The 144,179-nt window shown below is 36.6% G+C and overlaps 1 long non-coding RNA gene across 1 annotated transcript; it reads left to right on the plus strand.

Moving 5' to 3' along the window:
* The first annotated feature begins 24,778 nt into the window (after positions 1-24,778).
* LOC311618857 lies at positions 24,779-85,864 on the plus strand. The gene is made up of 3 exons (XR_014794387.1): positions 24,779-24,876; positions 60,410-60,460; positions 85,458-85,864. It is a non-coding gene; the product is annotated as an uncharacterized lncRNA (long non-coding RNA).
* The last annotated feature ends 58,315 nt before the right edge of the window (positions 85,865-144,179 follow it).

A 144,179-nucleotide genomic window follows, 5' to 3' on the forward strand; every position in this document is an offset into this window, starting at 1 on the left:
TGTGACTAGAAAAATGGAAGTCATTCCTTAGATTTGAAAATAAGGTGTATACAATAAATGAGAAAATAAGTTTTGCACATTTTCCAATTGCTTATTAGACACAGAGCTAATACTCTCACTATATGTGGCATTTCCAGATGGCAAGTACATCAGTGGGAGATTGGGAAAACGTGTAGAATCAATTACAATTGCAGGTAAAATTAAGCTTGGAAGCAGAATCATTAATATGTTGAATATGTATCTGGTTACACTTCTTTGAACCATTTAAGAACATTTCTATCCTATTCTAACTCATGAGCCTTTTACATGTTGTAATTGCTAAGCCTCCTCTGTCTGAATTAAGAGCATATGTGAAGTTTAGGCTTATCCCCAAGGAGTCCATCTGGAGCAAATGATGTCTAAACCATTGTTAAATCTTGATGTTCAATGAGCCTCAGGGAGATAGGTAGCTAAAGGAGTTTATTATACAGACACTTCTGGGTATTTTTTTGTTTTGTTTTGTTTGTTTGTATATCATTTTTTTAATGTATGTGCTTGTGAAATTTAATATTTAAGAACTTTTGAGATTCAAGATACTTTTATTTGAAATAAAATTTACAGTTATTTATATTAAAGCATCAAATTTAAAATGCCTTTTAAAACTTTTATTGGAAATAAATTAATTTTTTCATCTTATTTTTTTCTTTTTAGAGTAACAGAATATAAAATGCAGTAAATTAAAACCAAGAAACAAGTTGTATACTAATGAAACAATTCTTAATAAATTATATATAGTGCATATTTATTTTCTAAGTGTACATATTACAAAAGTATTTCCCCTTGAATATACTCTCTAATAGGGTTTTGTGAAACAATGTTATTTCATGAACTGATCGACCCTTTGAGCATCAAAACAGTAGCTATGGCATGCACTGACCACTGGGGGTAGACTCTCAATGAAGGAGCTGAAACCACAGGCATGGAAACAAGGAACAGAATCTCAGAGAGAAGGTAGGAGGGGGAGGGCGTGAAGAGATTAACAAAAGGTGTTATATGCATAATAGAGGCCCTGTCCCTCAGTCTGGCCTGTCCCTCTCGCCTGTGTGCTGAGGGATGGATGAAGATAGTGGTAAGCGGTAGCAGGGGAAGGGCTCTCAGACATACCCTTCTGTGTAACCCCTTGGGGATGTCAGACAATCCAGGACCCCTTGGGGATGTCAGAGAGCCAGTTTTGGCCCAATCCCTGCAGGCCAGACTGAGGGACCCCACCAGTGCATGAATCCATGCACTGGGCCTCTACTATATATCTATTTTTGTTTTAGTTATTGTTGAAGTCTTAAGAGATTAATATTTAAAATATATACTAGTATATACATATGTTACATACAAACACCAACTACTTGGTCATGTCAGCCTTCATATTTATATATACTATCACACCTGAAAACTTTATAAATTCTGCAACTTTTTTATTAATTGAAAGGCAACTATTATAGAATCCTAAATTATGGAAACAAAAGTAGATATGAAAATACAGGTAACTTTTATTTTGTAAGAAATTTTGAAAAATTGCAAAAATGTAATCAATGTCACTCTTCTTACAACATGCTTTTTTTGTTTTGCATTATATAGTTATTTCACAAAAAGTATGCAATTCATATTAAATTGTAATTAATTTATAAGTGATATATTAAAATAAATTTCTAAATCGATTTTAATTTCTTAGTATTTACTATAAATATGGTAAGCATTTAGGGCCATCATGACCAGACAGACTACTGAACACCTGGGTCCTGGCTGTCGCAGTGGCAGCGGCGAAAGTCAGGCCTGGGTCCATCATCAGAAGGCATCTCAGGGTGAGGACCATCACCTTAGCCAGAACTCAAGATGGTCACCTGGCCTAGTCTGGCCCCTTCTTCAGAGGCAGCCCCTTTCCTCCACGTACCCTGAGGAGGACAGACAGGGATGCCTAAGTGGTTGGTGCCATGGTGCTCCATCCCTACCCTGCTCCCCTGACCTCCTTCACCTGTGGCCCCCACAGAAGGGTATGTCTGAGAGCCCTTCCCCTGCTACCGCTTACCACTATCTTCATCCATCCCTCAGCACACAGGCATATCAGCTTTCAAACTTGTCCTACTCACTTCCTCTCACCCCCTTCCATGGCCTCTGCTCTGGATGGGGCCTTTGGAATTCAGGGCTCTGTGGTTTTACAACAGAGCTGGGTGGGAAAGGGTAAACAGCACCATATAAGGCAGATATGGCCACCCATCTCTGCCTCAGCTTGACCAATTAGTTCAACCTCAGAACATGGCACTCAGAGAGGCTCCCTTCTTCCCTAGCAATGGCTCTAGGGCTTCGGCCCCAGTGCCAACCGCCTCTCCCCTGGCCCTCCCCACAGCTGGTGCTTGCTGCAGCTCCATGTGCCTTATTAACCACCCCTTCCTTCCATGTTCCTACAAAGTAGGTTGCATCTTTGTGTGTTATATTCATATAAACTTTGTAATGTTTTGGGATAAAATTATGACTAAGAGAATGCTACAGTCAATGTCAGGAGTCTCCGGAGAAGGGAGAATTCCATAAGTTGGCCGATACCAAAATATTTCTGAGTGACTGCTTGGCGTGTCACAGTTGTGTGACCCCAGAGGAAGGAGTCCAAGTTTCTCAGCAGAACGCCAAGGTCTTCTTCTGTGTTCTGAACCTTTGCTTTGGTTTTCAGAATTCCCTGCTCCCCATCTGAGGGGCATTGTCATTGTCACATGGGTGCAACTGGAATATTGTATCTCGACAGGATTGTCCCAATGTACCTATCCTTTTATCCGACAATGAAAAAAATCCCAAAGAACAAGAATGGAGACAGACTACTGTCCTTTAGGCTTGAAAAACCCCAGAAGTGTCCTGAGAAGAGCTGAGACTTGGTTCCTTCCATGCACCTCAGAGAGATTGGATGAGGAAATGGCCCTGTTTGGCCCTAACTGTGCTCACTTATGTTACTCTTGAAGGTGTCTTTGCCACAATGTGAATAAACTGCCACCTTTTGGAATAGGGGCTCATACATAAGTCTGCATTCCCAACTTTTCTTGAAACGGATCTATGTTCTGCAGCTGTGGCCACCGTCCTGAGACCAGGTCCTGTCGCTGGGCATCGGGGGGCACTGGAGTGGAGCCCCCTCCCCGCCATTCCCTTTTACATTCAGGGATTGAGCTGAACTCACTTGGGGGAGGCCTGGCAAGGATGGAAGGATGGAGAATGGAGTAGCAGACACCCTGCTCAGTCCCTCCCTGGGTGGGGTCAGGCAGATGGAGGCTGGCCAGCCCGCCCCACAACTGGGTGAGATAGCGTCCTCTGTGTCTACCTCTCTCCCTGTGGGCCCGGTCACTCCCCTCAGCTCTGGGCAGCCCTCTATGTTCCACAACAGCATGCTCTGCCCTCACATGCTGATCACCCTAAGTGAGAAGGAAGAGAGCAGTTGGCCCTTAGACAACTATACAGAAAGATAGGGCTCATGCTGGCGAGTGCAGTGGTGGTGGTGGGAGTCACTCCTGCCTCTGTGGCAGCTCTAAGGAGCAGCAAGCCTAGTGGTAAGGAGCAGTGAGCAGGCGGGCTATAAGGAGCAAGGGGTCCCAGACTGTGAGAGGGATTTCCAACTGTTGGCTTTGGCCCGTTCCCCTAAGCTGGCAGGTGGACATCCCCTGAAGGGCCCCGGACTGTGAGCGGGTGCAGGCTGGGCTGAGGGACACTCCAGCCCATGCATGAATTTCATGCATAGCATCTCTATTAGAGTAATAATTACATATGGTGCCAGGTGCTCACTGGAAATATCAGTGTGATCACTATGTAAAACATGATTATCTAACCACTATGTTGTACATATGAAACTAATGCAAAAAATATTTTATGTAAATGGCAATTGAAAAATAAAATTTAAATTAAAAAATAAAAAGATATTGTGCTCAATTTGATTATAAGTAGAAGCCTTATCCTTATACTTCAGCATAAACAGATTGATATGCTCATGAACATATGGGCTCATAAATCTGAGAAAAAAATTCTAATGTAATTGTTATACATTTTTGGAAGGTGTACATTGAGATTATAAATTGAGAAAATTTAGTATAATGATTTATTTAACAGGGTTATTTTGTTAATTTTTTCCCCCTAGTTTTCTTTTTCTTTTTCCCATTGAATTTATTCTGGTGACACTGATTAACAAACAGTAAAATCTTACTTTCACTCTAACAGTTTATCTACCAAGAATTATTCATGATGTGATGTACTATTGTGATGGTCCTTTGAAACTGTCAGACCATTTACTTTTCTCTGCAGTTTTACATTTACTAATATTACTAGATTCTTTTATATGAATTTATATTCTTATGTTTTCTACTTTAAAACACATCTAGTGATATTGTACAGTTTTATTAAATTGTGTAGATGAATTCCTTCATTTAGAATTTAGAATTTCTTACAAAAATGGAATCTCTTCAGTACACATAGCTTTTTTCCATCTGTGATAATTAATCCTTTTCAGTCTTTTTCAAAAAAGTTACTGAAAACATATTTTTGTCGTTATTACTGCAATTAAAAATAATGCCTATTAAATTCAGGCTAGAGAAAGATTAATTATTTTAAATTATTTTAATGTATTAATGTTGAATTATATACCAACAGTCTGTTACTCTATAAAAATATATTCAAATCCTATATAATAAAGCTCTAATATGCAAATTGATTGAATAGCAGAACAACCAGTCACTATGATGTGCACTGACCACCAGGGGGCAGACGCTCAATGCAAGAGTTTCCCCCTGGTGGTCAGTGCACTCACACAGGGGGAGCTCCTCTCAGCCAGAAACCAGGCTCAAGGCTGGCGAGTGCAATGATGGTGGCGGGAGCTCTCCCGCTTCAGCTGCAGCACTAAAGAGCAGCAAGCCAAGAAGGAAGAAGCAGCAAACAGTCAAGCAGTAAGGAGGGAGGGGTCCCAGTCTGCAACAAGGCACAGGCTGGACTGAGGGATGTCCCCTCCAGTGCATGAGTTTTGTGCACTGGGCCTCTAGTTATTTTAATAAAAGGACTTTGTTCCAACTACTAGGTTCTTAAAAAGAAACAATATTTTAAAGTGCAACTGTTGTTAGTAAAAGTTTTATAAAAGTTAGTAAATATAATGTCATTTTAAAAGTAATATGAGAAACAAACTGTGAGACAAGCAAATTATAAGATAGGTAATTTAATCTTCTAATTCATTTATTTTTCATTTTCAATGTATCTATTATGGAAGACAATTGTAGAAATAAAATGTGCATGGGTCAATGAATTTATAACTAAGTTTTGATTACCAGATACTAAGAAGTTAGGGTTGAAATATAGGGAATGAGCAAGTTATTCATCCCTTTTTAAAGTATTTACTATAACAAAGAGTACAGAAGTTTTTCTAAGTTAGAAATTAGGCAATGTCAGTAGAAAGTCACTCTTTAATTTTGAAAATAACAACATTTAGTACATAAGGTGTGGTGCTGGCAGTATACAGAAAACCACTTTAAGAAATGGCTTGTATATGTTTTCCCGAGTCTTTTGAAAACCCTAAATTCAATTAGGGCTACCTGATTTTATCAACTGCAGTGTAACTAAAGAAAGTGTTTACCTAATCAATTTTGTTGTAACCTTGCTTTCTGAAGCAATGCTGGATTAATAGAAGGATGGAAGCTGCAAAAGAGAGGATCTTAAAGAACTTGGATTTGTATCTCCAGCACTTCTGAGAAACAGCATACTCTGATTGTAGGATTCCATTTCTTTTGGAGAAAAAAATAAATAATTATAGCTTTAGGTGATTAATTATCCTGTATGATCTGTTACTTGCTAACCAAACATATTACTGACTTCCAATATGTTCTTTATACAAAATGATATATAGTAACAAAAAAAAAAAACCACATTATTTTCCCATATGCCTACTGAAATTTTTTATTTTCCTTCTTTATTTTCTGTCATTTTCTTTTCTTCCTTCCTTTGATTATTTCCTCTTCCTACCTTTCTTCTTTTCACACTTTTTTTTCTTTTTCTTCTTGCCTCCTTCCCTTTTCCTTCTCTCTATCCCTCCCTTCCTTCCGTTACTTCCTTTCCATCCTTTTTATTTTTGCTTCCTTCCCACACTTTCTTCCTTCTTTCATTTTCATGAACTAACTCCAAGACATTTCCATTGTGATAGATCATTCTCAGATCCTATTATTAATTGGTAGATTTAGATTGTTTAGTTATTTTAAATTAATAGGCATGAAATGAAATAAAATGAAAACTGAAAACCAAGAATAGCTTGATATGAATGTGAAAGCATCTTTAAAAATTTGTTTCTCTGATCTCTTACTATATTTACAGACATTGTACAGTTTACTGATATTTTATCTAATGGTTACAAGGATGTCTGATTGTTTTACATTCTTTTTTTATTATTATTGATTTTTTACAGAGAGGAAGGGAGAGAGATATTTAGAAATATCAATCAGCTGCCTCCTGAACACCCCCACAGGGGATGTGCCCAGAACCAAGATACATGCCCTTGACCAGAATTGAACCTAGGACCTTTCAGTCCACAGACAGACACTCTATCCATTGAACCAAACCGGTTTCAGCAGATTGTTTTACATTCTTAAATGCTGAACACCTCTTGGATTTTGGCATTTTTATGAGATAAGTTATTTGTGTCCCCTATTCAAAACCAGAATTATGTTATTTTGATAACTTTCTTTTCTCATAGTAACACCATGTTTAGGCATCTTGTGATTTTCAAATCCCAGATTTCTACAAAATTAAACTTTTAAAAAATGTTACAACCAATTTGTTGTTGAAAATTCTCTCTAACATTGTAATAATGATTGGAAAGCACACTATTATATACCAGTTTTATATTTTATATGCATCCACACACATATACAACATTTGTATTTTCAAAATAAATTTTACTTCTTAAAATATAAATATTATTAAAAATAAACTTACAAAAATAAGTAAAAAGGTTAATAAACTCCTTATTTTGTCACTATTTTTACTCTCTAAGATAGCCAATCTATATTTCAAGCATGCATCTCACAATCCTTCCTCTTTTTTTAATAGTCATATAAAATGTATCAACATATATAGTTTGCTTTTTGTATTTGTTTTTACATCAGGGTAGAGGATCATACTATACTTCCTGAAATAACATTCAGAATTGTAATTCTTAGCATTCAATATGACTCATCAACATGTTTGTCAAAAATAAAATTCCTTTGTGTGTTATTACAGTTTTATTTATCAAAACTATACCAAGTTGAGAGAAACTTTATCCTAGACATATTCTATACAGATGTCTTTTGTTGTTGTTGTTTTAACATTTCTTAGATTAGATTTTTATCCCCAAACATATACAATCCCAGTCAAGGCTTTAGAATTTTGCATTCTATAGACACACCAGGTCTCATGTAGAGGGCTTATTAAAAACAAGTCAAAAACCAAAAACAAATGAAAAACATCAATATAACAATACAAGCACACAAAAATACATGTTAAAGGGGCCTCCTGCTCTTAACACAAAGAGGTACCTCTGTGAAGTCACTGTTAATATTGCATTGCTTTGTACTGAGTAGTATTTCAGAGAAGTGTTCAGTAATTAAGTAATTAAGCAGAGACGTTGTTTTAGAGAAGTCTTATTTAATGACAGACATGCAAATACCCTTATAATTTGGGCATTATTTTATGTTAAATATACTACCAACACCTGAAGCTGAGAAATAGGATTTGTTCAGGTCCCTTGTGATCTTAGGTCTGCCTTTTCCAGACACTTAGGCAATGGTAGACTTGGAGCTCTGCACACTCCTAGAGAGGGTTATATAAGTGTCCATAATTTTCAAAAGCTTAGGGCAATATTTTACCAACTTGGACCATAATATATTACTGATAATCTATACATATAAAGAGGTAATATGCTAATTTGTCCATTATGACCAGTCCATGGGCTGGGATGGGGCGGGGACTTCCACTCCCAGTGCTAACTTCATGCTGCCTATGTGCATCCTGCCCAGCGCTGAGGTGAAGCTGCCGCCTGCATCCTCATTGACACTGTGCATGTGCATCTCACTCAGTGATTTCATGAGGTTGAGGCGGGGACTGGGCTTGATGGGAGGGGAACCTCAGGCTGTGCCCCATACTCCATGGGGTTTGATGGGAACCTCATGCCATCCCCCCCTCCCCCCCAGCACTGGGCCAGGGTACCTCAGGCCACACCCCCATCCCAGGAGACCTCAGGCTACAGGTGACCTCAGGCCATGCCCCCCAACTGGTGCTGGTCCAGGGGACCTGAGGCTGTGCCCCCCACCCAGGGCTGGGCTGGGGACCTGAGGCTGCTCCCTCTTCCCAAAGGGGCTTGACAGGGGTGGGGTTAGCTGGGTCTGGTTCTCACCCAATGGAGGTGGAGCTGGCCGGGTCTGGGTCTCCTGCATTTTTGAAGTTCTTGCAGGTGGTGGGCAGGGACTTGACTCTAGGACCTGTGGCTTGCCCCAGACTCTAACAGGAGGGAGATTTTCATATGCAGTTTACTAATTTTCTTTCATCTCTGACACTTCTTTTTAGAGAAAGGGTAAATAGCAATATTAAAATATTTCTTCTAATTCATTCCATTTTAATATGCACAAATTTCATGCACCAGGTCACTAGTTAAAATATATTTATTAAGACATTACAGACTTAAAATGTTTAAACAGAACCACAGGATAAAAGTTCAGAGTGTATGTATATAGTAAGAATAGTTATTGTATCAAAGTTATTCCAATGTTCTGTGTGTGTGTGTGTGTATATATATATACACACACACAGAATTAAGTAAATGTAAATGTAAATAATTCTGTTAATAAGTGCATCATAGATCCAAATTAAGTAAATGTGTATATATATATATATATATATATATATATATATATATATTTACATTAACATTTACTTAATTTGGATCTATGATGCACTTATTAACAGAAGATACAATTACAAATAGTTATCAAGCCCTAACTGGTTTGGCTCAGTGGATAGAGTGTTGGCCTGCAGACTAAGGGGTCCCGGGTTCATTTCTGGCCAAGGGCACATGCCCCGATTGAGGGCTCTATCCCCAGTTGGTGGCGTGCAGGAGGCAGCCTACTAGTGATTCTCTCTTATCATTGATGTTTCAAATATATCTCTCTCCCTTCCTCTTCCTCTCTGAAATCAATAAAAATATATTTAAAAAGTAGTTATCAAACTGGATAAAGGGATGAAGCTAAGAAAGTCTGATGGACTGAAAAGATCTGATAAAACATATAACCATTTGTTACATAGTATTTATATTTCCAAATCCACTAATTATTCCAACTCAGCATCCAGTCACACAGCAAACTATAGTATCCAGGAAAAAAAGAAAATAGTAATCAATTTAGTTTTAAATTCTTTATTTCATTATATTTTATGAAATCTTTTTCTTGTAAAAGCAACTACATTTCTAGATTTATGTTTAACTCTTAGGTTATCATATAGGTTGCTGAAATTTATTAATTTATTTTCAGAAAAGCATTTATAAGCATGTATAGAATGTCTTCGCTTTGAAACTGTGGTTCAGTTGACCTAAAGCTTAGAAAACAAACATATCTACATAAATTATTATATTTTATTTAAATGTGTGGATGTATTTAAATCTAAATATTAAATTAATTTGGAAAATAATGATTCCATATTTTAAATGACTAATTATTGCCCAGCTGGTATGGCTTAGTGGTTGAGCATCAAACTATGAACCAGGAGGCCATGGTTAGATTCCTGGTCAGGGCATATGCCCAGGGTTATGGGCTTGATTCCCCGTGTGGGGCCTGGAGGAGGCAGCCGATCGATAATTCTCTCTCATCATTTGTGTTTCTATCTCTCTCTCCCTTTCCCTTTCTCTCTGAAATATATATATATGAAATAAAATTGACTAATTATTATTTTCATATAATGAAAAGCATGCCATATTTTCTAACTTGGAGAATTTCATAGTTTTCCAAAGTTAACATTTGCATTGTAAATATTCTAGATCATAAGGATATAGATGTTTTGAAAGACTTCTTTCAGTAATTCTTTGGTTTGAAAATTAAACTCATTCAAAAACCTGTTTATTCTGCAGGATACAAAAGGCAAAAGACATTTTAAAAACATTGCCAAATAAACACAGAAGAAAAACAAAATAAGAAAGCATAGTGGACAGGTTAGACATTTCTGCATTGCTTTACTATGTTTTCTTGGCATTTACTCTGTTGACATTAAAACATACAAACATATAGAGAATGTTATGAGTTTATTTGAGCCAGACATACCCAGAAGCAAGATTTCAATGGACTGAGAAAATGCTCTGGAGAATGGCACTTTTACATTACTTTTTTATGTATTTGGAATCAAAGGAGGTAGCATAAATAAGATTATGCCATTGGTGATTTAAGGGAAATACCTGTGATTGAAAAAAACAAGTAATGTTAACATTGTGTGTGTGTGTGTGTGTGTGTGTGTGTGTGTGTGTGTGTGTTTGCATGTTGATCCTCACTCAGGATATTTTTTCCATTGATTTTTAGAGAAAGTGAAAGAAAGGAGGAGATACAAAGAGAGAGAGAGAGACAGCAATGTGAGAGAGACAACTCCCACCTGCACCCCAATGGGGTCAAAGATGGAGCCTGCAACCGAGGTACATTTCCTTGACCAGAATCAAACCTGTGACCCTTCAATACATTGTCCAATGATCTATCCATTGGGCCAAACCAGGTGGGTCGATATTTAACATTTACAGTAAAAAGGTAGGGATAGCATATAGGCAAGAAGACCATGTACTCTCTTGAGGATGATTATATCTCTTGAGAGATCTGAAAAAGGATTTTCTGACAACCTAGATGCATAAGAACACACACAATGGACAGTGCTTGCTTCTGCAAAGATAAAACTATTTTTTATATATATTATTTATTTATTTTTTTTACAGAGAGGAAGGGAGTGGGATAGAGAGCCAGAAATATCGATGAGAGAGAATCATCGATCAGCTGCCTCCTGCACACCCCCCACTGGGGTTGTGCCCGCAACCAAGGTACATGCCCTTGACTGGAATCGAACCCGGGACTTTTCAGTCCGCAGGCCGATGCTGTATCCACTGAGCCAAACCGGTTTCGGCAGATAAAACTATTTTACTAAGGAAGTCATAGTGCTGAGTGACTACCCACATAACCCACCCAGTTAAGAATTTATAATCTGATCACCCTTTTTGGTCACTGGGGTTTTCAGATTTACTACATAACCCCCTTTTTAAATTCACAGCCCTATTAGAATTAAGAAAGCAAGTGGGTTTCTATTTTTATTTTTTAAAAAATATATTTTATTGATTTTTCATAGAGAGGAAGAGAGAGGGATAGAGAGTTAGAAACATCAATGAGAGAGAATCATCGATCCGCTGCCTCCTACACACCCCCCACTGGGGATGTGCCCGCAACCAAGGTACATGCCCTTGCCCTGAATCGAACCCGGGACCTTTCAGTCCGCAGACCGACGCTCTATCCACTGAGCCAAACAGGTCCCGGCTCGGCGGTTTCTATTTTTATACTGATCAATTATATTCTCACTTTCTCCCATATATAGGAAATAGTTATTTATTTAACTAATATTCCAAAATAACTATAAAGCTTGTTTACTGTACTTACATCTATGCTTTCTTTTGATAACTAAAGCACCACTCAAAAATACTAGGCCCTTGGAGTGGGTAAAAAGAGTCTTGATATCAAGATTTTCTTTTTGTTCAATACCTCCACTCCACTTCCCAGACTTTCTCCAAGAGCTGCCATACTGCTCTCTATCTATAAATCTACTTATATGTTGCTTATTTGTTCATTTTGTGAATTAGATTCCATGTGTGAGAAAAATCATATGGTACTTATCTTTCTCTGACTGACTTAAAATAATTAGCATGATTTATCCAAAGAAACACTAATTGGAAAGAGTATGCACACCCCTGTGTTCATTGAAATATTATTTATAATAGCCAAGATTTGAAAGCAGCCCAAGTGCCCATCAATAGATGAGTGAATAAAAAAGCTGTGGTATGCACTCATCTACCGATGGGCACTTGGGCTGTGTTCAGATCTCAGCTTTTGTAAATAATATTGCTATGAAAATAGGGGTGCATCTATTTTCTCTGATTCATATTTTGGGATTCTTAGGATATATATCCAGAAGTGGGATCACTGGGTCAAATGGAAGTTCAATTTTTAACATTTTGAGGAAACTCTGTACTGTGTTCCGCAGTGGCTGCACCAGTCTGCATTCCCACCAGCAGTATACTAGCGTTCCCTCCTATATGGCTCTAAAAAAGATCTCTTACCCTTTGCAACAGCATAATGGACCAGGAGATTATCATGCTAAGTAAAATAAGCCAGTCAGAGAAAGACAAATGTCACATGATCTGACATATATGTAAATTCTAATGAACAAAATAAAGTGACGAACTAAATAGCTCCAGAGGCCTGGATGCATGGAACAGACTGACATATATCAGGAAGATGGGGCTGGGGGGATAGAAAGAGACTAACCAAAGAACTATATGCATATATGCATAGCCCATGGACACAGACAATAGAGTGGTGAAGGCCTGGAATGGGGGAGGGGCTGGGTGGAGACAGATACTAGTAAAGGTGAGGGAGGAAATGATGGATACCTGTAATACTGTCAATTTTTTTTTTTTAAATGTGGTACATTTATACAATTCAAAGACCATCTTGACAGCTCCTTGCAGGCGAGGTGTTTTATGATGGGGAAGGGGAAGATAGAACAAAGAAGACTAGAGGGGTTGTGGGTTGGTCGTTGAGGCTGCTACTTATGAGTCAGAAGAGTCTGCTCCCATAACCATCTCAGAACAGGTCAAGCCATGGTCTGATTTGAGTCATCCTGGTTTTATGGTTGAAGGTAGGCAAATCTCCTAGAGCTGGGAAGTCTGAAGTTGGGGTCTGCATCTTTTAAAGTTAGTTCCTAGAATTCATAAGCAAACCTGCTGCTTATCTATAGACATGTATTAGTTAATAGGTCATCATTTACCGAAGCAATGTTAGGAGAACAGTGGGGTGCATTACAAGTCCATCTAAGTCAGGGGTGGGGGACGTTCAGCCCTCAGGTGGTATAAAGCCCACAAAATCATTTGGTCTGACCCTGCCACGGCAACCATAGGTAAGACTTGAAATTCAATAAATCTAGGAGCTTTTTTCATAGCAACATAAATTTATATTAAGTGAATCATAATAATTAAGTGTTTTGTTTTGTTTTTGTCATCTAAAGTTTTAGATGTTTCTCCTTTTTCCCCAATTGACACCTACTCCCCAAGTCAATCCCACCCTGGGCAAGTCCCTACCACCCCAGTGTCTGTGTCCATTGGTTATGCTAATATGCATGCTTAAAAGTCCTTCTGTTGCTCTCTAACCCTCTCTCCCTGCCATTTGTCTCTGGATCTATTTTTGTTCATCAAATTATGTTGATCATTATATCCCACATGAGAGAGATATAGTGATATTTATCTTTCTCTGACTGGTCTATTTCACTTAGCTTAATGCTCTCCAGTTGCATCCATTCTGTTGCAAATGGTAAAAGTTCCTTCTTTTTTATAGTGGCATATTATACCATTGTGTATCAGGGGTCCTCAAACTTTTTAAAGTGGGGGCCAGATCACGGTCCCTCAGAGAGCTGGAGGGCCGGACTATATGAACTACTAATTCCTACTGTAACACCTCGGCTGCGCTCACTGCCCAAAAAACTGGTGGGCAGGATCAGACTCCTCTGCGGGCCGCATGTGGCCCGTGGGCCGTAGTTTGAAGACCCCTGGCTGTAGATGATCACATTTTTTAATCCACTCATCTGCTGATGAGCTCTTAAGTTGTTCCCAAATCTTAGCTATTGTAAATGGTGCTGCTATGAACATAGGGGTGTATATATTCTTTCTGATCGGTATTTCTGTTTTCTTGATATAGTCTTAGAAGTGGGATTACTAGGTCAAATGGGAGTTCCATTTTTAATTTTTTGAGGAAACTCCATACTGTTCTCCACAGTGGCTGCACCAGTCTGCATTCCACCAGCAGTGCACAAGGGTTCCTTTTTCTCCACATCCTCGCCAGCACTTGTCATTTGTTGAATTGTTGATAATAGCCATTCTGACTGGTGTGAGATGGTATCTCATTGTTTTAATTTGCATTTCTCGGATATCCCTCGGCCTTCTGTATGTCCTGTTTTGAAAAGTGTCTACTCTGTTTCCCTGAAAATAAGACAGTGTCTTATATTAATTTTTGCTCCCAAAGATGCGCTAGGTCTTATTTTCAGGGGATGTGTTATTTTTCCATGAAGAAGAATATGGTACACATTTATTATTAAATGAAAATAAAGGAAATTTATTACCTGTATACAGTAATAAATTTCTATGGTATAGGGGTGTCGAACTCAATCAGAGAAGGGGCCAAAATCTAAAATCCAGCCTAAATCGCGGGCCGAATGGTTTACTGAACAGTCATAAACTGACAATGTCATAAACTGACAGCGGAGTGCAGTGATGACAGTGCGGTGCGGGCCACATTGCAAGGCCTGGCGGGCTGGATTTGGCCCGCGGGCCTTGTGTTTGACACATGTGGTATACAGGTAATAAATAATATTAATAAGGTAATAAATTACTATGGTAGTACAGTAGTTGTCAACACAAACCAGACAAACTGTGAATCCTACAGTATCAAGAATTTAGTCATTTATTCAATGACAATCATTTCATCATCTTCTGGAACATCATCATAACAATCTAATTCCTGAATTTCCTGGAGAATTTCTTGTGACTCCATTTCTTTCAGAATCAGTAGACCAAATCTCTCATGTTTAGCAATAGTGACCAGTTTATGGTAAATTAATTCTCATTCTGAGACAGAGCCTAGGGGGGCCTTATTTTCAGGGGGATGTTTTATATTTCACCCAGAAGGAAACCTGTAAGTAGGTCTTATTTTCAGAGGATGTTTTATTTTTGGGGAAACACGGTATTTAGGTCTTTTGTCTATTTTTTTATTGAATCGATTATCTTCCTTTTGTTAAGTTGTATGAGTCCTCTGTAAATGTTGGAGAGTAAACCCTTGTCAGAAATATAATGGTAAATATATTCTCCCATGCTGTTTTGTTGATGGTTTATTTTGCTGTGCAAAAGTTTTTTATTTTGATGTAGTTCCATTTGTTTATTTTCTCCTTAATCTCCATTGCCCTAGGAGCTGGGTCAGTAAAGACACTGCTATGACATATGTCTGCTAGTTTTCTGCCTATGGAGTCTTGTGGGACTTTTATGGTTTCCCATCTTACATTCAAGTCCTTTAACCATTTTGAGTTTGTTTTTGTGTGTGGTGAAAGTTGATGATTTCGTTTCACTAATAACATAAATTTTGAAGGGCAAGCAAAGAATAGACTCATATGTGTCCTCTCTGTATGAGTACATGATGGGACAGACAGATATGCTTCTCAGCTGCCCGCAGCCACCTGCCTGTTATGCGCTGACTCAGAGCACAGTCGGTGCCAGGCAGGCAGGGAGCACACAGGTTTCCAAAGTGTTGACATACAGCAGTGATCCCTGGTGCTGAGACAAGATGTGACTTTGGTGACCTTGTCTCCAATGATTGACTACAATGTTGTTGACTTCTTTCTTTTTTGTTGTTGGTGTCACTTTTAAAAAATATATAGTGACTTCTTTCTTGACATAGATGATAACTCCAGTCCAAACCTTATCCACACATCTGTGACCAACACTCCTCAAAAAAAATGAATCTCAGAGGAAGATTAAGGAAATTACTGTACACAGAAAAAGCTGATGATATGAACATTGGCTATTCTCCAAACCAAAGCTTCAGGATTAAAACAGCAATGAAAACAAAAGAATTGTGTTGTGGGTGACACACACACAAAACCGATAGTTATTAAAACTTAAGTGGTGTGACATCCTTCAAATGGCAACTACACCGAAAAGAAAAGTTGATGCAGAGTGTAGATCTTTCCAGGAAAAATGTACAAATGATTATTTTTTTTTGTTGACGTCAAAGGCAAACCTGTGTGCCTCCTTTGTGGTGATGCATTTGCAGTCATGAAAACAGCCAATCTGGAGCATCATCACAGCTCAAAACATGCTAATCTCAGTGAGCTTGGAGGACAGATGCATTTGGATAAAACCAGTGCTCTTCAGCGGGGATGGAATCACAACAAGCGCTTTCACTAGGCCTCATTGTGACAGAGACGGCCTTATTCATACTAGTACCGTGGTCGGCAAACTGCGGCTCGTGAGCCATACGCGGTTCTTGGCCCCTTGAGTGTGGCTCTTCCACAAAATACCATGGCCTGGGTGAGTCTATTTTGAAGAATTGGCATTATAAGAAGTTTAAGTTTAAAAAATTTTGGCTCTCAAAAGAAATTTCAATCCTTGTACTGTTGATAATTGGCTCTGTTGACTAATGAGTTTGCCAACCACTGTAATAGTACATGCTATATAGTGAGCGATCTCCTCACAAGGAAGCTGAGGCCACAGGTAGAGGGAGAGTTTGTGGAAGAAGAGTGCATGGTGGCTGCTGCACAACTGTCAGCGCCAGACAAAGGAAATTTGTGCAGAGTGTTAGTTTTTCTCAGAGAACCATCTCAGATCAGATTACTGAGTTAGCACAAGACATTGCAAAAACACTGAAGGATTCTGCAGATTTCCAATTTTTCTCTCTGGCTTGTGATGAAACAATGAACATAACGAAGACTGCCCACCTGGCTGTTTTAACATGAACAATGTTATAACTGCAGAGCTTATCACGGAAGACGAACCGATGTCACTGGAGTGAAGCATGGTGCCACAACAGATGAGGACCTATTGGAGAGACTTGTTTTAACAATGAAAACATTTGAGTTAAGATTTGAAAAGTTAAGTGGCCTTACTACAGAGAGAGCTCCAGCCATGGTTGGCTTGCAAGAAGGGTTAATTGCATTTGTCAAGAAAGAACTGAATCCTCTCAGTCTTCATCCAAGTGATGTAACTACGTACCCAGGAAGTCTCTGGGCACAGTGGCTGTGGTTCAACAATGTTTTGCCAACAGCAGTGTCATGCAGAAGCTTTGAACAATTTAAGGAGTTACAGAATGATCTTGACTCGGAGTACATTGATCTTATTCATCACGGTGACGTGCGGTGGAAACATGCTGATAAGTTTTATGACCTATTGGATGAAGTCGAGCATTTCCTGGAGATGAGAGGAAACCTGACAGGGAGCTCAGTGATAGCAAGTGGCTGTGTGATCTAGTGTTCATGGTGAACCTTACCCACAGAGCTGAACGTCAAGCTGCAGGGCCCTAACCAGCTTCTCAGCTCCCTGCTTTCAAAAGTGAAGTCATTTGAAGCTAAATTAAGGTTGTGGGAAGTGCAATTTGAAAGGAATATCATGGTGCATTTCCCCACTTGGGAAAGACAAAAGCCTTCTACCACACTTGAATGTGCTGGTGAGTGTCGGAAACTAATTGAGGCATTTAATGAAAGATTCAAGGATGTGAATTGAACATCTTTGCCACAGTGTTCAATTGTGAAACCAGCAACACCAAATCATTTAGCTGCAAAGCGATGATGAGTTGCAAGCTAAGTACAACAACCTCCCATTGCTTGAGTTCTACAAACATTACTAAGCAGTGATGAATTTCCCACATTGAGGAGATATGCATTGAAATATGCATCTGTGTTTGGAACAACTTACTGTTGTGAGCAGTTTTCAAAACTTACCATCACAAAGAATTGTGCTGAAACTGCCAACACAAACCCGGAAAAGCAATTGCAAGCAGCAATATCTCAAATACCAGCTAACACCACATGCTTCACCAAAGAGAAGCAGTTCCAGCCATCCAACCATCACATTAGGGATGAGTTAGTTAAATATTGGACCAAATATAGCAGGCTAATTATTTTTAATATATTTTCATTGATTTCAAAGAGGAAGGGAGAGGGAGAGAGAGATAGAAACATCAATGATGAGAGAGAATCATTAATTGGCCGCCTTCTGCATCCCCCCTTCTGGGAATGGAGCCCATAACCCAGTCATGTGCCCTGACCAGGAGTCAAACCATGACCTCCTGGTTCATAGGTTAATGTTTAACCATTGAGCCACTCCAGCCAGGCTCCCAGGCTCATTTTTAAGTTGATAATTTTGGCCCTCCAATGATGTTATATTCAAATGGCCCTTAGTAGAAAAAAGGTTCCCCAACCCTGATATAGATGCTGATTTTGACACTTAAAACATTTAAAAATGTGTCATGGGCATTTGTTCTGGCACTATATTTTCTTTATTTTGAATTTCCTCATCGTGACATTTTATGTATGTTTTGGTAACACTTTTAATAGATATAATGGAATATGTTTTAAGGTATTTGTTGGTTTGAAAAGAGAATGTTTAACATCCTCTAAAACTTAATTTATCATTATTAAAAGAGTAATTTGATTTCTTCTTATTGTATACTAGAGGCCTGATGCATGAAATCTGTGCAAGAGTAGGCCTTCCTTTCCCTGGCTGCTGGCACCCACTTCCTTCTGGCACCGGGGACCCAGGCTTCCCTCCCAGCCCTGGTTTTGTATGGAAGGTCATCTAGAAGAACATCCAGCCAAATTAGCATATTATGCTTTTATTATTACAGATTGAAAGCTTTTATGTTATTGAGTTTTCTTTATCTTATAAAACACATTCAAGTGTTCTAAAAAAAATAGTTCTCTATATTAATTCCTCTACACATATTTTACTAATGCATTCATTTACTTTTCTTTCTTATTTATATTGATTATGAACATATAATTTTTATATGTTTATAATGAGTATTGCTGACTTCCAATAGGCTAAAAGTTATTTTAGTAATAAAAAATGAATAATATATTCTTGAGCTATTTTGTTCTATTTAAAAGAAAGTGATCATATTTTACTGCTCTTGTGTTTACCTTGCTAAATTTATAAATGGTTTTGTTCTTAAAAAGCTGCCAGGCAAAACTATTTTTGTGTTGTTTTTCTAATTCTGTTTTGTTCCTGTTAATTGAGTTGATGTTCTTCTATCTTCACCATTCTTTTTTATATTAATTGAAATATCACACCAAATAATTACCTTCTAATCTTTATATTAGTTGAAATATCACACCAAATAATTACCTTCTACTTTTCAAGTAAAATTATCACATTCATTAGAATAATCTTTATTTTTAAAGTTTAAAACCTCACACACTTTCTCAAATCCTTCCTTTGTATGATATTTCTAAAACAGAGTTCATAGAAGTTTTCTTCTTTCCTATGATGCTTTTTACCAGATATCAGTGGTCTATCACCTCAGTCATTTTTCAATAATGTAATGGAATCATGTTTCATTAATTTTTCAAATAATCAAACCTGGTTACTACATTAGAGTAATTACTGGGGGTAAGGGAGGACTTTGTTGTGAGTCTGGTGAAGGGTTGTAGGGCACTAGAGTATGTAACATTTCTAGAAAATTAGAAATGGATCCTATTAACAGTGTTAAAGTTCCCTCACATCATCTACCTTAGCTTAATATGTGTCCATCATGCAGAGATCTGTTTTATGCAGATCATAGTAGACATGGATCAGATAATATTTATTGAACACTAACTCAACTAGCAAGTCTATCTTATAATGTGTTTAAGAGTCCTTAAAAAACCATTTTCAATATTGTGAAAATTTGAGCAAGTTGAAACACCAGTGGTATATAAATTACAATAGAAAATGTAGACAGACAGAAAAAAGCCCCCAAACAGAAAATTGAGGAGTTTAAAATATTTTAAAGATAGCAAATTATGAGCAAAAAAATGGAAAGAATTATAGACTAATAGGAAAAATAAAAGAATGATAGAAATCAAAGAGAAATATTTTAAGAAAAAAATCAATAACATAAAACTTCACAGAAGGAAACATTAAGTACAATTTGAAAATCACTCAATTTCAATATCAAAAGGTGGAATTTGAGGGAAAAACGCAGTACATAAAGAGGAAGAAAAACTCCAATATGATGCTAGCCAGATCGGTGAGCCAAGGGCTTTTTCCCAGGGTCCTGTCTCCCAATGCTGATGAATGAGCTCCACAGACCAGAAAATTTAAGCAAAAATATGAAAAATTTGTTATAAGCAGATTCAGACTCCCCCATGGGGACGGGGGGCCAAGGCTGCCCACTGAAGCCTTCTGGTCCAGGGGTATGCATTTGCCACAGGCCTGCTCTGTCTTTACCTGTGTCCTCACCTGATTGGTTCTTGCCCGGCAACAGACCTGAACGTTCCGTTTCTATGTTCTTTTTCTGTCACTGTGCAGAACTTTCTCTGTTTATATGTGTTGTACATCTTGTTGCTATAGGCCTTCCCTGTTTCCTATGCCTCCTGCTTTGAGTCCAGAAACATTTTACTATTTCTGCTTGGTTGTTCCTCTGGTTAGGCTGCTCAAACTGCCAGGTCTGCCCCTGCCTACGCTCCACCTGCCTTTGTTTCCCCTGGACCCCTGCCCTGTCTGCCTATATTTCAAGTTAACCCTCTCAATGACAAGTGATGAATGTACAGTTAAGTAGCAAAACTAGTGAGGAAAAGTGTTGTCTTTAAAAGATAGGATGATAAGGGTAACAGAGAGAGAGGTGTACATTTTAAGTATGACATAGTGAGGAAGATGAATATTATTCTCTCTCAATATACACTGAGTGGCCAGATTATTATGATCTCTGAACATATAATAATCTGGCCACTCAGTGTGTGTATATATATATATATATATATATATATATATATATATATATATATATATATATATATATTAGAGGCCTGGTGCGTGAATTTGTGCATGGGTGGGGTCCGGCCAGGCTGGCCAGGGGGAGGGAAGATGGGTGGTTGGCCGGCCTGCCTTCTGGTCAAACTTCTGGCTGCAGGTACAATTTGCATATTAGCCTTTTATTATATATGTTATACACTGAGTAGCCAGATCATTAGGCATTCAGAGATCATAATAATCTGGCCACTCAGTGTACATGCATATTATATATCATTATACATATAGAAAATATGTATCTACATATATTCACATTTACCATATGAATTCTCATATATATACACATATATGTATATATAATATGTGTATACGTACACAGACACATATATGTACATATATATGGAAAGAGATGGAGAGACGGAGGGAGAGAGGGAATTAAATTTATTATTAACAAAGTCCAGAAATAACTTTTTAAAAGAAATTTAAAGAGAATTTATTGAGGTAATGATTTGCAAACCAGAAATGTAGCCCTGGCTATGAATGAACCCAGAATACTTTCCAAAATGAAGGCGATAGGGCAAGGAGCTATTGATCAAAGAAAATGGTTGCTAGGGGAAACAAGACCACAAACATATATAATTTATTTTCTGATTGGTGGGGGCAACTGGACTTTCAAAGGTTGGCTGAATCTGTGATCAAGCAAGCGGGTTGTGAGCGAGAACAATGGGTAATATATGATTAAGCATTAATCAATCCCAGTTTCTGCTCAGGCCTGTTGAATAAAAGGGCTTTCTTTGATCACACAATCATAGTACAAGAAGTATTATTTAATAACGATGCAAGGAGTACAATTTATCAAACAGTACAATCAGCACAGGGGCTGCTGGCTCTGCAGGCATGTCTGATCTGCAAGCAGCTTCAGAGCTCAAACTGTACAAATCCAACATTGGGCCACAAATTATGAAATTAAAGGTCCTATAAGCCGGCATCATCTTCCCCACTGCCTTACACTGAATGTATACACCTCTGTATTACTCTTTGTTTTTACTTTTATCATCCCATCTTCTAAAATAAAAACAACATATGTTAGAAGATATACATAACCACATATTTGTAGTAAAAGTCAATCTTCCATATGTTTATGGGCTATGCAGCAGATGGCATGGAAAGATCTAAAAACACATGCATGTGAGGGGAGAACTGTGGTAGTTACTGCCAGAAGAAAAATAAATACAAAAATATATATTTTACAGTATATTTGAAGAAGAAACCACGAACAATAAAGAGAAGTATACTGTAATGGGGGTATTTTGATCTTCATAATAAGTAGAAGATGAGATCATTTTCTGAAATGGTAACCTAAGAGTTGGATTGCTAGATACAACAACAAATATACAGAACCTACAGATATATTAAAGTTTATATGAATGACAAATACATATAGCTTTTAGTAAAAGGATACCTGTGCAATATATGGGAGGTGCTTATATAAAAAGAAAAGTTGTTTGTTGTGAAAATCCTTTATTTTACCTGGAAACCTCAGGAAATTCCTTTTTGAAAAGGTAGCAACTGTTTGGAATTACTTCTCTGATAAGAAAAAATTAAGTTAACTTGATTTGAATAAAGTAATTGATGAAATCCTAGGACAAGCACTAAGAATGAATTAGCAGGACTTTTTTGTTTTCTTTTTTTTTTAATTTACCTTTTTCTTTATTGATTAGGTATTACAATTATTAATTATGGTGAATTGCGCTGCTTTGAACAGAGGGCTGCATATATCAAATGGGAATTCCATTTTTAGTTTCTTGAGGAAACTCCATACTATTCTCTACAGTGGCTGCACCATCTGCATTCCCACCAGCAGTGCACAAGGGTTCCTTTTTCTCCACATCCTCGCCAGCACTTGTCATTTGTTGATTTGTAGATGATAGCCATTCTGGCAGGTGTGAGATGGTACTGCATTGTCATTTTGATTTGCATCTCTCAGATGATTAGTGACTTTGAGCATCAAATCGACCCAAATCACTATGCTCAATTAATATTTGACAAAGGAGAAAAGAACATACAACAGAATCAAGACAGTCTCTTCAACAAATGGTGTTAGGAAAATTGGACAGATACATGCAAAAAAAGTTAAACTAAACCACCAATTTACACCATACACAAAAATAAACTCAAAATGGATAAAGGACTTAAATGTAAGACAGGAAACCATAAAAACATTAGAGGAATCCATGGGGAGCAGAATCTCAGACATTTGCTGAAGCAATATATTCATGGATACAGCTCCTAGGGCAATGGAAACTAAGGAGAAAATAAACAAATGGGACTACATTAAAATAAAATAAAATAAAATAAAATAAAATAAAATAAAATAAAATAAAATAAAATAAAATAAAATAAATAAAAAAAACTTCTTCACAGCAAAAGAAATCATCAACAAAACAACAAGAAAGCCCACTGCATGGGAGAACATATTTGCCAATGTTATCTTCGATAAGGGTTTGATATCCAACATTTACAGGGAACTCATACAACTTAACTGAAGGAAGATAGACAACCGAATCAAAAAATGGGCATGGACCTAAATAGGTACTATTCAAAAGAGGACAGAAGGAAGGCCAAGAGACATATGTGTTTGTTTTTAATGCAGTCCATCATTGCAAGGTTACCTTTACCTTTGATATTTAAGAGTTTTAAAAAGTAGAAGAGAAAATTGATTCCTAATTTTATATCTAATTTGAAATTGATTGAGTATAACAATTATTAAAATGATGGGATAGTAAGTTTAATCAATGAATAGGTTATGCAAGTTATTTTGAGTATAGATTAGTTAGGGAGAATGTTTAGAAAAGAGATAATGGATAGAAAAATAGTGATCACATTAAAGAATAAAATAATGATAAAAATAAGGGAGCAGCAGAAGAATGAATGAAAAAGGGCTGTATTAGAGATTGGGGTACCTTCTCAAATCAAAAGCAGTTGAGTAGTTACAATGTGTCGAAGGTTGCTCTTAGGCTTCCTTCCAACTGCCTGTTCACTTTTATCAAATAATAATAGAGGTCTGTGTAAAGAGAAATCAGGGACTTGAATAATTTTTATTGAAAATGGAAATCCTTCATGAAATGTTGAAGTGTCTCTTAGAAATTTATAAATGATAAGAAATGGTGTAAATTTCAAGAGAGGACAGATTGTTGAGTAGGGTGTTATAAAAGGGGTGAGAATGTAGCACTTGAGAATGAGAAAATGCCCTGTTTTGGGCTTACTAATACCAGAAAACTGCAGATGGAGCAAGAAATTGAGAATTCAAGCAAAGTAAGTATTTTACTTTCGCTGAACGAGTACAGTTCGCTTAAATAAAAAATTGAGAACACGGTGAGGACCAAAAATAAAGGGGGGGGGGCAGCATTCTGTGGAAAGTAATCTCACAGGGTGATTCTGATTATAAGTTCCTAACTGGGAAGGTCATGGTGGGTTGTCACGCCTCAGGCATATCGCATTTTAGTAAAAAGGTTTATCTTTGCTAAAGATACATTGTTTTTGTGCATCTAGGTTAACAGGCCTTTGAAATGCCTCTTTTCAGATTCCCTGCTTCTAAACTGGAACCTCCCTCAAGAGAGCAAGTTAGCATAACTATCCTGTAATCCAATCTTGCCTTCCTTGTGCTCTCCCTCTTTCTGTGATCTTCCTTATGGTTCCTCCTTAATTTCAAATGCATACAAGAAACTGCAAAATCGTTATCCTCTGGAGCATTTGAGATCTTGCTCCCCAGCTTATGTCATCAATTTGGCTCAAATACACTTTTATACAAATTCTCTGCAGGTTAAGATTTTTTTTTTTATGTCAACAACAGAGACATTTCTAGATGATTAATGCATAGCTTATCAAAGAATGAGCTAGGGACAATATTGCTATATAAGGCAAAAATAAGTAAAAGGCAAGCATTAGGGTTTTATTGCTGAGAACATTTCCCACAGTCGTGACTGTGAATAATGGGAAAAATAGTAGAAGTTAATCCACAAGCACAGGGATTTGTTACTTCAAACATGGAGAAAGAGATTATGGATAAAACTTTTCAACCTGTAACAGTAAGTCAGTAATAATTCTTTTGTTGTTTTGTGTTTTGCTATGCTTTATCTTTCAGAAATTGCCTGTGTAGTTGGAAGGTGTCTGACACTGATTAAAAATTAATTAACTATGGATCTTCTTAAATGACCATCTGAACCTTGAAGAAAAATTGAATTGATTGAAGCAGTATTTGAGAAATCTGTTTCAGAAATAACTGACAAAACAAATAAAAGTGAAATGCTGCCTTCCCAGGAGCATATGTAAACATTATCAATGGGTTTTAATGGATTTCAAGGTTAACGCAAATCACTAGTGTGATATGGTTGCTAAAAACACTAATGTAAATAAAATATCATTGATAGAAAGAAAATAGCCAGGAAGATTGTGTGCACTAGTATATTTTATGTACAAACACTTGATTTGAAATATTTTCAACTCTAAGTGCAACATTTGTACAGGGTTACTTCATAAATGAAAGTCAAGTGGTGAAGATAATGTTGTCATATGAAGAATTTTTTAAAGAATTATGCATTAGTTTAGAAAAACAAGGTTCTGAGGAAAGGCATTTATTTTCAATAATTTTCCAACATGGCATGTCAGGTCTTTGATCCTCTAAAAAATGATGGCAATTTTAACATTATACATTGTACTCAATGTAATAAATTATTTTAAGTAGGAGTTATAGTCCTTAAAAATTAGGATGAATATGAAGTGCAATAAATGGGGGGAGGGAGGGGTTTCAGAGTACTATGAATATAGTCATATTTTAAAGAGGCAATGAAGAAATACCATAAAGCATCCTTTAAGTGATTTTGTCTTTGACATTTCCATGTCTCCATAGAAGTTAATTGTATTTCTGCTTAGTTTAACACTCATGTTAATATGCTATCAAAATAAACCGTGGTTCCTCTGAATATAAAAGTGAAAGTTTAAAATAAATCCATAAGTAATATACTAAAAACTGCCATATTAGCAACCTGAAACTCAGTAAAAGGAAAATATTATACTAAATAACATTTTGAATATGATATTACATATTGTCCTTTTCCATGTTTTTTTTTTTTTAAGTAGACAATTAGTATCCATGTAACTGGTCCAGGTTTCAAAAATACTGTAAAGCACAAGATAGTAAAATATTCTGAAACTTAACAAAAACTATAAACTGTACTAATATGTATATATTGAAAATGACTAATTTATGTTGTCATATTTTCATATAAGTATGTATCAACTAATGCAGTACTGAAAGAAGATATGTTAACTTTTCAGAGATCTGTGCTAACCTTGAATGTTAGATTAGCTACTTACTTAAAGTATGGATTTGCTCCTTCTAAAATTTCTAAGTTTAAGCAAACAAGTTATCCATTTTCCCCAAGTCTCAGCTATTATTTTTTAAATAATATATATTTTATTGTTCTGTTATGGATATTGAATAATGTAATCCTTATTAAATAATTCATATTAAATATTATCATTGTGGTTGCTACTTTAAGATGTTAAAAACTCCCATATTCAAAAATTTGAAATTCATGAGGATCATTGGCTTAATTGCCAAGTTTACTTCATACTATAAAACTTCTGTTTTTAAATAATTGATTTGAAACAGAATTGACATATTTTTATTTTTCAATACAAATTTTCAAATTCAGTATTTCTTAGGTCTAGCTCACTTCTAACATTTCTAAAATATAATTGAAATAGTATATATAAATTTTATAAATATATAGTAATTAGCAAACTCCAAAAACTTAGTACTAATGTTTACAATTGTATACATTTGTTAATTCTCACAAAGATACATACTTTGATATAGAATTATGGCCTAAACTGTTGATTAATGACCAATTTAATTTAGTTTGGGCAAAACTGAGATATATGTATTATACTCATTTCATAATTCTTGAAAATGTTTTTCTCAAGTGTGAACTCAACTAAACAGTCCTTGACTTCACTAGTTAAGTTATTTTCAAGGTAATTTAAAATATAAATATAGTATAAGAGTTTACTACATTAATAAATTTATGTTTTTCTGAAATCTGTCCATCTTTTGTGTAAAACAACAGCCAAAACCAAACTTTAAATATTGTAGTAAAATAAATAAATAAATAAATAAATAAATAAATAAGTTTTAATCTCAAGCTGGGTATAGAAGGACTGTAACTAAAGATAACAAAGGCCATGACAAACTCACAGCTCACATCATACTCAACAATAAATAGCTAAAAGCTTTTTCTCTAAGATCAGGAACAAGAAAATAATGACCTATCTTGCCATTATTATACAACATAGTAGTCGAAGTTCTTGTCAAAGAGACAAGGAAAGACTAAAAGGAATCTAAATTAGAAAGAAAGAAGTGAAATTGCCTCTGTTTGGGGATGACATAATATTAAATATAGAAACCCTAAAGATTCCACCAAAAGTTAGAGTTAGAAATAATTAGCACATTCAGTATAGATGCAGGAACAAAATCAATATAGAAAAATTTGCTACATTTCTAAATACTAGTGAAAGGAGTTTTTAGGGTAAACTAGGTAGGTTTAGAGGTTTAGGAAATTTTAGGAATTAAGTGGTCCATGGGAAAAGCACTAGGCTACAGAGCTGGGAGCTGCAGAAGGTACACACTTACAGAATAAAGGGAAGGAATCCACTGGTTCAGAGGGGAAGAGGAAGGCCAAAGGGAATGGGAAAACAATAAGGGAGAAGTAGAGGGGAACTGCACCTGAGGTTTGAGCTCTGAAGCTGCTATAGTGACCAATCTGAGGGGATATCAAGACAGAAAAAAAAACTGTAGCTTTTAAACAGAAAAAAGGGACTTAGGGGGTCTCTCTCCCCCTCCCCACACAGGAGTCTGTGCTTCTTTCTCAGAAAATATCCATCTTTTCCTATATCACCTTCTGTCCGTGGCTTCCTTCTTTGACTTCACCTGGACAAGGACCTGGGAATCATCCTGCCCAGAAGAACACCACATGTTAGAATCCAATTTTTGCATTTCACTAGCAGCTATCAGAAAGAGAAATTATAAAACAATTCCATTTTAAGAACACTGGAAATAAAAATAAATCAGGAATACATTTAACCTAGGAGGTTCAAAGTCCGTACACTGAAAACTACCAAACTTTGTTAAAATAAATTGAAGAAGTCACAAATAAATGAAAGGGTATTCTGTGCTTATGGACTGGGAAAATTATTATCATTAAAATGTTATCTACAGATCCATTGCAATCCCTATCAAAATGTCAATATCACATTTTGCAAAACTGGAACAAACCTAGAACTCATATGGAAGTGCAAAAGACACCAAATAGCCAAAGCAATCTTAAAAAGAACAAAGCTGGAGGAATCACATTTTCTGATTTCAAACTATATTACAAACTTATAATAATCAAAACAGTATGGCAGTGATATAAAAACAGACACATAAATCAATGGAACAGAACCTGTAGCTTAGAAATAAACCCATGCATATATATGGTCAAGTAATATATGACGAAAGAGCCAAGAATGAGCAATGGGGAAAGTATGATCTATTCAAAAAATGGTGCTGGGAAAACTGGTCAGCCACATGCAAAAAAAACTAAACTGGATCACAAAAGTCAATTCAAAGTGGGTTAAAGAATTGAATAAGACATGGAACTATAAAATTTCTGGAAGAAATTATTGAGGCAAGGTCTTTGAACATTGTCTTGGTATTTATTTTTTGGATTTGAAACCAAAAGCAAAAATAAATAGTGGTACTACATCAGACTAAAAAGGTTCTGCACAGCAAAGAAAACATCCAACTAGCATGGCTCAGTGGTTGAATATCTACCCATGCACCAAGAGCTCGCTGGTTTGACTTCTGGTCAGGCAGCGCACATGCCCAGATTTGGGCTTGATCTCCAGAGGGGAGTGTGCAGGAGGCAGCTGATGGGTCATCACTGATGTTTCCATCTTTCACTCCTGTCTTTCTTCCTCTCTCTAAAAATCAATTTAAAAAATATTTTGAAAAATCTGTTTATTTCAGAACTTTTTGATGTCTTTAGCTTTTATTTAGCTATTTTCCATATATAACACATATTATAAACTATACATTCTTTACAAGTTTAAAGAAATGGAAATCACCTGTATATTCACTAGATGTTTGACAGTGGGCTATATTTTTATATACATACTAGATGTCCAGTGAATGAAATTTGTGCATGGGGTGAGGGGGATTGTCTCTCAACCTAGCCTGTACCCTCGTCAACCTGGGATCCCTTCAGGAATGCTGGCTCTCAACTGCTCACCTGCCTGCCTTCCTGATTGCCCCTAACCACTTCTTTCTGCCAGCCTGATCACCCCCAACTACTCTCTTGCCAGCCTGTTTGATACCTAATTGCTCCCATGCCAGCCTGTTCGCCCCTAACTGCCATCCCCAGCAGGACTCCCCCCTCCCCACAACTACTCTCCCCTGCAGGCTTGGGTCCTCCACAACTGCCCTTTTCTGCATGCCAGATTGCCACTCACTTCCCTCTTCTGCTTGCCTGGTCACCCCTAACTGCCCTCCACTGCAGGCTTGATCATCCTCTCCCTTGCAGACCTGGTCTTCCAAACTGCCCTCCCCTGCTGGCCATCTTGTGGTGGCCATCTTGTGTCCACATGGGGGCAGGATCTTTGACCACATAGCAGTAGCCATCCTGTGAGTTGGAGTGACAGTCAATTTGTATATTGCTCTTTTATTAGATAGGATAGAGGACTGATGCATGGATGGGGGCCAGTTGGTTTGCCTTGAAGGGTTTCCCAGAGCAGGGTGAAAGTTCCATTGGGGCATGGATCATCTGGGTGAGGAGCCTATGGTAGTTTGCAGGCTGGCCACACCCCCTGGGGATCCAAGCAGAGGACCTGGTATCTGGGATTCATTTATCTTCTACAATTGAAACTTAGTAGCTTGGAGCGGAGCCAAGCCTCCTGCTTGCTCCATGGCTGCAGCCATTTTTGTTGGGGTTTATTTATCTTCTATAATTTAAACTTATAACCTTGAGTGGAGGCCTGGGCCTGCCAGGGTGTGTGGAAGGCCTGGCTTCCTCCATCGCCAGGGGCAACCCAAGCATCCTGCTCTCTCCAGCTCAGTGGCTGCCACCATTTTTGTTGGGATTTATTTATCTTCTATAATTGAAACTTTGTAGCTTTTATATGGAGGCCTGGACTTGCCAGGGTGTGCAGAAAGCTTGGCTTCCTCCATTGCCTGGGAAACCCAAGACTCCTACTGGCTCTGTGGATGCAGCCATCTTGGTTATGGTTAATTTGCATACTCATTCATAATTGGCTGCTGGGCATGGCTGAGTGATGGTTAATTTGCATATTATTCATTTTTATAAATAAAATGTAATATTTTATTTATTTTATGGTATTCACAGTAGAGACAAATGTCAAAAATATTTATTTTTATCACTGATCGACTTACATATACCAAAGTTAAATTAAGGCACCTTTTTTTTTTTTTTTAATAATCCTATTTAAAAGTGTGATAGTAGCTGATTGAAAGAGGAATCAAATACATGACTTCATTCAAAGAGGGATTTGTCACTTCAGTAAGGTAAAAAGTATCAGAGATTTTTCTATACAATCATGACCCTTTCATATTACCTTTTAATTTGCTTTCACTGTATATATTTGCACTGATAATCAGAATAGTAAAATATACTAGTTAAAAAGTCAGAATTGCAGTACTCTTTTATTCTGTAAATATTCAGAAAATTAGTTCCAACTCTATTGTTATCTTCATCTCATCATCCTAATTGAGAGATTATATAGTTCTATCTACATAGTGCTTATTCATGGGAGGTCCAGATAATTTAAATTTTCTAAAAATCTTTAAAAATGGCAAAATACTATAACACAGCATTTCAAAGAGAATCATTTTGTTTTTATTTTGCTGAGAGACATTGATAGAGAAAGAGAGTCAGATTAAGAAAGGCTAAATGGGTGGGGGAGAATCATGTATTACTTACATAAGACAAGTTTATTCAAACATCTCAGTGACTTATTTGATCTTAAAAGAAATTATAAAGAATCTTGTATTATTTGATATATTAACTAGTTGGTAACATCCTATCAACATTCTCCAAAGCATCCCCTCCATGAAAGCTTAAAGATTTATGTCTAAATCCAACATGTGTCTGAAGAACAAGATTTTAAACACCAATTTTATATTATGAAAAATCTCATTTTCCTGCAGAATCATACATCATCTTAAATTCTATGAATATATTTTTAAATGATATCTTTTCTCTATTTTAAGATTTACAAGAAACACAAGGATAATGACTTTCAGCATTTTTTTTTTATATATTTTAGGTGCTTCATTATTTTCTGAAAATTTTATCTGACATTGTCATTCTTTATATTTGCATATTTGTTTAATATTTTACATAATTTTTAAGCACAGGGAGAAATAATTTTAACTAAGTGAAACTAGCATTTTAAAGAATTTATTAGGTTGTCAGCACAGTGATAAGATTTTTAATATACTATTTGACTTAAGTATTATACATATTCTATAAGAAAAGCATAAATACATTTTGCAGGTCAAATAATTCATAAAATGTTTGATATCTTGCCGAAGGACACAAACTAATTGAAAATTGAATTTTCCTTTCTCCTGTGTCTATGTATCTATATTTTACTAATTTCCCAAACTTAATTAAGATTATGTATCAAAACCTTGACATATAAACTGTAATAACCTGCTTCCATTTAAAGTTGTCTTCCTCCATTTTCACTACATATTTCACTGTATATATCATTTATATGCTCAGTGCTATTGGACTTGAAATCAATTCTAAACTTGAGAAGAAGATATATGTGAAGGCTTCTTAAACTTAAACTCACTATCTTATGCTATTGCTACTTATGCTTGCTTTCTTTCTTTCTTTCTTTCTTTCTTTCTTTCTTTCTTTCTTTCTTTCTTTCTTTCTTGATACAACAATATATTATTCACCACCCAATTCAAGTAGCCATCCCTCACTATTTATTCCCCCTATTCCTTTCTTCCAAAGAAACCCCAGCTTCTTCGAGGAATAGGATAAAGTTATCTCTCTGACTTGGATCTTTCTATGTATTTCTTTCATTACTTTAGTTGAGTTCCTTGAACATGAACTCTTTATTAACTGTTTTTAATATTTAACTTTCTCTTCATCTGATTAATAATCTATATTTTCTTCATTTGGTATAAATTATTTAGATATGAGGTCTATCGCTTTGCTATACTATTCCTCCCATTATTACTATTATCAAGCAAAATTCTTATTAATATCTAGATTTCTTCTGTGATTAATCAACTTTTCTTCTACTATCTTCTCACATTTAACATGAAGATGCAATGAAGTCTTCAGGTTTTTATGATAATACTAGTGGACCAGTGTACAAAATTCATTCACGGAGGGGAGGGATGTCCCTTAGCCCATCCTGTACCCTCTTCAATCTTGGACCTCTTTGGGGATGTCCAACTGTCCGTTTAGGCCCAATCCTTGAGGGACTGCTGGTTCCTAACTGCTTGTTGGCCTGCCTTCCTAACTGCCCCTAACTGCTTCTGCCTGCCAGCATGATAGTGCCCTAACCACTCCCCTGCCTGCCTGATCACCCCCAACTGCCGTCCCCTACCAGCCTGGTCACCCCCAATTGCACTCCCCTGCCAGCCTGATCACTCCTAAGTGCTCTCCCTTTTGACCTGGTTATCCCTAACTGCCCTCCCCTGCAGGCCTGCTCTCCCATAATTGCTCTCCCCTGATGCCCTATTGTGGTGACGTTGCACAAAGACACCTAGACTTTTATTATGTAGGATAGAATATTTTTAAATAATATTTATACTATATCTTTGATGTTATTATTATGTAACTTTAGTATGTGTATAGGTAAGTCAGAAAATTAATATTTTATATATCTGTATACTTTTTCAAGTCAGCGAAATTAAATAATTCTTTCCTGTGTTAATATATTAAAAATGAATCTTTTATTCTTCTGAAATTTTAATATTCACCAAATTATTTCAGCATGCTTTTGTAATTCAATGTGGATACATTGATAAAATGAATATCTGAGATTGTGATGTCAAACCCAGGGGTGACACAGAAAAGACACTTTTTAAGAAGTTGTGATTTAATTAAATTTTCATTCAGTACAATACTTACGATAACATGTTTATTGCTCATTCCATGTCCTGCTGTGCAATGAGACACCAGAGACAGTAAATATGGAATTAAATGCCAATAGGTTGTTGCAGCTTTGTAAACACATAAAACGCAAAATGGCATAAAAACTCTTGAGTCCTGCTGATTCCTAATTGTCGTCAGTGGCATGCTTTATTCTACGTGCTCTAAAGTAGCAGGTATTACATTAAACCCTAAATACCTTGTACCGAAGAGACACTATTCTTTTAAATTCTTAAATTCTTAACTGATTTTTAACATAGATAATAAAATTTATACTCAATAATTACTTTCAAGTACCAAATTTTAATAGAAAGCCTTTTATATGGATTGGAAATGGTAGAAAACAAATGCACTAGCAAATCATTATCACTTACTGAAAGCAATTCAATTTTTATTAGCAATCATTTAAAAAATATATCAAGTTTCTTTATTTCTATAAATCATAATTTTCTTACTTTTACTTTATTTAACCTCATCATTAGTCAGGAAAAATAAAAGCAAACAAACAAACAAACAACAAAAAACACCCCTCAATATTTATTTGTGACATAAAGTCAAATATAAACTCTGGTACTTGTAAGACTGTTTTTATTTTTTCCTGTTAACTGCAAAAATCCTTGGGGTTAATGATAATTTGGTTCTTATGGCGAATAATCAATGGTAACATACCAGAGAAAATATATTATATTTAATCTGAATTAGACAAAGTAAATCTTATCAAGATACCATATTTCAAAATCCATTACTTTATAGGAATTCTTGAACTTTTATCCATGAACCTACCAACAGTTTTTAATACTTCAAGTTTGCCCTGGTCCTATCAGTTTTCCCTGGTATGAAGTCTGTCTTCTCTCCTCACTTCACAGCAGAATGTTGCCCTCTACATACCTAAAGGCACTGGGTGTTCTACTTCACAAGCTCTCAAAAACCCCTGTTGCATGTAGACAGCTGACTATACACTTAGGCATCTGTGGTAAAAGGAGAGGCAGCCTGACAGAGTGGATAGTACATGGTCATTTTAAGATTATTTCATTCTGAATGTAATTTGGCTCCTCAATATAGAGTTTTGTTTTCAACAGTTGTATTGAGATATAATTCACACTTTACAATCCATTCATTTAAAATGTACAATTCAACATTTTTTAATCCACTCACAGAGTTGTGCAACTTTAACAACAATCAGTTCTAGAACATCTTCCTTATCTCCCATAAGCCCCACCTCACACTACCTCTAGCCACAGGCAACTACACATCAACTTTTGTGTACAGTTTGATTTGGAGGAAGTCATTTTAGTGTCATGAAGTTAAAAATTGAATAAAGATTTTTAATTGTTTTATGTCTCTTTTCTCTCATATATTATCCTCATTTAAAAATAACCTATAATTGTGTCATTACATCATTTGTGATATGAATTGTGTCTCAGTAAAATGACAATTAGCCCAGCTTCCTGTAATAGAGTGCAAATGGGTGAAAGGTGGCTGTTGATTCAACAGTGGCAGGCTAATTCAACCCTTGAGTAACTTTACTTTTTTAGCAATAGGAAATTGAATTTAATAATTGTCTTTGCTTTCTCTCAATTCCATGGACATGGAATTACAAGAGCGATCTTACCTAGATGTCAAATTTAAACTTGAACAGTTTTGTTTGTTTTTACTTTCAGACTCTTGTTCTGTGCCTTTGACCATTTCTTCTCTTTTAATTTAATGTGTAGAAAGACATTATGGTAAACCTGTTCATTTTAGTTGGGTGGATTACACATGTCTATCAAATTCATAAAGATTTGTTACAATGTTTTAAACAATTTTTATTTATAATTTTTTATCTTCTGCTAATGATGCCTTCTTGAAGTTATCATGTAATATTGATACTGCTTCCCTGAGGATAAAGAAGGACTTGATTTGATTAACTCTGGAAATTCCAAGTTCAGTGGACTCTCAAGTAATCTATATTGCTGGACATGAGCAGTGAACATAATCCTTATTAAAGGTATCTTCCCTTCCTTTTTGTTTGCAAACTGGTTAGTGCTAGCATGAACCCATCTTTCTGCAGAACAATTTTTTTTTTAAATTGCCAATAAACTACAATAAATGACAATAGTCTGAGTTTTCCTGGAATTTTTCTTGGTGCTACATCTTCAGAGACTCTCATTCATTCAACAGTTGCCAGCTTTACAGTCTGAAATATGTGTCTTTATTGCCTGCTTTCCAATCACCATAATAAGGCAATGAAATACTCTTAAAAAATTCTGCCAGTTGTAGTACTTCAAAATCTATGCACTGTGGGGGGTGTAAGAGGGGTGTGGGGAGGAGAGGGTCCTTCAGCCCAATCTGTACCCTCTCCAAACTGGCAGTCAGCATCCCTTGAGGGGTCCCGGGTTGGAGAAGGTGCAGGCCTGGCTAAGGGACCCTGACCCCCGTGCACGAATTTCATGCACCAGGCTTCTAATCTATATAATAAAAGCCTAAGTGACCGTTATGGCAGAACAACCAGAACGACTGGTCACTATGATGTGCACTGACCACCAATGGGCAGAGCTCAATGCAAGAGCTGTCCCCTGGTGGTCAGTGTGCTCCCACAGGGGGTGCACCACTCAACCAGAAGCCGGCTCACAGCTGGGGAGTGCAGCTGCCACAGTTGGAGGCTCTCCCAACTCTGCAGCAGCACTATCAAGTGGCGGCAGAAGGCTCAGAGGGCCAAGATAAGTGTGAGTGGTGCGATGCCAGGCCACCTGCTGCTTGGCTTACTGCTACATCCTCAGGAGATCTTCGTCTGCTGGTTTAGGCAGTCGGACATCCCCCAAGGGGTCCCGGACTGCAAGAGGGGTGTCCAACTGTCAGCTTAGGCCCAATCCCGGTGCCATTCTCTGTAGAAGGCAGTCAGTCTGAACAACTCAGCGACTCAGGGAAGCACAGGGAGCTCAGAGGGAACCCGCCTCCACATTTCACTCACCTACTCAATGGTGTTTGCAGGACAGACCATAGTGGCCCAGCCCTTGTACATGCAATAGCTGCTGAAGCTCAAGCAGCAGGCCATGCAGCAGCAGAAGGCCAGCCAGCCACAAGCCAGCAGCCAGACATCCCCTGAGGTGTCCTGGACTGCTAGAGGCCACAGACCCAGCTGAGGGACCTCCCCCCCCCACTGCCTCCCAAGCACACAAATTTCATGCACCGGACCTCTAGTATTATATATAAATTGTAGCCTGCAATTTATTAGTCACAGCTTATTTATTAAAGTACTGTGAATGTATTTAACTCCTAAAATACTCTATTCAGTTTTGTCCTTTTCCTAATGCTTTTGTAACATTTAAGTGGCATGTGTAAGAAGTCAATATAGGAAAGGAGGACTTCATCAAGTGCACTTTATCACAGAGAAAATCACACTCATTTCTTCAAGTGTATAGCAGAGGAATGAAACCAAATTCCTTTTTTGCCTTGAAGGAGTAATAGTGTGATCTATAAAAACAAGTACAAGCACACTTATAAAGACAGGTTCAAGTAGTATTTCCCCAGTCAGTTCATTTACTTCAGCAAGACTATAAGTATCACCGTTTTCTCACTATACTTTAAGATGAATTATGTACAAGTACTACACTAGGTTTGTAGGAACTTTGTCATCTTCTGAGAAAAAGGACAGCTTAGTGTAATAACTTGAAATTTTAATTCTGCTACTGTTATTTCTTTACTATTTCCCACTTGATCCACTCTAAAAAACATAGCTTGAAAGCAGAAGTTTCTCAAATTTACAGTAAATGATTTCTCTAGCCCTTCAAATGTAAAATATTTTTTGAAAGGAGAATAACAAATATAAACTTTAACAAGTTTGGATTTTTATCCAGGAACAAAAATTTTAAATATTTACAGTCAATATAAAATAGGTACCAAATGAGTTAACATAGTGAGTGTTAATTGGAATTCATAGACGTTCTCATAGAAAACCTAGGCCTAGCTAAGTGGATATAGTACAGTTTTTATGTATTTTAACATCCTTCTGGAGCCATTGACTAATAACATAGTGGGAAGATAGATTTCACTGAATGACATGAAATAGCCAAAGTGGAAGGAAGAGTGTGGATGCAAGGCAGAAAACAATGAATAGACCACCTTGTGAGAGAAATTGCCTTTTAAACTTCATCTGTTCAATCAGTAGTGATTTGCATTTAGTGCCATACACAGAAATGTGAGATAAAGCATGGTGTGGGAGGATGTAGGTTGTAGTCAGACTTTTTTATTAGTTTTTTTAATCCTCACCTGGGGATACAGTCTTATTTAATTTTTGAGAGAGCAGAAGGGAGAGAGAGAAACATGGATAGGTTGCCTCTGTCTGTGCCCAGGGGAATGGAACCTACAACCTTCTGATGGATGGGATGATGCTGCAACCAAATAAGCTTCCTGGCCAAGTGACTGTAGTCTGAATTGAGAGGGCTCTTCATAATTAGCTGAAGTTTCCATTCTCTGCTAAATCGTGTGCTATAATCAGCAGGGAATCTTAGAAGTTGGTGAGCAGAAGTGATGTGGTGACAGGCAGCAGGCATTATAATGCAGTCCGAATGGATGATAAAGCTTTAAAAGATAGGACATTTAATGAAGGTATTTGGAGATAGATTGCCTATGTATCTAAAATAGAAATGTAACAGAAGAAAAGAAAAAAATGATTTGTTAAATAAATTAAATAGGTAGAATAACAGCTATTGCCAATTTTCAATACATGGATATCCATCCAATTGTATGGATAAGAGGCAAAGGACAACTTTAGTGACCAAAATTGGGAACCTCAGTCAGATTCCAAGAATAAATCCTTTTTTTTTAACCTTATTTCTTGGGGAAAATTACCTAATAGATATCTTAAATAAAAAATTGTATTTTTATTGACCTAATACATATCTTAAATAATGACCTAATACATACCTTAAATAATATAATAGCAATATTTCTTGACAGAATTCCTCTGAGATAAAATATTTAAAGTATTAAGAAAGTTCATGAGTTATGGTAATCACTTAAAAGTATCAGTAATTATGATTGGTAACATTACCTCTAACTTTATGACAATAATATAAAATGTACTCATCACATCATATTAATCTTTAGGATGTGAATTGATCCTCTTTCCTTCTTGTATTTCATTTTCCTTTATCCAAATCTGTTTCACTTCCCCATGTTGCATTTGTACAATTATAACCTAGTGACTTTTCTGTTGATCTTGAAATGTAAGCCTGAGGTTATCTTTACACAAATATTTTAAAAACTGCTTGTAAAAACACACAAATTGTGCATGCTCAGCTTAAGTTTTATACTGGCAAATTATGTGTAAAAAGGACAGAAAATGAATAAGAAATCAATATAAAAGTCACTTTTAGTACAGACTTCTTATAAAACACATATAAATAAATCGTTATATGTTTTCCTATTTCATTCAAATAAGTAACATTAAATGATCAAGAAAGACTGTTGCTGAAATACTATATGAAATATAGCAAAACTCATCACAGTTGTATTTCAGGGTATCAGTAGGGGACATGTTAGCTTTCTTTTTCAGGAGACATGGTATTCCTCAAAGCTACTTTTCTGTGGTTCTCCTAACTGCAGTGTGGACCCAGGTCCCCATAGTGCACTGTACTTCTAGATTTCGACAAGTAGAGTGAGTCACTTCTATGGCATCAGCTTCATTAGACTTATCAGGAGTAGCAGCAATTTGTTTTTCTTTTTAAAATGCAAATCCATTGGCCTTCATTCAGACTTAAGTTAGTCTGCACAATTGGCTCAGAGTAATACTAAAAAGAAGGTAAGAAGAAAAACAATGTTTCATGGAAAATGATTAGGGATTAAGGATATTACAAACTGAAGACTCCGAACACTTTACCTTCCATAGATAGAGCAAAAACAAATGATACTTATGTGTTTAAGGGGAAGAAAACCACTTTCTTTTTGAAAGGATTATTTATTATAGTTGCACTATTCCTGTGATGTATTAAATCCTTGACTATTGTTATAGAAAATCAATTGGATTCAATCTGAGAATGTTGTGTTATATGCATGCAAACCTAACAGTTGCATGAATCAGTATTTTTTTGGAGAAAAACGTCAACCTCAAACAAAATAAAATTAATTTGTTTACTTTCCTAAGCCAGATGTGATTGTTACTTTATTTTTTTTCTTTTAGCAGGGATCACAGTACAATTTAAATTTGAACTGCCCAATAAAGTTGAGCATTGGAAAATACCACTTTTTAAAAATATGATTAGAAAACATGTCTTAAAATCATTTGCATACTTTTAATAAATCAAGAATAGTGTAGGACATTTCTTTTAATTTCTAGGGAAATATCATATTTTTAAAGAGAAAAATCAAGTATTTAATGAAGGCATTTATAAACATATTTGTTAATATACAAGTAAAAAATTAATTTTGAGACTCTCATTCATCATTATAGTAAAAAACATCAGATTGAATTAAATATTTTTTAGTGCCCAAACGGAATTTATAAATCCAAATGAAACTTCAATCATTACTTTTTCTTTGAAGTTTTATATATGTGGATACTTAAAAGTGCTAGTGAATTATTACTGGCCATTACATATTTAGTTTAACCCAAGCTTTATGACTTGGAGATCCTTCCTTGATTACAGCCAAGCTCCTCAACCTATGGTCCAAATATTAACTCTCTTAAGATAACCAGGGAGATTTTATATAGATATATATATATATATATATATATATATAGGTAGATAGATAGATATAGATAGATATAGATATATCTATCTATCTATATCTATCTATCTATCTATTATTGAATATTCTGTTAATTTATACTATATCTATCTATCTATATATATATAGATAGATATAGATATAGATATAGATATAGATATAGATATAGATATAGATATAGATATAAGAGAAAAAGAGATATAGAAATATCAATAATGAGAGAATCATTGATCACTGCTTCCTGCATGCCCCACACCAGGGATCTAGCCTGCAATCTAGGTATGTGCCTTTGATCAGAATCAGACCATGACCTCCTGGTTCACAGGCCAATGCTCAATCACTGAGCTATGCTGGCTAGACAAGATATTTTACTTTGTAATATTTGTAATGCAAAACTATATGCCTACCTCAAATCTAAAATAGATTTTTTGAATATGCAGTACAAATATATGAGTTGCTAACAAAATTCTAAGGTTTTCATGTTTAATGAAGATGGAGAACCATGATTCTCTGTATTGACATGCACTGCTCTCCTTGTTTCTTCCTCATCTCTCTTCACCTTACCCATGTGTCAAAGTAAAATCAAGTGTCTAGTAAGCTCAAATAATGGTCTCTGACAATCTCAGGGAACTGTGAGTGTTCTTTTTCTGCAATTTTTGTCTATATGTTCTATATTACCTTAAATAAGTTATACTAACTTGAAGGACTGTTTCATAGTAGGTTTATAATGAACATTTTTAAGCATACAAGTGGATAAATTTTGTCACTTGTATACACTCATCACAATCAAAATACTAGTGATGATATATACATCACATCCAAATTTTATCCTTGAATCACTTTGTATCCTTCCTTCCTCCTTCCTCTTCCAAAACCAGGCAGTCAAAAATCTTTTACTTAATCAGTGGAGTCAACTGAACTGTAATTTTTCTTGTATTTTTAACTTTTGTCCCTAATTTTCCATATTCATCTTTACTGCTTCAAGTATAAATTAACAGAATATTCAATAAGAAAAACTAATGTTTCATTTTGTTTTTTATATCCTCAGAGCCTTTAATTGTGCCTAACACATTATCCTATCTAATAAAAGAGTGATATGCAAATTAACCATCACTCTGCGACACCCACAAGCCATGCCCACCAGCCACATCCACCAGCCAATCAGGGGAAATATGCAAATAAACATAACCAAGATGGCTGTGGCCACAGAAAGCAGGAGGGAAGCTTGGGTTTCCCAGGTAATGGAGGAAGTCAAGCTTTCCACCTGCCTTTCCTGGACTAGGCCTCCATTCAATGCTATAAAGTTTCAGTTATAGAAGGTAAACAAATCCAAACAGAAATGGCAGCAGCCACGGAGCAAGCAAAAGGCTTGGCTCTGTTCCAGGCTACAAAATTTCAATTATAGAAGACAAATATATCCCAGATACCAGGGTCTCCACATGGGTCACCAGGAGGTATGACTAACCTGCAAACCACCACCGGCCTTTGCCCAGGCCACCCCACACCCCAAGGGAACCCCCAGCCTGATCCGGGACACCCTTCAGGGCAAGCCAACTGGCCCCAACCCATGCACCAGGCGTCTATCCTATCTAATAAAAGAGTAATATGCAGACTGACCATCACTCCAACACACAAGATGGCTGCTGCCATATGGTCAAGGATCCTGCCCCCATGTGGACACAAGATGGCCAGAAAGGGAGGGCAGTTGGGAGGGACCAGACCTGCAAGGGAGGGAAATTGTGGGCAATCAGGCCAGCAGGGGAGAGGAGATGAGAAGAACCAGGCCTGCAAGGGAGGGAAGTTGGGGGCAATCAAGCCTGCAGGGGAGGGAAGTTAGGGGTGACCAGGTTGGCAGAAGAGGGAAGTTGGGGGTGACCAATTCCTGTAGGGAATTGCAGTTGGGCAGGACCCAGGCCTGCAGGGGAGAGCAATTTGGGGGACAAGGCCTCCAGGGGAGGGCAGTTAGGAGTGGGTCAGGCCTGCAGGGGAGGGCAGTTAGGGGCAAACAGGCTGGCAGGGAAGTAGTTAGGCATCAATCAGGCTGGCAGTGGAGTTGTTAGGGGGTGATCAGGCTGGAAGGCAGAAGCAGTTAGGGGCAATCAAGAAGGCAGGTAGGAGAGTAGTTGGAAGCCAGCAGTTCTGGGCTGTGAGAGGGATGTCCCAGATTGGAGAGGGTACAGGCTGGGCTGAGGGACCCATAGCCCCGTGCACAAATTTCATGCACTGGGCCTCTAGTGTTCTCAATAATTTTCAGAGAAACAAAGAATCAGCTAGTTAGTTAGGAAAATGCAATTTACTAGGAAATAGTTCAAAGACTTATACTTACCTAAGAACATAAATTATAGATATCTGATTAGTGCTAATCAACAGTAAAAAGAAGACAATGACTGGTCAGTAACTGTTATGATTATCTAAATATATAAAAGACTAATATACAAAGTGTGCCCTCGGGAGTTCGATTAGGAGACTGTGAGTTCAATAGCTCACTATGATGTTCTCTGACCACTAGGGGGTGACGTGGAATATGGTGGGCAACCAGCGGCAGAGTGCTGAGGGAGCAAAGGAAGGAGGAGGTGGGGAAGCGGGGATGTGCAGGGAACTGTGTGGTGGTGGCATGCAGGCAGGTAGGTGGTGAGGGAAGGAGGAGGCAGGGAGGTAGAAAGGCAGGGAATTTGATCACTGGCCAGGCCTAAGTACCTTACCTGTGCACGAATTTTGCGCACTGGGCTTCTAGTAAATAATAAATAAGTAATTTTAATTCATATTGCTAAGCATTATAATGAGAATAATGAAACATTATGGTTTATAAAAAAAGAAACAGAAATCTGAACTTAGATCAAGTTTTGAGATATTTAATTTGCATAAGGTCATTGAAATTATCTGCTCAAATATTTTTCTAAGGCATTTGCCCTCCTCGAATTTTATTGAAAAAATGCCTAGTAAATAAAAATAATTACATTTTTGAAATAAGTAACTTGAGATTTAAACTAAACAAACGTTAATTATCAACATCCTCTCATACATTTTATTGTAAATATGGAAGTATTACATTACTGATAATTGACTAATTAACAAATTAACAATCAAATAAAAGTTAATGCAGTTTCAATGTATTCATTTAATTAACTTCCATGAAATGATATCTTGGCCAAATATCACTCAAAGCTCCATGGCACTCTCTAATTTCATGAATAAAAATTGGCAAGAAAACAAACAAAAGAACACATAAAAAGATAGTTATACCACCCCTCCACACATTTTTTAAATTATAATAATAGAGGTATTATGTTTTGGAGAATATTGACTAATTGACAATTAAAATATAATGTAAGCCCTGTTATTTAAAATTAATTTTTACTTTTCAAGAAAATGTTCTTTATATACACTTCTAAAATAAACTGATAAGCTACAGTCATGTTACATGAAACCATAAAGTTAAAACATAACCTCCTAAACTAATATAAAATAGTGTTGAATAAAAAAAAATTAAAAAAAAAATTAGCAGAGGGAAAAGAAAAAGTAGTTTCTCCCCCAACCTCATATGATTTAGGAAAAAGAAGGATAAACCTGAAGTTAATCCCCTCACTATCACTCCTCATTCCCAACAGAAAAGGTACAACACATTTGAAAAATGGCTTCTATATTTTTCCCTGAGTAGTTTATTTTTTTCTAAAATGTTCTCCAAAAGTGCATGAAAAAAGGCAGCAAAACAAATTGAGATTTTTTTAAAAATAGTTGAGTTTCTTTTCCTGATAATTTCTGACAGAAGCATTATAAAACAGATAAATTTATATCATATAGATTAAGTAGTGACACATTATAATATGTCATATTAGTTTTCATTAGTTTGTTATATTTTCTTTAAATACTAGATGAATATTGTAATTCACACTATAATTCTCTCTGGTAATAATAGCACTTATCAATGTAAAGTTAAATTTAGAAATCTTAGGGAAATATTTTATTTTAAGCAATTCAAAAATGTTTATTTAATATTTAAAAAATAAAATAAAAATGAAAAAAATGACGGGTCAGTGAAGGAGTTCAAACTGTGGGTTAAAATGTCCCATGTCCTATTTAAACAATTAATAACTTATTTGCTTTAACATTCAATTGTTTAATAAATCTTTAAATAGTATTGTAATTTAAATTTCATCAAAAATAATGAAATACTTAAGAACAAATTTAATTGAGAAGGTGAAATAACTGGACACTGAAACTGTAAGACTTGAGAGGGGAAAAAAAACCAACACATACATTCTTATGTTTATTAGAAAATTTTTATTTTGTTTAGCCTAAAATACAATTTATAATTATTAAATAAAACACAATACTGTAAAATTGTTATTTTAATTGCACTGTGCCCTTCAATTAATATGGTGAGGGTTAATTTCTACAACTTCTGAGATAAAAGGCCTCCATTCAAATCTGAGCCTTTCAATTTTTGGATGTGTGGCCCTGTGCAAGTTCCTTAGCCATCTCTGTGCTTTGTCATCATCTGTAAATTGTTAAAGAAATAGTACTTTTCTCAAGGTTGTTGAGAGTATTAAAATACATGAATATATAAAGTTATCCTATTAAAATAAAATGGAAATAATCATGCTTAGTACTTTTAAACCTTAATACTAAAAACCCTTTTGCACAAAGTCAAAAAGGTGGCTATAACTAGTATTTAATTTAAGTTTATCTAAATTATCTAATTCAGTAAAAATTGGAATGAATTAATATCAGAAAATTTTGGAACCATTAGGTATAAACTTGCTGTTATATTTATATTATGTATCTTAAGGTAAAAAACAAACAAACAAACAAAAAACACACAAGCAGATAATGGAGAAAGTTTTGTTTTTAATGAACAGATATATCTTCTGAATTTACATTCTCAAATACCGTGTAATTATTTTCTGTTTAGATGCATATTCTACGTTTATTAATAAAATTTCTAGAAACATTGCAGTGAATATTATTTGATTGAAACTCAAACTTTTGCTCAAATCATTTACTATGGTTATCATTAATTATTACTATTTAAGTGTTTGCCAAATGTTCACAGTTTTTCTAAGAGCTTTACATATGCTATCTGATTAAATCAACAGACACGAAAGGTGGATATTATCTCTCTCTTGAGATAAAAAAACAGAGATTCAAAATTGTATGAGTAGCTGAGACAGGTTTGGAGCCAGGGCTCTCTGAATTCATTACTGTCTTCAGGTGTATACACTGGACTTTCAATGAAGGGGCAAAGAAGGATGCAGTATGCATTTTGTCATTAGGTATTCGTTTGATGCACTATTCCTGATGGGTCATTTTTCAATTTTATGTGAAAATATACTTTGAATAGATATGTTCAAATAGTAGATACATATTAGCATGTGGGAAAATTGTACCATATGTATTACTTTTCTCCTTTTATAAAATCAGAGATTATGTGTCAAATGTTAAAAATATTTAGCTCTATGAGGAAAGTTAAAACATTATATTTTGCTTTCTTTTTTTTCTGGTTTTCAAGAAATTGAAGGTAGAACTATTTTTCTTTTCTCCATAACTTAGTCTTCTATATTTTATTGTAATATATGAATAATTAAATATAGACATAGAGCTAGATGCTTCAGCAAAATAGCTTCAAGGACAGTGAGTGGTATTAATAGTAAATTTGTGAAAATCCAAAAACAAAAGAGAGAAACACTTCCATTTCCACTGATGTCCAGTTCTAAAAGCCCAAAATGCATTTTAGATAAGCTCAACATTATGTCAAGTAAGGAAGAAATATTTACAGACTTGGTAGACATTTAACCTATCGATGAATTCTCCACACCTCTTTTATATTACAGAATAAAATCCAGATAGAACAGTTATTGAATACATTAAATAATTAATTTTAAATTAGTGATTATGTTAGTATAATCTAAACTAAAGAAATGTACACTTTAGTGGTTCAAACCAGAAAGTAGTTCATTCTATACTAAAAAGCCTAACAAAAATGAATGTGCTGATATGTTTTTTTACTTTCATTTTTTATTTTTTATTTTTTATTTTTTTATTTTTTTTTTCTCAGTGCAAAGCAGAACACCTGTGAATCCCCTCGGAAGCAAGGTCAAGAACAAAATGTGCAAAGATCATTTTTTTTCCTTTAGGCATATCAAAATGCAATTTTTACCTTTTTAATGTCTGAGAATGTCATGAATCCTAGGAAACTGCCTGCAAAGCAAGAGAGCACCAATCACTAGCTTCTGTGCCTACCAGCCACAGGTGCTCAACAGGCCTGCCGTTTCATGTGGCATAAAGGTTAATATGGAATCCTTAGGTAAAATTTGAAAATGTTCTTGATCTTTAAAAGCCATGGGGAAACTAATAAAGTTTCAGCATGAACCTTTGGCTTAGCTCAACTGAATGATAAGTGGACTGATAGTTGAAATGTCTGATGACTACAAACTAATGAACATATCATACACAATGGTGCCTCGCATAACGAACGCCTCGCACAGCAAACTTTGGACAGGTTTTTCGTGAAACCATCGGCCAAAAAGCAGAAAATGGATGAAGATGTGCAAGATTCGGTAGACTCTACTTAGTCTGTCTTAAAATTAAAAAAATGTGTGTTTTTTTTTAAAAAAATTATGTTTTTAGATGTATATAAATAAAAATATGTCATCTTAGCATATTTTTTTTTATGTCATCTTAGCATATTTTATGCTACAGAACGAATTATTTTTTTTAACATGTATTGTTATGGGAAAACGATTTTCACATAACGAACTTTTCGCATAACAAGCTTGCTCCTGGAACGAATTAAGTTCGTTGTGTGAGGCACCACTGCATATGATATTGTGGGAAAATATTTGTGACAGGTAGCAACTTTAAAATATAATTTTTAAAGAACATTCATATACTTTCATCTCTGCTCTCTTCCCCCCCCCCTCTCAATGTTTTATTTTAGTAAATCTGTCAAAATATCAAACAAATCATCATAGTCTTGAGGACATATGAACATGTACATTTCCAGCCATTTATTAAGGGTGAAATTAGAAACATTTAATATTTTATAATTGTAATTATAATGTAAGTAATTATTTTGTTTGAGTTTATATGTTTTGCTGTATGTAAAGGAAATAGATAGAAATAAAAAGCACAATCACCAAAGCATAATAAATTAAATGACCTTTTCCACCATAACTCTTTAGGTTTTATGTTTGAGTTGATACATCTCTTTTTAATAAATATGATGAATAATAGTGATTATGCCATTTATATAGATGATTAAAACATAATATTTAATCATTTAATAATCCTTTTAATTCTTCTCATACAAGCAAGTAGACTGTGGCACTTGATTTTTCTAGTGCCACTCATTAAACTGTACACTGACTAAAAATTTGAGTGGTGTCTTGGTTTTTATTTCTTTTGTATAATTCTTTTCTAAAATATGATTGACAATAATTTTATTCTGGGATTTTTATATAATGTTTAAATGTATATTAATTCAGAAATTAAATATGTTTAAAATTTTGCATAATGCCCAATCAAACATAATGGCAAAATAAATATCTAACAAAATTGAAGACTAGTAGTTTTCAAAGTTTTGAGGTGGCTCCCAACTTTTGGTTCCACATGTAGGGACTTGAAAGTCACCACTCATCCTAACACCAAGTGAAAAGCTAAACAGACTGGAAAATCAATAACTATTTTTGGAGTGGTAAGAAGAATATGGGCAAAGGGCAAAACACTTCCCCCAAGAAGTGAGAGACAAATAGACAAAAGCAGGGAGTTGTGTCTCAACAGAGCAGAAACTCACAAGCAGAAACCATGCAGTAACCAGCAGCAGAGCAGGGAAACCTGACTGTAACTGATGAATTGTTCAGGCTCAGTGGGTACAAGTGTGTCAGTTAGAAACTCCAGAGGGACACAGTCATAAGAGACCCCAACACTTGTGGCTTTATCTCCAGAATCTCAAACAGAACTGGAGAAAAATCTCCATATGTTTCCAGCTGGGGACAAGGAAAGGGAACCATTTTGAAAAACCCAAGAGCACTTTGTTTTCTTGAAAAGACTTGCCCTCAAAAAAAAAAAAAAAAAAAATTAGCTAACTAGAGCCTAACCTATTGGTCTTTATCAGAGACTAACTAATGTGGGAGAAGGAACATTTCCAACTCCAGTCAGCTGAAGTCTTCCACAGGAGAGAAGATTAATACCCAATTTAAGGCTAATCTAGCTATCCTGTTTCATCTAAATGGGGAGAGGAAAACTGAGAAACACATAAAGTTCGCAGTCCAAAGGAATGTATTCACTAATGACTGAGACCTAAACATGATTATGGAATGCTTCCACTACCCCTATAGCTCATGACCACATCACTAAAACCTTATTCCCAGTGCTTCCTTTGACCCAATAAGCAGGTTCAGCTCTCAAGGAAAATTACAAGGTATACTTAAAGTAAAAAACAAATAAATAAATAAATAATAATAATAATAACAACAACAACAACAATTTAAAGGTAGGTAGCAAGCCTCAGAACCAGACATGTCAGGGGTGTTGAAATGATCAGACTGGGAATTTAAAATATATCTGATTAATATGCTAAGATCCATAATAGGTAAAGTAGACAACATGCAAGAACAGATGGGTAATATAAGCAGAAAGATGAAAATCCTAAAAAATATTTTAAAAAAAAGAATGCTGTATATCAAAAACACAAAAATTAAGAATGCCTTTGATTTTCTCATTAATAAACAAACATGGCTGATGAAAAAATATTCAGTGAGTTAGATGATATCTTAATAAAAAGTGCAAATAAAATAAAAACTAAAAAGCAAAGAGAACAAAGATTGTTAGCTCTTGACTTTTCCTCCTTCACAGACTCACTAAATATTCAGATACACAAAGATCAAATTCCTTTAAGAAGAAACCAGAAACTAGTAGAGTGACTCCTACACATGAGGCAACTGAAAGAATTACCATATCAAAATGGTTACTGACATATAAGTACCATAAACAACACTTTAAGCACAACTCCTTTTTACCCTCCTCCAACTCCTAGCTTCTCTTTGAGAAGTGAAGGTATGGGGCACACACCCAGCACCCCAACATTAATGGCCACCATCTGAGGGACTGGCTCCCAAATCAACCACCTTAGAGAGACAAGGGCATGGCATTCATAAGCTCCTAGGATCACATTAAACACAAATGCTGTTTTGGTTTGATTTTTTAAATATATTTTTATTGATTTCAGAGGGAAAGGGTGAGAGATAGAAACATCAATGATGAGAGAGAATCATTGATTGGCTGCCTCCTGAATGCCCCCTACTGGGGATCAAGCCCACACCTCTGGCATGTGCCCTTGACCAGAATCAAACCGGTCCCTTCAGTTCAATAGCTGATGCTCTATCCACTCAGCCATACCAGCTAGGGCCAAATGCAATTTTTAAACTGGGCAGCAGTGCTTTTCATGACTATCCCCCTGGACTCAGCCTAGAAGAAGCTGGCAAAAATGCCCAGCTCCCAGTTCCTCCCTTGAAGGGATTGCAGTGCAAATACTCCCAGGTGCTGTCCAAGGGTCAGCATTCTAATCAACCTGCTTCTGGGAGCTGACAGGGCTCATAGTTAGTCCTCCAGGAGCTTAAACAGATACAGAGGAATTATCTGAGCCTTCTCTCCGCTGGCCCACACCAGTAATAACACCAAACTTCAGCTTCTCCCAGAAAGGAGTTTGTCTACACATCTAGCCTCCTGAGTTCTACAGCTGCCATGTGAGGGGCTGGCTCCCAAATTACCTAGTCCTGGGAGCTGATGCAACTTGATATTAGTGAGTCTCCTAGGACCACAGAGAACAAAGAGACAGTTCTGTAAGACACAAAGGTACTTCTAGCAGCTATGTCTCCTGGCTCAACACAGAGACTCTAGGCAAAACCATCCAGTTCTCAGTTTTTCCCCAATAATGTCTCAACTTTCCAAGCTACTGCCAGGAGATCAGGTTCCAAGTAGCTTGCATCTGAGAGCTGCAGGGCAATTAGTAGTCCTTTGGATACCAGAACAGGTATGTGGATATTTTCTCCACCTCTGGGGCATTGGTAGAATTGCCACACCTAGGTTTCTGGGAGCCAATTGCAGCAATACAACTTGAGTAACAAAATCTTCTACAAAATCCTCAGTAGAGTAATTTAAAAAAAAGAGTATTGATATAGGCATAGACATAGGCATAGACATAAACATATATAGTTATAGATACAGAGCTAGATATAGATACAGATATACAGGTAGTGATATAGATATTAGAGATAGGGAGAGATAGAGATAGAGAATTAGTATGCATATATTCCATTTTTTCAATTATTGAGATATGAGTCACATAATATTAGTTTCAGGTATTCAAAATAATGATATATATGCATATTTTGTGAGATGGTCACTACAATTTGTTTAGTTATCATCCATCTACAGTCATAACTGTTTTTTATTGTAATAAAAACTTTTAAGATCTACTCTCTAAGCAACTTTCCAATAGTTTCACTTCTAAGTGGAATTTAAAACAAATTCCATCTATCTATCTGATGTATTTGCTGTAGATTTCAAGGATGACCCAATTCATATTCATAGGAAAGACAGAGTAAAGCATATAAGGATAAATATTCTATATTAGGCATCAATGGTAGTGAGCAGAATATTATTTTCTTCTAGTAACATTCTATATCCTTATCACCACCAGGAATAATATGGATTTTTAGAGTCTGAAACTTTAAAGAAAATTAGGAAGATTTGTAAAATATTGTTCTCAAAGAAAAAAATTTTAAATATGTTTCTGAGAAAGAATGCTGAGGTTTTCTAATATCTGCCTCATGAGGTATCACTGACTTCATAGTTATATGTGGGGAAGCATGAGACTTGGTCAGAAAGTTTGTAAGGAGGACATTTGGAGAAAAGGGAAGAGGGTGGAAGGCTGCCCACCCTGTTTATCAGAATTCTGACTTAGGGGAGTGCCAAAGGTGGAACTCCTAATTATTCCCTCACCTTCCCAAACAAGTTTGTGCATGTGCAGAGCCCCTAGGTGTTGACTGGAATCCTTATACTTAATCTTTGGTGTCCTTGCTTAAGGGCCACTACAAACACATGTGTCCTTCCAAGATTACTTAGCCTATTGATTATATCTAAAATATGAACTTTATCTCAAACTGCTGTTATAATAAAAGCCTACCAAGGCAGGCAATTGAGGCTGGCTGGTTCCTTTAGCCAGGCAGTCCCTCAGCACTCTCTTTCACAGCCTCCTTCCTGAGGACCTTCCTGACAAAGCCAGCACTGCAAGAGAATCTCGGATCCCAGGTGCCTATCGGCCGTCAGAGGGAAGCCCAAGTCCCGGGTGCCAGAGAGAAGCTAGGGGAAAGAAGACTACTCTTGCACAAATTTCTTGCGTTGGGCCTCTATATATATATAAAAGCTTAAGTGACTGTTCAATCATTTGACCATTCAACCGTTTGACCAGTAGCTATGATGTGCACTGACCACCAGGAGGCAGACACTCACGCACAGGTATGGAAACATGGAACAGACTGATGAATCTAAGAAGGAAAGGAAGGGGGAGGGCAGGAAGAGGTTAACCAAAGATGTTATGCATACTAGAGGCCCTAGAGGCCCAGTGCAGGGATTCGTGCACAAGTGGAGTCCCTTGGTCTGGCCTGTGGGGATTGGGCTGAATCTGTGCACTGGGCCTCCAACATCCTCTGAGGGGTCTCGAATTGTGAGAGGACGCAGGCCAGCCTGAGTTACTCCATGGGTGCATGCATCTGTGCATCAGTCCTTTTGTATTACATATAACTGCCCAAACCATAACCCATTTGGCTCAGTGGATAGAGCCTGCAGACTGAAAGGTCCCAGGTTTGATTCCGGTCAAGGGCATGTACCTGTCTGAAGAGTTGGATAAATATTCAGCAGTGTAAATGTGGATTCTATGTTAAAATGAAAGCATATATATGAGAGGAATATCAAGAATTTTGTCTCCACCAGAAAGTTGATTGTATATATCAGAGGACAAAAGAGCATAGAGGCTAAAGAATCAAGTTGTGGATTTAAATTTTAGTAGTTGACAGCTTTATGACTGATACATTATTTAACCTCTGTAAGTATTAGTTCCTTTTAGTGTGAAATGTAGATAACACAGTATCTGATAATTTGCTCTGGTAACTAACAATGCCAAGTCTCAGTGGCTTAAAATCACAGTTGTCATTGAATTGTAGGCTGTCTAGGACTCTGCTCCATTTATTTGTTTGTTTGTTTGTTTGTTTGTTTAATTGTTATTTGAGAGAGAGATATATCACTGTGAGAGAAACATGGATAGGTTGCCTTCCTTACACAGGATCTAATTTGGAAGCAAGGTATGTTCCCTAACTGGGAATGGAATCCACAATTTTTTGGTTTGGAGGATGACTGATGGTCCAACCAACTGAGCCACTTGGCCAGGGCCAGGACTCTCTGCTCCATTTAAACCTGCTTATCTTGGTCAGGCTCCTCTAAGCTAGATAGAAACATCATTGGAATGTATTTCCTCAAGTTTTGCATTTTTGTTTTAAATTTTCATTAGCCCAATTATTTGTATTTTATAATCTCAAGGTATCATGGTCTCTCCCTCCCAAATGCCTTGTATCATTATCACAAGCCTTGCATCTACACTAATAAAAGAGAAACATGCAAATTTACCATCCCTCCTCTGTGCTCACCAGCCAATCAGAGCAAATATGCAAATTTACCTAACAAATATGTTGGTTAATTTGCATATGCATGCTCCAAGCATCCTGGGTCCTAGGAACATCCTTGGGACCCAGGCCACTCCTAGCCTGTAGGCCCACACACCAAGCAGCTAGAAAGGGGGCAGGAGCATCTCCAATATCACCATAGCAACATGGCATGTGTACATCTGAGTAAAGAGGCTGCCTGAGTCCATGGCCCCCAGCCAGGCCCCTATAACAGGGCTAGCTGCCAGCCTGGGGGGCATGTGGATCTGGGCCATGTTCTATGTCCCTCAACCCAGTGCCCACAATGCATGGACATGCCCCTAGTTCAGTGGACACAATGCAGGGGGTCCTCTGTGCATGAGCTTCAGAGGAAACACCTTTAATTTTCTTTTTCTTTTTTTTTTCTTTTTTTAATATATTTTATTAATTTTTTACAGAGAAGTGGGGAGAGGGATAGATAGTCGTAAATATCGAAAGAGAGAAACATCAATCAACTGCCTCCTACACAATCCCCACTGGCAAAGTATCCCCAACCAAGATACATGCTCTTAATAGGAATCAAACCTGGGACCCTTCAGTCTGCAGGCCAACACTCTATCCACTGAGCCAAACCAGTTTGAGCGTTAACACCTTTTCCGACGGATCATCGGCTAAGCTCCTATAAGCTGCCACTTGCAATGTCCTTGGTAACTTGAGTTATAAGAATCCAAGAAGGTGATCTAGGGTTTTCCACCACACTCCTGGAGGAAAAAATGAAGGTACTCTGCTGGAGGGGCAAGAAATATCATATCCTGCCCTAGCTGGTTTGCCTCAGTGGGTAGAGCCTTGGCCTGCTGACCGCAGGTTCTGGGTTCCATTCTGATTAAGGGCATGTACCTAGGTTGCAAGCTCCTCCCTGGCAGGGGCCCAGGTCAGGGTTCATGCAGGAGGCAACCAATCAAAGTGTCCCTCTCACATTGATGTTTCTCTCTGTCTCTCCCTTTTTTCCACACTTTCTAAAAAAAAAAAAAAAAAAAAAAAAAGAAAAAAAGAATGGAAACATATTCTCAGGTCAGGATAAAAAATAAATAAAAAGGAAGAAATGTCATATCCTATGAAAGAGACATTTTGAAAATGCCTAAAGAAAGTTGTCTTTTTTTGTGTGTGTGTGAAGGGACTAGAGTCCATATTTATGAAAACATCTTGGTGGCTGCAGTGACTGGCAGTGGCTGCAGCAGCAGGTTGATGAGGCTGGTGCCTTCCCCTGATCAGCCAAGTTGCCTCCTGCAGAGGTAGGCCAGACTGTGGCTTAGGCCTGCTCCCCATATGTAGCGGGCCTAAGCTGTCAGTAGGACATCCCCTGAGAGCTCCCATTCTGTGAGAGGGGGCAGGCTGGGCTGAGGGACACACCCCTCCAGTGCACTAATTTTGTGCACCTGGCCCCTAGTTTTTGTAACATTTATGCAGAACTCCAGGGTAGTTGAGTAGGTGAAATAGGCTCAAGAAGAACTGTTTCCTTCACAACTAAGTATGGGGTGTGTGGGCCCATATACTGATAGTGATCAGGTCAGTGCTTCACCATAAGTATTTTCTGTCAATGATCTGGAGCAGCCATAATCAACCTTCCCCATTTCATGGCACACATAAACTAATTACTAAAATCTGAGGCACACCAAAAGTATATTAACAGATGGCTATTGTTGTGTTGTCTGTTGTCATTTTTTTAATTCAACAGTATAAAGAAAAAGAGGTTAGTGCCCCTGAGTAAATAGTTAGGTATTACACGTTTTAAAAATTCTTGTGGCACACTGGTTGAAAATCTTTGATCTGGAGTGCTTTAAGGAACAATTCACATGGTAAATATTTTTCTGTAATTTCACATATTTGATTCCTGAAAAAATCAGTCTTTACTTGTGAAATGACTTGCCAATCCCTTTCTTAGAAGCAGAAAGTGTTTTTGACAAGTGCATTGTAAATACCAGATTGTTTAAATCCTAATCAATAAAGATATTAAATTTGCCATTATCACTGCATTGAATGCCAATTAACATAATGCTAATTAACACAATGGCAATTAACATAAATGCTAATAATGGTTAACTCAGAATAAGTTAACATTTGTATTTAATAATCACCTATTGTGTATATATATAATTAGTAAAATTAATTAGTAGGAAAGCAATTATTTATATGACATATAGTTACTATATATGTATTTTTATCTATCTATCTATCTATCTACTTACCTATCTCCCTTTAAAATAAAATTGAATGATTACAAACTAGGTTCCCAACAGATTTAATCTTACACAAAAAATTCGATAAAATGTTTTGGCCCAAATCATTTAGATAATAAAAGTTTACCCTCATGGCTGCCTCTTTTTGTGGGCACATACTCCCTATGGATTTTATGACTTCCTATCTATAATAAACCATGTTCTCATGCTTTTCTTTGGCTTCCAGATAGCCAATTCAGAATGCATAAAGATTTGTTTTCCCCTGGTTCAAACCAAAGCACAAATATTGCCAAGCTAGTCAATAAACTTTCTTTTCATGCTTTTTTAATGTTTTACAAGCTGACGCCAGCTCATTCTCTCCTCCCAGATTCATTTTTAATTTAAATATGCATAAATATTACAATTCAATTCCCTGCTGTATTAATATGCTTTTAGATTTTAATTCAAACACTGGTACAAATATTTCAACGTCACTTAAATAAATGCCACCTCTGAATTCAAAATTTGACTTCTTAATTATCACTTATAACATAATTTGGCTTTAATAAAACACACAGGGGAATCAAATCCAGTGTAAATAACACCAAGTTAAAACTACAATCCAATGCTATATTTCATGCTGAAATGTAAAATAAAATACAATTTCCATGTATTTCCACATGGACATTATAGACAGACTGACCTGGTTAGTCAAGTTCTTAAACGCAACCTTATTTTTCTCACCTGCTATTGGGTCTAATATAGTAGATACTATTGGGTCGGCAACTAAGTAATTGCGGGTTTCACATATATATGGCTTCAGTTGAATTTTTAGGTTTGCAGACGTAGTACAAATGTAAAACACATTTTGTTATTTGATAGTTGGCTATTCAGCTGTTAATCAGTAAAAAAAGTTTTTTGATCTGTTTTGTAGTTTTCGTTTGGCGTTCGTTAAAAAATGGAAAATCAAAAGGAACATTTTCGTCATATTTTGCTTTTTTATTTCCTCAAAGGGAAAAACGCATCGCAAGCTCATAAAAAGTTATGTGCTGTTTATGGTGACGAAGCCTTAAAAGAACGGCAGTGTCAAAATTGGTTTGCCAAATTTCGTTCTGGTGATTTTTCACTCAAAGATGAAAAACGCTCTGGTCGTCCAGTTGAAGTTGATGACGCCCTAATCAAAGCAATAATCAATTCGGACTGTCACAGTACAACACGTGAGATTGCAGAGAAGCTTCATGTATCACATACATGCATTGAAAATCACTTAAAACAACTTGGCTATGTTTAAAAACTCGATACATGGGTTCCTCACGAACTGAAAGAATCACAGTTAACGCAACACATTAGCAGCTGCGATTTGCTAAAGAAACGTAATGAAAATGATCCATTTTTAAAACGACTGATAACTGGCGATGAAAAATGGGTTGTTTACAACAATATCAAGCGGAAAAGATCGTGGAGCAGGCCAGGTGAACCAACTCAAACAACATCAAAAGCTGATATTCATCAAAAGAAGGTTTTGTTATCAGTTTGGTGGGATTACAAAGGAATTGTCTACTTTGAACTCTTACCACCCAACCGAACGATCAATTCTGATGTCTACATTGAACAACTAACGAAATTAAACAATGCAGTTGAAGAAAAGTGGCCCGAATTGACAAATCGAAAAGGTGTTGTATTCCATCATGACAATGCAAGGCCACACACATCTTTGGTCACTCGGCAAAAATTAATGGAGCTTGGTTGGGATGTTTTGCCACATCCACCATATAGTCCTGACCTTGCACCATCTGATTACTTTTTGTTTCGATCTTTACAAAACTCCTTGAATGGTAAAAATTTCAATAATGATGATGATGTCAAATTGTACCTGAGTCAGTTTTTTGCTAATAAAAACCAGAAGTTTTTTGAACGTGGGATTATGATGCTGCCTGAAAGATGGCAAAAGGTCATTGATCAAAATGGGCAATACATTACAGAATAAAGTTATTTAGTTCCATGAAAAAATTGTCTTTGATTTTCTTTAAAAAATCCGCAATTACTTAGCTGCCGACCCAATATATAAAGAGTCAACATCGAAATTCAGGTTGGTAAAGTATATTAAGAATCACATTATTATACTTCAGAAAAAAATGTCAATTGTTTTAAAAGAAATACATTTAATAAAAATCTTTAAATCATTTATTGATTTTTAGAGAGGGAAAAAGAGAGAAACATCAATTTGAGAGCACAGCTTTGCCTCCTGCACACCCCCTACCGGGAATGGAGCCAGAAACTCAGGCATGTGCTTTGACAGGGAACCGAACCAGCAACCTTCCCATGCATGTGATGTCAGCCAACCAACGGAGCCACACTGGCCAGGGCTAAACTAAGACAGTTAAAGCTATGGGAAAATAAGTTATAGCAGCTTAAAATAGTGAAATGTATGTATTGGAATGTTTTCTTATGAGATTGGATAGTAGTTTTCTGTCTGATGATAAATCAGTCCAAGATTCAGATTTTTTTCTTGCAAATTTAGAACAAAATCCAGTGTTATTATTGACCAATCTAATGCTATTTTATTCTTGTTTTATTGTTGATGATATTTTTATCTCTGGAAGTTTTTGTGATCCTTCTTTATCTATGGTGTTCTCTAAATTTTAGACTAAAAATTTCCTTCTCTCAAGCTACTATTACATCATCCTATATTGTTTCCTTTGGATTACCTGCCTCTTCCATTTTCCCAGGGATCATTTCTGTCTTCCCCTACGAGGGGGCCCAAAGAAGTTGATGGCACAGAATAAATATCTGAATGAATGCATCACCTGTGTCCAGAGCCAGGCCCAGTTTTATTTTCAAGTTTGTGAATTGAGTCAGACACCTTATGTACTTTACAAATATATGATAATTCAATTAATATGTATTTGTTATTCAAAATGCAAAGGATGTATAAGACATTTTTATATAAAACTAGAGGCCAGTGCACAAAATGTGTGCATGGGTGGGGTCCCTGAGGGTGGCCTGTGGAGATTGGGCCCTAGCTTGTGCCCCACAGCCTGCCTGGCACGCCACCTTAACCTGGCACCACCGGCTCTCCTGCTCCACCATCCTGCTGTCTTTGGGGTCCCTTGGGGCCAGCAATACCTCCACTGCTGCCTGCTTCCAGCGCCACATCGCCAATGGCCACCAAGTGCCACATTGCTCCCTCCTGTTCGAACTCCAGGTCAATGACTGCCCAGGGGACAATCTGCACTTTAGGCTTTTATTATATAGGATTCTGTGCAGTGTATGGTTTACACAAGAAAGTAGAAGTTGTTTCGTTTTTGAGACTTGAGCCGTTTTGTATGGATTTCATCATTGTTCGTGTGCTGTATTGATTTATTTTTTGTGACTTTATGGGCCCTAGTTTAATTTTTAAAATAGACATTTAGGATGCCACTACAATGATTTTCAGAAATTGAGCAGAGAAAACTCCATATATGTGGATATAAGTTCTGCTTGAATGAAAAAGTCATCACCTCTCAACCTCCCACTCCTCTCTCTCTCTCTCTCTCTCTCTCTCTCTCTCTCTCTCCATGAAAACTCCTGACTAAATAGAAGGAATAAATGACATGCTTTTGTGATAGTCATTTTTATCACATTAACTTGAGAGAACTGGAGGAACTGAGATGAACACTATTTTATTAAAGAAGTAATTGTGATTTTAAATTCCTTAATTGTTATAAACTCTGAGATTTATTATAACACAGATATTTTTTATAACAATTTATTCCATTTCAGTTAAACTGATTATAAATTCTCACAAAACCAAGCAATTGCTATTATTTCTTACATTTCCTTCATTAGCTCAGCTTCAATTTAGTATTTCCTTAACTATTTTTTAGCCAAGCTATATATATTTAGAATTTCTAAACTGTTCTAATAATAAATCCATCCTATTTATTCCATCATTATACATCTCTAATATTTATTAATTTTACTCGTTTTTTCACAAATTTATTTTTTTATAAGAACTGAAGGAATTCACAAAGAAAACAATTTATTCTCTATTAAATGCAGTATATTTTTCTTTGCAGTCTGAATTAAGGTGTGACTTTTTTGGTTCAATGCTGCTCCTATACTTGAAAGTTGTCCTTATAATTGGAAGATTCTAGAAACTTTTAATTTATAGATTTATTTCATGAAACTACTTGTTTTCTTACATTTAAACATCCAATGCTTAAATATAAATAGTAGTAAGTATCCAATTAAGAATTTTAGAATGCAAACTGTTTACTATTAATTGCCTAGTTAAGATAAAACTTTCTGATTGGGTTATAACATACAATTAAAAGTCCTATAGAATAGTCATCATAATAACCCACCAAGAGATATCACACCAGAGGTAAAGAACAGTCACAAAAACTTCAAAAGATAAATAGATCAACAACAATAAAACAGCATTAAATTGGTCAATAGTAACACAGGATATTAGAAGACAACAAAATAAAATTTCCACAATTCGGGGTAGGGTATGAAACTATGAATGCATTTTATAGTTTCCAAAAGTGTGAAGAAAAAAATATGTATTTCCCTTTATTTTGCTGAAGCTCTTTTTACAATGAGCTTCAGCAAAATAAAGAACCAAAACATGTAATTCAGGACGAAAAAGTAATGTATCAGGGAAGTATTGACAGGAAGTTGTCTTTGCATCAAATGAAGCTTACAGATCAGTCAGCCCAGATTGGAGCCTGAGACTCACTCCTGGAATGGATGGTTACTGATTATCTTACACTTTAAAACTCTTGGGGGGAAAATTTGTAAGAATGAAAATTAAAGATAAAAAAAATAGCATGACAATTAAAAAGGAATTCCTCTTATGTAAGGAAGATATTAATGTAAGGAAAATATTAATATAATGATATTAAAATACTTGTATTAGATAGGATGTTAGGCATGAGGGGCTGGAGGGGCACCTGGCCTGAACAGAGCTTGGACCAACATTACCTTCAGATCACCTCTCTATGGGCAGCCCAGCAGCAGCCAGCATACCACACGCAGGCAGGTTCAGAACCAGCCAGTTCTTGGTGCAAGCTCAGAGAAAGATGGTATGACCTCAATTCAACCTTATTAGGGTCTTGGATGAATATTATAATAAAATTTGCATTTTGGTTTAGGCTCTCTGCCCCCCGCCCCCGCCAACTCCTGACCCCCCACATGGGTTTTCCTATATGAATTATAGGTAAGGGCATGTTCAGAAGGAATATAGTTATATAACCGTTTTCTGTCAATCATCCCTGAATGCAAATGCAAGTCTCCACCCAGAAAAATCCCTCTTTGAAACCATATGACCCAGGAGTTTGGAGCCATTGTCTCTCAAATGGGCCACTCTCTGTTTCAAGTGTATCTTCAATAAGCCCCACTTTAAATTTTCATTGACATTAAAATCTTTTCTGTGTGGAAGAGAAGAACCGAGGTCCCAGCCTGAAACCCCAATTGGTAACACTTGAATTTATAGCAAATGGTAATTTACATATTGTGAATGAAAGGGGCCACAAGCTAACCTAAGAAGCTCAGGGAAGGCCTGCATGGCAGTCTTGCAAACTCAGAGACTTAAAGTAACCCCAAAGGATGGTCTGAAATTAAACTTTAAGTAAAAGCAGTTATGGTGGGTAGTGACCTCGTAGGCATGTATCTTCACTGACAAGGGGAACCTTTACCTTAACTGAGCCTATCTGTTTTTTTGCATCTATGATAACATATCCTTGAAATGTCTGGGTAATTTGTAACTTCCCCTTTTTTCAGACCCTTGAGGCTACAACGAAATGCCCTGGACACCAGTACAGGAGACCATAAGTCCCTTGATTGTTAGTGTTATCATGTTAATTGTGGACTGTTAACTATCCTGCACCTGCCTCAGTATGTTGTCTATCATTTTACTTTTTATCCAATCCCAGAGGTTCCCCTTCCCTTTGTTTCTCCCGCCTCTCTAATGTGTCACCAATGGATTTCATGCAATCTATCTCCTCCTTTGATTGCAATGTCTAAAAATAGATGAAAAACTGCCATTCTCTGGAGCATTATCCCAATACGTTGAGATTCTACTTCTGGAAAATTGTCAACAGTTTGGCTCAAACTCACAAAAATTCTTTACAGGTTTGAATGTTTTGACATTAAAATGATACGGGAAAGGATAAGCTGGGAAGGTTTAAGAGAGTTAAAACTGCTTCTGGTAAAATAAAAAAAAATCAATTTATAATTTATAACCTATATAAATAAAAAAAATATAAATTCCTTATAAGAAGACATAAGGATTTTTGGGATGTGGTGTTTGCATAAGTAAGGTAGAAAACAGTGGTTTTTCATTATTAGTCTTTTGTGAGTTATACTGGGCAGAATTCTAAGATAATTCCCAATGCCCCACACCTTTTATTATCTCCTGGACAAAAATGGTGATTATGGTGATATAGCCCTCTAATGATTCTATCATATGGAAAAGGAGATTTTGCATGTTTCACCATTTGGAATTGGGCAGTGGGAGTGGGTAGGAAATTATGAGGATAATAAGAAACCCCTAGATCAAAAATGTCAAACTGGCAGCCCCTGTGAAGCATCCATCTTATATAAAAACTGCTGTTTGAAATTTTAACCCTGCTAATTTGGTTTCAGGAAATGCTTGCTTGTTTAAATAATAAGGAAAATAAGACTACTCCCACTTCAGAGAGGCCATAAACCTTCCCCTGGTGAAGTTATCAGTGCTGGCACCAGGCCAGGCCTTTGGTTGAGGTCTCAAGGCCCCACACATAGGGCTCTTTAAAAATTTGCAAAAGGGGCCAGAAACACCCCATATTTGGGAGACAAAGAAGGTAAAAACATATAAATAGGCATATAAATAGGGAGAATTCCTGCATGTTGGGGCCCAGAATTTGAGAGACATTTTTTTTAAAATTTATTTTATTGATATTTTACAGAGAAGAAGGAAGAGAGATAGAGAGCTAGAAACGTCGATGAGAGAGAAACATCTACCAGCTGCCTCCTGCACACCCCCTACCGGGGATGTGCCCTCAACCAAGGTACATGCCCTTGACCGGAATCGAACCCGGGACCTTTCAGTCCGCAGACCGATGCTCTACCACTGAGCCAAACCGGTTTCGGCTTGAGAGACATTTTTTTCTGGACCGGTGTGTAATAAATGTAACTACATCTCTCTAAGTATTGCTTGGTTCTCCTCCAGTTTTCTATAACACATGGACCACATGCAGCACACAATGAATATTTTTGTGGCCCAGCCATTATAATTTGTGAGCAGTTATTTACAATTATGAAAGGAAATAAGTCCGCTGTCAGGCCCAGAATTACTGACATTCACCTTGCGTCAGTTTTGAAAGTAATCACTGTGAACAAGATTTCCCCCGAAGTAGGAAACATAACAGCAGCAAAGAGATGCCATATCAGGAAGAAAACATTAATTTTATCATTGCACTTGCTCTTATTTATTTATTTTTTTTATAGTATACTTTTCAAAATAGGCCTACAAAAGTTTCTATGGAAGTTGAAGCTTTTGTTTTTTTGCAGCCCACATAAACTTAAACCTTTATTTGGCTCATGTTAGCCTTTGAGTTTGACATGCTTACCCTAGATGTCTTGAACAAGAAGTTCATTGGAATATGCTTTTTATTTCTTTTTAATGTATTTTGTCCATTTGAAAGGAAATGTTGTGCCTAGAATCAGTCATGGCACTCAGTGCAGCCTTGTGCATGCACCAAGAATCAGGGTCCCTGTGTGTGGGCCCAGAATCAGGGTCTTTGCACATGCCGAAAATTAGAGTCACTGGAGCTCAGTGTGGCTTAGTGCATGCACCTAGAATCAGGGTCCCCCCACACACATGCCAAGAAACAGAGTCCTGTCATACATGCTTGTGCCAAGAATCAGAGTCCCCATGTGCACGCACCGAGAATTGAGAATTGAGAATCATAGTCTCTGGCACTCAGTATGGCCTCTTGTGTGCTCTAAGAATCAGGCTACTTTTATGTGGGAAGATAATCAGAGTCCTCACACATGTGCACACTGAGAATCAAAGTCACTGGTGCTCAGTGTGGCCTTGTGCATGCTGAGAATCAGTCTGCATGCCAACAGTCAGAGTTCCTGTGCATGCGCAGTGAGAAACAGAGTCCCTGCATGCACGCATCAAGAATCAAAGTCAGTGGTGCTCACTGTGGCCTCACACATTGTCAAGAATCAGTCCATGCATGCAGCTAACCCGTGTGCATGCAACGAGAAACAGAGTCCCTGTTTGCTTGCATTGAGAATTAAAGTCACTGGCACTCAGTGATGCCTTCAGAGATGTGCGTGCTGATAAATCAATGTCCCTAACCTGCTAGAGGGGTGGGGTGGCACAGCTGCCTGGTGGGATGCCCCAGCAGTCACACAGGCCCTGTGCCACTGCCTTGAGCTGGCGGAGAGAAGGATGCTCTCTGTGACACAGAACTCTGTGGCTGGGATGTCTGGAACCTATGTGTCCCTGGTTCTGCAGCTGTGGTAGAACTTTGTCCAGAGTGTCCATAGGGACCCAGTTTGCATCTGAGGCCAGTCTGGGTGGTAGTGAGGCTAGAATTCTAGTCACAGAAGTTTTGCCCTTCAAGATGGCATGGTTTCTGTGCCAGTGCCAGCCACCAGGGAGTGTTTGCATTGGCTGTGGGGTCTCGGCTGCCCAGTTTGCCATCCCCCAAAAGTCCTGCAGGATCTAACTGTCCCTAACTCACACACACACACTCTCCAGACATGTCTACACATTCCCCTTTCACTCCCTCACTTTCTTACTCTCTCTCTCCCTGCTGTCTTGCTGGTCTCCATCTTCTTCCTCCTGGGATATGCATTTTATAGTGAAGGTTCAGAAATGCATGAGGAGCATGATGAAGTAATACTAAGTTGCCTCAGAGAAAGCCTGAGTCACGGGGTATAGACAGTAGAAATCTGGGGAGATGCAGCTGACAAGGCCTCAGAACAGGGCAGACTGTTATATAATGACCATAAGACTCAGTGAAATTGTCTACTATGTTTATGTGAAAAACAAAACCTATAAGTGATGAATTTGAATATTGACCTGATGAGATTTCCAATTAAAGTGTTAAAAGTGTGGCCAGGTTTCCTTTGTTGCTCCTAGTAAAATATGAAAAAAAAAGTGGTTATAAATGGAAAACAGAAGATTTAAACAAAAAGGAAATTAGTATATAATAATTTAGAAAACTATCAGCCTATCTAGATAGCCAAATGATAAAATTAAGTGGTTGCTTTTACAACTATAGCATATAGAAATAGATGGTGTGACTGTATGAGGAAAGAGTGAATATAGGAAATATATTAAATGAATATATAAAATGAAGTAATTTTAACCACACTGCTAACATTATTAACATTATGAAGGTTGAGGCATAAAGAAAGACTCCATTCTAGTTCTAACTAGCCTGGGCATGTAAACTTTTGAATTTCTAGCTTATTGTCAATGACTGGCTATGCATATGGACCTCCTGGAAACCAACCCTTCAATTGTCCCTTGAAGGACTCATGTATCCAGGCTTCTTAAAGGACGCACATATACATTCACCTGACATGCATTGTCCAGACCATGGGTGTGACCAGACCTCCTGACACCCATCTTCCAGACCACCAGGCATTCATCATTCTAACTATTAGATACCTGACTGACAACTACCCTAGGACTAAGACTGCGGGATTGATAATTCTCACAAATGTACTTTTTATTGTAAGAAGTTTTACCTTTATTTTTTCAATTTGGAACATTTCTGGGATTTGGCCTGAATAAGTTTCCAGTTTGCAAATTCTAAGACCCTTGAATAAATTTCTGTCACTTACTTCTATCAGAGCCTACAGATTCTTTTTTAGTTTTTTTGGCATGTATAATCTTTTGCTAAAAACTGTGAAAAATCATAAGGTCAGTGTGTACTGTCATAGAAAGGCTCTTTCAAAAGATTAAGGTTGTGCTTCACAGACCATCTCAGTCCAGCCAGAGGACCTCAAAGAAACTGAAGGTCTCTTTCCCTCAGTCACTTCAGTCGGAGGTCAAGATAAAGAAGAAATTATTCCAAACACTTGTAGTGTGGTTTTTTGTGTGTGTGAATTAAAACTTGGTGATTTATAAAAATAACTATAAAATTTTGTGAAATTTTTAACAGCGGATACACTGTCAGCTTGGAAGTACAGTGAAAGGAAGAGTATAAAATAAAAGAAGGCTGTTGGACTCCCAGAACTTACTGGCAGGAAGCAGGCTGACAAATCCACTCAGTTGCAAACTGATAAAACTGTTCTACAAAATTCATGATAAAGTAGGAGAACTCAGAGGATGGAGCCAGTAGTGGCAAGGAGGAAGAGAAAAGCCCGGAGGATGAAACTAAGAGCCAAGGAAGCAGATTGTGCCCAGTCCTTGAAAACTTATCAGAGAATTCTGCTGGGGTTTATTTGTCTGGATTTCAAAACTCCTTTGGACTGGTGACATTTTTATGTTCCATTTTTCCACTTTTTAAACCAGAATATCTGCTTTTGTTATTCTATACCTGTTCCACCATTGTATGCTAAAGTCTTGGAGTAGATAAATTGTCTTTAGTTTTGCAGGTTCAGGTATAAAAAGATGTGCCCCAGGATGGTTTACCTAGAAGAACCTCATCCAAACTGTGTGATAAGTTAGATCATAAGATTTAAATGTAGATGAAGAGATTTTGAATTTGAGCTGATGCTTTCATGGGAATATTTTTGGAGACTTAGTAATAAAGTAAATGAATATTACATGTCAGGCAAATGTGGAATGTCAGGGGCTAGAGGGCTAACTGGGGATAATTGACATCTTTATAATATTGAGTCTTCTCATCCAATAGTACAAATATATTTCCCAAGAACTTCACTGAAGTTTGAAAATTAAGTACATAAGGCTTGTCTCTTTAGGGTTAATTTCATTCCTGTACACCTATAGAGATTTTGTAATTTTATTTATTTCAATGGCATCTTAACATTTATATATTCTATCATTATTTGCTTATATAAAAATGTAGATAACACAATTGATAAGTGAACCTTATACATAGTAATTTTCCTAACCTTGTTTATTAATTTTTATAATTTAGGTGTTGATTTTAAAAATATTTCTAAGAGCCGAAGCTGGTTTGGTTCAGTAGTAGAGCGTCGGTCTGCGGACTGAAGGGTCCCAGGTTCAATTCCCGTCAAGGGCATGTACATTGGTTGTGGGCACATCCCCGGTAGGGGGTGTGCAAGAGGCAGCTGGTCGATGTTTCTCTCTCATCGATGTTTCTAGCTCTCTTTCTCTTTCCCTTTCTTTCTGTAAAAAAATCAATAAAATATATTTTTTAAAAATAAATAAAAATAAAAATATTTTTAAGAATATAATATAATAAAAAAATAAAGTTTTATCTTTTGTAATGTTTACATCACCCTTTTTCCTGCAACCCTCTCCCCCCAGCCATAACATTGGCCAGTATCTTCAGTCTTGGTTTAACAATGGTAGTAAATATGAGGATCTTTGTTTTATTCCCAGGGATAAATGCATAGCTCAGCTATATAAGTGCAAAGGTCTGAATTGTCTGAGGATATGTAAATTTATTCAAGTACAGGGATTGTCCTACATTTTACAGTTTTCTAAAAGATTAATTGTAAATTGGTATTGAATTTTCCAAATGCTTTTTTAAATTGATGTAACCATATTATTTTTATGCTTTTATTGATTTTTTTAATAGAGAAAGGAAGGGGGGAAGAGATAGAAATATTGATGAGAGAGAAATATCAATTGATCGGCTTTCTCCTGCACACCCGTTACTGAGGATGAAGCAAGCCTCAATCCGGGCATAAGCCTTGACAGCAATTGAACTTGCAACCTTATGGTATATGGACAATGCTCAACCAATTGAGACACACTGGCCATGCTGTAATTATACTATTTTTTACCTTTAAATATTAATGTGGTTAATATTATATTAATGCATATTTCAAAGTTTAATTCTCCTTGTCTTTTAAATAAAAAACATCTTTTTGATCAGATTTATATTTTAATATTTGCTGATAGTTAATTTAACATTTCATATTTAATTTTATAAATAAAAGACATCATTGATTTTTCCCCTCACTTTTTGTTCTTTATTTTGGAACAAGCTAAATATGATGGCAATAATCACTCATTGAAAATTTTTCAGAACACACTAATAAAACGTGCATGAGTATTCTTTACTAGTATTGAAATTCCTTACATACTAACTTGTCTAATAATTTTAAAAAATAATACTTTATTGACTTTTAGACAGAGAGGAAGGGAGAGGAGAGAGAGAACCATTGATGTCAAAGAGAAACATCAGTCTGCTGCCTCCTATATGACCCCCAATAGGGATTGATACTGAAACCTAGGCATGTTCCTTTACTTGGATTCAAACTGGCAACCTCCTGATGCATGGCACAATGCCCAATCAACTAAGCCACACTTTTCAGGGGTAATACATTTTATATGAACAAGTTAATATTTTATACAATATCTTGCTTCATCCAGATATTTATCCTTAAAACACAATAATTTTACATTTTCTTGTATTGGTAATAATCCAAACATTTTCAATTCTCTATTATGTTTATTTTTATACTGATTATTTTCTCTTTCATCTATATTGCCAAAAGTCTGTGTTCTGTATTGGTTATTTCAAAATACAAATCCTTTTAAAAACAAACAAATAAAAAAACTTCTTTTGGTGCTGCTTTTTTCATCTATTGCATTGATTTTTATGCTTTATGTTATTATTTCCTTTATTTAATTTTTAGGTTTGCCTTTTTAGCAAATTCCCAAGTTAAATGCTAATCTTATTTGTTTAATTGGTTTACTTGTAATTATTTTTGTTTCCCCCAAAATGCATTTACAACTATAAAATTTCCTTTAAGAACTGCATCATTTTTTCATAAAAGTTCATTGTAATATTTTTCCTACCTATTAGTATTAAGCACTATATAACATATTTTAGAATTCCCTTTAGAACTGAAAGTTAATTTTGCAATACGCTATTTAATTTCAAGTCTGTAAGAGTATTTTTAAATTCCTTGTTTATTAATATCAAATATGATTGCATTATGGTAAGGAAAATATTCTGGTGGCATTTACCTATTAAAACTAGTTGAGACTTTTTTTTAGATTGATAAAAGTTCTATCATAATATAAAAGCCTAAGCAACTGTTACAACCGGATGACCAGATAGATGATCAGATGACCAGCATATAGCTATGATGCACACTGACCACCAGGGGGCAGATGCTCATCTCAGGATCTGCCTTCTGGTGGTCAGTGCATTCCCACAGTCAACCTTCCACCATCCCTCTCCTCGGCCATCTGGCCCTAACAGGACTAAGCAAGACAGTCCCAATCAGCCATGATCACTGGCCAGTCTGAGGAACCCCATCCATACATGAATTCATGCACTGGACCTCTAGTTTTTTATAAGCCTCACATTTGTATTCTGTGTTGTATTCTGTGTTAGGATCAAAAGAAAGTCTTTTATCTTGTTTTCCAACTCTTAGTCATTTTCCTTGAAGTAGAATTTTTTTTATATATGGCTTAGTTTGAAATCACTAATATGTTGAATTACTTATTCATTCTCCCAGCTATCATATATACTGTGATATTGACTTAATTATATTTCTCATACCAAATATTGCCAATTATTATTTTTTATAACTTCTAGCTTATACATTGCAAATATATCCCCTATTTCTTTAAGTATAATTGTTATCAGAGAATCACATGGGTTGACTTTCTCCATCAAAACTAGTGGAAGTGAGTTTTTTTGGGTACCACTAGAATAAGAATTTCCAGAGCCCCCATGGGTGGATGAAACTGGTAGAAAGCTTTATTTGTGGGGAGTTACATCTCTTGGGTTGCAAAGTTCAGTTTCCCTTAAACCAGTCCTGGGAAAGGTGCAGCTGGGGCTTCAGCAGAGGCAAATGCACAATCAGTGTCCAGAGTTTCTGTTCCACGCTGGAGGTGAGACCAGTACAGCATTATGCTAGTTGTAATCCATCAGTCCATTGTGCATTGGTCCACATGACTGTGGGTAAGTGCAGAGTATGAGAGCCCCAGACACCTGGAATCAGGTGCTAGCCGCAAGAAAGAGGGATGATTATTTTGTTCATTAGCTTATGTATCTCAGATTTGGGGCCCTTGTAGTGGCCATACCCATTCTGCAATGACCTGCTCCCAGGTGTGACTGACAGGGAATCACCTTCCCTACATCAAGAGCTGGAATTCTCCAACACCCAGACCTTACGGGGCATACCTATAATATTTGGTCTTCTTTTTGTTCCTTTCCAGTTAATTAATAACTTGGTTAAATAAAATTATATCGTAATGCTCATATTTATTTTAAGTTATTGATTTGTGTCATTGATCTCTTGCAGAGATTGATATATTTTGGTCAGTATCCTCATTCTTTTCCATTGGTTTCACCCTCCCAGTATCTAGTGTTTTTGACTCCTGATTTCTTATTTTTCTGGAAGTAATATTTCATTTCAGGAATGACCAATGTGTCTGTATCCTCTATACATTTCTAAAGAGAGCTGAAAGAAAGTGTTCAAAAGCTCAACTGCTGTCATTCCAGCAGACATTTTAGTCAGAGATTTATACTATTAGAAATAGGCTTTTTTGCCCTAACCAGTTTGACTCAGTGGAGAGAGAGTCAGCTAGGTTCTGGTCAAGGGCATGTACCTTGGTTGCTAGCACATCCCCGATAGGAGGTGTGCAGGAGGCAGCTGATCAAAGTTTCTCTCTCATCAATGTTTCTAACTCTCTATCTCTCTTCCTTTCTCTCTGTAAAAAAACAAAAACAAAAAAACAAACAAACACACATAAAAAAACACAATAAAATATATTAACAATAACAAAGAAATGGGCGTTTTTCAGAAATATGTGGTTTCCTTACCCGGTACTGAGGAACCACTGTGGGAGGTGGCAGGTGTTGGAGAGGGAGGGCAGTGGAAAAGTGAACTCCAAACAGCAAGTGTTCTGCCCACACCAGTTTCCTCAAATCCTCAGGAGGGTTTTCCTGTTGCAAAAAATAACCTCACTGGCATTGGGCTGTCCACAGTGCAGAGGCAGCAGTGATTGCTCCATAGCACTGGGATAGGATGTAACAGCAGATCTTAAAAGCTTCCCTGTAACCTTTGCTCCCACTTAAACTTCTAGCAAAGGGTGGCCTCAGCTATGGCTCCCAACAGCAGTATACAGAGACCCAGAGTAGTTCCACTTCAGCTTCCAGCTTCCCCAAATATTTCTCATAGCTTTTTAGTTCATTTCTCCGATCCACCATTGTCTCTTGCCTTTGCAATTTCTGGAGTGCTGATTAGGACAGGAGAAACCCCAAAGCTGATGTTACTTTACTATTTCAGTAATCAAGGAGGCTGAACTTTGTCCTAAAAAATATAAAGGGTTTTTAAAGACTTTTAAATAACAGAATGATAAATCCAGGTTGTTATATCAGGAATATCATAGGTTTTAGGCAAAGGAAGGAGAATAGAAACTTGAGATAAGAAAACCATTTAGGTCATGGTTACAATATATTAGGTGAAAGATAGCATCCTGAAATAAGAGCAGGAAGATTTAATAGTATAATACAATTATCAGAGGAATAACTAGAACTACTTACTTTAAGGAAGTGCTGGAATTCTCCAATATTTCTACCTCAATAAACAGGATAGGAAAAGGTTGATAAAATTTCCCAAAATAACACAAAAACAAACAAACAAAAAAAACACACAAACAAAACAAAGCAAAAGGCAGATAATGATCTCATTTTTCACTAGTTTTGTTTAAATATCTATCAGAAATCTAGATTGATTATTTTTCTTGTCAGATCTATTGACAAGAAAATAATTATGAGATGTTCTAAATTAAGATGCCAGTATCTGGAGAGTGAGAAAGAACAGTTAGCCTGGTAATAGCTATGGACTAGCTCTGACAAAGGACTGGATACTGTATATCTGTTGATATTTAGGAGGAATTTTGAGCTTCCTTTTTTTTCTGACATTATCCAAAGAGAGAATACCCACATACCATGGAACCCCGGGAGCCTCTGAATCTCATTTATGCATGCACTTTCTAATCTGCTGCCCACTAAGCTAATCCACAGAAGCAGACACTTCTTCCTTGCTGACTCTGTGCCTGCACCCAGAGCTAGCCTCACTTCAGCTTCCCCTGCCCTCTTTCTCTATATCTAATTTAAATTCTTTCAGACTGGTTTCCATCTCTCTGCCCCTACTTGATGATTAAAAATGCTCAACAATTACAGGATGATGGACCTATCTTTTCAGTTAGTCATGCTGCTTGTGATTCAGACTTCATACCCCAGGACCTGGTCTTTTTTTGCTAATAATGGACTAACAATTCTTTTAGAAAAGACAGACAAAAGTGTGGTGATTACCAGAGGGAAATGGGGTGGGGCCGGTAGAAGAGGAAAAGGGGAATAAATGGTGGCAAAAGGAAAATTGAACTTAGTTGTGGAAAACACATTATAATAAACGGATGATGTATTGTAGAATTGTGGACTTGAAACCTATATAATTTTATTAACAAAGTGTAAGATTAGAGGCACAGGAAATGGAGTCAGAGACAAAGACATGTTAAAGAGGAAGTTTATTCTGCACTAACTAGCGAGATAGAAAAACCAGGATTAGAGAAGAAGGAGGACCCAGCAGGGCTGTCTCCCAGGGGGAGAGAACAATAACACCTGCAGAGGTGAACATGCCTTTTGAGGGGAGGAACAGGAAGGGGTAGGGCCCAAGGAAGAATGGAAAGGGGTGGAGCCCAGGGCACTGGGCACGTGCTGATTGGTGGTTCAATGTCTCTGGGATGTCCCAGCACAGACTCAGGTTATGTCATACTCCAACAGTTGGGGGAAGGGAGGATCTGATACAAAAGTCACCCCCAATAAATCCAATAAAAAGTTTAAAAAAATAAAAACAAAAAGGACTTTCAGCCATGGAAGTTAAAAATATTTGCTTAATACTACACAGTAATACAGAAAGGGATGAAGTAGTGTTTGTTGAGGAAAAGGCCATTCAGAATATTTAATACATGCAGAATGCTATAGACAATGAAAATTAGAACAGTGGCTCCAAAACTTTTAGGGCATGAAAATTCATGGTAAGTTAACAGAAGGAAAAAAAAATAAATTCTGATTTTTCTGTGTATCTAATGAATTGGACATCAGATATTTTTTTTTAAGCTCAAAAGGTGATGTAGACATGCAATCAGATTTTGGAACTGTTACTGAAAAACAGTTCCTTGTCTCCCCTGGTTGCTGTTGGGGGTGAAGTCCTTGTAACATCCCAAGAAATGAATTTTTCTGAGATTTGCACAGAATGATGTGATATAGTAGAAAGCTTTATGTCAGTAGAATTACACCCCTGGGTTTCCAAAGTCCCATTTCCCTTATTCCAGTCATAGAAGAAACCTAGCTGGGGTTTTAGTAGAGCTAAATTCAGAGCCAGAGACCAGCATTTCTGTTGGAACAGGGTCCAGCACATCCAGGCCAGCTGTAGTCCATTGCATTAGGGGTTCACAGGGTGGCGGGCCACAAGGGAGAATCCTAGGAAACCAAACATGAGCCAAGAGTCAAAAGTGTCAAGAGGCTCCAAGAGAACAAATTCCTTTCTTCAGGGAGTTATATATTCCCAAATGTTCATTCCCTTACAATGACCACACCCATTCTGGCCAACAATCTCTGATCGTAGGTGTGATTGACAGAAAGTATCCTCTCTTTGCCATCCCAGCTTTATTGGGCATACATCTATCTTCCCCTTGTTGGTTCCCTGGAGAGTGTAAAGTCACAGCTTCCTGGTGAAGCTGCCCCAATGACATGCCCATAATGTCTGGCCTTTCCTCTGCTCCCTTCCTACTTTCAATAACTACTTAATTATAAAGGTATCAGAACTACTGAGGTAGAGGAATTATAATACAGTGTGCAATGATTTTACGATTCATTCCTACCTACTCTGTGGAACTGAGCACCCAGAATAGAAGATCCCTCCAACTAGAATATAATAATCTTGAACTAGATTCAATGAAGTGATACTGAAGCAGGAATTTTATTTATTTATTTTTTTTAAATATATTTTATTAATTTTGTACAGAGAGGAAGGGAGAGAGATAGAGAGTTAGAAACATCGATGAGAGAGAGTCATTGATCAGCTGCCTCTTGTGCACCCCCTACTGGGGATGTGCCCGCAGCCAAGGTACATGCCCTTGACTGGAATCGAACCCGGGTCCCTTCAGTCCCCAAGCTGACGCTCTATCCATTGAGCCAAACCGGTTTTGGCTGAAGCAGGAATTTTAGGGGGACATAGGCAGGCTTAGGGATTTTTTAGAATTGGTGTCCATGGGAAAAGCACGGGGCTGCAGACTCAAGAAGGTACATTTCCATAACGCAAGGAAGCCAGGTGCAGTTACATTTCGGAAAGACAGGAAGCAGCAACAGGTATATTTCCATAAGACAAAGGAACTGGAAGTATCAAGAAAGGTCTATATTTACCACATAAAGAGAAGGAAGCCCTTCTTTCAGAAAGAGAGGAAGAAAATCCAAAGGGAATAGGAAAACAATAAGGAAGGAGGGGGGAGAACCTCAAATGTCCCCTGTGAGGTTTGACCTTTGAGCCCAGGAGTTACTAGAGTGACCAATCAGAGGGGCTATCAAGGCACCAGGACCTGCAGCCTTTATAAACCATAGGGAAGAGGAACTCAGTGGGACCCTTTCCCCTCCCCACATGGGAGTCCGTTCTGTGGGACTCCTACTCTCTCCCCACATGGGAGTCTGTACATGATCTTCAATGAAAGCCCCACCTTTGCTAAGCCACTTTATGTCCATGGAGTCATTCTTTGATTCTGGCAGACAAAGAATCTGGTTCCAGTCCAAAAATTTGGTATCAATACGAAAGTAAAGATTAAGGAAAGCATTTTTTGTTTTTTTTGTTTTTTGTGGGTTTTTGTTTGTTTGTTTGTTGTTTGTTTGTTTTAGAAGCTCAAATATAATATCTGTGGCATTGAGGGGTTTCTGTCTGAATTTTATTCTGTTTATTTTATTTGTACTAGTGGTCTGGTGCATGAAATTAATGCACATTAAAAGGGGATTAATTAGAGGAAATAATTTAATATTGCTATTTGCTCTTTTTCCATAATAGAAGTGTCAGAGATTAAAGAAAATTAGTAAAATGTATATGGACACCTTCCTCCTGTCAGTGTCTGGGGCTCACCACAGGACCCAGAGTCAAGTCCCCGCCCACCCACATGCACCTCAAAATCATGTGAGTCCCAGACCTGACCGGCCCCTGCCCTCACTGAACTAGATCCAGACCTAGCTAGTCCCACCCTTGTCAAGCCCAGCTGGGCAGGGGATGTAGCCTCAGGTCCCCTGGCCCGGCGCCAGGATGCTGAACATGGCCTGAAGTCCCCCATACTGGGGTGGGGAGCCTGCCTTGAGGTCCCCCATCAAGCCCTGCCAGATGGGATACATGACCTGAGATCCCCTGTCGAGCCCTGCTGGGTGAGGGGCATAGACTGTGTTCCCCATCAAGCCACAATAGGCTGGGGGGGGCCACAGTCTCAGGTCCCCCATCAAGCCCCATTGGGCAGGAGGCACAGGCTGAGTTCCCCCAACCCAGCACTGGGGGTGCACCTTGAAACTCCACTGGGTGGGGAGCATGGCCTGAGGTCCCCTGTCAAGCCCTTCCAGGCAGCAGGGGTGCAGTCTCATCAAGCTGATGTCCCCCATCAAGCCCCACCGGAGGGTGGCATGGCCTCAGGTCCCCTGGCCTGGTGCTGAGGTGGGGGGTGTGGCCTGAGGTCCCTCAGCCTGAAGCCAGGGTGGGGGCAAGGCCTGAGGTACCCCGTCAAACTCCACTGGGTGGGGAGCATGACCTGAGGTCCCCTGTCAAGCCCTTCCAGGCAGCAGGGGTGCAGCCTCAGGGGTCATAGGCTGAGTTCCCCCAACCCAGCACTGCGGATGCACCTTGAGGTCCCCCGTCAAGCCCTGATGGGGGGAGGGGTATGGCCTGAGGTCCCCTGTCAAGCTCATCCAGGAAGGGGGAACAAACTCAGGTTCCCTGGCCTAGTGCTGGGACTGGGACTAAGGCCTGAGGTCTCCCACCAAGCCACAGTGGGCTGGGGGTGCAGTCTGAGATCCCCCATCCTGGTGCTGGGATGGTTGGAGCAGCCTGAGGTCCCCTAGCCCAGCACCAGGATGGGAAGCACACCTTGAGGTCCCCCATCAAGCCCCACCGGAGGGTGGCATGGCCTCAGGTCCCCTGGCCTGGTGCTGAGGTGGGGGGTGTGGCCTGAGGTCCCTCAGCCTGAAGCCAGGGTGGGGGCAAGGCCTGAGGTCCCCTGTCAAGCCCCAAGGGGGTGGGGGAGGGCGTAGCTTCAGGTTCCTGATGATTGCTCCTTAAGGCTCCTTGTGAGAACTTGGCCTCAGCTGTGGGTGCAGCCATCTTTGTGAAGGAGTGATGGTCAATTAGCATATTCCCTCTTTATTAGATAGGATTATACTGGTTGATAGTTATTTGCTGGTGGAGGGTCATTGTAGACACCAACCTTGAATTTATGAACCTTCCAGAGGAAAGACAATGGACAGAGTGGAGAAGGTTTTCCTGTTTTGTAATGGCCTTGTTTTCGGGAAGGGTAACCTGGATAACTTTTTCAAAATGTAGTTTATATATATTATAAATTATAATACTTCATGTACACTGCTGTTTTGTTGTTTTTCCTTGATCTTATTTGGAAAATTGTGGGTTTTTATTTTAGAGGAAAATTAAAATAAGTTGCCTTTAGGTTGCTAAAATTATGCCATTTAAATTACAAATCCAAACACTGGTTTGAAATTATCATATTAGTTCCTCATTATTATATTCACATTCTAAATCTTTAGTTGTTTAGTGTCTTCTTCACCAGTTCTGTTTTAATAAATCATCCAGTTTTCTTGGCTTTTAAAATACAACTCAATAGAGTAAGCAGATTTTCTAATTTCCTCTGGAATGCAAGTTATGCATGCTGCTTGTTTACATGCATTTCAATATGACCCAAGTACTTTGTTATCTTCTGTTTGTCAATAAGTAATTCAACAAGATCTTCTTCCCTTCCAAGCTATCCACTTTCCTCGCATTTTTCATGTTAATGACAGATTTTTTAAATGAGTTGAGGATTTAAGACTTTTTTGAGTCATTAATTTTACACATCTCATGATTTATTAAGTTATCTATGTTCCTTGGTAATACTTACTCTAAGAATTTGTAATAAAAACCTGACTTGCTGGGTTTTGCCCTGTAAACTTAGCCAATGTAATAGTTTACTATGATACCTTTTTGTCATTTAATAGTGTTGTAATTCATTTATTTAATATGTTAGCGGTGGGAAAGAAAAATTAACATATCCATTTTTAATTTAAGTAAACTTTAAAATATTTTAGAATATCTAAAGTGTTTTTAACAACCAAAACACAAGTACCTTTAAGCTCATAATATTGAAAGATATTTTAGCAATATACATATACATATAAAATTTAATCTTCATTCAAAATATGTTTTAATTGATTCTAAAAGGAGATAGAGAGAGAAACATTGATTTGAAAGAGAAAATTAAGCAGCTACCTCCCATCCTCTCCACAACCAGGAATCAACTTCACAACCTAAAACAAGTGCTCCAATCAGGAATTGATGATGCTCCAACTAACTGAGGCACATAGACCATGGCAGTCTTCTTTCCAAATTATTTTACTATTCTTCCTCATGCAGTATACTAGAGAACAGAAGTTTTCAAATTTTAAAATATTGTGAGAGCTCACATTTATTGTATGTAATTCCATGTTAAACATTTTTTATTCATAGTCACATTTCATTACAACTGCAGAAGCAGATCAAGGGATTCAATCCTTGTCTCACCACACGCCTGTGGTTCAGTGAGACATGAGCAGAGCAAGGGTGATAGGCCAAGCACAGAAGGTGACCAGGGTGGAAAGACCCAGTGCCTAGAAATGGACAAAACTGGAGAAACAGGGCCTCATCCACAGAGTGACTTTTCCTATGGGTCATGCAGTTTGGACCCTCCCCTGACCTTTCCTCTCCTAGCATGCCACTAGTCACAGCGAGATCCCCTTTGGAGTGGCCTCATGTGACTCCCATGCAGGCCCTTTTATGACCACCCCCTTCAGCATTAACTCCTAGGGAAAATACCAAGGCCTCAGTTATAGTTTAGCTTTAGGCCCAGAAAAGCAGCAAAACAAGACAAGCAATGCCATGGCTGACATCAGGACCAACTGCATTTACTCATGATTTCTGCCCAGTTTCAGACCAATCAGTAGATACCACGAACGAACCTGAAAGGACACACCTGGAAAGCTGATGAGTATTCTATTGGAATCCTCCCCAGAAACCTCCGAATAAACACCCTCCGGATGAATGACCCAGAGCATCTTTCTCTGTGGAGCACACAGTGCCTTTCCCCAGCCCTCCCCCACCCCAGGCTAGTTCTCCTTGTCTCTCTTTCTCCTAAGCTCCAAGGGCTCTTCTTTTGCCTCTGTAACTGTTTCCTGAGCCATTTCTCCTACAGCTCACTTCTTCTGCCTCTGTGGTTTTCTAAATAAACTTGCTCTTAGAGTTTGAGTCTTGGCTCTGAATTCTTTCTTAGCCAGAACTGAAGAGCTGAGATTGCTGAACCAAGGTCTGGTCTGACTTCACCAGTGTAACACCTGGTGCCATTTCACCACCATCACTTCCAAATAACTGTTTCCTTTATACCAATAAAAACCCCACTGAACCCTGGACCAGGAAGTTCTGGCTTTTGTGCATTAGCTTCCCTTTCTCCTGGATGGCACCAGTCACAATAAAAGAGCCAGTCTTTCTCCCTGTAATGCTCGTGATTTAGTGTTTTGGCTCTGATAGTGTTGGTGGACAAACTCTATTTTGTAGCATCATTATCTTGTTCTTGTTGTGTTTTCTCCAGATATAGAAACCAATACATAATTTGTTGTGTTCTTTGTTAAAATAAAATGCAACTATGAAAACACATATATAAAAAAGCATATGAAAATTCCTGCTTTTTGAAAAGAGAATGTATGCACAGGAAAAATGCCTTCTCAACTCTTATAGATGTACTTTTTAAAAAACATAATTTCTCATAAATTGGAATTGAAATTTTCTGCTATTTTGTTTAACTACATAAAGTAATTATTTTTAAGATATAACTTTGTCATTCTGATTTTAAAATTAATACACTTGTTATCATTTCTAGTTTCCTAATGAAACTTTAAAAATATTTATCAGATTAAGTGTAGGAGAGAATCTGGGACAGGAAATATGGCAAGTCAATACTTGGAGGAAATTATGGTATGTAAAATTGTGTACCCTGATTATCTGTGAATTATTCCTACAGAACCATCATTTCTTATATTATTTTTCTGAGGAGTCATGACCCTTTATCCTTTTTCAGTTTTCAGAGATTCAGTTTGGAAATAGTAGCACACCCACCAAAAAAATCTCAGAAAATTATAAGGTAGACATGTGTTTGCCGTTTTGTTGCTCTTTTTTCTTGCTTTAAAGAGACCTCGAAGACATTATAAGATGTCATTAGAAATATGTCAGTGCCTGAAAATAATAAAAGGGGTATTAAAAGAATGCAACATTGTGTATTTACTCATTGTTTTCTAAGTTATAATAAATCTGCTTTTGAGATAATAAATCTGCTTCTGAGATAAAATATCTTTTGAATATTTGAGAAAAACTTTGTTTAATTTTAAAAATCACTATATTATCATATTTGATAAAGTTTCACAATTGAGACCAGTTCAACTTAAAAATGGTACTCTACTTGACTTTAGTGTGAGTTGTGGAAACATTTATGATTGTTTGTATTTGGAAATGCATCAATACATGAACACATGGCTCGTTTTATCACTCATTCATCACTCTAAATAATTTATGTTTCTTGTCAAATTTGTAATTAAATTGCTCTGTGAATAACCACTATGGATGTTCTATGTATAAACAAAGTTATTCTATAGTTTAAATTCTCTTAAAAATATCTAACTCTTAAAAAAAATAAATCTATCTCTGTTTCCAAATATTTTATTTGCATCCATAGAGTTTATCATGTAAGCTTTTCTCTTTATTCAGTTAATGTGATTCATAAAATTGATTGATATTCTAATGCTAAACCAAACTAACATTCTCCAAATAAATTCTACTTCATCATAATCTATTTATACTCTACCTATTTCATGAAATGAGATTTGCTATTTTTTGGTTGAGATTTATGCAGAATACTTTCTATAATTAATTTGTCACATTTTGGTATTTTGAATATACTAGAAAATTGTTGTGTTTTTGTTTTGTTTTTTCCACTTTGTTTTCTAAAAGATTTGCATAAGGTTGATTTTTTTTCCACCATAAATGTTTGAAAATTTTACTAATTTTCCCAACTTCCCCCTCTGCTGGCCTGCTCAACCCCAAATTCCCCCACCTGCTGGCCTGCTTGCCCCCACTGACAGCCTGTTCACCCCCAATTGTTCTCCCTGCTGGTCTGCTTACCCCCAACAGTCCCGCCCCCCACAAGCCTGATCACCCACAACTGCTGTCACATCCTGGCCCGATCACTCACAACTCCCCTCCCCTCTTGACCTCTAACCGCCTCTACCTCAGCCCTGTCCCTGTGGCTTTGTCCAGAAGAACATCTGGAAGGTTTCCTGAAAGTCTCCCAGTCTAATTAGCATATTACCCTTCTATTAGTATAGATAGCAGCCTGGTGCACCAGTGGGGGCCGGCTGGTTTGCTCTGAAGGGTGTCCCGGATCAGGGTGGAGATTCCCTTGGGGCAATGGGTGTCCTGAACAAAGGGCCTGTGGTGTTTTGCAGGCTGGCCACGCCCCCATAGGGTGAGGGTCCCACTGGGGGTGGGACATGGCCAGCCTGGCTGAGGGACTTATGGCTGTTTTCAGGCTGGCCACACCCCCAAGTAGGGACTCTTACTTCATGGGGTTGTGGCCAGCCTGGGTAAGCAGCTGAGGAAGGTTTCAGGCTGACCACACCCCCTTTAGGGTGGGAGTCCCCACTGGGGTGCCCCCACTGGGGTGCCTGGCCAGCCTAGGTGAGGGGCTGATGGCTATTTTCAGGCTCCTAGCCCCTCCTTTTTTCTTTTCAGCAACTGCTTGAGCAGAGGCCAGGGCCAGCTGGAAGCAAGTATCTGGGATTTATTTATCTTCTATAATTGAAACTTTGTAGCCTTGAGCATAAGCCAGAACAGGCCAGGGTGGGTGGGAAGCTTGTCTTCCTCCATTACTGGGGCAACTTAAGCCTCCTACTGTCTCCAGCTTCATGGCCACTGCCATCTTTGTTGGGTTAATTTGCATACTAGCTCCATAGTGGACGTACAGTCAATTTGCATTTTTCTCTTTTATTAGTGTAGATCAGGCATTTAGAAATTCTATTTCTTTTTGTAACCACTTTGGCAAGACGTGTGTGTGTGTGTGTGTGTGTGTGTGTGTGTGTGTGTGTTGTGTCTTAATGTCCATTTTGTGTAAGTGATAATTGGTATAAATTTATTCACATTATTTCCTTATTGACCTCTTAACATCCCATGGATCTGAGTAATACATTTTAAAACTTTTGTTTATAGGTAATTTAGGTTTTCTCTAATAATTTATTAATCTAGTAATCTTTATGTAGAAACAATTTTGGCAGGTAATTTTCTCTGTTAATTATTTTGTATTTTATTCATTCCTACTTTTATCTTTATTATTATCTTTCTTTTATTACTTTGAGGTGCTTTTAAAAATCTAGCTTATTAATTTTAAATTTTCTTTTTTTCTAATATTTGAGGCTGTAACTTTTTTTCTTAGTAGTGATTTAGCTGCCTCACAAATTTTAATGTTATAGTTTCATTATCATCATTCAATTTAAAATATTTTCAATATTTTCTCATTTTTTTGGCCTTTGGGTTATTTAAAAGATATTTTTAAATTTCTGAAAAATTTTAAATATCCTTGTGCTTTATATTGCTAATTTCATATTATAGTCAGATAACTTTTTAAAATTTCAATCTTTATAAAAAATTTTTATTTATGCCTGAAACTATAGCCTTTTTTTTTTTTTTTTTTTTTTTTTTGGTGGAACATTCTATCTACATGTCCTATATAGGACATATAAGGTGGTATTTTAAAATGTGTTTTTATTAGGTAAATATTTGTTTGAAAGTTATTACTTAATTTTTGAATTTGAAAAGTTGATGCATAATATATAATACTTGGAAAATTGGTGAAAATACAGATTCTTGGGCTTCATTTCCCCCAAAATTGGTAGGACTGAATGTGGTCTAGGCATCTGTGTTTCTTACAAGTGCCATAGAGCTCCATAGGTATCCTGGGAACAGATTTGCCTAAACTGGTTTTAAGACAATAATCTATACCTATAATATTATTCGTGGAAACAAAATAAAAATAACTGTGAAAAATATTCAACAAACAAGCAAACAAATAAAATAAAAATAATACATGAGTAATACAATATTATTTATTTTTAAAAAATATATATTTTATTGATTTTTTACAGAGACGAAGAGAGGGGAATAGAGAGTTAGAAACATCAATGAGAAAGAATCATTGATCAGCTGCCTCTTGCACACCCCCTATTGGGGATGTGCCCGCAACCAAGGTACATGCCCTTGACAGGAATTGAACTTGGGACTTTTCAGTGGGCAGGCTGACATTCTAACCACTAAGCCAAACCGGTTTCAGCTATTATTTCTTTTTTTAAATTGTAAATTTATATTTATTGTTGAAAGTATCACAGATGTCCCCCTTTTTTCACATTAACCCTCTCCACCCTTTAACCCCCCTCTTTCCCAGACCTTCACTGCACTATTGTCTATGTCCATGTGTTATGTCTCTATGCATATAAATTCTTCGGTTAATCTCTCCCACCAACTGCCCTGCCTTTCCACTGAGATTTGTCAGTCTGTTCCATACTTCTATGACTCTGGATCTATTTTGTTCATCAGTTTATTTTGTTCATTCAATTCCACATATGAGTAGAATCAGATTGTCTCAATTATTTCTTTTATTAAATGCATTAACAAATATTTGGACTATATCAATGAACAAAACAGAGTATGATCTATGCCCAAATGGGACTGACATTATAATGTACTTGGTAGGCAACAAACTACAAGCTTAATAAATAGATACCTTATGTAACATGTTTGGAGATTAAAAGTTCTCTTTAATATAAAAAAAATGAAAATAAAATATATGAGAAGGGTGAGGGACAAATCAGTAGCAGGCCTCAAAAGTGATTGAGGTAGGCTTAACTGAAAAGATATTATCTGAGAAAGATTTCAAGGAGGAGAGGGATTATTGATGCAGATTTTTAAGGGAAATATGTTCTAGGCAGAGGTAATAACAAGTGCAGGGACCCATAGGTGATATGCAGTGTGGTGCATTATGGGAAAAGCAAAGAGGCTCTGAAAGCTAGAGTGCACAGAGCAAGAGGAAAAGTAGGAGGAAATTAAGTCAGGTATGTACCCTGGGACAAGTAATGATCTTTGGCTTTTGCCCTCAGTAAGTGATTAAACATTACAGGGTTTTAAGCAAACCAGTACAGAATCTAAATGAGGCTCTACAAATCCATATTGTTACTCTGCTTACAATGCATCCTGGCAGGATACAAGTACAGAAGTGGAGTGCTCATTTATAAGGCTATTGTTGTATTACAGGTGAGGGACCACCGTGGCTTAGACTAGGTTGTAAATAAACATTTACAAATTGTGCATTGCACTTATCAGGAAATAGCTGTGCAAGGGATAAAACATGGTCAAAGTCAGAGTCTGAATATATTTCAAAGTAGCAGCAGCATGATTTCCTGACAGTTTGGATTTTTGAGCTGTGCAAAAGAGAGATGACACAAATTCAGGGATGGATAAGATTTTTTTTGTTGTTGTTGTTAAAAAAATAAAGAAAGGACTTAGCAATGTTTATGAATTTTGCCAGATGAGAAACATACTGAGCTTTTTTTCATCATTATATTGTTTACATAGAGTCAAAACTTTTTAATATAACTAAATCGGGTGTTATTTTCCTCAAATTATTAATGGTGCAGTTGAGGCTCAGAGTTTAAGGATTTGGTTTAAAAAAAGGTTACTAAACAGCAGACAAATTTCTAATCCATATGATCTGACACCATATAGAGTATTATTTCTTCTATATTAAAATACTCTTCACTATTTAGAGATTTATTTTTTATCTATCATGTACTCATTGAAATCTCTGATTTTAAAAAAGTATTTTGAAGTAAGTAACTAAATATATTTGGTGTTAAATTTAACTCTGAATTGCATATGCTTCTGGCAGAGAGAAGAGAAGGAAAAACAAAAAACCTATTGTGGATGTAAATTTTTTATACTATAGGATCAACAGAGTCTCTAGAAGACATCTCACAGAGGTCCTGAAGATTCAGAACATTCTGAACGATGAAAGTGAACATGGGAAGCAGATTTTTCAGTCCTGATTTGTTAGTGCAGGCATCTAATATTCTTTTTTGGATAGGAAGTTTGGCAGGAGTTTCCTTCCCGACAACAAATTTGTCTCCGGGCAGTAGTGATTTGTAGCAGCTGCTGCAAATCAGTAAAAATTTGGGAGCATTCCATTGCACAGGTGTGGAAAGCCTAGCATTTAGGAGGTTTACAAACTGTACACTATACTTATCAGAAATGAACAAGTTGTGTAACTTCCTTCTTTATAATAATACTTTTTTAAAAAAATTATTTTTACTGAATTCAGAGAGGGAGAGAGAGATAGAAACATCAATAATGAGAAACAATCATCAATGGCCTGCCTCCTACATGCCCCCCACCAGGGACTGAGCCCACAATCTGGGCAGGTGTCCTGGCCGGGAATCAAACCCTGTTCTCCTGGTCCATAGGTTGATGCTCAACCACTGAGCCACTCCACTCAAGCTAAAATAATTATTATTTTAGAATCCATAAGTCTCTTCAGGGTCAAAATGATTGGTAAAATAAATGACCAAAATGACCAAAATGATTGGTCAAAATAAAAAATATCTACAGATTCTAGTCACTTTAGTCACTTCTCTTTTCACTAAGGAGAGAGGAAGAGTGATCATTGAGTCAGGTTTTTCTTTTCCAACACTTTTTAAATCTGTACTTTAAGAATAGTAAAGACTCTCTAAAAAAGGCAAGGAAATTATTATTTTTTCTTTCTCAGACCATTTTCTTTACATACATGGCACTGTATAAACTACAAGTAACCTGTTGTGACATATTGCTGAAAGACCTACTATTAAATCTTCTCAGAGATGTATGAGCTCTATCAGCTTAACACTTACCCTCTTGGGTTCTAGAATTTTCTCATTATACATAACAGTGGCTGGTGCACAGATTAATGCACATTGAAAGGAAATTAATTAGAATAAATATTTTAATATCATTATCTGCCCTTTATAATAGAAGTGCCAGAGATGAAAGAAAATTAGTAAAATATATATGAAAATAATATATAAATTGATTAATAAATAAACAATAATAGGATATAACAACAAAGACATGATATAAAAACATTGGTTAAAAAGTGACTGATAAATTGATTAAACTTATTCTAATATCTCCCTGTATACCACATTAAGAGTAAAAACTCTTTTGTCTCAGCCCTAACTCTTTTGTCTCAGTGGATAGAACATTGGTCTGCAGACTGAAGGGTACCAAGTTCAATTCCAGTCATCGGCATGTACCTTGGTTGCGGGCACGTCCCCAGTAGGGGGTGTGCAGGTGGCAGCTGATGGATGTTTCTCTTTCATTGATGTTTCTCACTTTCTACTCCTCTCCTTCCTTTCCTCTCTGTAAAAATCAATAATTTCATCTAAAAAAAGAGTAAAAACACTTGCAGATTGCTTGACTAATTTCCTTTGTGATATAGTATTTACAACTTTAATGCCACACACTCTTTGAACTAGAGAGAAAGCACCATATAACTGACCATGTGCAAAAACGGGTTCAGGTAGGAATATTCTTACTCTGTCTAGAGTTTGTCCTTGTGATTGATTAATAGTCAGGATAGATTAGATTCCTGGTCAGGGCACATGTCTAGACTGCTGAGCTTGATCCCCAGTAGGGGGAATGAAGGAGGCAGCTGATGGATGATGTTTCTCTCAATGGTGTTTCTCTCCTTCTCTCTAAAAGAAAAAATCAAAACTCAAAATAAAAACACACAATAATTTTATTAAACATCTTTATCAGAGTCATTAAAAATATATTCTGAGCAAAATGAATCCAATTACAAGTCAGAAGACTAGAGATCTAATAAGATAAACTGATTGGGTAACCTTGGAGTTTTGATTGTCTAAACTTCTATAGCTGTGGAGAATATAAAATGAGGTAATATATTGGCAATAAGTTTATACAGCATGTCATCAAGCTTTAAATGTCATAGGTAAGGCAATATCACTGTCAACATCACATTTCATATGGCATATATCTCATAATTGTGACTTCATTTACTTAATATCTTTATTGAAAGCACTTTTCATTTATCTTCTTACTAATGAGATACACCTTTTCAAAATTTACTTTGCAGACATTAATCTGAAATGGAGTTGTAAAAATGATCAGTATTATAATGTTTTCTTTAGATGAGAATTAATATTCAATCCCAGTAAAGTGATATACAACCTTAGGCAAATTACTAAAGCTTTATAATCTCCCTTTCCATATGTATAAAATATAAAATATTTTAGAAATTTTTTTTATTGGTTTTAGAGAGAGGAATCAACCAGCTGCCTCCTGCAAGCCTTCTTCTGAGGATTGAGCCCAAAATCCACGCATGTGCCCTGATCAGGAATTGAACTGGCGACCTTCTCCTGCATGGGAAGACGCTTAACCAACTGAACTACATCTCCAGGGCTGAAATGGAAATGATTACATGAACCTAAAAGTGTTGCTTTTAGAATTCTGTCTCTTTTTTTGTTTGTTTGTTTGTTTATTTGTTTGTTTCAGAGGGGAGGGTCAAGTAAGGTATTAAACTGTCAGGTGAGGAAGAATCTAGGATTTCTCCTGCCTTGCAAAGTAATAAGTTAACTTATTGCTGATGACTGGCAGAGGCATGAGATCCTGCCTTAGTGACAAAAGACCATGGATTACTCAGCAGCCAGAATAACATGTTAGCAGGAGTTCCTGAATCCCAATTCCCACAGGTGGTATGGCCAGAAGTTGTCTTTACATGCAGTAGAGGCATGGCTCAGGAAAGGAACCCCAAGGTTAAGTGACTCACATAGGGACTTCCTGAGAGTATGCCCACCCTCCCTGCTAGAGTGGCATCATTACCTTGGAATGAAAGCAAATCTCTCTGGAAAGAGAAATACGTTGTTGTTAATAGTATGGAATGTCTTCAGGAAAGAGGATATCTCCATTTTACAATTTAAAAATGTAAATAAATTTGCTTCAGTGGGAGTCCTTGTCTCTGTCTTTCCAGAGTCACACACATACCTATACAAATATTCCAGGAAAGATAGCCCTGTGGCACATGGCCTTTTACTGCCTAGAGGTATAGAAATGTGTGTAATATTTATGATGAATTTTCTTTCAACATCTTGTCCCTGTTAGCCCAGATTAGTTGGAAATGGAAATTCTTTTAGCATCTTAAGAAAGAATAAGGCAGAAACCAGTTTAGCTCAGTGGATAGTGCGTTGGCCTGCAGACTGAAGGGTCCCAGGTTTGATTCCTGTCAAGGGCACGTATTTTGATTGTGGGCACATCCCCAGTGGGAGGTGTGCAGGAGGCAGCTGATCAATGTTTCTAACTCTCTATTCTTCTCCCTTGCTTTCTATAAAAAATCAATAAAATTTATTTTTTTTAAAGAAAGAAAATATAAGGATAAACTTGGGGGATGCACAGATTTGAAGTTAGAGCTAAACTATGCTTCCAAGTCTAAAAATACAAGTCAGTGGGTATCTCCTCAGGATCTTAAGGAAGAGAGACCTGTAGACAGAATATAACATATATACATATCTGCCACAGAATTTCTGTTGGATTTATGTCCATTCTAGTGCCAGCAAGAGAATCTAAAATGAATGCATGACTACTTAATAACCCTAGAAGTTAAGGCTTCATTTAGACAGGATTATGTCACAGATTAGAAACTAGGAAAATAATTCTCATCACTTGAAATGTATCAGATTCAACTGTAATTCAGCTTAAATTGTACATATTATACAAACAGCTTGCCCCAGACTGAAGGAATCAAATGATTTAGGCACAATATCTGTATGATTAAGACAAAAATTTAATAAAAGAAAAATATTCCACAGGTGAAATTGGTGAATTTCAAAGAGCGAGGAAAACTGAAGCTGCTAGTTGTCCCATCTGTGCCAGGAAGAACAGTGACTTTCATCAGTGAGAGTGCTATTTCACAGAAGTAACAAATGGGATTTCATGTCATCAGTACCTGTGCTCCTGCTCCCTGTTAGAAGGAACGGTGCATCCATCTCTGAGTTTCTTTTTTTTTTTTTTAATATATTTTATTGATTTTTTTACAGAGAGGAAAGGAGAGAGATAAAGAGCTAGAAATGTCGATGAGAGAGAAACATTGACCAGCTGCCTCTTGCACTTCCCCTACCTGGGATGTGCCCGCAACCAAGGTACATGCCCTTGACCAGAATCGAACCTGGGACCTCTCAGTCCACAGACCGACGCTCTACCACTGAACCAAATCGGTTTCGGCCATCTCTGAGTTTTCCACCAAAAGGCACAAAATTCATTGCATCATCAGCATGCAGGTGTTTCAGCTTTCTGGTCAACTTTGCAGAGAAGACAAAGCATTATACTGTCAACAAAAGATGCAGAAAGTCACTCTGGATGGTAAGGTGAAGATGTGTTGAACAATCATGCTAGTTAAGAGACACAGGGAAGCTAGGTAGACAAGGACAGGGAGGAAGTAAAGCTAGTCAAAGTTATTAAAATACTCCAACTGGGTGGGGAAGGAAGGGCACTCAGAAGAGACATGAACTTTAAAATGTATGAATGTTTCTAAGACAGACAACTTGCAGATAACCAAACATAAGGCAGTGAGGCAGGAACAAACAAGCATATATACAAAAAAGCATGTACACTTCCTTCTTGCTCTCCTGGGGCACTAGGAGATGAGCTCCCTGTAAGCCATGTGAGACTGTACACATGGACTAATAGACTTTAATTCAAATGGGAGCTCTCAATAAACTTTTCTTCTGCTAACTTTTTGTCCGTGATTTCATTTTTTGATTTTGCCATCAACGAACTCAGACTCAATACCCTACATTTTGGTTTCACTAGCACAGGCAGAGAAAAGCTGTGGATCCAACCTCTATTTATTTATACACATAAAGCAATTTCAAATCTTTGAGAAGTATTTATACTTCAGAATTTTTTGATAACTTTTATGAGCAAACTCTTTGGAACCTTTGAGTATTCTTACAAAGCACCTTCAGATTTAAAAGCAGGAATAATTGAGCTGTTAGGGAAAGTCTTTAGATCAGGGTATGAGTACAATGTTTAAAGACTGACAGAAAAATGCAGAAGATTCAGGAGTGCCTTCAAAGTACAATATATGAGAGTAAATGATCCGGGAAAATGGGCAGCGGCAAAGAAAGAGGTTCAGCCTGACAACAGTAGCAGAAATGGACCTGTAATGGGAGCCTCCAGGCACCAGACAGAGCAACCTTTACAGGACAACCATGATTAAACTGGTGAAGTTTATGGCAAGCTAACTGAAATACAGACAGAAGGACTGGGTGCACTGGAAACTCAATACAATAAAACTATCTCAAATTTTGGAGGAATCAGCTTTGGTGAGTGTTCAAAGACAAATTGAAAAAGTACTATAGTTTTATTTATTTATCTATTTACTAGAGGCCCAGTGCACGAAATTTGTGCACAAGGCGGGGGCGGGGGCTGTCCCTCAGCCCAGCCTGCACCATCTCCAATCTGGGACCCCTTGAGAGATGTCCTAATGCCCGGACATTGTTCTCACAATCCAGGACTGCTGGCTCCCAACAGCTCACCTGCCTCTGCCTGATTGCCCCTAACCACTTCTACCTGCCAGCCTGATCACCCCCTAACCACTCTCTTGCCACCCTGATTGATGCCTAACTGCTTTCCTGCTTGCCTGGTCACCCCTAACTGCCCTCTCTTGCCAACCTGGTTGCCCTAACTGACCTCCCCTGCTGGTCTGGTGGCCCCAAACTGCCCTCCCCTGCAGGCTTGGTCTCCCCCAACTGCCCTACCCTGCTGGACTCTCCCAACTGCCCTCCTCTGCTGGCCTAGTCACCCCTAACTGCCCTCCCTCTGGCCTGATCGCCCACAACTGCCCTCCCCTGCAGACCTGGTCCCCCCCAACTGCCCTACCCTGCTGACCTGATCTCCCCCAACTGTCCTCCTTGCAGGCCTGGATCTCCCCCAACTGCCCTCCTCTGCTGGCCTGGTCACCCCTAACTGTCTACAACTGCCCTCCCTGCAGGTCATCTTGTGGTGGCCATCTTGTGTCCACATGGGGCAGTCACCTTTGACCACATGGGGCCCACCATCTTGTGTGTTGGAGAGATGGTAAATTTGCATATTACTCTTTGATTAGATAGGATTATGGATGGTATGTTGCAAAAACAATAAAAATGACACAAAATGTATTGTCTAGAATATTTAACTAAAAAGACCCAATTATTTTAATGTTTTTCTGAATTTTAAATCAGTTTACAATTTACAAAATGTTTTCAGGTGCTCATTTTCTTTTAAATTAACATTAGTCATAGGTTAAAAAAAAAACACATAACATGATTCAATATTCCTCAAGGACAGTAGATATTATGTGGCAGAATTCACAGGAATTCAGACTTATGGATCCTAAATTCAATTATTTTTCCACTGTAAATACAGCCTCTAAAGAAAACATCATAAAAAGTTTTTATATTTCTAATACTAGCTTGATATTCTAAGTTTAAACCTTAGCTGGCTAGAAACTATATTCACCATATTATACAAAACAAACAATAATTGTATCTGATAATTATTTTTTCATAATTTTATTATACACCAACAGACTGCATATTTGAATGTATTAAACCATGGGTAAACATTACATTATTTCATAGATAATATTTTAAGTTAGACAGAAGCAAAACTCAAAGTATCAAGTTCAGCTTTATCTTACAATATTAGGCAAAGTTAAATTATCAAATATCACACTTACAGGGGGGTTTGGCAACTGATAAATTGCACAGTTCTTATTTAGTATGATTGTCAGGGCAACATTTCAATGCAATGAATCTTAATGACTCCATCATTGATTAATTGCTTGCCTAATTGTGAAAACTGAATTAAATAAATTAGGGGCAAGAAAAATCAATTTGTCAGCCTCACAACACAATTAAGTTATGAAGTTGACAAATACAGGTTCCAAGTTTAGAAAATAAAATCTTCAAATGTCTTTTAGTAAACCTCAACTTTTATTTACTTAGGAAGCAAGTTGAATTTTCTTCAGAAAGTAATAGTTACTATAAAAAAATCAACTTTTTTATTATTTTGGCATCAAAATAAATCTTTCAACTAGTTTCTCAGATTTAAACTTTCTCCACTATTCCTCCATTCTTCTTCTTTTTTGTCATTCTCTTTTTCCCCAGAATCTGTCTTTCAACATTTCAGATCTTCATGCATACTATGGCTAATTAGTTTTTCATGTAATCCAGTGGTTCTCCATGGGTCTAGACTCTAGAATATAATCAGCTTTCCAACTATGAGCTCAAGTTCCTACATAAGCAAATCCCAGATTTATTGCATTGCTCCTCTATGCACAACCAATACCATCACTCAACTGTCAGAATTCTTCCAAACGTATTGATCACTTCTATTCTTCTACCTACTTCATGTAACTTCATGGCTGGTTTCAAGACATTATTACACTTAATGTTTATATTTTATTTATTATATTCCAGAGACTGTTCTAGGGATTTTACATATAATAATTTATTTAAATTGTTTATAGCAACCTATGAGGTTGATACAATTACTGTCACTATTTTGCTGATGAGAAAACTGAAGTGTGCAGAGGCTAAGTTTTCACAACTAGTGAAAGGTGAAGCTAGGGTTGGCATCTCAGCAGCAGGAGCGCATTTTTACTTTCATGGAACTTAGGCACTTTGTCTCTTACTTCATAGAAAGAAGAAAGAAAGAAAGAGGAATAAATAAGAAATAAACTATATTTTTCTGCTATCATGATACAAAGATAACTATGTTGATGTTGCATGCTAAAACTTTTTTCTATAAAAGCCATTTTTCTTTCACTCTTATAAGAAGTAAAATCTCTCTCTCTCTCTCTCTCTCTCTCTCTCTCTCTCTCTCTCTCTCTCTCTTCCTCTCTCTCTTTCTCTCTCTCTCTCTCTCTTTTTTAAACCATCATGAGCCCTAGGCACTGTGCAACTGTACCTGATTATAAATTAGCCTTGCTCACTGGTTTGATGCCAGTCTGGTCTCTTAAATACTATGTGTAATATGTCTCCTGAATTCTCTAGATCTAAAGTCTTGCTCCTGTCTTTGAAATTTTATTATAATTTATCTTTGCTTTTCTTCAGTCACATTAATCATATTAAGCTTCATGATACTTCATGATATAATAATCTGCATACCTCTTGCTTTTCTCAATAAATTATTGACTTCTTGAGGACATGAATTGTTAATATATCATACTAGTATTTCCCTTTGACAGCATGGTGCCTCGCAGCTTCTCACATATATTAAATTTCAGCAAATTTATATTGTATTTTTTTAACAAAACAGTAAATACAAAATCTGTATTAGGTACTTTCACTAGTTTAATCCTACTAATTTATGTAAATATTTAAAATAATTGATGCATTATTAAATAAAATTTACTGACCTAAGATGCTCAATAATAATTTTGTAACTACTTCAAGTTACACCTTTTCCCATATTCTACATTATCACTATTTAAAAATCCTGTAATTTTTAAGGAATTAAAAATATCAAATATTTTATATGAACTTATTCCAAAGGATGTTTGCTGAAAATTTAAAATTACTGTTTATATGATGTGTGGGTTAGTATTTGAAAATTTCTTCAGGAAAAGGTAACAGCAATTTTATATATACAGCTTTGCTTCTGTATTAAAATAATAGTATAATTTGGAATTTAAAATGTGCATGTCCCTTTTCCACTTTAATTATTCCTGATATGCTAAGTGTTAAACTCATGTCTCATTCTTACTCTATGTCTTTGTGGGAGCTGATACAATTTTTGGTACTCAACTTCAATTTACACTAGTTTCACTCTTATAAACTATTTCCAATGTCAGCCTTGCAAAATAATTACTGATAAATGGTTAAAAGTATTCCTTTCTCAGATGAATTTATATCTTAGTAGAAAATAACCTTAAAAAAATTAACACTTTTCAAGAGGTTTTTGAAAGATTCTGTATTTATGGGGAAAATATCTTAAAATATGTCAATGATATATGGGTCTATCCAACATAAACAAATGCCAGACTCACCTCATTGCTGTATACAGTATCCCTAGCAAATATTGCTGCCAGTGTTGAAAAAAGAATATAGTGTAAAATCAAATTTCTATCACTATAATCAGCATAACACTTTGATTACCAAATTTTGCTTCAGTGAAGATGTGCTAATTATAATTTTATTGTACTTTTTTCGTGCACACTCAGCTTATACCTCAACTTCCATAAACCACTCATGAAATACAAAAATTTTCAGACTCAATTAAGTCCTTAGTGCTTCATTAAGTATAAATACCTTACCCAGTTCCTGTTAAGTTTTATGGAAAAATTTAACTGGTTTAGGCTTTGTTAGTTAGATTCAGAATTGTCTTGTCTATGATATGGAATATAAAGTAAGGACGTTTTGGTAATGAAAACTCTTTAAATATATATATATATATATATATATATATATATATATATATATGTGTGTGTGTGTGTGTGTGTGTGTGTAAATTGAATATATTCTCTTTTAATGAACATTTACTTTAAGATTTATGACATATTAAAGCCTTTAGAGTATAGTAGGTATTGCATAGTCCATGAATTGTTCACTCTTTTATTTTCTGACATTGATGACCTGTTATAATGTTTAATCTATAGAAAAATCTATTTTTGCCAACAGAGGGTGAGCTCTCATGTATCAAAACATATGGGGAATTACTAAATGCTTTTTGTTGTGCATTTAAATGTGATAATAAGACATTTTAATACATGCTAATTTATATGTGGTATAATTAAACAATTTATGACCTTGATTGTTCAAGAGAATCACGAAAGCCCTTGCCAGATGGCTCAGTTGGTTGAAGCATCATCCAAAAAGGTTGCTGGTAAGATCCTCCATCCGGGCACATATGGGAAGTAAGTGATTGAAGCTTCTCTCTCACATTGATGATTTTTTTCTCTCTTTCTTCACTTCTTCAAACATGTCCTCAATTTAGAAACAAACAAATAAAGAATCATGCATGAAATTGTTCGGAGTAGTGATTACCAAGCAGCACTCCATTCTAAATAAATTGGTTACTAATAACAGGATTAACTCAAAAGAATGGGGGGGGTTCCTAATATTGATAGACTTTAATATAAATAATATAAAATACTGGAGAAATATTCGTTTCATTGATACATAACAATTTTATGGTAGAATATTTATTTTAAAAGTGTAGATAAAGGAAATAAGATACTAGTAAGCTTAAGGAAACAAAGCCAGTACAAAGGAAAATGAAATTTTTTAAATTTTCGAAATTTTCAAAAGGGCCATGTAGGCTGAGCAGAGAGGAAGCTCCACAGTAGAAAACTGGAAACTTATAACTGATGGAAGCAGTAGGTGATAGTTTATGGGCTTGTGAAATTTTCAGAAATTGTATAGAGTTAAGAAACTTTTTACCAAAGTTACACACACACACACACACACACACACACACACACACACTTTAAGAGAAGCCATGATCAAGTCAAAACCTGAAATTTGAACAGATGCTTGTCAACACAGCCTGACCTTATTAAGATGAATTAGATAAGGTATGCCCCTAAGGCACATCCTTTCAATAGTCCATGTCTATCTTTCAATGCAGGATGCTTTCTGTTACTATCTAACTGAAATTCATAATTAAATGGAAACATAGCTTAACCGTCACATATTTTCCTCTTGGAAAAATGACAGATAACTAATAATTAAATTTTACTTCAGAGTGATTTTGTGAAGAACTGTATTTTAAAAGCATACAATTTAATAGTCATATATTATTACAACACATAAAATGCTATTAAGAAAGGAATGAGATTGGGTAGAAAAATATCATATTAAAGTAATACCTGACTTAATTATCATTACTCTAAAACAAAACCCTCTTAGAGAACTTTCTATTTCACCTACATTTCGCAAACATACCATAAACTATTTTGAAGTAATGGTCTTAATATTCCATACAAGAGAAAAACAAAAACTATGTTAGTATAGGTAGAGACGTTATGAGTTTCTTTGTATACTAAGCATACATACAACTTCATCAGGTATCACTAATGTATTTACTTAATTTGTTTCTTTATTCACCAAACCAACACTTATTCTCAGGGCTAGACAAGGTCATAGAAGGTGGACATCCAGAAGTAAAAGCATATTTTCTCTCAAGTTTTCAATGTTTATTAAAAAATAAGTGTAGTTTAGAGTGACAGCGTCAGGATAGAATGTGTCACTGGGTGCTGTGGATTCTCTGAAAGGTCACATCTCCTAGATTAGCTGAGTAGAGGGAAGTTGGCTGAAGAGTTCATATTTGATCAATGTTTTGAATGCTTTATGGAAGACAGCCGCATGAAATATGAGGTGAGCAAAAAGATCCAAATAACATTTGTTTACAAATTCTTTCTTCCTCTCTCAATGTTCGTTTAAACTTGATCTATGAAAGTAAATTTTCCTTGATCATGGATGAAATATAAGTAGGGTGCATAAATTATCCATTTACTTCCAGATATGAAAAGTCTGCTTCTATCTATGTAAAATAAAAAATAAAAAAATTAACAAATATTAAGCAAATATTCCATTTTAGAAATGAATATAAAAAATAAAGTCATCAATTGTAATGATGGAACTTCAAATTTTATTTGAAACCAGATACTATTTTTTATCACTTAAATTGGATGTTCTGAAGAGGGAATCTTTGTTGGCAGATTTTCTATTCCTCCCTCTAGCAGTGCCCCCATTTCCTCATTACAATTTTTGATTCCTCAGGGGCCCAAGCTCATTCTTTGTAATACACAGTGTAAACAGGTGTATATTTATTCTGGCCGTGACAAAAGTTTAAAAAGATATTTTTAGTATACTTTTTTTAAAAAAAAAATATTTTTATTGTTGAAAGTATTACAGATACCCCCCCCCCTTTTTTTTTACCTGTTGACCCCCTCCACCCTGCACCCACCTCTCCCAGACCCTCACCACACTATTGCCTGTGTGCATGGGCTATGCATATAAACTCCCCTGTTTATCTCTTGAAATACTTCTCCCACTTCACTACGCTTACCTTAGACCAGTGTTTCCCAACCGTCTCTCATATGAGAATCACCTGGTGGAGTTGTTAAAACACAGATTCCTGAATCCCAACTAAGAAGTGCTAAACTAGAATATTTGAGAACATATAGGTAAAATTGCATACCTAACTTAGTGCTCTGTATATAAAATCTGTCTTAGAGCACTAGTTAAGTATACAATTTTACCTATATGTTCCCAAAAATTCTAGTTTAGCACTTCTTAGTTGGGATTCAGGAATCTGTGTTTTAACAACTCCACCAGGTGATTCTCATCATGAGAGAAGGTTGGGAAACACTGCCTTAGACCTCAGAGTTAACCTTTCTCACCTGGTCCAGAGTACGCACACTCTTCTAATCCCTGCTCAAAGCAGGTGCAAGCCCTCCTCAAAGGCAGGTTTGTACTCACAATCGACAGAAAACTCTATCCTACACACAGCTCTTCTTTTTTCTCCTTCCTTCTTTCCTTCTTCTTTTATTCACTGTGAATGTATGTTGCTTCCAGTTTTTCATTCTTAACTTTTCAATTTTCTTTAATGAAGATATGAGACTCAAAATCACAAAAAAAAAAAAAAAATGCTATTTCTCACTTTCTTTCCTGAGTTTACATTTGGTCTAGCACTTTTCTTTAAAATGTGCAATCATTGCTACTTTTGGGATTTAGTTTCAGTTAAAATTGAAACAGAATGAATTCAATTACGCAGTTTATATAAAGAAAGCATCTTGAACATTTACTATGACACTAATACATATATTACACAATTCATTTTTTAGAGCAGAATTAGAGGTATGCTCCATTATTATGATGAACAAAAGTTAGACACAAAAGGATAGATATTGTACAATTTCACTTAAAGTTGGGTAATTGGAGACGACAATGGGCCTGTAAAATTGTTGCAAAAGGGACCCAAGGAAACTTTTTGTGCTGAAGAAATGGTTTTCTATCACTTGGGTAGCCGTTAAGTAGGTATATATAACGGCCAAAATTGCAGGAATGAAAACAATATATATACTTTTTCTTGTGTGTAAATGATATCTCTATTAAAAAATAAACTCTGCATTCTCAAGGGAGATACAACAGTAATCAGCAAATGGTTGACTTAAGGAAAAGTGATTCACTATGAACAATTTGGGAATAGGCTAAATTAACAAAAACCTCTGGATTTTTGAGTCTACCTATTTCCCGCAAACCTCACATTTTCTCTGCACTTTGGAATTAAGTTAATTGTGGTATAAATGGAAAATTAATATGAAGTAATTTGTTGTTGTTATCTTGGTAATTCTATTGCAGAAACTCCTTTAGGAAGAGAAGAATGATTTACTTTTCCTTGAAAGAGGGAAGAGTGAAAAGTTTGGTTATTTGGACATGGTTACCTTTCACAGCCAGCAGTTGAACCACGATTAACACTGGGATATAGAACACAGAAAATATTGAGATATAGAACACAGAAGGTACAGACAGCAGCTCTGAAAGGCTTTTCTCCTTCTCCTCCTCCTCCTCCTCCTCCTCCTTCCTCTCTCTTTCCCTCTCTCTCTCTCATATACACTTACCACAAATTTATATGGAGTGCTAGTAAAAAATATATCTAAAAAGTACAGTACTTTTACCTCTTAATTAGGTAGAAATGTTTGAAACATTGCAATTTCAAGTATGGTTGTAAATATGAAGAATTATACTTTCCTGGAGGATAAAGTCTGAAGTGTAGCTTTTCTGTTTTTTTGTTTTGTTTTGTTTTGTTTTGTTTTGTTTTGTTTTAATTATTTATCTATGTATTTAGGGGGAGGGGGGAAGCCATTTTCTTCAAATCAATGTGCTTTTATAATGGAAACTTATCAAATTATCCACAGACTTGAATGTCCTGGGCATTTTTAATAGCAAAAAAAAGGGTGGGTTTTTGTTGTTGTTGTTGTTTATTCTCATCAGAGGGTATTTTTTTCCATTGATTTTTGGAGAGTGCAAGGTGGAGAGAGAGACAGAAAGACAGAGAGACAGAGATGCAAAGAGAGACAAAGAAAGAGGGAGAGAGACATTGAGGTGAGACACATTGATTGGTTGCCTACCTCATTCACTCCAAACCGGACCAGGCATCAGGTCTGCAACCCATGTACATGCTCTTGACTGGGAATTGAACCTGCAATCCTTTGGCCAGTAGGCTGACACTAACCACTGAGCAACTCTGGCCAGGGCTTTTTTCTTTTCTTTTCTTTTTTTCTCTCCCATAATTACAAGTAGTTTCAGATAGTGAGGTTTTCCAAAATCTCATGTTGTTTCTACAAGAAAAGACATCAAGGTGCTGAAGAAAGGAAGGGTATTCCTGTAAAGACTGCAAATTCATATTTAAAACTAGTCATAAATGGGGGAAGGCATTTCTCTCTCTCTCTCTCACTGCTTTTTGGTAAGCTTGCAAGGTAGAAAAGATGAGCCTCGTTGTCAATAGAAGCATAAAGGATGTGTATCCATGTATATAAGAGATCTAATGTGTGTTTAGAGCTTCATAAGAAATAATCTCTGAATTTATAAAAGAGAAAAATAAACTACCTCAAAAACTACTTCCGCAACTGAAACCAGCAAATTCTAGTTTTGCTAATGAGAAAACACTTACACACATAATAGGGCACCCCCTTTCCTAACAGTGAGAAGAGACTGGGACAGTTTCTTTATTAAAACATATGCTTAATGCATGATGAGTTCCAGGCAGGTAATGCATATCCAATGGGCCTTAGCCTCAGGCAAGATGGATGGGTCCAAGACAAGAAGAATTTGGGTAGTAATTACCATACCTCAAGGGTCTATATATTTCCTGAAAGCCCTTGGTCCTTGGCCCCTGTCTTATCTCTCTGAAGTACACACCAGACATCAGAGGAACTTCAGATAAGCAGTTGGATGGCAGCAACTGAACTCTGTGGAGCTTGCATAAATAATACCTTTAAGTGTGTGTTGTCAATTGTTTTCTTCATATCGGATTTGACAGCCAGGACAGGTATTTGCTCTAGGACATGTTTTAGTTTTGACACTGTTGTTTTTGTGTTTTAAGGGAATACTTTGCTACCAAAGAAGCTGCTTGATTCATTTCCACACAGTAAGCTCATAAAAAATTGAAAGGCTTCAATAATTTTAAATCATTCTGTATTGCTCACGGAGATTTAAATTTCAGTGCTAATTTTTTTATTAGCACTTTAATTTGGAAGGTACCAGACTTCTACAAGATTTAAAATTATTGGAGCATTTCAAATTTTTATAAGCTCTCCAGTAAGGTTGTGGCTATGATTCTGGGCTTGTAAAGTAAAGCACAATTTAAAGTTAATTTAAATTATTTAAGAACTGCAGACTTTAGGGGAATTGTTTTGTCTTTCAAACTAGAATTCATTATAGAAGATTGGACTTATGTAATAAAGTAGAAATAATAAAAATATAATGATTCTGTTTCATGTTGAAAGTCAGTTATTTATTTTTTTCTATTCACATTGACTTGCATTTTGAGAATATTATCATTTTTACATTGTGAATTTTTCAACAATTTTATTTAAATAGTGTTTCTCAGTGACTAGCATCAAACTATATTGATATCCCTAGTGGCTGATCTCAAATCTCAGTTCTTAGTCCTGTCTTTGTTCAACAGTATGATAAAGATTTGGGTGATGAATTTAGAAAAACACTATCTTACTGTATACTAGAAAATGGGTATGGATAGAGGTTGACTGAATAAAAATGCTGCTATTCAACAAGACCATGACAATAAATTGCATCTAAAAGGGTACATTTAAATAAATAAAGACTTTTACTTGAATACAAATGCCTAATTGGTAAAATTCAGAACTAAAGGAAAATCATTAATATACCTAAGAAAGACAAGTTATTTTTCACATCTTTTAAGAGGAAACTTGTTAGGAGTCATGGACAAAATAAAACAAAACAAAAACCCTAAATACAACTACAGTCCAGATACCTATATGTGCAATTGTGAAAATAAATGAAGTAGAAGTTCTTCTCATGTGTGTGGATAAGACCACAAAGTGGATGTAAATTGTCTTTATTTTTTGCAAATAATTCTGGATATCATATTTTTATGTTGAAACTAGAGGTCTGATGCACAAAATACATGCAAGGGACTTGGCCTTCACAGCCTCAGCAGCTTGCCTTGGCCCTGACAGTCACGGCTGGAAGGACATCTGGTCTAATTAACAAATTATGCTTTTATTATTATAGATATGCTCATATAATAAATAATTTCAAATGGAAAATGACAAAATACATGTGAGGAAAACTACAGTATTTAAGCATATTGCACCAAGAAAAAAAAAGTGTCATAAATGTTTAAATATTTCTAATAATTGAAACAGCATCATGTGTATACATGATTTATTTTGTTGAGTATTTACTTGGAAATAATACACCTCTCTCTATTAACAATCAATCAAGTGTGAGAATTCAGCTGTAGAGCAAAAAGACTGCACCTAACTAAATGAAGGCTGGAAAGGAAGAGTCTAGCTGAAGCTGTGTCCCCAGAAGTGGGAGGAGGACAGGTTTTGTGACCAGCTCATTTTGCTACATTCAAATACATTTATAAATGAGTTAATAGGTCCAGACCACACTAATAAGTGGGGACTCTACGAGGCATAAATACTAAGAGTTGGCATTTATAAGAGTCATTTTACATGTTGTCTGCTACAAGGAGATTCACTAATTTTGTTTATGAAGTGTCTTATTATTAAGGCACATCTACATTGAAATATAAAACATTATTGTTTCCCTTTTCTATATAAAATATTTAAAATGCCTGCAAAATGTTAACAGAATTTAAATCTGTGGCATAGACATAAGATTTTCTGCACAGATTTTCTTTTCAGGTGTATTTTCAAGGATATTTTGAAAACACTTGGCTTGATTCACTTCTCTTGCACTCTTTCAGGATCCTCTGCATGTCATGGTCATGACCCAGGCTCGCAGCAGCGAATCACTCACTTGGAAATGTACAGCAATTTATATCTTATTTTCTGTTTCTCATGACAACACATTTTAATAATAGTTACACTTGTACGGTTCCAAAGCACCTGGTAGAATTAGGTATCTAGAAAAATGTAATGAAAGAGTAGCCAAAGAGAGTGCCACACTAAACTGGGGAAAAAGGTTATTCTCCTTTGTATAAACCTTAAAAACTTTTCCAAGTTTACTGTAGTTCTTAAATCAATTCTTTAATGAGCTGAAGCTTACCTGAAATTTTTCTCAATGTATTGTAGAGATGAGGAAATTATCTTGTTATTTAATTGGGTACTATTCTATATAGTACCCAATTAAATAACAAGATAATTTGTAACAGATTTATGCATTATATATATACACTTACATAAATCTGTAATTATATATACTATATATATAATGCATGTATGTATAGGTTATATAAGATATATTGTTTGTATATAATGTACATGTGCATATTAGGTATATATCATGCATATATGTATGTTGTATAATGTATGTGCATTATGTATACATATATAGCATAGACACATGTGTGTATATATAAATTTTATAAATTCTTTATACATAAATGTTTGTAGATTAAGAATAAAAAATAATTTTTAAAATGCATTGGAACATTAGCATTTTTAGATTACAGAATGTAAAAGTACATGAATTAAAATTCTAATTTATCTACTAAAATAAATTTTCCAATGTCTTACAATTATACATAAACACTTTATTCTTTTACTTTTAAATAAATGGGGACCTAATCTATATATATATAAGGCTCAGCAATCTGCCAACTGGCTGACCAGCCAACTGGCCAATTGGCCAGTAGCTATGACATGCACTGACCACCAGGGGGCAGATGCTCAATACAGGAGCTGCTGAGCAACAGCAACTATGCAGTGTCCTCTTACACTTTGGGACCCTGTGGGGGATGTTGGGCTGCCGGTTGCAGCCGATCCTCACAGGACAGGCTGAGGATCCTCACAGGACAGCCGATCCTCACAGGACACCACCTGCTGGGGGGGTCCACCTTCACTCCACAGACAGCCTTTGAGCCGTGGCACCGCCCCATGTGCATGTGCGGCCAGCAAGGGAGGGACCACAGGAGGTTTTCTCGAGGGTGTGTCTGGCCTGTCTCACCCAGTTCTGCCCTGCCCATCACCTTCTAATTAATTTCCTTTCAATGTGCACGAATCCGTGCTCTGGGCCTCTAGTTTTTTATAATGTCTATAGTCCAATTGACTTGTATTTGAGGGTTATCTATTCTCTGCTTATTGTTCTCCCAACCTGATTGATTTTAACCAGTCTCCTAGTATCTCTTTATTTCTAATGCTGTAACCAAGACACAGAAGTTTTAAGGTTTAACTTTTTAATAAAAATTTTCCTATGTAGAACAAAGGTAAAGAAAATAGGACATATATCTTTATATATTTCTGTTCTAATTTCAACAAATCTCAATGTTTTTCAAACCTGCTTCATCTAATGTTCATTGTTGTTACCTATGTAATTGAAGAAAACCTTAATTAAAGACCTCATGGCTTTTCACCTTACATAACTCATTCTGTATCTGTTAAAAAGTTTTTGTATGCATAACTACAGTGATAAAATTACATTTGAAAATTAACAATAACCTCTCACTATCCATTACATATTAAAAAATCTTTAGTAGTCCCAAATCTGTTATTCTGTTATGTTTATTTATTCAAATTTGGTTCCAAATGCGGTGCATGAAATACTTACAATTATATCTCTTAAATGTTGTCTCCTCCATGACATTGACTTGCTGAGAAAATTGCATCAGTTATTTCAGAAAATGTCTCAGATTCTGGATTTTTTCCCTCATGATATTGTTTTATATGGTCTCCCATTTCCCATATTCCTTGTATACTAGAATTTGAGTTTAAAATTATTCTTCAGTATAAGATTTTGTATAAGAATAATACATTGTGGTTGATGTTGTGAATTTCTATTTCTTTATATTAAAGGACATATACCAGGATGTCTGGTTTTCCCTCTCAATGGTCTGAAGAATAACCTCTGGTTAAGGTGATAAAAGCCCACTCCTATTTTTTCCACTGTTCATCTAATATTTTCATCAATTAATGCTGTTACTTAGATCAATTATTTTATTAGAAGTTGCAAAATTGTGATTTTTTATTTTACTAATTCTTCACATTTATTAGCTGAAATTCTATTTTAAAACTATTTTTTACATTGGCAACTAAGGCCATATAGCTGCTTATCTTGTGTCAGTCCCACGGCAGTTGATGGGTTAACTACTCCTGATTATGTCATGGAATTTGCAAGGATTTGTTATCATTAGATTTTGTCATAAATGTAGTATCACTCTAGGAAGTAGAACCATGAGAAGTTTTATACAATAAGAAACTAATTGTACATATATGATTCACATAATTATGGAAATGGCTTCAACAATCTATGGCCATTTATTTTGTGTGTATGTCTGTGCAGCTTGAAGTAAGAGTATAGGTAATAGGAAAGAAAAGAGTGAAAAGAAAGGAAACATTGGTACTTCTGAGGATGAATAGAATCTGCGACAGTCTCCCATTGCCTCCAAGCACACAGATAGGATATGCACATGTCTTTTAGGAGGATCTGGCTGCCTTCACATTGAGCTAAATGCACACCTGGTCCAGGAGAATGACAAGAATAGAGTTTGTTGCAGCTTCAGCTGCTGCGCCAGCCAACAAGGAGAAGGAGCAGTTAAGCAACCAAAACATGAGGACATCAGCACCTTCTGCTTTTCTCAAAACCAATGAGTGGAATAAGAATAGAGGTATTTCACCTCTCCCTTCCAAATTTCACACAAAGTATGGCCTAGGTTTATCTTGGACTCTGCAGGGGAGGACATTCTAGCAAATACAGTTTAACCTTGGCTAAATTAATATAATATAAAGCTATCACAAATCTCATCCTTTCCATTCCAATTGTTTTGTTTTTAATTTAAGGAATTATTTTGAAGAGATGGATGTTCTGTTCCCCATCTGTTCCTCTTTTTCTTTTTCTGAAAGTAATGAGCAAACAAATTAGTACAAATAAAACAACAATAGCATTGACAAGTATTTAGAGTTATGAATAATTATTACTAGAAATAAAGCAAGCATACAAACAACTATTTCGTATGACTTCATTCTTTTAATTGGTTTTATAAAGGAAGTTAAAAGGAGAGAGATGAAAGAAAGAGACATTGATCAGTTGTTGTCTAAGAACACCCATACTGGGGATTGAACCTGAAGTCTGGAATCAAACCTGTGACCTTCTGGTACAAGGGACAATGATCCAGTCAACTGAGTCACACCATCCAGGGCTGATTTCATTTTCTCCCAGAAAATGATAGAGGCATAATGACTAAAATTATTTTCTGAGTCAGACAGACCTAAGTTTGAATCCAAGCTCTGTTATGTACTATTGAGAATGACATTTTTTAGTTCACTTTCAGAACTTCATATTTTTCTCTTATAACAGTTGAAATAATAAAACCAATCTTTCAAAGATACTATGCAAGGTAAAGGAGACAATGCAAGTATATTGTCTACACATAATGTTCCATGAAGTTTTTAAACTTCTTCCTTATACTATTAATTCCTCTTCCCCAAACACACACACACACACACACACACACACACACACACACACACACACACCAGCACATATTTAAAACATCTAAAGACTGTAGAATACTTAGGTGATCTTGATCTGAGGTCATTAGCTTGTACATCACCCTTCGATAGGAACTAGACATTACTCTCTTAATTCAGAATTGAACCAAGAATGACTATCTGCCATTCCTGCCATCTTCCATCCTGACAGTATTGAGGCCACATTTTCTACTTTCAAAATACGTATATTATGCAGGAAAAAAAACCTCAAAATCTTGTTGGATTTAAACTATATTACATACAGTGCTTCCTCCTATCCAAAAAAGCCTGTCATTTTGTCATTGATGAAATGTAGATTTTTTTTTTTTACAACTTCTCTTCCTAAAGCCATGATGGTTTCTATTTTGTAAGCTATGGTTTCTTGGTATGTAAAAATTTATTACTTGACTACCCTATTCCAAACATCTAATAAATGAAATGAAATAAGCTATAATTTTAGCACGTGGTCATGTTACTTTAAAAAAAATGAAGTTGAAGGGTTTTCTTAAAAAATATTCCAATATTTCAAATGTCAAATTGTCCTCTTAGATTCTACTAAGTTTCCAAACCTACATAAGTACAGTATCATAATTCAGCTCCTTTATTTTATGTATCAAGTAAAGTAAGAAATAAAAAGAACTGAAGCTGGTTTGTTGCAGGTACTGTATTATGCAAGGTGGTTACAAGAAAACCAAAACATTTTCTATTTGCAAGGAAATACTGATGTCATGAAGACCGATTTCAGACCATCTGTGAAGAAAATATTCTATGTAAGTTTAATAAAGAATTATTTTGTGAGATTACAAAAAAGTAGCAATTATGTTCTATTGTTAAGTTTTCAAAAGGTGTTGATGAGTTAGTAACTTTTAATTTTTAAAGAAGGATTTTGATAGACAAAAGCAGAGCTGTCGGAATAAATTAAAGCAGAGCACAAGATGTGCCTATCTGCCCTGCATGGAATACCTTGCAGGTCTTGCCTTTCTTTATGATATAGCCAGGGAGTCTGTGAATTGTCCATGCAAGAGCACCCTAAGAATCACAAAGGAGATACACTTAGAAAGCAGGAGAAAAATCTTCAAAACTACCTTGTATAATAAAAGAAAAGTTGGGTTTTGGCAAGGATAAGGTACTTGACAAGAACAGGAACCACGGGAAACTGGAGATAGGGCCACTTGAGAATTGATACAGAGCAAGCACACAAACAAAGAAAAAATGTGCCACAGATGCTGAAGTAGGGCTTTTATTAGTACAGAATAATGCTCTGTGTATCGGTTTTTGACATATAACTCAATTTAAAGCTATCAGTCTAAAATGCAAGTTTCCAACTATATTATAATTTCCCAATAATGGCTTCCTATAAGAGAAACTTGATTATGTAACTATAGGATTAGGAAGAAAATGGTGGTATACAAAACTAAAATGTATATTGGAATTATATTTGAAGAGGTTGATAAGTTCTTTTTTGGTATATCTGACTAGCATATGATATCCCTTCCAAAAGAACTTCCCCGGGCCCAGCTGGTGTTGCTTAGTAGATTGAGCATCTTCCCATTCACAAGGGGTCCCTGTCAGGATATATGCCCTTGTACTTGCCAAAACCCAAATTTTCTTCTAACATACAAAACAGTGTTAAAGATTTTCTCATTCTTTCTAAGTGTTCTCTCCTTTATGACTATTCTAGTGCTTTTGCATGGACAGTCACAGAGTTAGATGGCTACATGATAAAGGATCTCCTGTAGGGATTCTGCAGGAGGCAGTAAATCAAGGTTTCTATTTCTCTCTCCCACTCGTCTTTCCTCTTTCTCTAAAAATCAATGAGAAGAAAAAAAATTCCCTGGGAGAAAGAAATTTGGTTCCAATGTTAATTTTAGATATAATTCTGCCCACTAGTCCATAGCTGATCAGAGTAGGGATGGACTATTGATTCATATTATGACTCTCAAATACACAAGTGATAATCAGAAATCAATTTAATATATGATATTTACTTTATATAATATTTTGCTGGAGGCAAAGACCAACAATAATTAGCATAATGAATGTGGGAAGTCCTCAGAAGGCTGATTGACTTTGATATTCAGTAGGGCTGAAAATCTGCATATTGTTACCTGAAGCAGGATGAATAGCTGAAGGCAATTCCCCATACCTGATAATCCTTTATTGTTCACCAAACCTTACCTTTGATATGTGTGTTTGCCTTGCTAAAGGGAAAAATGTGTAAATAAAAAGCCTTAGGTCTGGACATTTGGGGAACCACTCCACTAGAGAGGGGCTGTCTAGCTCCCCCAATGCCTTCTAAATTTATATTTCTTATCTAGTGTATCCATTTATGTTGCAGCCCCTTCTGCAGATTTCTGAACCCTTGCTGTGAAAGACTGTAGCATATTTTATACAAGGTGAGGCAGTTTTCTTTTACCACCAACAAAAATAAATGAAATTCAATAGGAGATTAAAAGAATAATATAGGCACAAATAAGACATGGAAAGAACATGTGGTCCAGAAAATTACACTCAGATTGTATATGCTTCATCTATCAGATGACCAATTCACAATCCCAGTTTATTGTTATCTTCAACTGTCCCTCTCACTCTTCAGTGTTTTGTTTTGTTTTTAATTGTTTAAAGTATTGCATGTCTCAAAGATGGAAGCATAGGTAAACACCTGAACTGCTGCCTCGCACAACAATTTCAAAACTATAACTAAAAGACAAAAACGGATATCATCCAGAACCATAGGAAGGCTGGCTGAGTGGAAATTCTACAACTAGAAGGGAAGAGAAAAGCACACTGAGACTGACAGGAGCTGCAGAAGTGCAGAGGTACAAAGGTGCACGAGCAGAGAGGGCTGGCAACTGAGTAAGCAGCTGGCTTTCTCAATCAGGAGGGAGATACAAGCTCCCAATGGCTCTGAACTGCAGTTCCGGGTGAGACTCTGGCGACCCAGACTCATACAGGGAGAAACTGGACTGTCTGGCAGTGGGAGAAACTCAAGGGCAGCTTTCTCTCAGAAGTGCTTGCAGTGATTATCATGGGATCCTGAGACCCAGGGGCCTGATGGGAAGCCATTGTTGTTTTCTCCACCCTGACACTCTGCCCCATCCAAGCTGAGTACAAAGGTTTTTGCATATGAATGGCCTGGTCCTTTGAATTCTGAACTTACCTAACAAACTGCAGCTGAGTCAGTGAGACCCAAAGCATCCAAAAGAAGGCCCAATGCCATGCAGCAGCTTGCATTGCTTCACATTTGGGCCTCAACTAGGCACCTCTGAAATCCAACAAAGAAGAAGAATCTTCAGATCTCTCTATAGCTCCAGCTGGGAGGCCTCAGGAAGAGGCTAAATTAGCACCTCCTTGGAAATCCAAGGGCCAGTGTACCCAGGGGTCTGAGTAGGACCATCCAGATTACAACTCCTCAGATCCATAGGGACACACTTAGGGAGCAGATTCAATGAGCACCAAAGCCCCACTGAAGCTAGTCTTTTCTTATAAGGGTGTCTCCAGCACAGAAGTTTTCCCATCATAGTTCTCCCACAGCCAATTGGAGGATCAGTCGAGGCATAACTACAAGACTGTGCACACAGCCCACAAAGGTGTACACTAAGAATGTCCACCTCAGGTAACTGGGGATGTTGAGCCACTGGGCAATATAGGACACCTAGCACACACAGCCACCCTATAAAGTCATAGAAGCATCCAAAATGCAAAAAGAAAAAGAAACAGATCACAAATGAAAGAAATGTAGGAAAACAAAGACTGAATATAGAGTTCAAAACTACTGTAATAAGGTTTTTCAAGAATTTTCTAGAAACCACTGATAAAGTTAGTGAGACCCTCAAGGATATGAAAAAGGACCAATTAGAAATTAAGCATACACTGACTGAAATAAAAATATATAAAGACCCAACAGCAGACTAGAGGATCACAAGAATCAAGTCAAAAATTTGAAATACAAAGAAGCAAAAAACACCCAACCAGAAAAGTAAAAAGCAAAAAGAATCCAAAAACATGAAGATAATGTAAGGAGCCTCTGGAACAACTTCAAGCGTACCAATATACAAATTATGGGGGTGCCAAAAAAAGAGAGAGAGCAAGATATTGAAAACCTATTTGAAGAAATAATGACTGAAAAATTTCCCCATCTGGTGAAAGAAATAGACTTACAAGTCCAGGAAGCATAGAGAACCCTAAACAAAAGTTATCTAAAGAGGACCACACCAATACACATTATAATTAAAATGCCAAGAGCAAAAGACCAAGAGAGAATATTCAAAGCAGCAAGAGAAAAACAGTTAGTTACCTACAAGGGATCACCCATAAAATTGTCAGCTGATTTCTCAACAGAAACTATGTAGGCCAGAAGGGAGTGGCAAGAAATATTCAACTTGATGAATAGCAAAAACCTATAATCAAGATTACTCTACTCAGCAAAGCTATCATTCAGAATGGAAGGTCAGATAAAGAGCTTCACAGATAAGAAAAAGCTAAAGGAGTTCATCTCTGCCAAACCAGTATTATATGAAATGCTGAGAGGTATTACTTAAGAAGAGCTCATCTCCTTATAGTAAACTTGATTTTTGTAACTTTGAGGTGGGCCCTAAAACTCTGTATTTTCATACAGGCTCCCAAGTGATACTCATATGTCTACTCTGTAGGCCACATATGGAGTGGAAACAATATCATTATATAGAACATTATTTTTTAAAATTCTTCTCCCTTTTAAATTATGCACCCTTATACTTGACAAAAATAGACATAATGGATTCATTACTTAACTATGTGCCTCTAATAACTGTTAATTTAGCTACTCAATAACCTCCTGAGTTTTAATATTAACAACAGTATTATCCTTATTAAATGTCTAGGAAAGCACTCTCTCTCTCTCTCTCTCTCTCTCTCTCTCTCTCTCTCTCTGTCTCTCTCTCTCATCTTAACGATGTTTAATAGAATATGACTGTTTCTTTAATTCTAACATGAAAATAGGGAATAAAAAGAACATTGTTTTGTGTTGGCAGAGGTCATTTTAGAATTTATTTATTAAGCTTTTAAAGGATCATTAAAAACAATATGTTTATTAATATCAACTCTTGTTGCTGACTTTATTTGTATTGGTAATATAGACCTTAAAGGGTCAACTCTCCAGTATTAAGTAATTTACCTATTCTTCTATTCTTCTCAGTGAAGAATAGAGATAAGGCATATAGCTAAAGTATCTGAGGGTTAATTATAAATGATAAAGTGCTAAAACATTGAAGAGAGAATTGGAGTCAACAATGTGATTCTACTGAAGAAGGCTACACAAAAGGTTCTTGGAAAGCAAAACAAAATGAAAGAAAATTGGATGTGTCTTATACCTCCCTTGAAGAGAACCAAGGACTAACAGAGGTCTGTAAGCATCTTTCCATTTAGCAAGTGTCTGCCTTGGAAGATATCTATGCTTTTATTGAGGTGAAAAAGCAGGTTCCAGCTAATGTGATGAATTTAATATAAAGTTGTATTTTCAGTCTGAGTTGAAGATAATTTTTAATGAAGACAATCTGTCTTTATCTGGCTCCTCGGGGCTGTTTCTAATGACCCATCTCTAAATGGAGAGTAATCTCATCGGACTGTGACTTTAGATGCAGCCATTCTCCTGGCCAGTTGGCATTTCCAGGTTTCCCTGAAAGAGTTCTGAGTGTCAGTGGGAATAAAGAATTGAAGCATAGGTATAAAGAAATTATCTTAGATCACTCCTAAAAGGAGAGCTTTAGCAAGTCTAGATCCAAAACAGCAGGGGCACTAAGGAAGAAACAGGCAGTCTAATTAGGGTCAGTGGTTACATCCAAGTTCATCTCTGTGTTAAATGAGTTGTTTTGTAGAGATCTCATCTCCCCTCTCATTTCTTCATATTTGAACCTGATTAAGAATAGTTCACTCTATAATGGTGACTTATTATGCTCTTACTTTTTAGGCCAGCTATATTATGAATATAGAACTCTAAAATGATGAAGATTTCAAAATGATTAGTGAGTTTTTTTTGTATGTATTTGAATCTCTTATTTATATTGTTGTCTAAATTTTAAGTTAGTGTGGAATAACTCTAAAAACCAATACTCTTTTTTAAAATATATTTTATTGATTTTTTTTATAGAGAGGAAGGGAGAGGGATAGAGTTAGAAACATCAATGAGAGAGAAACATCGATCAGCTGCCTCCTGCACAGCCCCCACCAGGGATGTGCACACAACCAAGGCACATGCCCTTGACAAGAATCAAACCTGGGACCTTTCAGTCCAAAGGCCGACTCTATCCACTGAGCCAAACCGGTTTTGACAAAAATCCAATACTCTTAATATCTTAAACTAAATTTTTGCTTTTCAAAAATTGATAACAAACCCTTGATTTCTGAATGTGATATAAAACATAATAATAGAAGTCAAAAAAAATAAAGGCAACTATAAACATTTTAAGATAAGATTTATATTTCACAGACTATGTAATTATAAGTTCAATTATATACTAAAGAGAGAATATTTGATATCAGATTATAATAGGCTTTTCATGTATACAATAGGATCATTTTGTTGTTGCTTTATTGCTTTATCTTTTCTACTTTAATAAGACATAATATGAAACTTTTAACAAATAAAGCACTCAAACAAACGTCGTGTATGGTTCTGGTAACAGAAAGCCTATATCTGTGTAAATATTGTTCTTTCTTGTTGTCTCTGAAAATTTTTAATCAATTCTGGAAGTTTTTCTAAAAATTAGTATTAATTAACTGGGGGGTTTAGATTTAAAAGCACAGGAGAGACAAACAATCACAGAATCCAAGCTTTGAAAGTCAGATTAATCAACTCTCTAATGTATTTCAATAATTCCTTCTTCGGAAAGGACTACCTAGATGAGGAATGAGAGAGGTGGCATCACTAAAGTTTTTTCAGATCTTATATAATTAAAAACCTAATGTGCAAATTGTCCCCTCAACTGCTGGGAGTTCAACTGCTCTACCAGTCGCTATGACATGCACTGATCATCAGGGGGCAGACACTCCAACTGATAGGTTAGCTTGCTGCGGGCACTGTTGGGCTGGACTGGAAAGTGAGGTGTTAGGTGAGAGCCCTCAGGAAGCTCGCAGGGTTTGGCCTGAGCCCTGGGAGGAGGCAGGCAGGGCAGGTGCCAGGAGGGACCAGGTGGTGCAGGAAGCTGCTACAAGTAATCAGAGAGCAGTGGACTGCGCAGCCTTCTGCAGCCTGTGGCATTCTCAGTGCACAATTTACAATCTCCAGAACTGCTTCTCTACATTTGTTTTCACTAACTACTTCAGGAGGGTGGGGCACCATTATTGGGGGCGGGGAGCAGGTGCACCTGCCCAAGGCCAAGGGGAGCTCCACCACACCCTCACAGCCTTTGGGGAGCTCCACCATCAGAGGAGAAAGGGGGTGGCTGCAGATAGGAGGTTGCAAGAGGAGGGGGCAGAGCAGCGCCCATCAAGTTAGATGGAGGAGAGCGAGGGACAGACCCCACAGGACTGGAGACAGAGATGCATGGGGAAGGAGCAGTGCAAAAGCATTGGCCTTGCTTGATCCCATTTTACAGACCCTAGCAGAGTGTGCAGGGGGGCAGTGAGGGAGTGGGGGTGGCAAAGACAAAAGAGAGTGTGAAGTGCCTAGATAGATGGAGAGCAGCGACGTTTGATTAATGGCCTATTTATTTTTATTTTGGTTAATGTATTTTTATTGATTTCAGAAAGGAAATCAGAGAGAGAGAGATAGAAACATCAATGATGAGAGAGAATCAATCTACTGCCTCCTGCATGGGCCTCTACTGGGATTGAGTCTGGAACCCAGGAATGTGCACTTGACCAGAATCAAACCCACTGAGTTACAATCTCTATTAATAAAATGGTAATATGCTAATTAGGCCAGACATCTTCTGACACTCTTAAAGACAAAATCATGGTTGGGGGGCTGAAGCAGAGGCAGTTAGGGGCAATTAGGCTGGCAGGGGCTAGAAATTAGGGGGATCAGGCCAGCAGGGGAGAGAAGTTAGAGCACATGTGTCAAACACAAGGCCCGCGGGCCAAATCCAGTCCGCCAGGCCTTGCAATGTGGCCCGCACCGCGCTGTCATCACTGCACTCAGCTGTCAGTTTATGACATTGTCAGTTTATAACTGTTCAGTAAACCATTCGGCCCACGATTTAGGCTGGATTTTAGATTTTGGCCCCTTCTCTGATTGAGTTCAACACCCCTAAGTTAGAGGATACGGCTGGCAGGCAGGTGAGTGGTTAGGAGCCAGCAGTCCCAGATAGCTAAAGGGATGTCCAACTGCTGGTTTAGGCCCAATCCCAGATTGGAGAGGGTGTAGGCCAGGCTGAGGGGACAGCCCCCGCTTCCCCCCCCGCCCGTACAAATTTTGTGTACTAGGCCTCTAGTCTATCCTGTTTAATAAAAAAGTAATATGCAAATTAATCATCACTCCACTACACCTACAAGCCATGCCTACCAGCCAATCAGAATCAAATATGCAAATAAACTCAACCAAGATGGCTACAGCCACAAAGAGCAGGAGGGAGGCTTAGGTTTCCCCGGCAATGGAGGAAGCCAAGCTTTCCACCTGCCCTCGCCCTCCTAGGCCTCCACTCAAGGCTACAAAGTTTCAATTATAGAAGATACCTGAATCCCAACAGAAATGACTGCCACCACAGAGTAAGCAGAAGACTTGGCTCCACTTCAGGCTACGAAGTTTCAATTGTAGAAGATAAATAAACCCCAGATACCAGGGCCTCTGCTTGGGTTGCCAGAAGGCGAGACTGGCCTGCAAACGACCATAGATCCCTCTCCAAGGGCACTCCATGCCCCAAGGGAACCCCTACCCTGATCCAGGACACCCTTTAGGGCAAACCAGCTGGCATTCAACCATGTACCAGGCCTCTAACTTATCTAATAAAAGAGTAATATGCAGATTGACCATAACTCCGACATACAAGAGGCTGTCCTCATGTGGTCAAAGATCCTGCCCCCATGTGGACACAAGATGGCCACCACAAGATGGCCAGCAGGGGAGGGCAGTTGGCAGGGACCAGGCCTGCATGGGATGGCAGTTAAGAACAAACAGGTTGGCAGGGAGCAGTTAGGTATCAATCAGGCTGGCAGGGGAGTGGTTAGGGGGTGATCAGGCTGGCAGGCAAAAGTGGTTAGGGGAAATCTGGAAGGCAGGCAGGCAGGCGAGCAGTTGGGAGCCATATATATGCCTAATATGCCAAGTGTTGACAGACCGGTTGCTATGATGTGCACTGACCACCAGGGGTCAGATGCTCTGACTAGTAAGGTAACTTGCTCCTGGGGTCCAGCCGATCAGGACAGTGAGATGGGGACAGACATGACCTGGATCCCTCTCATGGTTCTTATCTTGGTCCTTCCTTGGCCACAGGCCCAGATCAGGCCTGATTGGGACTGGGCGAGATGACCCTTATGGCCGGTCAGGTAGAGAGACACCACATATGCACGAATTTTGTGCACTGGGCCTTTAGTACTAAAATAATAATCACACAGTATCGCAAGTAACTTTATTCTAGAACTTAGATGAAATGAGTAAATTTCTTGAAAGACACAAACTATTAAGGGCTCTCAAGAAGAATAGATGACATAAATATTCACATACCTATCAAAGAAATTGATTTTTTAATTAAAACTTTCATAAAGAAAACTCCGGCCTCATATAGATCCAAAGATAAACCCTACCAATCATTTAAAAATAAATAAAACCATTTCTACACAAACTCCTCCAGAAAATTTAAGAGAAAGAAATAATTCTTAAATCTTTCTATGAGCCCACACTTCTTCAATATCCAAATCTAATAAAGATATTAGAATAAAAGAAAAGTAAGTCACATAGTTCTCATGAACATAAATGCAAAATTATTTTTAGGAATGTTAGCATTTTGGTTCTAGCAATATGTTAAAAATGATATTATATCATGATTAAAATAAACTTTAATAAAGAAGTGTAAAGTTTCTTTAACTTAAATAAACCAATTATTGTAATAAGCTATATTTGGTTAAATGGGGAAAATTCTGATTGTCTCAATGGATGCAGAATTAGTGTTGAACAAAATTCAATATTGATTGCTTCTAAAATTTCAATACACCAAAAATAAAGATGAACTTCTCCAAAACTAATAAAGGGTATTTATGTTAAACTGAGAGCTAACATACTACTTTGTGGTAAAAGATTGCATCTCATCCCAATAAGATCAGGAATAAGGCTAGGAAGTGCACTCTCATTGATAGTTTTAAACATTGTATTGGAGACTCCAGCTAATGAGCTAAGGCAAAAATAAGAGGCATCTGGATTTATAGGAAAAAGTAAAACTGCCTTTATTCACAGACAACCTATTTTTTTTGTATATAAAGTTTATTGTAATCTAAAATAACTACTATTATTAAAAAGTGAATCTATCAAGGTTGCAGTGTAAAAGACTAGTAATATAAAAATAAATTTTAAGTTCCATAGTTTAGCAAAGATTAATTAGAAATTAAAATAATGACATTTCCAAACATTTTAAAATATGAATTCAATTTATCAGGAGTCAATTTGACAATAGATGTGCAGGATTTGAATTCGCAAAACTATACATAATGTTCCTGTGAGAAATTAGTCTTTAATAAATGAAACAATATATTTTAATCATGTGTCTACAGAGTCATTATTATAAAAGTGTTACTATTTTCTGAATAGATTTGATGCAATCCCCCCCAAAAAATTCCAGGAGGCATTTCTTTGTTGATGCAATTAACAAGCTGATTCCAAAATTTATGTTGAAATATAAAGGGCCTAGAATAGCCAACAGAACTTAAAATAAAAAACAATGTTGGAAGAAATAATATTGACTGATTTTAAGATTTATCATAATGCACAATGATCAAGGCAGTTATTGGTATCAAGATAGACATATAGATCAAGAAACAAAATGGAGTTCAGAAATAGATTCACACACATTTAAATCAATGAAAAAATTTAAATTGAATAAGTCAGTGGTCGGCAAACTCATTAGTCAACAGAGCCAAATATCAACAGTACAGTGATTGAAATTTCTTTTGAGAGCCAGAGTTTTTAAACTTAAACTTCTTCTAATGCCACTTCTTCAAAATAGACTCGCCCAGGCTGAGGTATTTTGTGGAAGAGCCACACTCAAGGGGCCAAAGAGCCGCATGTGGCTCGAGAGTCACAGTTTACCGACCACTGGAATAAGTGGTCCTCAAACCTGTTTGCACATTATAATCACCTGGGGAGATTTTAAATAGCACAGATGCCTGGGTCCTATCCTAAAACTTGTTTTAACTGAATTTGTCTGGGATGGGGCCCATCTATTAGCATTTTAACAGATTCCCAAGTTCTTATAAAGGACATTCAGATCACCCTAATCTGAATGTGGGTGATTTGATCTACCAAAATCCCATGGAAGAATCCTTGGTCTTATTTTCTTTAAAGATGCCTGACATTTCCATACATGCATAGCCTGTTCAGAAGGTTATGCTACAATAGATCTGACACCAGCTGCTAGGTTGTCATTACATTGCTTTGAAAAGGGTCCATGAATGCAATGCTTGGCGATAGAGCTGCTCAGTTCTAGGAATCTGGGAACATGAATCTGAGCATACATCTCATATATATCAAACGGTCTAATTTCTATTTCAAAGGCATTGTTTAAACAAACTCATTTCACTCTCTCCCACTTCTTGAGAGATCATTAGATGAACCACATCACATCATCATATCCATTTAGTAACTGATTCCTCATTGCTTCAATGACAGTTCATTGGAAAGAAGATTCTTAACCACTTGCTTATGCAAAACTTAAGTGTGTATGTTTATTAATGTTTGGGGTTTTTTTTGTCTTTTTTCATTTTTATTGGTTGGAAACTCTCACAAACCTGATAGGTAAGAAAATAAGTGGAAACATCTATATGAAGATTCTCCCTCTCTCCACATATCAGGAAGTTTCTATTATCATTAAATACAAGTTTCTTATTTGTTAATGTACATTTTTAAGATGGAAAAGCATATTTTAGACTCATTAGAACCTTAGAAATTGCTTAAATTGCCCTATATGATATATAAAAGTGCTGTGCTATTTGATTGTAAAATTTCTAATTAGGGAATTTACAGTATGTCCCTGTACACCTCTCTTCACCATCAAAATACCAGGATAAGGAGGGTAGTTGGTGCTCAATTAGAAAATGAAAGCTAAATGAGGTGATTTGGATAGAGACCGGAGACTTGTGGTCATTAAGCATCATAAAGAAAGTAAAGTTCTACTTTTAAAAAGTGGACTTTGTTGCTGTCTTTTTTAATTTTCTGCATTTGCTATACCAATTCACATTTCTAGTCTGTCTGAGTCAGGGTGACTTTTCAATTGCTCTTAAAGCTTCACCCTCCATACCAGCCCAGCATCAACATTGACACTTTACTATTTTCCTATCAACATGATACTTTACTATTCTCCCTATTTAATATTCATTGCATTAAAAGGATATAACCACAATGTTTTAGTTATTTTATAGTGTTATATTTAAAATTACAATATAGCAATTATATTCTCTGTTACATTCTAACATAGGAAAGAATATTATTTGGTTCCAAATATATGAATTCAAAGAAGAGAACATCTATACTCCAGTTTTATTTTTTATTTAAAAAAAAGCCCTTTCAAAAAGTATAAAAGTGATGGTACAATGTTTTCCAAAGCTAAAGAAGCCACGCATAATGCTGAAGTAAAACAGTTTAGATAAAAATTTTTGACGTGGTATGGAATGCTTTACTTTTGAATAGTATGAGTTGAAGCTGCGCGCACGCACACACACACACACACACACACACACACACACACACACACATATATATATATATATATATATATATATATATATATATATATATATATATATATATATACAGTAGAGGCCTGGTGTAGAAATCCATGCATGGTGCGGTCCCTGGCCAGGGATCGAAGCACAAGCATATGGCGTGGAAGGGCAGGTCCCAGCTGACCTCTGAGCCCTGGGCAGCACCTGAATTCCTGGCCCCCAACACGCTCTCCTTTGCCTGAGTCACGGTGCCCATGTTCCCAAGTGAGAATGCAGTGAGGGTGGCTAGATGCCACAGGCCTGGGTGCAGCGTGGGCCTCTGGGCCGCCCAGTGGCACCACATGGAAGCCTGGTGGGCAGTGCACGCTCACCTGGCTGGCCTCAGAGACCGGCTCCCGCACAAACTCACGGGAAGCCCCACCAGCCCCAGTGGTCCCAATAGCTGCAGCCCAGCTCACCGGCGAGAGGCCTCACTGGTGCAGGGTGGGCACTGAGCGTGAGGCTTCCCCGGTGCATGAGCCCTGGCGTCCCAGGAGGAGGGTGGCAGGGGGAGTGAAAGCGAGCTTGGTGGACACCCTGCATTCTCACCGCCCCTCTGTCCTCATCATCCCCGCTCCAGATAGCCTGCTAGAGGTTGCAGTGTGTCACTGAGATCCACCATGTTCTGCCCTGCCCCCTGGTGGTCAGAACACATCATAGCCCACCGAGGGGACAATTTGCATATTAGGCTTTTATTACATAGGATATACATGCATATATATATATACATACACACATGTAAGTGTGTGTGTGTGTTTCCTAACCTTGGCTCTATGAAATTTTTATGTAAAACCTGTATATTTATGCATTTATTCATTTGAGTTTATTGCAAATAACATTCTCAAGATTCTCCAAGTGATTTCATGAGCTCACCCAAAGCAAAGACCATATTTTGAGGGTTTTTGGATAGACCCAAAATATTTATATTAATTGGCCATTTCTGTAATAAGAAGCTACTCTGAAGGATATTGATTTGTGATGGTTGCCATTAATTTTAGAAAAGAATATAATGGTAAAGAAAAGCTTATTTTGTACATGGTTATTGCCATTAAGTTTAATGTGCTCCTAACAGTAATAAGAATATAACAACAACACAGATACTAACCTCCACATATTGAATGCCTACTGTATTCCAGGTATTATAACTACTAATAAAATCTTGGAAGTTAAGTCAATTTAGCTGTTAGCTTTCAGAAATATGAAAACTTAGAGATGTTGGGTATCCTTCACAAGTTTACATTCACAAGTAATATCAGTAGAGTAGTTAACTTTTGGTTTCAGTAAATACTATAGAATGAGTTCTGGAATTAAATCGAGGCCAATTTGCTGACACATTTTATATTTTGCTCAAAATGGTCTTGATGCTCTTAAATAAGGACATCTACAACACAAATGATGAGTATTTTTTATGAGGCTCTTAAATGTTACACAGTCTAACTTTATAGTAGACAGATAATAATTAATATGAAGACCCTAATTAAAATTCAGTGTAATAATTTTCAGTTCTAGAAGGCCCAAGTTGCTTCTAATTGAAAGGTGAAGGGTTTTATCTCTTCGTTACCTTTGAGAAAACTCTAATCCTATCAGATATGTAGGAACTAAAAAATGCCTCATCTTATAGATGGTGGGCTTATATCACAGTAGAAAGTTTGTCATATTCATTTCTGTTTTACCTCTGAGCATTATAGTATCAGAAACATAACACAAGTTCAATAATTAGTAGTTTAATTAATGTAGTAGTTGACATTAAATACTGTAAATTTTATATTTTTATACATATTAACTAACTATTTTGCTTAGTGGACATATTATCCCATAAAATATTTTGAGCAATATTCCTATGTAAGCATTTAAAAATGTCAGTGACAGAAGCAAGCAAATCCAAGGAAGAAAATTCAGATATTTACAAGTGCATTTATTTGCTTAATGAAAAGTTGACATTAAAGGTTTGACATTTTTAGTTTTCTAACTTAAGTATTAGCATATTTTACCTATGCTTTATTTAAACATTTTTAAATTTAACATTTACAAAAACTTTTTTGTATCTTGTATTCCCCAGTCATTAGTCAGGCATAACTATTAATTAGTAATTATAATAATAGAGCAGCATTTAAATTGTACTTACTCTATAATATCCACATTTTAAGTGATTTACATATAATCCTTACAATACTTTAGGTGTATTTTGTATAGTATCCTCAACTACCATGTGAGGTAGATGTAATTATTATCTCTGATTTAGAGAAAGGAAAATGACATATAGTTATATGCCTTATCCCAAATCATACTGCTAATAAATATCAGATCTAAGAATTGAACCATGGCAGAATAAATATTTATTCTTTCTCTTCAGCAAGCAAACTACATTGCCTTTGTATAACCAGCTCGTCCCATTTCATCCCAAAGTTTTATTCTTAATTCCATCTTTATTATTCAAAATAGGCATATGTTTATTTATGCTTTCTTACTCAACGTCTTCTGTAAAAATTTATAACTAAATTTAATTTTGTCAGTTCTTATCAGAAAGATAATATAACAATGTTAGTTACATTAAATATAGCATTAAACAACTAAAACACAATAGTTTGTGTGTGTGTTTTTCTGAGGATTCTAGCCAAATAATTATTATCTCAGACTTACAATGTTCTTTTGAACATATTATATGGGAGATACTTCATCAGTCTTTACAACTTGGATTGAAATATGATTTTATTCCCATTTCACTGATTGTAAATATCAGACCTTTACATTTTCTTAAAATAAAATTAATTCCAGGGTATATTTTTTGTTTCTATCCTTCCTATTTTGTTCCTTCTTCACTTTCACTGATGTCACCTGATTAGGAATAATGAACAAGATGCTGTGTCAACTTGAATTATAAATTTATTCTGAATGAATTAAGCCTGAAAGGGCTCTCAAGTATTTGGAGCAATGAACCAATGTTCTAACAATCCTCATGGAATTTTACTGATTCTGCACTCTTCAAATTTCCCCCAGCACAATTGCTTTTTTAATTGGTACTTCACAGGATTTAAAATTTAATTTATATATTAGCATTTATAGAATGTTACCCAGAAAAAAAAAATGTTTTCTGATCATACCATACTGCATTTGTTTGATTTCAATAGATTTAAAGTGCTGCTTCTTATAAATGCTGAAAAGTCCTTCAGAGTCAGTATTTATATTATTGTGCTTCAAGATATTTTCAAAAGCATAAAGTGAAGAACGGGGGGCGGGGGGAGAGGGGGAGGACAAAAGTCAATAATGAAGAGTGGTAATTTCTCCGTCAATGACACGAATCACGGCTCACTTCTGTCAACTTTTTCTCCTGATTTTTGGAATTATTTTTCCTATTCTAAATCCTTCAGTGGCTTTCATTTTGTATGTATGAAAGTCATGTTAAAGTTCAAATGTCTCACTGTATACGGTATAGCTTCTAGAATATCAGGTTTTTGAAAACCAGATGCTGAGGCAAAGATTCAGATGCAAGTAATTTATTAAGTGCTACCAAGAGGAATGGATGAAGGAACCGAACAGGGAATGGGAAGAACTCAAATGAGGACGCAATTTTAATCAAAAACCCTTTTACATACAGCCTGGTCAAGCATGGAACTTATCCTTTGGAATTTGTTTCTCTGAAAGCAAGGGTGAGTGACACAGAGGATCAGATTGTCAAATCAGATGCATACTTATCAGACATCTTACCCAGTTCTAAGATTTACTAATAATTTTCAGGATACAGAACATCAAGAGCTTCTGACCAACTAGGGAGAAGGCTGGGATATCATGGATCTGTGGCACAGAATAATGGATGAGAGCTCACAGTGAGTTTCCTGGATTGTCTTACACAGGGAGAAACACAGTCAAGTTACAAAACATCTCATCTTTTACTCCAGAGAGGTGAGTAGTTTATCTGACACTTGCCTTGGAAGGCATGCCCCAGAGATCATAAGTTCATATGCTGTAAATGATCTTTAATTTAAATAGGTATGCCTTTTCCTCCTTGTAAATATATCCAGCTTATTTAACTGAGAAGCTAGTTAACTGGACTAGTAGTCAGGTTACCTAATTTTGTTTCTTTACCCTAGTAAGAGTCATTGACTCTTTTCAGTTTCTGAAAATTTTCACGATACCACATGCCACAGTATTTCTTTGCATTTGATAATATGGAGTCAAAGAGTCCTGTATCCCAACCATAGGCCCCAGATTGAGAAATCCTATAAAAAGCTGTTTATTGAGAATATGTTCTCTACATTGTTTATGATTTTATGTTTTGTGATCAGCTTAATGCCTGAATGTATGTTGAGTGTGGGAAGATTTATTATTAAGACTTTTGATACCACTTTACTTGATCTCTGTTTTTCTCCAGTGTATGAACCACACTCATGGAACACTTCCTTATTTGCCCAGTGCAAAAGAAACATAGGTTATATTACTGTGTGCTCAGTACTGATCTCAGCATTTGACAAATGGTGGCTTTACCAATCCTCGCTGCAGACGGGTGAAGTATTTTTAATTGTTTTCTGATTTAAGAGTAAGAAGCTTGGTGTCCAGAGTGGGTAAATGAATTGTTCAAGGTCACAGAATAATTAAATATCATAATAGGGATGCCCCATAGGTTGCCTGATGCCAGAGTTCCCAATTAGTTTCCCCTTTTATATTTCTTAGTGTGTTTTTTTTTAATTGAGGTATGATTGACATACAACCTTATATTAGTTTCAGGTGTACAACATAATGATTCAGTATTTGTATGCATGATCACCACAATAAGTCTAGTTAACATATCACCTTATAGTTGCACAATTTTTTATTGTGATGAAAACTTTTAAGATCTGCTTTTTTAGCAACTTTCAAATATGCGGTACAGAATGATCACCTACAGTCACCATGTGGTGCCTTATATCCCATGACATTTAGTTTGTACCATTTGACCCCCTTCACCCATTTTTAAAACTTTCACCCACTATTTAATTTTTACTTTAATTTATAATATTTTTAATTTACCAAAAGTAAATATATGATATATGTGTGTGTATTAAGCACATATTCACCCAACAATCAACCTAAGGCATAAAGCATTATAAATGTAGCTTAATCTCTTGTGTTTCTGTTTCCAATTATATTTTTCTCTTCACACCTGTTCTGCATATGACTTTTTAAAAAATATATATATTTTATTGATTTTTCACAGAGAGAAAGGGAGAAGGATAGAAAGCCAGAAACATCGATGAGAGAGAAACATCGATCAGCCGCTTCCTGCACACCCACCACCAGGGATGCGCCCACAACCAATGTACAGGCCCTTGACCAGAATCGAACCCGGGGCCTTTCAGTCCACAAGCCGATGCTCTATCCACTGAGCCAAACCGGTTTCGGCTGCATATGACTTTTGTTATTTCTATTTATATCTCTCTACTTCTAGTCCACAAGTTTCTTCAACATGTTGTAATATTTTTAGTAAATATTTACCCATATGTATTATCATACTGCAATTATTTTCTGCAGTCACTTTCCCCCTCAGTTTGATGTTTTTTAAATTAATACATACTTTAACTTTATATTAATTCATTGAAATAGTGTCAACATTTGTTTATTGTTTTCTTGAAGAAATTTTGGTTTCTCCCATATAAGAGATAATGCAGCTGACAAAAAATAAAAACATATATCTTTTTGCATAAATGCAATCTTTCCTCCACAGTAAATATTTAGGAGTAAAATTTATTTTTATAGAATATATGTTTTTTCAAATTTATTAGATAATAACAAATATATTTCAGTTTGGTTGGCCAATTTAAATTTTTCTGCAGTAATGTATAAATTTTCATTTAATTATATCTATCTTCTAAATATTTGGTATATTTTGGATATTTAAATTTGTCACCTAATGGATATAAAACATTTAAAAGTTGGGCATGCTGAGGCTTTGGAGCTGTCTTCACCAGGTTGCAAGTTTTCTAGGTTAAATGCAATAGAGAAGGCCATTTATATGCAAAAGCTGCTGCTTGGAGCTTGGGTGTGATTGTAGATTGTGCTGTGCAGAGTCTCAGGTTGTTACTAGGCCAGGGCTTGGCAAACAGCGATGGCTGCCAGTCAGCCATCTCTGCCTCTCTGACCCGTCCCCGCATCTCCTGCCCCAGCACAGAAAACAATTATTCTGTGTGCAGCTCTGCAAGCAAGACACCCTCACTTTTCAACCTGATGGCAGACAGTCCAGCTTCTTTCCAGAAACTGGATTTCAGAGAGATTGTTAGCTTGTCTCTCTTTGGGTGGAAGAAAGCAATGCCCTCCACCAGCCAGGATCGCCACTGGCCCTAAACCTGGCACAGACAGCTCCAAAGCCTCCAAGCTCCAATCAGGGAGGAGGGGACTGTGGTTCTTGCTGTAGCTCCTGCAGCGTGGCCTCAGACAGTAGCTGACCTGCACCCCATTGGAGATCCAGAAGCCAGGGTATCTAATGATCAGTGTGAGACACCAGATTTCAACTCCTCACATCCATAAGTGACACATTCAGGAGGCAGACTCAGTGAGCACCAAAGGCCCACTGAAATAAGGCCTGCACCATAAGCGTGTCTCCAGCGCAGCATTTCTTCCATTATAGACACAGCGGGTCCTCACAGCCAATTGGCCTGGAGGTCAATTCCTCCCAGTGTACCAACAACAATCAAGGCTTAACTACACCAAGACTTTGCACTCAGCCCACAAAGGGGTGTACTAAGAGTGACCACCTCGGGTGATTGGGGAAGCTGAGCTACTGGCCCCTATAGGTCACCTACCACACAAAGCCACTCCATCAACACAGGGAGGCAACCAAAATGCGGAGACACAGAAGCATGTCACAAATGGGAGAGATGGAGGAAAGTAAACTGCTGGACAACACAGAGTTCAGAATCACATTTATAAGGTTACTCAAGAATCTCCTAAAAAGTGCTGAGAAACTTGAAGAGACCTTCAAGGACCTTAATGAGAATACCAAAAAAAAAAAATGGAAAAGGACCAATCAGAAATTAAGCATACACTGTCTGAAATAAAGAATGTACAGAAACTCAACTGTAGATCAACATACCCCAAGAGTCAAACCAAAGATCTGGAATATGAGGAAATAAAAAAACACCCAAACAGAGAGGCAGAAAGAAAGAAAAATCCAAAAGTGTGAGGATAGTGTAAGGAGCCTCCAGGATGGCTTAAAGGTACCAACATCCAGATTTTTAGGTACCAGAAGAAGAGAGAGAGCAGGATACCAAAGGCCTATTGAAAGAAATAATGACAGAAAATTTTCCCTACCTGGTGAAAGAAATAGACTTATAAGTCCAGGAAGCACACAGAACCCCAAACAAAAGGAATCCAAAGAGGACCACACTAAGACACATCATAATTAAAATGCCAAGGGCAAAAGACAAAGAGAGAATCGTACAAGCAGCAAGAGAAAAACAGCTAGTTACGTATAAGGGAGTACCCATATGACTGTCAGCTGATTTCTCAACAGAAACTATGCAGGCCAGAAGGGAGTAGCAAGAAATATTCAAAGTGATGAATAGCAAGAACCTACAACCAAGATTATTCTACCCAGCAAAGCTATCACTCAGAATTGAAAAGATAAAGAGCTTCAGATAAAGAGCTTCACAGACAAAAAAAAAAAAGCTAAAGGAGTTTATCACCACCAAACCAGGATTACATGAAATGATGAGAATATTCTTTAAGAAAAGGAAGAAGAAGGAAAAGGTAAAAGTAAAAACTATGAACAACAAAAAGACATCAAATACATACCTACCAACAAGTGAATCTAAAAATCAAGTGAATAAAAAGTCTGAAGAACAGAATGGATTAGTGAATATAATAGAATCAGGGAGAAAGAAAGGGAGTGCACTGACAATTCTCAGGGGGAAGAGGGTCTGAGGGATGGGGGAAGAGATTAGACAAAAATCTTATACCTATGGATGAAGACAGTGGCAGGGGGTAAGGGCATGGGATGGGGTGGGGAATCATGTGGAGAGGAGCTATGGGGGGGGGGGGAGAGGAACACCTGTAATAATCTGAACAATAAAGATTTATTATATTAAAAATAAATAAATAAATATATATATATATAAATAAATAAATGTTGGGCATATTGAATATATTTATGGCTTCATCAATTGTAAGTTACCTTCACAAATGGGAATTTTTAGCAAATTATGATATATGTATCATTTTTCTATACAGGTTCTTTAAATACAAAACATTTGTTGAGCATTTGCCTTGCTTGTACCTTCTTCAAGCATAGAGCATGCTTTTTTATTTTACTCATAGCACTACAGAAATATATAACTTTTTAATTTTACTGCAGTCATATCAACATTTTATTTATGTCCTGTAAATATGTCATGTTTGAGAAATCTTCCTCCATCCTTGATCATAGGACTTTGAATTAATCCTATCTCTGGGTTCTTGTACACCCAACTACCTATTTTTATCTGTCTTAGTTCATTCAGGCTACTATAACAAATATCCTAAACTGGGTGGTTCAAACAACAAATACCTCTTTCTCACAGTTCTGGAGGACGGGAAGTCCAAGATCAAGGCACTGGCAGATATGGTGTGTACTAAGTGAGAGCCCTCTTATGGATTCCCAGGTAATCATCTTCTCACTCTGGCCCTGTGGAAGCCCCTTTCACGTCCCACATGACTCAGGGTTCCAGTTCAGGGTTCAGGTTCTGGAGAAGGCCACACACAAATGAAAAGAGACTTTAGAAAATATTTAATTTGAGTCATGGGGTCCAGGTGGTAATCCAACTCTAGTGGGAGAACTACTCCCGTTCTGGCTTTTCCATCCCTTTTATTAAGATTAAAATTATAGATACACCTTTATCCTCTGGGCAGGAAACTCCAATAAAAGCCAATCAGTGAATTTAGGACTAACAGGTGGAGGCTGTTTCAACTACCAATATCTAATAATTAGCTCTGACCCTTAGAGCAATTAAGGATGACCAGCCCTCCAAATTCCCAGTCCTCAGCTCTCTATTATTAAAACAAGGATCAGCTTCCAGCATAGCCCCACACAATGGAAGGAATGAGTGAGTTCTCGAGGGTCTTTTGAATAAGAACACAATATTATTATTATTTTTTTAAATATATTTTATTGATTTTTTACAGAGAGGAAGGGAGAGGGATAGAGAGCTAGAAATGTCGATGAGAGAAACATTGACCTGCTGCCTCTTGCACACCCCCTACTGGGGATGTGCCCGCAAGCAATGTACATGCCCTTGCCTGGAATCGAACCTGGGACCCTTCAGTCCACAGACCGACGCTCTACCACTGAGCCAAACCGGTTTCGGCAGAACACAAATATTATTAAAAGGGTTCCATGACTTACTCGCCTCTCAAAGGTGAGTAACATTATATGTTTACCTACATATTCGTAGTTTCTAATATCACTTCAGAAGCACTCTTTAGGTTAAAGCCTCTCAAATATACATTTCATAAAATACATTAAATTTAGCTTTAAACTTGAATTTTTCTCTTGAAAAACAATATTCCTTTTGTGTATCTCAAATGAACATGTCTAAAATTAAAGCAACCATCTTGTCTCCTAGTTCTATTTTGTGTTCCCTATTTTAGCAAATTATACCATTTAACTTATTCCAATGCAAAACCTGTCTGTTCTCATCTCTTTTTTACTCACATCCTTCATGCAGTTGATGTCAGAGGCATGATATATCATATATATATATATATATATATATATATATATATATATATATATAACCCCAGCAACTGGATTTGTGGAATGACCAGAAGGATTGGAACAATGAGTCACTATAGCACACACTGAGCAGACAGGTAGGCGAGCAATTAGGAGCAGACAGGCAGGCAAGTGATTAGTTATGAGCAAGTGGGCAGGCAGGTAACCGATTAGAAGCTAGCAGTCCCAGATTGCGAGAGGGATGTCTTACTGCCGGTTTAGGCCCGAATCCTGGGCTTAAACATCCCCTGAGGTGTCCCAGATTGTGAGATGGCACAGGCTGGACTAAGGGAATCTCTCCCCTCCCCCCATGCACAAATTTTGTTCACTGGGCCTCTAGTCCCATAATAATCTCTAGACACATTCCATCTTCTTTAAACAGACAGATTCTTTCTCTCCAGATCCTTAGTATTTTAGCTTGGGAAACAACACTTCTACAATTGGAAATATGCAGAGATTTTCTGGCCATAGGCAGATTCTTCATTCCATTCAATACCAAGTTATTAAAACTTTAAGATAGTGTATACTGTTAATGAGTCAAGGAGTCTGAGAGACAATATATAGTTGCATAGAAAAGTATGAGAAGCAGAATATACATCATGTGGCACATAATGCATATTGATATGCATTAACTTATAAACTTATAACAAAATATTAATGTACCCAAATATATAGATGAAGTACTCCAGGATTAATTAGAGGAGGTTCTCTGGAGGAATACATATAAGGGTACATAGAAAAGCATGTATTCTCTGATTACCACAGATCAGTACATGATATGTATCCGTATAAGGATACAAAAGGGTAGTCAATGTGAGCTTGCCACACAGACATTTGGACCTTTTAGGAAGCTGGATGTTCTTTCAGTTACCTGGAAAAGCACTGACTTTTTTTATATATATTTCTGTGCCTTATATTGTACTTTGGCATCAGCACTCATCCATTCTTTTCTTTAGCTTTCCTGTCTGTAAAATGAAGATACTATTAATTCTCTCCTCCCTTTTGGTGAGAAGGTGGATTTATACTTTGAAGGTGAAAAGCACATTGGCAGAGAGAGAGAGAGAGGAGAGAGAGAGAGAGAGAGAGAGAGAGAGAGAGAGAGAGAGAGAGAGAGAGAGAGAGAGGGAGAGAGGGAGAGAGAGGGAGAGAGGGAGAGAAAGAGAGAGAGGGGCATTTGTTTGCAGAGGTGATTTGCTGTAGAGCAGTGTAGTAGAATTAGTAAGGACAACAATAGAGAAATAATGAATTGTAGAAGTAAATATAGAAAGATAGCCTTTAAATATCATAATTTTTATGATCCAAATCTCCCAATATTTTTTGAGATTCTTCTTTTTTGTTACAGTGATTATAAGAAGTTTCCTACAGTTAATGTATATCAAAGGAAAATTTTAATTTTCCATATAAAAAAAAAGGAAAATCATTATCTTCAGTTATAAAAGCCCAGGTTTCCTAGTTTTAGAAAAATCAGGTTGGATTAGGACTGAAAGGAAGAGCTTAGTTTGTTTCAAGATGTGACTGTAGAAAAGCCTTTATTGAATTTAATTTAAATAGTATTCATTATCTCTTTCATTGTGCTAAATTATTTAAATACTTGATTATAAACACAAAGTATTAATTTCTCACTGAAACTGACAAGTAAATAGAATTGAAACAAGCAAGATATGTACTTATTACATTGTCTGAAATTATATCTCATTAATTTTACTCAAGAAAAAAAATAATGGCAAAGTCAAGAGATTTTACATTTTATATACTTTGTATTCAAGCACTTGGTTACAGGAAAGGAAACTGTCATTGTAATTTTATTAATGTGGCATCTGACTGAATTCCTTTTTTAGATTTATGGGTTTACTGTTCTGCCATTCTTTTTATTAGTAAGGAGGCAGGTTTATTTCTGTTAAAGTCATTGATCAATAAAAAAATCTATTGTAGTAAAAACTTGATAGAATAGAATTCTCTATTGAACTCAGATGTAAAATTAAACAATAACAGAGAATTGCTTTCAGACAATAGCTCTATTTATGAGAGAAAGCAAAACAGAAATTCAGTAATTGATCAGAGATCTTTATCTAAAAAGACAGAAAAAATAGAATATGCTAAGCATTTAAAAACATTGAGTTGCTTTTTATCAGAGAATTGTATTCACTTTCCTTACTGAGTTAAGGATCCAAAAGTGGATATTGAGAATATTCAAATAAGTTAACCCTATGTACTAAAACAAAACTGGTAATAGTTTTAAATTGATAAAAGTATTATTTTAGCAATAGTGACCAAACATTTTATTTTAAAAAGAAAGATAAGGAGGACATAAATTTCTTGCTAAGACAGGTTGATTAATTACATGTATATTTTAATATTATGTATTCATTTTAAAAATATTTTTCAATTATAATTGACATTCAATATTATATTACCTTCAGGTGTGCAAAATGGTTGTTAGACATTTATCTAAATTATGAAGTGATTCCCCTAGTAAGTCGAGTAACCACCTGGCAATATTGAAATATTATTGACTACTAGAGGCCCGATGTATGAAATTTGTGCAAGAGTGGGCCTTCCTTTGCCCGGACACCAGCACTGGCTTCTCTCTGGCACCCAGGACCCAGGCTGCCCTCCGGCTGCTGGCAGGCACCTGGGACCTGGGCTTACCTCACAGCCAGAGCTTCATCCAGAATGTCGTCTGGTCTACTTAGCACATTATGCTTTTATTATTATAGATATTACTAATCTGTACATCTCCATGACTATTTTTTAAATACTTTTTGTATGGTGATTAGGATATACTACAGCATGTGTGTGTGTTGATGAGCCTTTGGGCTTTATTGGGTTTACGTCTGAATAAATTGGCTCTGTGCTAAAACAGAGCAATATATCTCATAAGGTTTGTACTTTTCGTGTTAATTCTATTATGTGAACTGTGAAAAATAAGTATATTATTATTCAGAATAAAATGTCTGAATAAAGGCAATATACTTGCTTAGCCTGTCTGGTGTGGCTCAGTGGTTAAGCATTGACCTATGAACCAGGAGGTCATGGTTTGATTCTCGGTCAGGGCACATGCCCAGGTTGTGGGCTCAGTCCCCAAGCAGGGTGTGCAGGAGGCAGTCAACAAATGATTCTCTCTCATCCTTGATGTTTCTATCTCTCTCACCCTCTCCTTTCCTCTCTGAAATCAATAAACATATACTTTAAAAATATATACTTCATAAAAGCACATGTCATATTTTTATTATTCAAACTAGTGTCCCTGTGCACTGAGTCATGCACATTGAGAGAAAATTAATTAGAAGTAATATTTTAATAAACCTATTCATCCTTTCTCTATAATAGAATTGTCAACCAAATTCATGATCAACAATGACAGGTTGAAACACATACTCTGTTGGCTCCAGCAAGAGCTTTTGCTGCTATTGGCTGCCTCCTTCCAGGGAGGAACCTGCAACTTAGGTACATGCCCTTGATCAGAATCTAACTCAGACCCTGCAGTCAGCAGGCTGAGGCATTATCCACTGAGGCAGACCAGCTGGGGCAGGATATGACATTTCTTAGCCCTCCAGCAGCAGACCTTCGTTTTTACCTCCATGTGTGCGGTGGAAAAACACTACATCACTTTTTTGGACTCATATTACCCAAATTACCAAGAACATTACCAGTGGTGTACAGGGAGCTTAACCAACTCTGCAGCTCATGCACAGAGGCAGGACTGCGGGCAAGCCGAGGCTGGCACCCCACCCCCCCCTCTGCTTGAGCCGCTGCTGCTGCTTGAGTGGGTCCCCTCAGGTCTGATAAAGCCTCTGCCGTGGATTGGGAAGGGCTCAGGCCTTGCTCAAGCCTCCACTGTGACTTGGACAGGGCCCCCCAGCTCTGATTAAGCCTCTGCCTCATCTTGGGCAGGGCTCCCCAGCTCTAGTCAAGCCTGTGCCACAGCTTGTGCAGGGCCACCCCCCAGCTCTGATCAAGCCCTGCTATAGCCTCTGCCGCCCCTTCCCTGGCAGATCTGCTCCAAGGCTGGTAGGCTAGAAGTGGCTGAGGGTGTTCTGGGACCCCAGCAGCTCAGGGCCTGTTCTTGGGCCTACAAGCTCGGAGCAGCCTGGGCCCCAAGGATGTTCCCAGGACCCAGGCTGCTGAATGCCTGCATATTCAAATTAACCCTCCATCTTTGCAGGTTAATTTTCATACTCACTCCTGATTGGCTGGTGGGCGTAGTGGAGGTATGGTCCATTTGCATCTTTCTTTTTTATTATTGTAGATTGTAATGATTTAGGAGCATTTGACAACCATTTAGTTTGTAATACATAAGGTAATTCTCATGAACATAAATTATTCATCTCCACTGACCATATTGACAAGGTAACTGCAAATAACATTTAACATTGACTCTAACATGTAAGGCATGATAATTAATTGAGGATGAAAAACAAAAGGAAATATATATAACCACTACACAAAACAAATAAACAATAAGAATACCCTTTCTGTTCTATTCTATTCTAATAGCAAAAGGGACCAAATTGGTCAAAAGGTCCAAACTTGCAGTTATAAGATAAATAAGTCCTGGGGACATAATGTACATATGTTGTCCATACTTAATGGTTTTGTAATATCAAAAGTCATTAGAAGAGTTGGTATTAATAGCTCTCACTATAGGAAAAATAATTTATAACTAGGTGAGCTGATGTATGTTAACTAGACTTATTGTGATCATTTTGTAATATATACATATTCTGAATCATTTGTTGAAACCAATATGGTATATTTGAACATATATCAAAAAAAGAAATAGCTTTTCTCTAAAAAATTATATACCTATGTAACAAGTATACTACTGCTATTATTATTTGTTTTATAGAGTCTGTCACTTGCTTTTAGATATTTCTGACTTACCCAAAACAATTGGTTAGTTAGAAATCTACACTGGGTGCAGTTGGTTTATAATGGATTGGATTCCCCCTATCTTCGTAAAACATAGCCCTTCTCTTTCTCTTCTTTCTACATCCCTCCTTCCCCCTTCTCTCCTCTGATTTCTTCTATTGCAACTGCCACATCAACAATTGGATAGAATGGGGTATTTTGCTATCATAAGTAAGAAAAAAAACAAAAACTAATAAATAGGATGGAGATGACTTTTATTCAGAAGAACTACAATTGCTATCTTAATAATCACACAATTTAAAGATTCAAGTTATATATAGAAGAGGAAATATTTAAATGCCATATGAACAAATATCAAATTGAGAAATAAACGAGTTTATGCTACCAGAAGCTTCATTAAGAAAACGATTAATAAGAAAGTCTAAAATAATATATCCAACAAGATTACAGAAATATAAAATTTATATTAAATAAGTGATTTATAGAATAAAATAACATTTTTATTTTGGAAAAATATATAAATGATCTTTTGAAGGATATCATTGGCTTGTCTTAGAGAGAGTTGAAGAATTGTATACAGATCTTATAAAAATTACCTTGTGTTTTTGTTCTGTACTTATTTTTTAAAACAAACTATCTCCAATATTATAAAAGTTACATGATTAAATATCTCATAATTTAACTAAAGTGATGAGCAAGTACACGTGTTATAGTGTAATATCTTTCCAAAATGCCTTTTTTACATGTCAAAAAGAAATGTGTGCCTATGTATGTGTGAGAACTCCACAAAAAAAGAAAGAGGAAAAGGATGTAAGTAGAGATGGATAACTCATTCCCCATTATATCTAATTGGACTTAATGAGAAGTAGTTCTTAACTTTCAATCAAACTCAATATAGCATAAAATTTTAAAAAAGTTAAAAAGAGTCTTTTAAAGCTACAATATTTGCCCTTTTGCATTTTATCCCCTTGATTATAGATTTTCTTATTCAGCTCTATACTTTTGAGAAGTAATTATTAAAATGTATGGCACTGAGTCCATTTTTTTATTGTAAAACTTTTATATTAACTAAGAGTTGTCTAGCTTGTCAAGGAAATTTACCAATTTATGTCACTCATTTGGGTTCATAATTAAACGCAATTCTTTGCTGATATTTTAAAATAAATCTGCACTGTTTTCTGTAGTGGGAAAAGGGGTTTTTAACTACTTTATGCCAATGACTTACATGAATCATTAGAAAATACTGTTAGAAATAATGACATTGCTTTATTATAAGTTGTCTCAGATGCTTGTTAATTAATTACATTTCATGATGCTAAATAGTAGAATATATTAATTCCAGGTCTATGAACAAACCTTATTCATAGAAAATAGATCCGTTTAAGTTGGAATATGCTGGTGTTCTTATAAGAGCATGAAATCAGTGTTGAGAGAGTAAAATGGAGGAAAGCTAAAGTTAATGAAAAGAATCGAGATTATGTGAGCTGGTGTCTCATCTACAGTAGATAGATGAGGGAAGGAGACTCACTCCCAGTTCCATTTTTTATTTTGTGTGTGTGTGTTCTGTTTGTATGTCCATGTTTGTGAGTTTTTATTTACTTCATTGACTAAGGCAGTGGTCGGTAAACCATGGCTTGCAAGCCACATGCGGCTCTTTGGCCCCTTGAGTGTGGCTCTTCCACAAAATACTACTTGTGGGCACACACATACAGTGCGATTGAAACTTTGTGGCCCATGCGCAGAAGTCGGTTTTCAGCCTGGGCGAGTCTATTTTGAAGAAGTGGTTCTAACGCAGAGCCACACTCAAGGGGCCAAAGAGGCACAGGTGGCTTGCGAGTCTCAGTTTGCCGACCACTGGACTAGGACATATTATTTATTTAAGTGAGGTTCTTAGCAGAGAATAAGATTAGCAACCAGGGCTATTAGCAGGCATTGAACTCAGAGATCCAAAAATATCAAAGTGTAAGAAATCCAGGAATCAAAGACTCAGGTATATGAAAGCAATAGCTCCACCAAATATATTTAAAATAACAGTAAATACATTTTCTGTGTGAAAGCTCAATATATCATTATTTAAATAAATTTTCTTAGAATAAAAAAAAAATGTTCAGTGGCAAAAATAGGTTTTGTAAATACTACAGTTTCTTTAATTCTTCCCCCATCCTAGATGCCAACTTCCTTCAGCAGCAAGCTTTACAAAACACATTGTCATCTAACATGAGTAAAGAAATGTCCTTACCTTCCTTTAATACAATCTTTTCTAAATGTTTTGGCTGAATAATAAAAGGGTAATATACAAATCGACCAAACGGTGGGACAACCAGTTGCTATGATGCACACTGACCACCAGGGGTCAAACGCTCAATGAAGGAGCTTCCCCCCTGGTGGTCAGTGCGCTCATGGCTGGTAAGCACAGTGGTGGTGGTGGTGGGAGCCTCTCTAGCCTCCGTGGCAGCAGTAAGGATGTCCAACTGCTGAGTTAGACCCACTCCTCAGGGGGAATGGGACTAAACTGACAGTTGAACATCTCCTGAGGGCTCCCAGACTGCGAGAGGTCATAAGCCAGGCCCAGGGACCCCACTGGTGCATGATCAGCAACAGGGAGAGACTCAGGAGGTTGGCCAGAGGGGGTAGGACCGTGGGAAGGTCCAGGGCTGTCCAACCCATTTCTCTCAGTCCTGATCAGCTGGACCACAGCAGCAAACTCACCTGATGGTCAATGCACATCATAGCAATTGGTTAGTGCACGTCATAATGAGAGGTTGAGTAGCCTTAACATAGCATTGGCATATTACACTTGGTTTGGTTGAATGACCAACCGGATGACCAGACACTTAGCATATTAGGCTTTTATTATATAGTGTTTTCCTGTTGCTCAGTGTTTTATTACAGACTATTCTTTGAACTCAAGTCATGTTTATGGATTCTCTGGAAATCTGTAGCATATCCCTCTTGACTTATTATTGTTCTCATTGAGTGCTTTACTGTGGGCTCTCCTATTCTTTTGGAGTCATCGGTATTTGGTAACAACAACAAAAAATTGATTTCTGTCTCTGATCCCATGTAATCCTCCCTGGTAGTCTAACACTAGAAATGCATCTCTTACTGTGAAACATTGAAGCAAGACAAAGAATTGCCCATTCTTTTCTTCCTTTTCAGAGAACATTGATGTACACTTCTAGAACTCTTTCACAAGAAACTAGTTTTAATGTAAAGCCTAATATTTATTCTGGAAATAACTAAATTTAGACATATCCATAAAATTGATGACAACCCCAAATTAATATTACTATACCTCTACCTTCGGGTGGAGGATACAAAAAATAAATAGGAGAAAATAAGACATTTTGTAATATCAAATAATTATAGTCAGTTATTGCCGAAACCAGTTTGGCTCAGTGGATAGAGCATCAGGCTGTGGACTGAAAGGTCCTGGGTTCGATTCCGGTCCAGGGCATGTGCCTTGGTTGTGGGCACACCCCTGATGGGGGGTGTGCAGGAGGCAGCTGATCGATGTTTCTATCTCATCGATGTTTCTAACTCTCTATCCCTCTCTCTCCTCTCTGTAAAAAAATCAATAAAATATATTTTAAAAATTATAGTAAGTTATTTAACTCAATAGGTGACATATGAAAAAATATATATTTGGAAGGTCATGATGCATTCAAGAAATGAGTATGCCTGAAACAGGGAGAAAGCGAAAGAGATGTAGATGATGCTATCAGACAGGTAATGGGATCAGATCTTTGAATGGCCATTGTAAGAATCATATTAAATTTACATCTTGTAGGCTTTCTGTGAAGAGTGTTTCTCCCTATAATGGTCAGCAAATTAAGGTTCAATCCGTGTTGTGTCTCAGTAAAGAAGGCAGGAACTAGACAACTAGGGGTGACAGTTCATTAAAACTCGTGTGTTTATAACAAGTTAATTGTGGTAATGAAATTTTATGTTTTTTTATGATGCTAATAAAACAACAAAATGGAATGTATATGTTATATTTTATAAATGTTCCTTCAAGGACAATGGTTTTTAAACTACTTTGGATAAAATATTAGAGTTTAGAAGATTTACCAAAGAAAAAGAAATACCACATATTCCAAACATTGCTGCCATGTCTCTTGCTTCACCAGTCACATATGGTTTTGTCTCTGAAATTTCCATTGAACTATTTAAAAAATTTATGCTTATATCATGATTATATGATGTTGAAAAAATCCAAGAATTCTGTGAATTCTATACTCAAATCAGCATAAATCTCTTACAAACTGTATACAAAATGTACTGTATACAACTTTATTGTACATTCATATGCAACTTTACTGTTTGATGCATTTTTTAGTGCTGTTTGTAATGAATTTTACCTAAAGTTATCTAACTTTATTTGAGATATTTTTATGCATTAATTGTCCATTTCAATAGAATATGTTAATGCATCTCTTAGTAAATGTTATTACTTTAAGGAAAGAATATTGTTAATAATCATAAACTCAACTTTAAATGAATATGTTTCTTGTATTTATTTTTCAGCAAGCACAGACTTGAGTAGATTTTTGTCTTTAGTCAAAATTACTTCAACATTTCCACTAACTATTGTTTGAGAATATAACTATAAAGCACGCATTATGGTATCTTCTTCCAGATTCAAGTTTCATTGAAAGTCTTTGAAATAGTAGGGTGATATTGCTGAGAAAATTTTAGTTCCTGGCTGTCTCCAATACTACTTTTTAAAAATCCCAGTGTTTTCAAAGTACATATAAATTATTCTTCCAATTCCCTGCTCTTTCAGTACCTGAAACACATTTCTCCCATGATCTTGTTTCCTATTGTACTTCAGCCTCTTACTCCCACGGTACTTACCAAGATCTTGATATGACCAGTAATTTTACACACACCCCATAATGTCAATATTATAAGTTCCATTATCTAGCCTATTACATTTTGTCATTTTTCTCCAATATTTAGGGCTCTGAATCCAGCATTCCCCCTAGACCATTGACACTACCATATTTTCATCCTCTAAAATGTTTGAGTCCAGATTCCCCTCTTGGTCACTTAATATTTCTTTCCCAAGCCACCCTTATAACCACCCCTGCCTGTAGACATTGGCTTCCTTTGCCTCTCCCCTACTCTGTTGTAACATCATAGCCATCCCTCTCTCTTTTGGACTGCCCTGCTTTAATTGGATATGACCAAGGAATAAACAGTGCTTTGCTGAATTACCCCTTATTCATCTGTGTTCCCTTCCAATGACTAGTTTGTTTTCTTTTTCCTTAAACCTCCTATGACAACCTAGCTGATCAGCCTTCTCAGGTGGTGACATTTCTGCCTAGTTAACTGAGAAAATTAAGATAATTTTAAAAATCATCTAGAAATCACCAACACTGCATTCATCCAACTGCTGGCATCTTCACCCATAAGCTCTATCTTCCCACCTTCTTTTATTTAAAGACAATTTCCATTTATACAGGAGACTTTATTTCCTCCCTTATATTGTATTTAATGATATGTCAGTAATTTTTTCTCTTTGACATCAAGTCATCTATACACTCTACCCTATCCTTTAAGAAGAATAGCAATGTCCCATTATTTTTCCCATCTTTACAGTCCATCTTTTACACTTCTTACTCCATCAGCTAATACTCATCTTCTTTACTGTTCTTTATAGCAAACCACCTCGATATTTGTCTTTATTCTCTTTTTTATTCTTATTAAGAATACTCCACTTATTCATGGTGGCCAAAACATGAAAACAACTGTAAGTGCCCTTTGACAAGTGATTGAATAAAGAAGATGTGGTGCATATATAAAATAGAATACTACTCAGCCATAGAAAAGAAGAAATACTGCCATTTGCAACAACATAAATGGATCTTAAGTATATCATGCTAAGTGAAATAAGACAGACAGAAAGATTCAAAAACCATATGATTTTACTCCTATGTGGGATAAAAACTGAAAGCAACAAACAAACAAACAAGACAAACAAAAACTCATAGACACAAACAACAACATAGTGGTTACCAAAGGGAAAGGGGGATGGGGTGTGGAGAAGGTAGTAAAGGGTGAAAAGGGATCAAATATATGGTGATGGAAGGAGATTTGACTTTGAGTGGTAAACACATAATGCTATATGCAGATAATGTATCATAGAATTGTACATTTGAAGCATATTATTTTAAAAAATATTTGTATCAGTTATTTGGTTAATCTCTTCCCATCCATCTCTCCATCCCAGCCTTCTCTCTGAGATTCGACAGGCTGTTCCATGCTTCTGTCTCTGGATCTATTTTTTCCCCATCAGTTTATTTATTTATTTTTAGAGTTCACATATGAGTGATATCATGTGATACTTGTCTTTCTCTGACTGACTGATTTTGTTTAGTATAATGCTCTCCAGGTTCCTCCATGCTGTCTCAATGGGTAAGGGATCCTTCTTTTCTACTGCAGCATAGTTTTCTATAAAATAAATGTATCACAGCTTTTTCTGTCTCATCTACCGGTGGGAAACCAGGTGTTTCCAGCTGTTAGCTATTGTAAATTGTGCTACTATGAACATAGGGGTCTATATATGTTTCAAGTTTCTTGGGATACATTCCTAGAAGTAGGATCGCTGGGTCAAGTGGGAGTTCCATATTTAAGTTTTTGAGAAAACTCCATTCTGTTTTTCATAGTGGCTGCACCAGTCTGCGATCCCACCAACAGTGTACTAAGGTTCCCTTTTCTCCACATTCTTGCCAGCACTTATTATTTGTTGGTTTGTTGAAGATAGCGATTCTAACAGGTATGAGGTAATACCTCATTATAGTTTTAATTTGCATATCTAGCATGATTAGTGAGCATTTTTTTTTTAATATGTCTCATGGCCATCCATATATCCACTTTGGAGAAGAGTCTATTTAAGTATCTTGCCCATTTTTTTTAATGGGTTTGTTTGTCTTCCTTTTAAGTTGTATGTTTTAGATATTAACTCCTTATCAGATATATGATTGGCAAATATGGTTTCCCATACAATGGGTTCCCTTTTCATTTTGTTGATTGCTTCTTTTTGCTGAGTAGAAGTTTTTTTTTTTGTTTTGTTTTTTATACAATCACATTTGTTTATTTTTTCCTTTGTTACCTTTGCCCTAGGAAATGCATTGGCAAGCATATTGCTACAAAAGGTGTTTGACATTTTGTTGTATATGGTTTTTCTAGAATTTTTATGGCTTCACAATTTATACTTAAGACCTTTATCCATTTTGAGTTTATCTTGTATATGGTGTAACTTGGTGGTCTAGTTCCTTTTTTTTTTTTTTTTTTGCATGTAGCTGTTCAATTTCCCCAACACCATTTAATTAAGAGACTCTCTTGACTCCATTTATTCTCTTGCCTCCTTTGTCAAATATTAATTGAGTGTAATTGGTTTGGTCTCTATTCTGTTCCATTGTCTACATGTCTATACTTAAGCCAGTACCAGGCTGTTTTGATTACAGTGGCTTTTTAATATAACTTTATATCTGATATGGTGATCCCTCTAACTTAGTTTTTCTTTCCAAAGATTGTTGTAGCTATTTGTAGTCTTTTTGGGTTCATATAAAATTTTGGATTATTTGTTCTTGATCTGTTTAATATGCTCCTGGTCTTTTAATAAGGATTGCATTGAATTTATAGAGAGCAATTAGAGAGGGAGAGAGATAAACATCAATGTGAGAGCACAACATTGATCTGCTACCTCCTGCATACCCCCTACCAAAAATCTAACTGACAACCTCCTGGTACATAGGAAGATATTGAACCAACTGAGCCACACCAGCCAGAGCTGAAGCTTATATAATTTTATGAACCAATGTCACTCCAATAATATTTTAAAATGTCCACTTCACTTAATGTTTTTGTTATAATTCCCTGATATCCACCATAATTGCTAAACATTTTTAATTTTCAGTACCCAAATTAATCAGTGCTCAGCTTTATCAGCAGGATGTGACACAGTTGATTCTTTTAGCCCTCTTCAAACATATTATTTTTTATTTCATGACACCAAAAACTCAGTTTCCTTCCTACTTTACTGACCACTCATTCTTGATCTTTCTTGATGTTCCTTTTTCCCCTGTCATCTCTTCACTTCAATGTTTCCCAGGACTGTGACTTTGAACTCCCTTCTTTCAATAGCGATGATATTTTCCAATCTTTGTTACTCTCCTGGTTTTATTATCTGCTAAAATTTCCAGCTCAACTTATGAACTCTTTTATGAACCCCAGACTCAAAAGTATATTAAAGTGCTTGCTTGACATATCTGCTTGGATATCTCATAGACATTTCAATCTTTGCAAGTCTAAAATTGAATTTCTGCTCACCTCCTCCCCCCCACCCCCCACTGCGCCATAAAACTGCTCTTCTCACAGCCTTTCCCTTCTCAATCAATGACAACTGCACCAAATTACCCTTTGGTTTACAATGACAACTCGACCTAAAAATCACAGAATGATTCTTGACATCCCTTATTTCATACATCAAATCTGTTAGAGAATTTTGTGGTCTCTACCTTCGAAATATATACAGAATATTGTCAATATTTCCCAACTCTCCTATTCCCAACAATACCTCAATGGTTGGCGCAAACAACATCTCTAGACTTCCTTACTGTAATAACTTCCTAACAGATCTCCCTTGACTCCCAAGAATCTTTTCTTGATATACCAATCAGATGGGTCCATTTAAAATGTAATCCAGGTCACATTACTTCTAAGTCCAAAGCTATGTAGTGGTTTCCACCTCACAAAAGCAAAATGTATAAGGATCTATATGATTTCACTCGGTTACTGCTTTCATTGCAGCTTCTCATGGTTCCTATCTTCCTCATTCTACTTCAGCCATGCTGGCCTTCTTTCCAGTCCCTGAATGCAGCAGGTCCAATCTGCCACAAGATTTTCCATAAATTCCTTCCCCTGTCATAAGTGTTTTCCACCCCATCCCCCAAATATCTGTGACTTACATTTAAATCTTTGCACAAATAACCACTATGTCACTAGTCCTTCTTTGCTCAGTGTTTGTAAAATTGAAATTTTACCACCCCTGACCCTCTCAACCCCCTTGCCCTGCCCTACATATCTTCCCTTTATAGCCCTTATCACATTCTAACTTATTATTTGCTTTTAAATTATTTTTGCGTATTTTTTATTTTGGCTAATAGATGTTAGCGGACAAGCAGAAATATTGGACTGGCTAATGTATCCCAAGGATCCACAAACTTACTGATGTATGACAGGAATTTATTTCTTTTTACCTAAATGAAATAATAACAGCTAATATTTAATGAGTGCTTAATGTTTAATGTTTGTCAGACACTGTATTAAGTCTTAGCAAATATTATAGATATTATTGTCACTAATCTATAGATATTGAAGGAGGAAAGAGGGAGTTAGCTGCCATTTTAAGGGTTTCCGATACAGTAGCACATTTTATCTGAAAACAAACCATACAAGGTGGGCACTACTCTATTTTCCATTTTGTCAAAGGAGAAAACTAAAATACATGAAATTTTGTAAATTGCTCTAATTTAGCTGAACAGCTAAAAATATGTGAAGCTGGTATTCAAATCCAAGCAGTCTGGCCCTGGCATCCATGATTTTAACCACACATATACCACCTCATGCTAGAAAGTGGGAGAGCTGAGATTTGAAGACAAGCAATCTGATCCCAGAGCCCAGATTCTTAATGACCAACATATATTTCACCCACTGCTAGATCATTAGCAATAAATCATGGGCCATTGGCCAACTAAATGTGTTCTTTATAAGTTCTATTAAGTTGTCAACAGGCAGTAGAGAGAAAGAGTAGAATGCTATAAAACCATTTAATGTCCTCAATGACTTTGAGATATTGGGACTTAAATAAGTTCTTATACTTATGAACCCATTAAATCTATGTCTTCACTGAATGCCACTCCAAGTGATATATACACAATAATAGGTACCTGTAGCAACATAAGCATGTCACTTAATGACTCCAAGCTGCATTGGTATTTTCATCCATATGTGACAACTTAGAATTAGATGAAGTTTAAATTTCCAGTTTTAAAATGTTAGATCACAAGTGACAGCAATGAATTTGCATTATACCTTACTATTTTCTTAATCATTTTACATGACTTATCTTGTACAAGAGTGCATTTTTAAATTAACTGTCATCATGATATCATCATAGTGGACACTATTATTTCTCATAAGTATAAGTTTGCATATTAAATTTAAAAATGATATCAACATTCATATACTAATAAATATATTCACAAATGAAAGTGATGAGAAGGAATGGATTTGAAGCAAGAATTGCAATACAGTTTATTTATAATTTTTTCCTCAGTGGAACTGCAATTATGATTTATCCTTTAAAGTTTATCTCATCAAAAAATCATTGCTGCAATTTAAGTAAATCCATAATAATAAAAATGTTTCTGTTTATGAATTTTTGGAGACTCACAGAATAGATTGTCTTTGAATGAACACTTTCAATTCTAACTTCTTTATAAGTTTTATGAAAAAGATGTGCAAAATTGTCAGATAATGAAGGAAATAAAATTTACCATAGAGAACAGAGTTTCAGAGAAACATCTGCTAAGAGCTTTGCATGGAAATTTAAGGAGAAAACTTGGAACATTTTCAGAGCATGGTTTTGTTTATCAAGGCTATCTATGCAAGTTTTCTCATAAATAATTTAAATTTAATTTTCCCTTTCATCATAGTTCCAATTTACATTTAAGAGTACCAAACTCAAGTTTTCTTCCAAACAAGAGTATACTTTAAAAGCAGTTGTTGTCAATAGGAAGGAAACATGAGCAAAACGATATGTTTTACTTTTAATGTTATGTTTCCAAAGGGTGGTAGAAATTCAAATATATGCTGACTTATCACACATACGAATTTTAACATGATCATGAGTATTTAATCATTTTTAAACGTATGACTGACATTTGTAGCAGAGAAAATAATATAAGTTGATATTAATGTTGCATACTAATCTTTAAGATTCTTGGCCGTTTTTACTTACTAAAGTATGCAATAGATATATTGGTTGCAATACTTGAAAATGGGTTTTCTGCCTCCACTGCCCACCAGGGCACCTGTGAAAAAATGTGCAGCAAAGGAAGGCAAAATAAAAAGAAGCAGATTCTGAAGCCTACACTTGACTGTGCCCACCTGGAAAAAGATAGAATCATGGATGCTGCCAATTTTCAGCAATTTCTTCATAAGAGAATCAAAGTGAGTGGAAAAATTAGGAATCTCAGTGGAGGGGTTGTAACCATTGAAAAGAGCAAGAACAAGATTACTGCAACTTCTAAGGGGCATTTTACCGAAAGATACTGGAAATATATCACCAAAAATATTTCAAGAGGAATAATCTACATGATTGGTTACATGCATTAAATAAGACCAAGAAAGTTATAAGTTATGTTATTTCCAGATTAACCAGGATGTGAAGAGAAGGATTAAAACTAATTTATCTGGAATGTTTTGTATGAGTTCTTGAATAAGACTTGGTAACCAAAAAGAAAATGTACACAAATATCTTATTTATATAATTCTATTCCCATTCTTGAAAGATTATTTTCACTTAAAAAGGTAAAGTGTATAAGAAATGATTACATAAATATAAATGCATACATATTAAAAATTACATTTAATAGGGCCCAGATGATAGAATATTAAAAATGTGTACATATACTATATATATATATATATATATATATATATAATGGTTGTTTTTGTTTTGTTTTGTTTTGGAATGGTTTCAAAGAAATCACATTTTATAAAATTATATCATTAAACTTTAACTAGTATTAAAATAAGGTAATAGAAAACCACAGAATTTAGGTTTATATATTATTCCATACTATATTAAATCAGACATATATTTACTTTCCAAATAAGAACATAATGCATATATACAAAAATTATTGAATAATATAAGGACATGAATAATCTACATGAATTCTAGATATAAGGAAGTTGGTGAAAATAATTTAACACAAACATTTGATTTAGAAATGACCTGACTTTTAGGATTCAGGACTAATGCCTAAATTGATTATTCAGTTATATGCAACAAATATATTTGGGTATTTCTGTGAGCCAATATTTTCACATTTAATTATATGGTTCAGTTAATTAAATACTTATTGATTTCAGTGGGAAGGATAAAATATGATTAAGAGATTATTGTTGCATTTAAAGTATTTTTCCCCTAATGCAGTAGGAGAACTTTCAGGGGGGAAAAATTTCTCACATTTGGCATTAGTCCCTGTCTCAGTTATATCCTATGTTTAAGCAATAAAACCTTCCAACCTCAATTTCTCTAGCCATGAGCCCATGTAATGCTCCCCATATTAAGAGGTGCCCAGAAATTGGTTTAATGTAAAATAACATGTAGTCATATTGTTTACTGTTAGGCATCTGGAAAGGTAAAAGGTCAGCACTTATTCCAACAGTATTAGTGTTATTCAGGCACAAATTATATCTGTAAAATGTTAGTATAATTGTATTTAAATGTGGCATTATCTCTTTTTTTACCTCTTTATTTATTTTTTAATTTTAAGTTCTTTATTGTGTGCATTACATATCTCCTTTTCCCCCCATTGACCTCTCCCCAGCTGCCTCCATCCCCCAGTACAAGCCCTCATCTCCCCACCCCCTGTCTGTTTCCATTGGTTATGCTCATATGCATGCATACAAGTCCTTTGTTTGATCAACTATCTCTTAAATTATAGAATCCTTCTTCATATCCCTATTGATAAACAACTGACTCAAGGCTAAATAAATTATACTTTTTTATTTATCACTCATAT

The sequence above is a fragment of the Pipistrellus hanaki genome (genome assembly GCF_964339955.1).
Source record: "Pipistrellus hanaki genome assembly, chromosome: 3".
Lineage (NCBI taxonomy): Eukaryota > Metazoa > Chordata > Mammalia > Chiroptera > Vespertilionidae > Pipistrellus > Pipistrellus hanaki.